The 104,926-nt window shown below is 28.0% G+C and overlaps 9 protein-coding genes across 24 annotated transcripts; 3 read left to right on the top strand and 6 right to left on the bottom strand.

Moving 5' to 3' along the window:
• Window positions 1-7,050: 7,050 nt before the first annotated feature.
• On the bottom strand, window positions 7,051-10,446 carry LOC126845868 (uncharacterized). The gene is made up of 3 exons (XM_050584857.1): window positions 10,186-10,446; window positions 8,062-8,295; window positions 7,051-7,170 (listed from the first exon to the last, which is right to left on the bottom strand). The coding sequence occupies exons 1-3, from the start codon at window positions 10,444-10,446 to the stop codon at window positions 7,051-7,053; spliced, it is 615 nt and encodes a 204-aa protein (XP_050440814.1).
• Window positions 10,447-13,409: 2,963 nt separating this feature from the next.
• On the bottom strand, window positions 13,410-30,466 carry LOC126845740 (uncharacterized). Of its 2 annotated transcripts, none has more exons than XM_050584608.1 (20): window positions 30,343-30,466; window positions 30,103-30,263; window positions 26,650-26,886; window positions 26,253-26,439; window positions 25,196-25,356; window positions 24,992-25,123; window positions 24,723-24,908; window positions 23,642-23,809; window positions 23,235-23,576; window positions 21,188-21,340; window positions 20,764-21,060; window positions 17,832-17,967; window positions 17,625-17,711; window positions 17,243-17,370; window positions 16,491-16,574; window positions 16,227-16,431; window positions 14,885-15,030; window positions 14,590-14,805; window positions 14,004-14,105; window positions 13,410-13,538 (listed from the first exon to the last, which is right to left on the bottom strand). In XM_050584608.1, exons 1-20 carry the CDS (start codon window positions 30,440-30,442, stop codon window positions 13,449-13,451), a joined length of 3,318 nt encoding a protein of 1,105 aa, XP_050440565.1. In that variant the 5' UTR covers window positions 30,443-30,466; the 3' UTR covers window positions 13,410-13,448. The 2 variants fall into 2 exon arrangements, with proteins under 2 accessions (XP_050440565.1, XP_050440566.1); XM_050584609.1 differs by having other exon boundaries at window positions 26,746-26,886.
• Window positions 30,467-33,636: 3,170 nt separating this feature from the next.
• Window positions 33,637-36,874, top strand: LOC126845600 (adenylyl cyclase-associated protein 1). Of its 2 annotated transcripts, XM_050584348.1 has the most exons (7): window positions 33,637-33,741; window positions 33,829-33,915; window positions 34,679-34,821; window positions 35,190-35,385; window positions 35,483-35,568; window positions 35,624-35,877; window positions 35,935-36,874. In XM_050584348.1, the coding sequence occupies exons 3-7, from the start codon at window positions 34,703-34,705 to the stop codon at window positions 36,531-36,533; spliced, it is 1,254 nt and encodes a 417-aa protein (XP_050440305.1). In that variant the 5' UTR covers window positions 33,637-33,741; window positions 33,829-33,915; window positions 34,679-34,702; the 3' UTR covers window positions 36,534-36,874. The 2 variants fall into 2 exon arrangements, with proteins under 2 accessions (XP_050440305.1, XP_050440304.1); XM_050584347.1 differs by having other exon boundaries at window positions 33,686-33,915.
• Window positions 36,875-37,994: 1,120 nt separating this feature from the next.
• LOC126845786 (nicotinate phosphoribosyltransferase) lies at window positions 37,995-53,051 on the bottom strand. Of its 4 annotated transcripts, none has more exons than XM_050584684.1 (15): window positions 52,793-53,051; window positions 52,539-52,671; window positions 52,258-52,428; window positions 45,918-46,044; window positions 45,078-45,161; window positions 44,868-44,995; window positions 43,098-43,216; window positions 42,320-42,513; window positions 41,331-41,378; window positions 40,837-40,977; window positions 40,634-40,758; window positions 40,439-40,528; window positions 40,158-40,294; window positions 39,970-40,098; window positions 37,995-39,110 (listed from the first exon to the last, which is right to left on the bottom strand). In XM_050584684.1, the coding sequence occupies exons 2-15, from the start codon at window positions 52,609-52,611 to the stop codon at window positions 39,033-39,035; spliced, it is 1,644 nt and encodes a 547-aa protein (XP_050440641.1). In that variant the 5' UTR covers window positions 52,612-52,671; window positions 52,793-53,051; the 3' UTR covers window positions 37,995-39,032. The 4 variants fall into 4 exon arrangements, with proteins under 4 accessions (XP_050440641.1, XP_050440638.1, XP_050440637.1 ...); XM_050584681.1 differs by having other exon boundaries at window positions 37,997-39,110; window positions 40,385-40,528; window positions 52,764-53,051; XM_050584680.1 differs by having other exon boundaries at window positions 37,998-39,110; window positions 40,385-40,528.
• A 1,180-nt stretch (window positions 53,052-54,231) lies between these two features.
• On the bottom strand, window positions 54,232-61,147 carry LOC126845793 (HBS1-like protein). 2 transcript variants are annotated; one of them, XM_050584692.1, is made up of 11 exons: window positions 60,886-61,147; window positions 60,192-60,257; window positions 59,921-60,115; window positions 59,723-59,854; window positions 59,517-59,664; window positions 59,218-59,451; window positions 59,024-59,136; window positions 58,597-58,713; window positions 57,716-57,949; window positions 55,241-55,414; window positions 54,232-54,874 (listed from the first exon to the last, which is right to left on the bottom strand). In XM_050584692.1, the coding sequence occupies exons 1-11, from the start codon at window positions 61,016-61,018 to the stop codon at window positions 54,411-54,413; spliced, it is 2,010 nt and encodes a 669-aa protein (XP_050440649.1). In that variant the 5' UTR covers window positions 61,019-61,147; the 3' UTR covers window positions 54,232-54,410. The 2 variants fall into 2 exon arrangements, with proteins under 2 accessions (XP_050440649.1, XP_050440650.1); XM_050584693.1 differs by having other exon boundaries at window positions 59,723-59,851; window positions 60,886-61,146.
• Window positions 61,148-61,593: 446 nt separating this feature from the next.
• On the top strand, window positions 61,594-63,251 carry LOC126845682 (ras-related protein Rab-21). 3 transcript variants are annotated; one of them, XM_050584495.1, is made up of 5 exons: window positions 61,594-61,746; window positions 61,872-62,025; window positions 62,087-62,254; window positions 62,687-62,805; window positions 62,865-63,251. In XM_050584495.1, exons 2-5 carry the CDS (start codon window positions 61,876-61,878, stop codon window positions 63,094-63,096), a joined length of 669 nt encoding a protein of 222 aa, XP_050440452.1. In that variant the 5' UTR covers window positions 61,594-61,746; window positions 61,872-61,875; the 3' UTR covers window positions 63,097-63,251. The 3 variants fall into 3 exon arrangements, with proteins under 3 accessions (XP_050440452.1, XP_050440454.1, XP_050440453.1); XM_050584497.1 differs by having other exon boundaries at window positions 61,594-61,769; XM_050584496.1 differs by lacking the exon at window positions 61,594-61,746 and having other exon boundaries at window positions 61,776-62,025.
• A 2,088-nt stretch (window positions 63,252-65,339) lies between these two features.
• On the bottom strand, window positions 65,340-83,577 carry LOC126845574 (protein phosphatase 1 regulatory subunit 12A). 8 transcript variants are annotated; one of them, XM_050584286.1, is made up of 20 exons: window positions 82,919-83,577; window positions 80,211-80,341; window positions 78,470-78,588; window positions 77,746-77,905; window positions 77,517-77,661; window positions 77,309-77,451; window positions 75,811-76,004; window positions 75,522-75,621; window positions 74,243-74,377; window positions 73,986-74,099; window positions 73,098-73,196; window positions 71,788-72,016; window positions 70,952-71,083; window positions 70,620-70,770; window positions 68,935-69,107; window positions 66,933-67,061; window positions 66,767-66,874; window positions 66,623-66,709; window positions 66,394-66,508; window positions 65,340-65,711 (listed from the first exon to the last, which is right to left on the bottom strand). In XM_050584286.1, the coding sequence occupies exons 1-19, from the start codon at window positions 83,141-83,143 to the stop codon at window positions 66,419-66,421; spliced, it is 2,664 nt and encodes an 887-aa protein (XP_050440243.1). In that variant the 5' UTR covers window positions 83,144-83,577; the 3' UTR covers window positions 65,340-65,711; window positions 66,394-66,418. The 8 variants fall into 8 exon arrangements, with proteins under 8 accessions (XP_050440243.1, XP_050440246.1, XP_050440249.1 ...); XM_050584289.1 differs by having other exon boundaries at window positions 75,811-75,989; window positions 82,919-83,576; XM_050584288.1 differs by having other exon boundaries at window positions 65,341-65,711; window positions 75,811-75,992; window positions 82,919-83,576.
• A 1,979-nt stretch (window positions 83,578-85,556) lies between these two features.
• On the bottom strand, window positions 85,557-91,866 carry LOC126845708 (SID1 transmembrane family member 1-like). The gene is made up of 15 exons (XM_050584551.1): window positions 91,305-91,866; window positions 91,083-91,228; window positions 90,872-91,015; window positions 90,651-90,795; window positions 89,247-89,330; window positions 88,940-89,169; window positions 88,789-88,859; window positions 88,181-88,271; window positions 87,970-88,117; window positions 87,709-87,894; window positions 86,970-87,087; window positions 86,673-86,912; window positions 86,507-86,602; window positions 86,117-86,355; window positions 85,557-86,048 (listed from the first exon to the last, which is right to left on the bottom strand). The coding sequence occupies exons 1-15, from the start codon at window positions 91,497-91,499 to the stop codon at window positions 85,872-85,874; spliced, it is 2,310 nt and encodes a 769-aa protein (XP_050440508.1). The 5' UTR covers window positions 91,500-91,866; the 3' UTR covers window positions 85,557-85,871.
• A 1,580-nt stretch (window positions 91,867-93,446) lies between these two features.
• On the top strand, window positions 93,447-98,827 carry LOC126845709 (SH2 domain-containing adapter protein F). Its single transcript, XM_050584552.1, has 4 exons — window positions 93,447-94,775; window positions 97,355-97,448; window positions 98,314-98,424; window positions 98,513-98,827. Exons 1-4 carry the CDS (start codon window positions 93,731-93,733, stop codon window positions 98,694-98,696), a joined length of 1,434 nt encoding a protein of 477 aa, XP_050440509.1. The 5' UTR covers window positions 93,447-93,730; the 3' UTR covers window positions 98,697-98,827.
• The last annotated feature ends 6,099 nt before the right edge of the window (window positions 98,828-104,926 follow it).

The raw sequence follows: 104,926 nt of genomic DNA, 5'->3' as shown, positions 1-104,926 counted from the left end.
TTGTGTTAACATAAATACTGAAATAGTTTCTATTATGTTGACTATACCCAACCTGACATTTAAATTAAGGCAAATAACGAAGTTGATGAAACTTTTCTGATTTATTTGCTATCCATATTGCTGCTAAAAACGTGGTTTGTTCTATGGACTCTGGATTATTATTCTTAAGTACAATACATACATAAATTTCACCGAGATTTACTTTTATAATAAACTATAAAATCAGCGATCAAATAAGCAAAACACACACATACAAAGCTACTCTCGGTGTATATAGCGAGGTGTTTTTCTTATAAACTACGTGCAAACATTTGGAAATCAGTTGTCATACTCCAAGTTCTGAGAAACATATTACGTATGTATACATATATTATATATATATTGATGAATCGTCAATCGTGCTTTGAATTTAAACGTCAATACAAATTCGATATGTTTTTCAGGAATGTATTTTTATAAAATGTGTTATACTCATACCTAGTTTTAGTTTTTTTTTTTTTTTAATAATTTTTCCAACCGGTCAACACTACTAATTATAATACTAGTAACAAGTCTATGTAAATATATATATATTGAATATCAAGAGGCATTTCTCTTTTAAAGATTTTATTTTTAGTATAAGAGTTAATTAATGAAATAATGATAGTAGTTGTTTAAAATTTACTGATAATCCCGAAACTCTAAAACTTACTCTAAAGATAAACCAAAAACTGTGGGTATTAAGATAAAATGCTTTGTAGTGATTTCTAAGAAAACAGATTAAAGACCCATCTTCAGAAACTCTCCCATCATCGTTACGTGATTTTCATTGAAATTTTTCCTCAAAAAAAAAAAAAATATATTAAAATTTAAAAAAATATTTCTGACGCTTTCGACGCCAAGAAACACGGTACCATTTCTGTGTGTAACACCGTTTATTTGGATAATTTTTGGATCTAACGATTTCAACGCAACTCAATAAACATTAGTGAAAAATATTGTATGTTGTGCATCTTTGCTGACCAGTTTGTATAAAAATGTCAACCACTAATAAAAACATATTCTTGATAAAATACATTTCGTTGAGATCATTACTAATTTATTTCATTTATTATTGGACATTTTAATCTGGATTAAATGGATGAATTACTTGGAGTATTATTCTTTACATGCACAAAAAAAGCGTACAATATTAACTACTAATTAGTTGGTTTAAGCATAGTATTAATTACTCATTAATTTGTATGCAATATATATAAACATCCATAGCCATATATTATACACGCATAGTATAATGTATTAAAAAAATTGATTGTAACGATTAAAAGTAAACATATTATTTTCATCATTTTCTTCCAGTTTGTACCTTTAGGGATTAAAAGCTTGTATATATATATTAGGGTGGCGCAAAAAAATCGTAATTAAAAGGTTAATTTTCAATTAAGCTTAAATTAACTAAAACAAATTTTTTTTTAAATTTCAAAAAACCCAAAAATGACTTAAATTATAACATTTTTGGTCAAAAATCCTCATTAGCACATCTAAATTGTAGTATTCTTTGCGTTGAGCACAACTGTTTGAGTTTTAAAATCTTAAGTTAAAAATTAATTACGTAATTAACAAAAATTCGTAATTAAAAGGTTAATTTTCAATTAAGCTTAAATTAACTAAAACAAATTTTTTTTTTAATTTTTAATACTTTATTTTGTTGAACGTTATGTATGTTTCTAGTAAAAAAAATTTTTTTCTAATGTTAAAAACTTATACCTTTTTTTGTCATTTTTTCGTGCACCAAAATGAACGTTTTACTGAAAAATGTGTATTATGTGTCGAATAATAAAATACTTATCGTTATGAATTTTGGCTGTTATATTTGATTACAATTTATTTAATTTATATATTTTTAATTATATATAACACAATATAAAAAATTATTTATTGCTTAAGAATGTATATGTTTCAAAAACAATTTTAATTGACAGCTCCTGAATTGAAAGGTATTCAGCAGTTCAATTTGTTTATTTAAAGAGTTTATATTAAATATTGGTTTACTAGTTCATGTGCTAATAAAGCACCTAAAAATGATCTAAATCTATTAATACAATTAAGACAATACAGCGATATTAAAAGTGTATAAGCGCCGAGGCGGTTAAAGCGTTTTCTGGATATTTATGGTATCTAAGTGAAACGCTTATCAGACTAGCATTTTTGATGACAGGCTATCAAATGAAGACAAAACTAAAACAGTTAAAGCCTTTAATAAAAAAGGTGAAATAAATCCGAAAAAACGATTTTCAGTTGAAACAATAAACAAAAATTATGGTTTACAGCAATTTGTAACTAAAAATACAAAACAATTGTTTCGGCGCTCAATATTAGTGACGATTTTTTTAATGACGATCCCAGTACTTGGTCTAAAAATAAAAATTATAAGTCTGCATATAATAAAGTGCAATCATTATTTGTTGTAAATGATCCAGTCGAAAGAGAAATTGCTTTAATGACACAATTTAACAATTCTTTAAAGACAGATGAGGAACAAAAACAATATATTTTAAAGTAGTAGAAAAACATAGAAATGAGATTCCTGATTGCAACAAATCAGTTTTAATAAACATTTAGAAAAAGTTTTTTCTGAACTTTTATATTATAATAATAAAGTTTTTTATTAATATTGTGTTATATATAATTAAAAATATATAAATTAAATAAATTGTAATCAAATATAACAGCCAAAATTCATAACGATAAGTATTTTATTATTTGACACATAATACACATTTTTCAGTAAAACGTTCATTTTGGTGCACGAAAAAATGACAAAAAAGGTATAAGTTTTTAACATTAGTAAAAAAATTTTTTTTACTAGAAACATACATAACGTTCAACAAAATAAAGTATTAAAAATTAAAAAAAAAATTTGTTTTAGTTAATTTAAGCTTAATTGAAAATTAACCTTTTAATTACGAATTTTTGTTAATTACGTAATTAATTTTTAACTTAGGATTTTAAAACTCAAACAGTTGTACTCAACGCGAAAAATACTGCAATTTAGATGTGCTAATGAGGATTTTTGACCAAAAATGTTATAATTTAAGTCATTTTTGGGTTTTTTGAAAATTTTTGGTCAATTTACTTAAAATGCGTTGAGCGACCAGTAAAAATTTTTTTATCTCAAACTTTCACCAAGTCTCTTTTTTGATGTATAGAACAAATTTAAATGTTAACCCATTAACATTTCGAAGATCGATTTTTTTGCGCCACCCTAATATATATATATATATATATAAAGCTTGTATAGAAGTTTTTCCATTGTTACTGTCTCTTTGTATAAAATATATTAATAAAAAACTAGAGCCTTTTAAGTGTTCCACTAAAGTACAGAAATGATTTCAAAACATTTCAAATGTAACTTTACTAATTGTTTGTTTTATTAATATCGCCATCAACAAGAATAAGACCGTCTAAAAGACACGAAGGGCAATGGTAGAATCTGTACACTTAATCAGTTTCGAACACTAGGTTAACAGGCCTCGAAAGCCCAATGCTGCCGCCATAATGAGATGCCTCGCCGTGGATGTCTCGCCATTATGAATTCGCTATACTCTACCTTATAAAATAATATGTGATGCAAAAGGCAAAAAGGAACCATATCGACAATGTTGAAGACGAGAAAATGTATTTTATGTTAATCCTTTATTTCCAGTAATTAGTCAGTAGTTTATACTAAAACTGAAAATAAAATAAAATTCTGCGATATAAATTCAATATTAAAAAAAAAATATATATATATATATATAATACATTAATACATTGGACTCATAATACATTGGAAAAAAATTATTATACGAAAGTAAACGATTTTTACAATTTTACCAGAAATCTCAAAATATTAATTAAAACGATTTGCACAACACTTAGAGGTCTATACTTTAATAACGCCTTAAAAATTTCCAGAAGGCTTTCACACCACTTATTAGGGAGTTAAAACATTTAAATTTTCATATTACTCGTTTTTTGGTCACCTTAATGTACATATATATTGTATAAATGTTGCATCGTTTTAAAAATGTTAAGGATTTTCATATTTATTTGGGTTTTTCATTTGCGTCACTAAGTGTTTAATCTGTATTGACATAGTAAATGGATTTAAAGATAGTAATTGGATACGCTTCATTAACGTTTTAATTATTTAGTTATTAATTTTCATTTAAAACAAATTATTTTGTTGCACATTTCCTATAAAAGTTCATTAGTAAAAAATATTAAATTTTGTCAATCTCTAAGCCGTGGAATTTACAATACGTTATTAGGTTTGATTAAAAAATGTATAATACCAGACCGTCTAAAATCTGTAGACCTACGTATATGGATTATGATAGAGAGTTTATATTAGTCTGCGTTGGTGGCTAATATAATAAAATAATCAGCTAATTGTTTTATGAAATATAGTATAGCTCATATAAGTATCACATTCACACACAAAAACGCCAAAATAAATCACCACAATACTAAGAACGATTTAATCGATTTACAAATAAGTTGGTATAAGACTAAGCTTGCAGATTGTTTTACAATATTTATTATCAAGTCACTCAAGTGGAAGGTAAAAAACCACTTAATTCTGCAGTCATTTTTAAAAAAATCGCTAATATTTTAGTAAAAAAATTTTTGTTACGGTTTGATTACCCTAGAAAAAACTCGAGCAAAACTTGTAGATTACTTACCGGAAAGTCATAAAATAATAAAATATTGAGGAATACCAACTTTATCACAAAAATGATACAGTTTTCAGTAAAAGATGGTGCGCTGTTAAATTATTATAGTTTTGGATTAGGCGTTTTATTGCAAGTATTTATTTTTCTGTAGTAGTTATATGCTAATACAATGAACAAACTGGTGCAAACATCTAAATCGAATTAAAATATGTAATATTGTAATTTTTAATAATTCATTTGAATTCATACCCTCACGACTTGGTACTTGTCCATATACAGGAAGTTCCAGCATGAAGGGTAAGTAATAGGTGATTTGACATCTGGGGGACCCCAAAATAAGCCCCCCGTTTTCATATTTTCGGTAAGTCAAAAATTGAAGATTTCGACACTTAAGTAAAAAAATAATGTGCTCACCTTGAAAGAGGGGTCACATTGTTTTCAGTCCCTTTCGGCCCGTAACTCAAAAAATGAGTTGGTGTCGAAAACCATACATTTTTAACACTCTTATAATGACATTCACAATTAAATTTCACAATATTTTAATAAAGAATATTTAGTTTTGCTCGTTTCATCTTACTTCACAGAGCATTTTTATAGTGTTTTAAATATTCTGTTGCATGTTGAATAATGGAATGGGAATTTATAAATACATAAAAATGTATTATCACTTTATAATATGTATGATTATTTATATAATTTCATAAGATTTTTATGACAAAAAGTATAAGTAACAATATTGTTTCATTAAAATTATGCAATTTGACACTAACTAAGTTACTTTTACTATTTAAATATGGAATTCCATAAAACTTATCATCTACACTAATCTTGTGTAAAATTAAACTGGTTTATTATTCCCTATATCTAATATACAAACAAAAACCTTAAGTATTAAGTACCTAAAGATACAGAGAATTTTGTTAAATTTCTCAATGTCTTAATTAATTATAACTAATCTAAAATTTGGAAGTGGGTTTCGCCTTTTTTTAGTTACAAGGCTGATTTCAAAAATATTATTTACACAATTTAAATTGAGCAATTTTGGATTATGTAAATATCTTTTTATTAAACAAATTTGCAACGCAAACATAGAATTTTTTGAAATAAAAAAAATGATGATCTTTAAACTGAAATAAAATCACAGTTTGTTACTTGAATAATGTGATTTTTTTACACATGACTTAAGCAAACACAATATTCATGGTAGAACAGTTTATAACGCTTACATCCATTCAATCGGAAAAATAGTGATATATCACTATATGGAGGGTATAGAGTGCAAATGAACCAAGTCCATCACAGCTGATTTCCAGTAATTGGCTCCTAAATTGTTTTTCACATAACCTACTCTGTGGTACAATGCAGCATATACGTTGCCATTTCGCTGCATTGAGATGAACTACGAACACTTAAAAAAAAATAGTCATATCGGTCCAGCCGTTCTCAAGTGATGCGCTTACCAAGAAACAGCAATTCATTTTTAAATATATAGATAACTGGATATTTGCATTGATCCAAATTTAACCATTTGAAGTATCCGGATTTATGTCCCAACACTAACTATAGTGTAACAATACATTAATTTCTGATCATACCGTATTTACACATGATGTTTTATGACACGTATTAGTTATGTATTAATAATAATTTTAAGTGTAAAATATGTATGTCAATACAATTGAGTGGTTAAAATATATTAAAAAGGTATACTTTAATTTGGATTATAAAATAACGATTTTTTTATGTTATCGAAGCTTTATTAATACTTAGCAAAAGTCATTTCCCTAAATTATAGGCTAGACAGGAATGCCAAAGAAGTTTTAATAAATAATAAAGACCTTTGACCTCAATCGCGATTCCGCCAACCTAGAAGCCTTTTTTAATTTACAAATATATTGCAATATATTCTTTTAAAGAAATGGAGGTACGACGATAATGGGTGAAAATAATATATCTGTCCATCTAACCCATTTAATCTTTATCGATCGGTTGATATTTACACAAAAAAAAAAGATGTTTCTTTGTTGGTTGCCCGGTTTATGGTGAATTATTTTTCACTCCTTTGTACATGATACATTTTTATCGCCATGTACCATCTAGACATAAGACACCACACAGCTCAATAAAGAACACAATAACTTATATACTTACTTGTCTATCTTTTGTAAAGGATAGTTGTATGAGAGCTCTAAAGTTACTTTGACTTAAATCATAACACACTAAGGATAGAGTACCATGATCTTACGAATGATAATTACCTAATTTATTATATTATTTATGTCTTGACCATTATAACGATCAAGGATTTTTATTTAAAATGAAATTTCAGCTGTCTTTTTTACTTCAGTTTTTACTAATCAATAGATCTTCCGCCGAAAATTCGTCTCTGTTGTCCGTCCCAGGCAACACTAATTTGTCGATAATTTCTAAAAGGCGCTAAATCCGGATAAACTGGCCGTGACCTGAATTTACCCTTCAAAGGAAAGAAAATAATTAATTAAACAAGTATTTGTAAATGTAGTTATTTTTTCATGGAAAATACATTTTTTTTTTGGTTCACTATGCGGTACTCAAAAACGTCAAGTTAAACTATACGGTTTCCATTTGTTGGATACGATTTTTATACCATTGAAAACCCATCTTTCCCATTGATGTAAATAATAAAGTTTAGCGACGAAAAAATAAAAATCTGACTCTTTAAAATATATTTTTCCAGTATATATAAACTAAAGACCGCGGTCCTTTTGTTCTTAAGCCATACTTGTGTTTCTTTTTGTAACACAATACACTTACCTAACCCGTAGGGTATTATATGTCTAAGTATCGAATGACACATTTACATTTATACATACCCTATTTATTACACAGTATAATAACGGCAAAGTTTATAATTAGATAAGGATCAGGCGAAGTAGGTAAATTTAAATAAATGAGGCAAATTGAGATGATTTTTTTCGTAAAAAATTATTAAAAGCAAATACTATAAATGATAATACCAGAAGGTCTTTTTTTCGGGCTCACTCCCCCCCCCCCCAACCATTGACTTTCCGGTAATAGCATTTATAGTATTTGTTAAAAACGTTTGTTTTATTTAATTTTTTAACGATTTGAACCACTCCATGTATAATTATTAACCACCCACTCTCCTATGGAAGTTGTAGTTTGAATTATAAATTGTTAAAAACATTTTTAAAAATGTCTTGTGATTTCTCTGGGATAAGGAGGTACCGCGTCAAAAAATCAATGATCCGCACGCCTCTGTAAATACGCAGATATACGTTGTTAAATATTCTGTTTGACTACAGTTTTATCACTTTTATCAAACGTATTCATGTTTAAAACAACAAAATAGTAGTAATTTTACCGGATCTCCATATGGTTTTAAAGGGAAGTCTACAGACACACTCCGGCACTCCGGAACTCCAGAAGTAAGCTCGTTCATTGACTTTGTAGTGTTGTAGACAAATTTACATATTATATCCCTTCGGTCATCTGAAATATCATCGAAACTGATTTGAGGGCACTTAAAAACCCTGGGTCTTGACTTTTGAACCTTGTATCTCGACTCTACTTTGTCCTTTTCGTACTTTATCAACGTCTATAATATTTAATAATTCAAATTATTGTTTTAGCAAAGGGTCGAATATTAAAGAACTTATTATAAACAGAATTTGTTATTTATTTATTTTTAAGAATGTACAACTTTTGTTAGTTATTGTTATATTTGTTAGTTATAAAAATATAATTGATAAGTTATTAAGAAGTAGTTTGTGACTTTTGTATGCAAACTTTGTTTCAAATTTTTTTCCATATAACAACAAAATAATTTTGAATGGTTGTAAATTCGAGAATAACGTGTTATCCTAGTTTAAACTTTATTATAAATGCATAAAGTATGTAGCTAAATAATATTAAAACAGGTAATTTACAATTCATACTTCTTTAAATGATTCTTTATAGTTTAAATTTCTTCGGGTTCTTCATAGGTTAGGTCTAAAAGGATTATAATATAATAATCCATTACTAAACAGCCGGATTAATTACAAAGAACAGTAATATTGAACAATATTAATTATTAAAACATCCGTAGGTACATGTATGATGTAAGTAATAACATGACTTTCGACTTGAAAAGAAAACGTTGATACACACATTTAACCACCATCGTACACATAATAATCGTATACCTAATGGAAAAGACTTGGCTTTGTCTAAAAGTAATAAACATAGTCAATGTACCATGTTGCCCTATTACTTTTTCTCATCCTAGTTTCTACTGCCTCGTTTTAACATCAAGATGGTTAAACATCCGTTCTAAGGTTTTCTTTTCACGTTTGAGTTCCTGTTGTTCATTAATACAAAAAACTATTGTTTAAAAGTTACAATTTTTACTTGGAGTAAAATATATTATACTACAATATAATGTGAAAAGATATTGCAATATTCAGATTACCGGGTAAGGCATTAACCGGTATTATGTAGTAATGATAACATTTAAAGTAATTTTGTAAAATTACATTTATAATTAACAGATTAAATATTGAAACTTTATGAAAATATAATAAGGCTTTGTTTATTTATTTATTTGCACGCAAACAGGATATGCTTTTACAATGGTATATAGTGGTACGAAAACCTAACAACACAATACACCAATTAACTAGCACATTTCAATTTTAAAATTGTTTTATATTGTTTCAGAAAATTAATAAGCCTAAAGGTGGTAAATATTAATAAACCCTAAATAAAACGGTAGTTTTATTAAATTATCCTGTCTTATCAACAGCGAAAACCTTTTAGACCAAATACGAATTTATATCTCACAATGTACACTTAACATATTTTATTATAAATAAATATAAATTATTATTATTATTTACCATTCTAAATAATACATAGTAATATAGTTTACGAGAACTATATACTCTATATTTATATTTAAAACTTATGGAAATAAATATTAGGTTATAATAACGTGTTTGTTTTGTTGATCAAGGGCTTTAAAGTGTAAGCTATCTACTAGGATAATGATTGTAAATGATTATTATAATAGTATATTTAAACGATTTAAATGCTATGGCTGTCTTCACAAATATGCATGGTGTATTTTGTTTATTACTAAAATGCAAAATAACTCTCTAGTAAGCTTTTTATTGTTTATACTGATAAGTTTCATGACTGTGATCAGACCTTAATTATTCACTTATACTTAGTATAAAAATAACAAATGATTGTAAAGTCAGTATTATTATACAGCAGTAGTATAAGATATGTGTTATACATAGTATGTAAACCTCTGATTAGGTTAGGTTAGGCTATTCAATATTTCTAATAGGATAAACGGAGAACCGACGGAATTAAATAATGTATTGGCTACAGTAAAACCAATCAATTACAAACAACTGTGGAAATCTTTTTGTAAAAACTGAAAAACAAATCACTGAAAACTTTCGCATTTCCCAACACGAGTTTATACATCTTTACTTGCCTCCGTAGGGTAATGGTTGATTGGTTGCTGGTCGCCAACAATGAGTTTCGGACGAGAGTTGAAATCGAATGGTAACTTTTCCGAATTCGGTATTGTCTTCAAAGTCTCCGAGTTGCGGAATTCGATTTTTTCCGCTGCATGTTGCTCGTTTGCCGTTTTTGTTTTAGAAGGATGACTTTTATACTTGTATTGATCCCAGTCGAATATCTGCTGAGATTGAGCGAAAAACGGCCACGTGTAATCGCACCTATTAGTGGTCATTTTTAAAAACAAACTGGGTCAATAATGTTTTTAAAATAACAGTTTATTTTGTATTGAAAACACACTGTAAGGTCGTTGTTATGAATTGTTGACACTCTCTTGGTGATAAAAAATAACACTGAAAAGTGTATAAATATCTAAATAGATATTCACAAATCATGTAAATATTTAAAAAAACACATAATATGATGTACCATGTACCTTTTTATGAAATTATTACAAAATTAATAAAATTAATGTTTTAATATAAAATCTTTACAAGCTTTCACCGTTTAGCAGGCAAAAATACTTATTTTGGTAATTTATCCTACGTTGTTATTTACAAAACAATGAACACTACACACAGTAGTCTCGTTTCCGCTTTGTTTCCTCTTATGCGCTTTTTCTTTTTAAACAGCATATTGCAAAACCTTACAAATTGCCTATATGTTGGTTATGCATAGTTAAATTCTTTATATTGGCCAGCAATTTCCATGGTCATCGTCTTGGTACCACCGACCAAAAAGACGTTTTTTTGCTTTTCCCGTCAAACATTGAAACCTGTACACGTATTTCATTCGATGTAATAATAATAATCCACGTCTATAAACATGTTTTAAGTGTTTTCTATAATAAGCTTTTATATTTTTCCTTCGACAATCCCGAAACTATTTTGTCATTGTCAGCAGACTAGAAAAGTGCAATAGACAGTAATGATTTTGGACGAACAGCGCTACGGTGCTCCTAAAATACTTCGCATAAGGTTAACTCCCAATGGACCAAACCCCAATGCTAACCACCGATCCACCCATTAGCTTAATGGCCTTTGTAGGAAACAATCAAGAGATATTTGTATCGTAGACTATATGGCATATAGTATATGCTGTCAATACTTTTTTGTTCCGGGTTTATATAGGGCTGTTTATTATGTATTTAACTTCGATGCGTAGTCAAAAAGGTATTATTTTAACAATAATGTATTTTGTTTTGTTTTTGTGTCTGCACCCGCTACGATATTTTAGATACCACTGAACTGATTTATTCATGCAACAACTCAATAGATGGGAAATCGTACCTTAAAAGTAAAACAATAAGCCAAAAATTTAAAAAAAAAGTTAGATTAAAAAATCCTAAAACACTAAAAAAGTGTACATATTTTTTAACTTAAAATTACAGTACTCTTCATTTTTTTTCAAAATAGTCGAACTAGTTCCAAATTTGTAGGGAATAGTCTTAATATAAAGAACTATCTATCAATATTGACAAACTTTAAATATCATAAACCCTTTCCTCTATGTGATTTTCTTGAAAATACAAATTCTTGTATTTCTACCATTTACTAAGCTCGTAACAAAGCGTTTATTTGAAAGTTATTTTATCACTTTTAGTTATAATAATTACTAAAGACCTGTGACCTCACGCACTCTACTTTGCTCCGTCCCTACTATGCCCCTACCTCACTGCAATGGTTTTTATTTGTTAATTTGAACATTTCTCGAATTGGTTTGTTTTGACACTATTATGTTTTACAAATATATTAGCGTCATAATTATTTTTGCTATTTAATTTTCAGACTTTTACATGTAACAATTTTTGTTCTTATCTCTTTCAGTTATTACGTTTAATGAATCGGTAACATTGTATTGTGTAATGCATGTACACGACAAGTACCGAGTACCAAACAAGTTAACAATTCATAACTGATAATATTTAAAAATATATATTAAGATAGTTATTTTAAAATATACATTATGCTGTTTTTTCATGAAGTATGACGAATGATCCCATATCGAATCGTTTAATGAATTCTGATTACTTGATTTTATAAATATTTACGATGATTTATCGTCTTTAGAGTTGATAGGTTATTTGGTTCACACCACAATCGTCGAAGGGCCACCCCTATAATGCCTGCTAGCAACCGTCTTAAACGCTTATGCGTTCAATCACTTCATCCATACATAAACGTGACGCTTCCTATCAGCATCAAAAATGATTTATATATAGTGCTGATATTTCATATCATTTTACTGATTTTTCTATAAATAATTAGCTAGTCCTTTTAATCGTGAATAAATCATGCGGAACTTAAAGTGCATTTAAGTTAAATACGCGATCATGTCAATACACCAGAGGTTCTTTTGTAGTACACTGGAAATATTTTATTTAAAATTGACAACGGAAATTTGATTTGAATACATTGATTATAGAATATTTTTCAACAATAAAATGTATCATAATCATTTATTATTATCTTTTAACGCCTTTGTAAAAACTATAATCCGCATCCGTATAGATTCGCATCGAATTTATTTTAATATAGTTAATGCTGTATTGAATTTCTTCTAGTTTGATATTTGCTTAGGTATACAAAAAATGATTATTGAATATAATATGTGTAAAAGGAAAACGACTGCACGGGGTTTATATAAAGGTATAAGGCTAAAATATTTACTTTTTCCATACTATTTCTAATCTCAAGGAGGGATCTACCCCTTCCCCTAATTACACCGCTGTATTATTATACACTAAATATAACACTACTATACTAATATTAATACAACACTAAAATTATGTTTTCGTTATAAGGCTAAGTTTTAATTTTCGATAGAGTATTCAATTCCAGGTATTTTTATAATTTGTAAAACCCTAATACTTATTGAGCGGAATAATGATTTGTTTTAAATATTCCTTACCTTTTACTAAAATAACAAGACGATATGGTATCTCGGATGCTCATTAAAAATATCGCATAGATTTTTAGTGTTTTATTATTTTTTATAAAGTTTCTGTATTATGGCTAAATGACCTTAGTACAATAGTTTTAAATATTAATAATTCACTCTATACTTTTTGACTATCGTTCATATTATTATGTAATAATAGATAAAAATATTTAATTTATTATAATAATTGTTTGAGCGTCATATAATAGAAAATACATACATCACAAACAACGTTCTAAGATCTCGATATAACTATAATATTATAAACAAGTTTAAATAAAAAATGTGAGGAAACGTTTAAACTTGTAAACGTAATTCATCTTCTTCATCCTGTAATTTGTGTATGTCCTTTTTATTCATGAAATAGTAACTCGGTTGTTTGCCTTTCTGTAAACACATTATATCGTATGACATGTTCTACAATAATAGCACATAAATATTAATTACTACGTTTATATTCAGTCGCTAATGCGCATTAACTTAATACGCATTAATTCAACTTAAGTTAATGCGCATTAGTGTACGGGTTTATCCCGTAAACGTCGTAGTTCAAATATTAGTATTAAATACGTATAGATATAAATTAATTCGAATGTTTTATATTCTATGATGAAAAATATGGTCGTTCTTTATCCCATGGTTTTTGGAATATTATATTATATTTTTTTATTATTATAATATTTTTTAATACTGGAGTATGACTTAATTGGATTTGTCAAATCGAATTAAACTTTTAATGCCCATTAAGTTAATACACGTTTATATGTACCTAACTACCGAATTAAGTTAATGCTCATTAGCGACTGCATACAAACGTAGTAAATGTTAATTAGTGGTTTACCAGATACATACCAGATCTTTTGTTAAGCGCTTGGCTCCAGAAGTGATTAAAATTGCGCTTATTGCTTCCACTTTGTCCATGGCCATTGCATAATGTAAAGCTGTACGTTCGATCTTAAAACATATACAACTCTTCATGCACAATTTATTTAAAATGTGGGAAATACAACCAAAGTACATAATATGTAGTCTGGTTATTATTATTAATTATTATTCTTATTTTTTACTATTATTTTGGTTATTATTATTAATATTATTATAAATAATCTATCAAAAAATATTTCAATTAATCAATCGTGTGCGCAAACGAGTTTTGACCAAAATTTGATGAACACATTAGTACAATCTGTAGGTAAATATTTTGTTTTCTACGAGCACTGTCAGTAATGGACAGTTTCGCGCTTTTAATGAAATAAATAACTTTCAGTGGAGAACTGTTTAGATCACAATACGCTCCATCTCGAATATTCCAGTACAAACTCATTAAAATTAGTGTAATTGCATTTCGATTGACTTTGCAGAGTTGGAATAGATGAAAATATAATGTGAAATCGTAGAACGCCGGATAAAACTTTTTTTTTAAATAATTATGCCTTACATTATCATAGACGCTCAAAGTAGTTGGAAAGTTTTCCCCTAAAAACCGCACTATTTCCTCGTTCTGGCTTAAAACCGCTATATGTAAACTGCAACGAGCGCGTTCGTTCTTTGCCGTTGCCAACATGACACACTGGTCGTCCATAGGCTGCAACATCTCTTCTACTAGGTTTTGATTTCCTAATCTAACTGCTCTATGAAGTCTTTCTCTTTGTTCCTATCGTGTGCAGAACAAAATGTTACATTTAAAAACACAATGATAATTGCGTAGATATTGACCACAATATATTATTTACTTCAAATGTTGGTATGTATCTTAACATATCTACCAAGTGCGAGTGTCCTCTCTCTGTCGCCAATGTCATGATATCCGTATCGGTTTCCACATCTAATATATGATCGTAGCCCTCCATCAATAAATCTATGATTTTATTTTGTTCTCCTATACATAATAACGTGAATGTTTCAATTTAAATTTCTAGTTCATTAACGAGACAATCATAAATCCTATGCATTATTAATATTAAATAGTAAAAGCAAATATTTTGTTTATAGGTTAATAAAGACAGAATTTGAATGTAGGTACAACTTTTTAAATGATCTCTTATAATTTAAATTACATAAACGAATATTTAAATATAAATGATAAACGTTAAAGAATATAATTGTTATATTCTTTAACCTTTATCTTAAAAAATACTCGTGTAATACTCGTTTCCATTCTGTCAATTTTTTAAGTACACTAAAATCATTAAGAATACCAAAACCCGGTGTTAATCACAATTAATTAGGCATTTTTAATTATAAACAAATTATATTTTGTATACCTAACTCTATTTTTTTTTAATAGAAATATCCTATTAATCCTAAAAATTAATTTGTTTTTGTTATAAATTATTTCATCCCATATTACGTTTTATTATTTTTAATTTTATTAATTGTAAGTGTGTCCCAAGTTGGTAGGTCAATTTGAACTAGATAGTGTGTCACTACTGGAAACATATTTTGTGTCTATGATATAGTGCGTTACGCATATATCTGCCAATCAAAACCCGATGACAATTAATGACATAAGTTAACGAATGTTTTTAATCGATTTTTTTTTATTAAAAATACAATTTAAATACTTAAAATTAATTATAAATGTGTAATTATTAGCCTGTCCTATTGAAAAAAAATTATAAATCAAAAGTATTTTCCACTGAGAAAATAGGAAAACATTGTATTACAACGTTTATTATTCCGATAAAGTATTGTTAAAAACTGAATTATTTTTATGAAAACGGCTATTATTTTTATTTTTGTTATTAGTTTTATGAAACTTTTTTTTAGGCTAAGTTCATATATATGTTTAATTGACCTGGAAAAAGTGTCATTTCCCAACCTAAACTTAGTATACACTGTATATCTGCACGTTAATAATCTTATAATATCTATAAATTCATAATTTTTAGAATATTCACATAAATCCCCTTGTATTTTGATAAAGGTAATAATAATATTATTCTTGGTCTAAATTTTAAATTTATAATATTACACCATAGAATATATTTTTAAATAATACCTACACCGAAAACACGTCACGACACCACTCAATTAGCTTTTTATAAAAAAAATTCAAGTTGTCCTGAAACTTACCTCTGGCTATAATGTGAACTATGTACTTGTCAATAGTTTTCACGTTTTCCCTGATTTGAGCAATAACTGCTATATCTCTCGGTGTCCTATATGCCTCGTCTCGTACACCAATGTTTGTGTCGAGCTCTTCTAACATATGGAACAATGCATTTCGATTATGTGTTCTTGACGCAGCGTAATGTAGCATACTCATTCCATATTCATCCTAGTCACAAATGAGTGGGTTTATTGCAAATTTTAAACCACAAACATTACACAACTTACGCGACTTATCATTTGAAAAGCCGTGCGATAATATTTGAAAAAGTCCCAAGGCTGAGGATGCGCAATACCCTTCTTTTCTGTGATCTATACAAAATATAATAGCGTTGACTAACAATGATTAATGTATAGTCGATACGGTCATTACCGATTGTAAATAAGATATTAAAAGCTGTTTTTAATCATCGAAATCATCTTAAAAAGAATAAAATACACAATTGATAAAAATAGTGAAAGGAAGTAGGCGCTATCGTTTTTTTTTTTAATAATGTTTTTGTAGCTATAAATTTAATTTTCAGAAAATAATAATTATAAAAAAAACTAAATGTATAATAATGAGTATATTTTTCATCGTATATAATAGTATAAAACTCAGTTTGTTTTTTTTCGCAAATGTATAGAATTTAAAAACACCTAATACAATTGAAAGCCAATAGAAAATAGGAATTCTCGTGTAAAAGGAGAATATAGTCAAGCACGTTGGATTGTAAGGGTTTGTGAAATTATTAAAACTAATTGTGGTTATTTATTAATATTTTGATTTTATTTATAAATAAGAGCAAACATTTTTTTAATGAACAAATTGAAATACTAAAAGAACAAATAAATACATTTATTTTTTATTGAGTTCGACTGAATAAAAATACAATTTAGTAGGTATAATAAAATTATTTTAATACCTAATTACATTATATCGTTTCTAATTGAGTAACTTTTACTCCGGATTCCTTTCTGAAACCATGTTTCAAACTTACTCCTGTTTCCTCGTCGGATTGCTGATCATCACAATGGTTGGTCAGATGTTCAGCTAAGTAAAGTGTAGGATTGGACGGCCTACGTTTGATTAGTTCTTTCAGTCCAGATGATAAAGGTTTTCCAACGGCTGAAAAATAAATTATGTTGTTTTATTGTAACAAAAATCACATTTGTCGTGTGTTAAACTAAACCACAATCAATAAATTTTAATGTAAACACAATACAGTTAACTTGTATGTTTATGTCTCACAACAGTTATAATAATCTTATTTATTTGTTTTTAAATTATTCAGTAATTTAATTAATAGAAAAAAACATGTAGAAATGTATTATTATACAGATAACACAATGTGTTGTAACGCCACTATATTGACATTATACCTTGAGTCAAGTATGTTCTGTCTTCGTCGGTGTACCGACTTGCACTCATCACTGAAGATAGTATTTTTCCCGAATTATTGGCAGACCCTACATGAACATTAATAATAACTCTTTTCAGTATTCAAACGCGGTATAAATAAATTTTAAAAAAAGAGTGCCCGGTAAAGTGCATTTGTTCCCCAAACGCTATAATTGTTTTAAACTTACTATCCATGTCCGAATGTGTACGTTCTTCACCTCTATGTTGCACAACGTAGCCCAAGGCTTCACGTATCTTCTCTGGTTCGAATGGTTCGGTTTTCTGTCTAGTACTTTGTAACGCGTGGTAGTCGGTTTGGAACGCCTATGAATTTTTCATACAGTCACTATGGATACAATGTATAACAACAACTAGTGGTTTGCATGTTTCTGTCGTCTCCCGAACTAATCTAACTACAGTCTAGTTTACCCCAGCAGTCAGGCGAATTATAATAGTAAATTCAAAACTTCGATAATTCATCCAAAATGTACAATATACTATGCAGATATCAAAAATCAAGTTTATCGATGGTCATTACATACCATATGACATGACCCGAAAAATTATAATGTCAAATATTGAAACACAGGACATTAAAAATGGAATCGAACGCCATAGCTTTATTATTTATAAACACGTAACAAGCTTTAAAAACAGCAAACGTTTGATATTTTTATTTTTTGGAGGAGAAATTAATTAAAGTATAACAACAATTTAAATGTCCAATGATTGAACAAAAAAGAATATGAAAGTTCATATATGTATAATATAATAAGTCAAAGTTATTCCTTCTTTTTTTTTTTATTTTGCGTCTATTTTTAAAACTTCATAGTATTATTTTATTATTTCTGTACTCTAATTCTATAACAAAATTCGGTAAAAAGAACTTTGTTACAAAATATCTTTACGTTATTCGAAAAATTAATAGAAGAAAACTACAAACGAAATAGGTTTGTAAAAGTTATATTTATTTTCTATTATAGATTTTATCTAAATGTTTTTATCCGTTTTGTTTAGGACAGTTTTTTCCATCTATTTTGGTCAGTAGCATTAGCAATTTCATATTTTTTTATCAAGTGAATATCATTATTTCTTTTTTTTTATGCTGATAATAGTCATATAAATTATTTTTTTTAAACATTTTTTTATTTAACAAAAAAAAAAAATAATAAACTTTTGATATAATATCGGCCCAAACCACATCTAGGAATGGGTTTAAAAACCAAAAAAAAATATTAAAAATTATCTTTTCATCCAAATAATTTATTCTCAATAAAAGAACAAAAAATAATAGAACAATTTTTTTTGGACCATCCTAATATATATATATTTATTACTCAAATATATGTATTAATACTCCTGTTGATTTATATATATAAGGATTTTTTTAGTCGTTTAAATAAAAATACCTTTAGGCAATTAAAAAAAAAAAATGTTAATTTATTTTTCGGTTAATTCGTGTAAGTTTCAGGATATTATTTTTAGCGTAAATGTTTTTTTCTATAAGTAATATAATAATTGGTAATAAATGATTTTGCTGTAACAAAATTGTGAAACTTTATCTGGTCCGAATTCAACTTTGTAAGATCCTCAAGATTGCTTAATATCTCTTCTAGAACTTAGACATAATTTTGTATAAAAATAGCTAAATAACTGCAGTTATAATTAGAACTTATACTAACTTTTGCGTTTGTTAATATATTAAGGGTATACAAATGTTAGCTTTATGTGAAGATTTACTGATAAATTTCTTATACTTTACTCTTAAATAAATAGGTGGTGTGGTATCCTCTTAACCCCCTATCTTTTTAACCGAGGTCTAATGTTATGCTCGTCCAATAAAAAATCGTTCTACCAGCCCGAATAAAATGTAAATAATGTACATATACACTATTCTGACTAATAGCTGAAATTTATAAACTAACACAATCGATTTTGATCACGAGTTAAGATCACTCCTAAATATTAAAAATAGAAGCTTCTAACATGCAATTAAACGTGTTAGATATTAAAAAGATCTACGATATTCCCTCTTAAAATAATATTAGTGGCTGTCACTTGTATTATTAAATGGCTCTTGTAAAGAGTGCATCCGGTATTAGTACTACGCCATCATACCCATTAAGTTACCTATTTGAATTATACATTTATTTCTCGAAAATCTGAAAATTTATGTATTTAGACATAAAATAATATGAGAAACAAAAATTAACTTTAATCTTTAAATTACCCTTGCTGTGTCGTTCAACATTTTCTTACAAGTTATTTTTTTTTAATTTTAAATAATACATTTCCTCAAGCCAATTATTTTTGTATTTTTATTTATTTTAATCTTTAAAATTATAATTTTGTAGTATAATTATTAATAATGCTTATTATTTCCGTTGATGTTTTCACATGCAATAGTTTCACTTATTTATTATATCGATTTTTAACAAAAAAAAATTACAATTATTTTTGTAATAAAATAATAAATTAAGTTAAAGTTGAAATATTTATGTATAACACATTGTTTTTAAAGAACACTTGAAAACCAGTCATAATAATTAAAGAAATATCTAATTTGTGGAAAGCTTTTTTTTCGATTAGTCTATTTTATTTGTCAGACTTAATCTTTTTGTTTCATCTCCCCTATTTCCTATCCATAATTAAAATTAAGATTTTACAAAAAATTGCCTATACCAAACTCGGTAATAAATTAGGTAATGATCAAGGGTGGACACAGGGAAGGGAAAAACTCTCCTCCTAGCTTTTCTGCAAGTTAAAATCATAGGTGGCTCCCCTCAATTTTTGCCTGTTAGCGCCTTAGTAATGACGTACTCTTTATATCTAAAACAATTTTCTCTGTATTCTTTTTGGTTTTTTTTTTTTAATGAAATTATTTATTGTCTTGGCAATTGCTCAATTTACACTCTCATATATTTGCCATCTAAGCAAATTAGACAGGCTAAACATATTATACTAAAAGAACTACTTTAATATACTTATATTTTAAATATTTATAAAATTAATTACCAAGTACATTATTTTTCTTAAAAATCCGTTTATCAATAATCCATACGTCCATGCATATATGTAATATGTATATTATAAACAAATTCCATTAATAATTATACACACCTTTAAAGTATTGTCCGTTTTTAATAAAGCATTAAGTAGAGTTTTATCCGGCAGTAAAGTTACGTAATCCATTGCAGAACGTCCACAAAAGTCGGTTAACTTTAAAGTTTCAGGAAACCTAGCTGCTAAATATCCGAACACATCTAATTGTTCGTATAATGCTGCAATATGTAAAGGGGTTAAGCCCAACCCTGTCTTACACTCACGGGCTAAACAAAACTTTCTTCTATCTAAAACCTCCATTAACCCATTCAGATCACCATTTGAACAGAATCGATGAATCTGGTCTATTTTGTTCTGTAATACCATGTAAGTCCACAGTTAATAAATAAAATACAAAAACAAGTGTTACATACTTAATAGTTTGCATTTAGTTTTTTTTTTTATTATTTAATTCAATGACTTAAAAAAAATATTTACGTACTGCATAAAATGGTACTTTATCCAAAAATTCTTGAATAGCTGGATCATCTGATTTCATTCCTAAAAGTCGCACGTGCTTGCCATCTAAAATATAATTAGCAATTTCATTCAAACTGCCTTTTACCACAACAGCTTTTGCCGAATCATTGCGTTCCTAAAAAGGTTAAAAAAATATTTAGTAAATAATTAATTTTAAAAAAAATGTGAAATAGCGAAAAAACCAGAATAATTGTTACAAATTACGAATAATCAGTAGATTGAACTCTAAAATCGTTGAACCCTAACTCCTCCATTATTTTGTAAGTTTTTCTGTTTTATTTTTGTATTTTGCAAAAAGAAATAAGAACTTTCTTCTACATTACATTATTGCCGTATTAAATTTAATATAGTCATTTATGATGAAAAGTAATTTTTTGTTAAAATAATAAATTGTTCTTCATTTAAAATGTTACAAAAATAAATTATATATTTCAAATCTCAATATTTTATTACATTATTTTTTTGTTTATACAAGTGAAGTCAATAAATGAATCGTTTAAGTATATTTCAAATTAATGATAGCAAAAATGATATGAGTCATATAATATGTTTATGACATTGGAATATTTTCAGAAACTTATTCCAACCAATATTGAGCTACCGATAAAGAAGTAAAATAAACTCTTACATCAACAATCGATAGCATAGATGGAATACATTTTTAATTTTCCCATAGTTATAAATTAAATTTATGTTCAAGAAATGTCTTTTAAAATCGAAATCATTTAAAATTGATATTAAAAATATGTTGGCATGGCATTTTATATTTTATATGTAAAAGTTCATTTAATATTGTATTACAGTGATTCAAATTAATAATAATCATTGATCAATATCTAACGTCAGTATAGGATTTTTGACGTTGAATCTGAATGTGTTAACAGATATTTTAAAAACATAAGAACATTTGTATATGTATCCTTAAACGTGGTGGTTAGAATCATAACTAACAAGTTCCACTGGAGCATAGAATATATCAAAGCATATAAGTTTTGGTACCGAAATATTTTAAACCCGGAATCATTATTCATTTCTTCGATAATTAAACGTCATTGACAGAATTGTTATGTTTTTACACTTTTTATGATCCAAATTATTATGATGAGCGCTTTTCAGTTGTTTGGAAGTCTTTTGATATGATATATATATATATATATATATATATATATATATAATCAGAACAATAATATTTTAATGTGGATGTCACTGAATGTTCTTTTGTATACTAATTTTTTAATAATATAACAATTAATTGTGATTTTAAATAAATAAATGTAATGCATTATGGAGAGTGTTATACCTATTATCCCAGATGAGCGATCTAAAAACCATCGATATCCAACAAAATGGAAATTTGAATTTTTGACTTTTGGTGTCAAAACTCACATGTTCCTAACTTCATTTAAAAAAAAAAGTTTATCGGCTAAACTTGTATATTTTGACGGCATATTAGTGTTTTTTTGTTAAACTACTTTAAAATAATGTAATATACATTTTTTGTTGTTTGGGAAACCTTATCTCAGTTTTTTTAATTTTCTGAAAAATGTTATTTTTGGATCTTGTAAGTTTTGATTCTAGCCTACTCATATATTCTGTATAATGTGTATTCTATAATATTGCTTTTTTTTATAGTTTAAGCAGTTGTTAATAGTTTTATAATGTAAAACTTATCCAAAAGTTAATAACTAAATAAATTCATTATACAATTTTTTTAAATTTTTACTTTTATTTAGGCCAATACCAATGTTATGGGATTTTATTTAATCATTTTAATAGTTTAATAATAAATATATAATGTGTGTTATGATTTTTAGTTTAAATACATTGAAATCATATATTCTATTTTATAATTATCTATTTTTAGTGATTATTTCTTAGACACAATAATTTAATTAGTTGAGATTTTTGAGATAATAAAAAAATGAATTTATATTTCCAAAACCCCTAGTATTGCTACTTAGCGCTAATTAATTTTAACACAGCAGAAAAATACAGAAATCGTTTCTAACTAGAGCTATATCACTGGAACTCCCAAATGCATCATTATGAGTCATATTAGACCCAACGTTGTTATTTGTATCTTTCATGTTATTAGTTCTATAGAGAGGACCGCCGTCCGATAAAAAATTATCTAGTGATCCGTTGTTAAGAGCCTGTCTAGCTTCTCCTAGAGTTAATCCATTGGATTTCAGCTCCACGTCATCTATCTCTTCCAGATCCATTGGCGGAGCATTCAAAGAAAAGCCACCATTATTATCTGCGAGATCTATATTGATGTTTTCGAATTTATCGACTACTTTTAGAGGCGTGTCTTTTGTACCAAAATTCGAGCGAACCTGTTTTTTCGGTTGCTAAAATTGATAATAAAAAATGTATAAGCCATCGATTGCGTTTACTGTCGTAGACGTTTTAATACTTTTGATTCTTCGTTCGCTTTTTCATTTTGAGCAATATCGTATAAAATGCTCCAATCCCAAGAGGACGGAAATTCTGAAGCGATTCTTGGAGCTTTGGGTAGAACGGTTAATAAATCGACGGGAATACCGTTTGCTTTGGTGCTGTAACTCTTTGGAATTTTTCCTTTCTAAAAAAAAAAAAGAATTTGTAACTATATAGAAGGATAAAAGAATGTTAAGTATTATATTAGAAGTGCTAAATGTTGTACATTATCATAATACTCCTGAGTCCCTCTGAAAAATTCTCAGTGGAGCTGAGTATTCTTTTATGAAGAAAATAATAATATGTCACTACAAATTACAATGATTAAATTCCATACAAGTTTTAACTTTTAACCCTTAGAAATAAATCACACGGTATAATACACTATGACGAAAACAACATTTCAATTTGATAAAAATTATATTAATGTTTGTAATAATATTTATTTAATAGCTGTTAGAATTTGTCCTTAATTACACATCTATAATTGTATATATCGACATAACACTTCTTAAATGATAAACTACTTATAATATATACCTCATTTACAATGGTTCATACCAATAAAATTATATTTTAAAATAGTCTGATTAATGATGTGCAATTTTTAAATATCAAATGATTGATAAAATACCTTATTATTTTCATTGATCATATATTACTATTTTTGTTATTAGACAAAAACTTCTCTAATTACGTTTGCACAATATTTTATCGTTTGTTAAAAAATTCATATCAAATTGTATTTAATAGAATTTTATACCATAGAATCCATATGGAATTACACCAAACTCAGTTATGAAGACTGTTTAGACAGTCATTAAAAAATTGATAATAATAATTTCCGTGTACCATATTAGAACAAAATTGTTTAAACGTCCTATAAAAAAACCCTGCGTACGAGATGGTTGAATGGTTGAATAGCATTTATTTGATACTCGTTCAATGGAAATATTGAAATTAATTTAATAAGTATCAAATTCGCGTTTTCTCAAATTAATTATCGATAATAACCATAGATGTATTGATAATTTATTTATAAGCAACACGATGCCAACCTTATCTATTAAATTTTCATTAGCACCGGCTTTCACAAGTCTATTATACACAGAAGTAACGTTTTTTGGCGGTGCACAATAGGCAAAATGTAACGGTGTCCGACCTTCTGCGTCCCTCGTATTAACAACTTTGGGATTTTTGGTTACAATGTAGTCAATTACACTTAGTCGACCTAAACCAGCAGCCTAGAAAAAAATGGCTATTAGTATAATAATTATCGTATTATGTCTAGAAAGTATAACCAAATAAACCAGTATTAATGTTTAACCTTGTGCAATGGCGTCAAGCCATTTATATCTTTGCTAGCTAATACTTCTTTTGGAACTGGATCGCGATTTAATTTTTTTAACAACGCTATATTATTATCAATCACAGCCTTATGGATCTCTCTAATAATTCCCTGCGAACATTATATTATAAATTAATAAGTCATCATACAATCGAAAAACACTAATAAACCGAAAACATTTACTAAAATATATGGCACAGCTTTCAGGAATTTATTAACCGTAGTGTGTTTACTTGTTTCAGTTAATAATTTATCACCATAGCCACTCCAAATTACCCTTGCGAGGTGGCCTATGTTACGTTCGTGAATCCAAATCCTTATATTAGACGGTTTAATAGGAATTTCTGCAACAAACGGAAAAAATAGTGATTAAGAAACACCATACTAGGTACAGCATAGGCGCGTGATCATGGGTCATGCAGCTTTTGACCCAGATAATGAAGTAATGAATTGAGTTACTTGTACATTAAAGTCTTTACGCCTCCCCTCTCGTGCATTTACCAATTATTATAATTTATAATAATTCTAAGGTACTGATAATAAATGTTTTTTTTAATTTTTCCTTATAATTCTACTAACCACCAGCTACAACATTGAACCATTTTCAAAGTGCACTCGCACTATTAAGGTCATCGATTAAACTTGTTTTTATTTCATTTTTTTGAAAAGCTATTCTGGCAATTTTAATTATGAATCCCTTTAATTCGGAAGGAATCAACTACCCTCAGTATCGCCCTTATTACAGAGGAACCTCTGGCCTTTGTTTTAAAACTACACTACCCGCAAGTCTGCTCACTTTTACTAAGATACTATATTAAAGCTAAAAATTATTTACCAAAATAAATTTGTGAGCATAATAGTAAATAAGAAATAGTAGTACTATTTAATAATAAATCAATAAAAAAAATTGCTTATAATTTTAGTCTTTCCAACTCGACTTCGAAAGAACAAATATTCAAGTAAATAATAGTTTGATGTACAAATTTATATTTCTAACAACGGTTTATTACTTTTACTTTTGCTCAAATCAAACAATATATATTTATTTATATTTATTTATAGTATACCATTTAAAAAAAAAAGAAAACGACGACTATAATTTATTCTGAAATCGTTTAAGCAGAAATTTAAATTGTACATTTATTAAACTATAAAAATGTTTAAGTGTATTATTCAACATTTTTTACTAATGAATTATTGATAATTAACTACAATTTTATTAAATCTTAATAATTTTTACCTTCCTCTGAGCAATCGTTTTTAGTTGGATTAGGTAAATGAATACTTTCGCTACACTCCAAATAGTAAACTGGAGTTTTTTTATTTATATCCAAAGAGTTTGGATCAGCGCCGGCTTTTAACATTAAATCCCAAATCCGCGATGGTTCAGAACACGAACATATGTAATGCAATGGAATTCGCATCGTCTACAATTAATTTATATAAACAAATTTACAACATTTTAGTTTTTATATATATTTTTAAAATGTTAAATAATTTATAGCCCTGCAAATAAGTAAAATTCAATGTTAGTTATAAAATTAAAACCAAAAGCTTAAAGGTTCTTTATAGCTTTCTAATTGTATGATTACTTATTTGCAGTAACTTGGTTTGTAATATAACTATTGTGTAATTACGCTGTCTTTGACATGAACGGTTTGCGGATAATCTTTCACCAGCCATTCAACTATTTCAGGAAAATCATAATATACTGCCTTGTGTAACACACTTACGCCGTTTAGATCTTTGCTACACGCTAGTTTCGACGGAGATATTTTGTATGTGTTTCTTGACGAATTTCCATTTTGCAGCAACACTTGCATGTCCCTTAAACTACCCTTACACGCACATTCTTGTAGCATGTCGATACGTGCCTAAAAATATAACGTCAACATTTAACCAACTTCGAAATTAACTAAAATAACATTTCCATTTGAAAAAAGAAAAATCTTCTTTTTTTATAGTTGTTTTTTTATTTAAAAAAAAATAACTTGTAAAAGATACTAGGTATGTTGTTCACACATAATAATTAATTAACAAATGCAATTTAATTGGATATTTCTATGTATACTGTATAGATTGTAAGTATTCCGAATTTCACATTACATGTGTATACAATAATATAAACAATTTTAAATCGTTCAGTTCAAACTGTTATTATAAAAAAAAAAGTTGGTGTATGGTAGGTTCTAGTAGGTAGTATATTTTTGAAAATTTGAAACAGAATTATTATTTTTAAAGATACATGGTTCGATTCTTAAAATTACCTACTAAACATTCTACTACCAGTTTGTTCCCGCTTAAAAATTTAGATCGAAAAATGAGCGTGTATACTAAAATAATTATATGGTCTCTCTTGTCTACACTATAAATTATGTATAAAATGTAGACTAAGCAATTGTTTCAAAAGAGGCCAATCGATAAATACCATATATTATTTTTAAACAGTCTCTAAAATAGGTAAATAGGTTACAGGTTGCTATATAGTATCTTTCAAAATTCGTTCAATAATATTAATTTTTATAATAATAATTTACAACTTAAAGTATGTTATATAAGGGTATACAGGGTGATTCTTTTATCATGAGCCACTCATTATCTCATAGGGTTTAATAAGAAATAAAATATTATTTTTTCATATTGTTTTTGTATAATGTGATCTCAATTTTTCACATTTTTTTTGTTTTTACCCCCTTTCCAACTTAGTTTTTTTTATAGTAACTCTTGAAACTTAAATGGTAACACATAAATTTCATTAACTTTTTAAATTGAGAATAATGTACTAAAATTGTTGACTGGTTGATAATAATGAAAAGTTTTGGACAACTATTTTTAAAGTTATAAGAGTTTAAAAGTTAGGATGGGAGGGGAAGTACGGTTGGAAAGTGAGCGCAAATAAAAATAATACTACACTCCACCTTTGCTCCTGCCCTAAGCTTGAAACTTCAATAACTTCAAAAATAGTTATCCGAAATTGGTTATCGACCAGTCAACATTTTCATTACATTATTCACAATTTAAAAAGCTAATGAAATGTATGCGTTACCGTTTAAAATTCAAAAGCTGCTATCAAAAAAACTAAGTCGTGAGCGGGGGAAAACCAAAAAAAATGAGGTTAATTGAGATCACATTGTATAAAAACAATATTAAAAAAAAATGTATTTCTTATGAAACCCAATGATATTGAGTGGCTCATGATAAAGGAATCACCTGTATAATATGTAGTATGAATATATTATTTATTATTTAATAGTGGCTGTATTTAACAATTTATTTCCTTTTTTATTCGCGGATGTTTGGATAATAGTACCCTTTTATCCATTTTACATAATATTATTATAGAACAAAAACATTGTTTGTTCTAAGCATACTGTTGTAACTAGGCATAACATAATAATAATATGACCTATTAAAATAAAACAAATAGTAGATATTGATTATATCAAAAAATAATTATTAAAGACTTAAAACTATTGAATAATATTACAGTTATTTTTATACGACTCTGGCTTTAGCTATCAATGGATCTTTGACACCAATAGACCAAATCCTTTATACTTAAAATTTCACCCATAAAAAATCAGATGTGATTGGTACATAAACCTTCTAATGTAGTTTCTCATCTCGTTGCTCATCCTCTTTGATGATCTTAAAAAGACTTTTTTTGGTTGAAATAAAATTAGGAAACCTTTGCAGTAAATAACATATATTCATGTTTTAACTTTGACCTGCCATAGTTTTGAGCAAAATAGTCGGATTGAATCAATACATTTTTTTTACATTTATTAACTGTTCTCAGCTTAAATATATATATATATATATATATCAATATCAATTATATATCAATATGATTGTCTCTCGATTATTTAACTCTTAAGTCTTACAGTTGAATATGATCAAGACAATCATTGGTATAAAGGTAGTCATTCATTTTAAAGTGGTGCTAGGAAAAATCTCTGTGGTGAAATCTTGTTTTTGATGTTTAAAGAAAGTCAGCTATAATATTTTAAACAAAATTAGTTGTATGTTTTAAATAAAAAATGCATTATTTACGAATAAGTATATAAATGAAAGTAAATGCTTTCTAAGCCATCCTTAAACACAACTAGGTACATAATTTTATCTTTATAAGCGTTCATCGACTACTCATAAAATATATTTACATACAATCAAATTAAGAGCAGAGCACCTGAAAACCCGGTTGTAAATCTAGCTCTCATCACATCTAAACACTTTTTTATCACTTATCTATTACGGAATTCCTTTAAGCCAATGTTCCCCTGACCTTTCTGTTTTGAATTAATACTTAAGACATGATAGATTTCTACTATGATATTACTCTACGTACACATGTGATCTACCTTTAGATTAATTTTTAATTTTTAACCTTCAAAATTGTGCCAAAAAACTATCAACTCTTTAATATTTTTTAAAACTATCAAATTCCCTATGTACAATACCTACACTTTATTAATTAATATTAGATACTTAAATGGAAGTATTACTTTATTTAGCACTGTTCTAATAAAATTGTATACTTTAGGAAACAGAGTAATTTTGAATACTAGATAGATTAACGATAAACAATTTTTTTCTACTGCAATAATTTCTGCACTTAAATAGTGCTGACAGCTAATTAATAATATTTTTACTGTTGTTAATACTTTTTTTTGTTTTTTTTTTTTTTAATGAAAAAATTAGAGAAAACATACTTTTTTTGCGCTATCCTGTATTATGGTTTATAGGTTTAGTAAAATATCTTAGCAAGTGATTTGTAAAATATTATTATTTCAGTATGTAATAGAATAGGTATAAAAGGCGAAGAGCAAGCAAAAAGGTACTTTTTTCTCGTCGGCATAATTGATTTCGAGAAAAACGCCAAAACATTCGGAAACTTCAAAGTGCAATAACTTAAATGATTTTTTTAGCAACAAAGACGTATCTGATCTCGAAATGTTCAAAAAGTATCACACTAAATGAATTTTAGAAAATGCCGAAATTTTACAAGATGCCTCTTTTTGAATCACATATATGCGTGTGCATAACTTATCATAGGCTTTTAATTAAATGTAATAAATACGAACAATTACCATGTACACGGGAACAGACTGCAGAAATAGTTTCACTTTGGGGTTCGTCGAATAGTGTCCAATCAGTTTGTATCCTTCGCCGTTCAACAGTTTGTCTTCTAGTTTCTCCACGTCGCCATCCTTAATAAATTTTTTTATCTCGTGGTGATTCATCGGCAACGCTAAATGCAACAAAAAAAAAAAAATCCAATTACACTGCAATTATTCGGTACACGAACTCCACAAGTTGTATGCGCCTACCCCTGGGCAAGTTACAGTTGACGTAGCACATGGTCGGCCCGAAACCGAACTTATTGCCTTTCGGCACATTCTTACGACGTTGAACGTGGGCGCGTTGCATTTATAACGCGCATGGCAAGTATACATAATATATTATGTGTCTGTTTTCACCAAAATGGAAATTTTCGTGAGCGCAACGTGCCGTGTTCGATGTACGATAGGTATGACATAATCGACGCTGACAATGATGTCAAATCTTGACCACAATAGCGAGAAACGGCGATGACCCCGGCCGCCGGTCGTCGTTGCTAACAACACAATATTGTCAGCACCCTCTATATAGGGTGGTATGGTGTCTATAATAATAATAATAATAATAATTACAGCGGGGAAATGAAGTTTAAATGTTACGGGAAAGCGTTAAGTATACGCCATATCCGCGACCCTATAGTTATTAATTACTAGTTTTCAAAGAATTGCCTTAAACTACTCGTCGAAGCTTTTTGTAAAATCGACACTGGAAAATAATGCACTTGCGTGATGACCGACAATATTACGTTTACGTGAACATAACTTGTCTTATAATATGCCTACGATGATGCATTTTAATGTGAATGTGTGTTATCTTTTTAAGTAATGTAATATTTGTACGTGGTCCAATAGCATAGGCGCAAACACAGGGGGGCTAGGGTGAGCTTAGTCCCACCAAAAAAAAATTATGTTATACATACAATTTTAAAATACAAAAACATATTTACTTATATATATTTAAAAAACAATTTCCAGTCCCCCCCAAATTAAAAATTGAAATTGTGCCTATATCCAATAGTTGTTTGAAATAATAATCTAAGAACTAGAAACTGAAAATACCAATTCTTTTAAAAGTATTATTATACCTCATGAATTTTTACTGTCAATGTAATGTTATATCACATTATATAATGTATATATGTATGGAGCATTCTGAGTCAAACCACACGGCCCGATCTCAACATTTTTTTTATGAACTTCTTTTGGTCTAATATAAGACCTTAATTTGTTTGAAATTTGCATCACTCATATTTACCCCTAAAATAGAGTTTTTTTAAGTTATTTCACACTGATTTTAATAATACAAACTGCTTTTTTCTAAGTTTTACTAATCGTTATTTATGGCCCCTCAAAACTCGTCAGTCGGCTCCACCCCACCCTGTATATATTAATTATATAATATATTATTATTATTAAATACACATTGTAAACAACAATAAACTTAATACAAATAATACAATAAAATTACAGTTTTTAAAGATTAAATAATTGTTGTCTCGTACTACAAATATTTTACTAAAATAAACACTTCTTTTACAAAATAATTAAATATCTATATATATTTATAGGTACATATAATAAGTAATAGTATGTATAATGTATAACGTTCGAGTTCATTAACCTTTTGGTTATTTGACCTAAATTTATAATACATAATTATAATAGTAAGTCACTTTAAGTGTTTTGGTCATCACTCAGTTTAACGCTTAAACATTCATAACAAAAGTATCATGAAAAAAATTCGACAGTTGTACAATCCTTTTCTCAACTTCTTAATAATTGAAATAATTGTGACTTCAATTTACTTACATGATTTTTTAAAATATTATGCAACTATAATAAAATATAGGTTCAACTGTTATATTGGATAATACTATTAATTTTACTAGGAATATTATTTAAATTATTCATACTATTTTCTTTTGTTTTTTAGTTCGCGTGATTATACACCATTTATTTTTTAAAAAACCGATAGCCCTTTTATTAATAAATACATTATTCATCTGAAGTCTAAGAAAAAAACAATTGGTAAAACTGTAAACTAAATTTACGAAAGAGTAATAACATCAGGGATTCGTTAGTTTATAACCTATTGCTTGAAAGTACAGGCCCGACCGAAAGTGTAATAAAAGCTGTATAAACGAGATGCCTAGAGCGCAACTCACAGGGGGGCACCAAATTAAAAATCCAATTTTTTTTTCATCAGTATAAATTTTAAAAAAATGTATTTTATTTTTCTACCTACATATAAAATAGTAGTTATAAAACATATTGTAGTTTAAATTAATTGAATTAAAAACGTATTTCGATTTACGCATTAAAAAACGTCCTTAAGGTTTTGAAAACCATCTGAATTTTTCACTTTTGTCAATGGACCAGTCATTATTTGAAGTACATTATACTGAAATACTACAAAACACTACCTACTCTTTGTATATATAAGTGTAAAATTGGCTAAAGGTTTTTAATTATGTCCACTTGTTTTCAAATTTTGTACATTCTAAATTATTTTTTATTTTAAACATACTAGTTGAGAGGTGGTGTGTGAGGGAGCTAACTGCGAAGCACCATCGGATCAATGAAATGTATTTAATGTTATATAATGAGTATTAGAGATAGACAGAGAAAGTAATTTATTGAGATGAACCATAGACCTTATACTACTAGACGGAGCATCCGGGTAGGATACGGGCGGGTGGTGCGAGCACGACATTGTCGTAGCAGTGATACCACTGCGAGAAGTATAAATTATTGTTAAATGAATTGTACAGTATTATTTTGTTTTGTCTCTTTTATGTTTTCATTTTTGAGCAATCTGAAGATGACTCAATAAATATTTGTGTAAAGATGTGTAGCATTCACTAGCATACAATGAATTTATAATAAGACATCATAAAAAAAGTAATCACGTTGCCTTGCTGGAACTACATGCATGCTCCGTCTAGTAGTATAAGGTCTATGAGATAAACTGATTAATAATTCGTATTAAGAGGTATACCTAACATAACAAACTGCTGTGTTTTTCAATAGCTTCGTTGACCGCCAAAGCTCGCTACAGCTAGAGTCTGGTTGGTCAGATGGTGCTGCTGGTGTCTAGCGTGACGATAATTCTCAGTTCAATAAGCTATTTACTTCAGATTCGTAATCCGTGTACAAAAACATGGTTAGCAAAAATAAAATGTGTTCAGTAAAGTGCATTTAAACTCTAATATACTTAATGGAACCTAGGTGGTAGGTATAATATTATTATTAATTTGGTAAAAACTATAATATGCTTTGTAATCCGTAACATAGTATTATATGGAAAAGCCATAGATATTATTACAACTATAGACCTTATACCGTAAAAACCAATTGTGCGAAAACGCGAAATTAACATTTTGTACACAAACTAATAAAAATTGGATATTCAAATTTGAATGGTTTATTTTAATTGGTACCACTTGCTAAATTATAGTTTTATCTTTATTCCAAACGTATGTTGGCAACACCAGTCGGCTGAATCATCTCGTAAACGTAGTGATTCGGCAATAACAAATGGTGACAGATAACGTTACTCATTCGTAAGGTCTCTCGAGTCAGGATTATTCCTATTATTTCCACAGACAAGTATATATCATAGTTTTATATCATCCTACTTTTCGTTTTAACTTCCTATTTTGTATACTGAATAAAAGTATTATTTTAACTTTACAGAACTTATACCGCGAGAGTATCTTGCCCTAAAAACGGGTTTGTAGCGTCTGCTGCTACCGACCGGTGGAATCCTTGTATAACATTAAGGTGAGTCATCAATGTATTTAGCTTTAATTACACGGGCTTACAATATTATCATCGCCCTAATTTTTACAAAAGAGATAAATAGTATTGAAAATCCCAATAACGTTAGCTCTTTAAAACATTCCCAAAACATACTATATAAGGCATGAATTGCAAAATTACTTGACTATTACCTACTACAGTAACAATATAACATATAAAACTATGACCATGTAGTACCCCTCTACATTTTATTTGTACATAACTATATATAATTTAACTTTCAAAATAAATGTACGATATTGTATCTTAAACAACATTAATTGAAATATCTCCATTATAAATACTGTCTATTTCATTTAAAAATCATAATATCTCTGTTTTATTAAAATTGTGTACAAGTACACATCGAACAGATTTTCTTTATCACTTCCCAGTTCTGGCTAATCTTCTCACCTTGACTAAAATACTATAAAAATATTTTTGTAAACAATGATATTTTACAAATTAAATTTGAAAAAAAATACATATATCAACTTTCAAAAACAGGTATTTTTATTTAAATGTTAATTATTAGTGGGTAAAATATACAAATTTAGACAGGCAAGTTAGATTTTGGTTATTTGTATAATATTTAACTGTTGTGTATTTTTATTTAAATTATAAGGCTTAGAAATAAAATAGGTCAAACGACATTTAATAACCTAGTACTATTTTTAGATTTCTGTTTTAACACACCCACACAAAATGTAACATCTTACGCTATACTCAATTTGTTTGTTTTTAGTCTGAAACGATATAATTTTTCAAGATGAGTGTACAAGCATTTGAAGATCTTATTCAGGGTCCTTTGGCTGTTTTTGTCCAATTATCTAAGAAAATTGGAGGCGATGTATCCACGCAAGCCGCTCTTGTGCACAGCGCTTTCCAGTAAGTGTTGATTTGGCTGTTTATCATAATTATGATTAAACATTTATCATAATAATTTAATTTTAATAACACCATTTACACACAAAAATAGGCGCAAAATGTATAGTTTGAGTTTAAAATTTGTATAATTGTCATAAAATAGGTTTGACACTTTTAAACACTCTTTATGTTTGAAATTGTTTATTAATATGCATATAAAGAATACTTTGGGGCTTGCAAAATAATTATAATTGTAAATTGAAACAGAGGACATATTACAAGAGAAAGCGAGGCCATAGAAGGCTGATAGAATTCTTACCATTTTAATGTTTATCTAATCATAGTTGAAATTATTAGCTCAATTTTAATATAATGTTTTATAAATCTAGGGCTGAATTACAATTTATTAAGTATGCCAGTGAACACAGTTCTCCGAACGACGGAGATAAACAAAAACTTCTTCAACCAACTAGTTCAAAAATCCAAGAAATTCAAACTTTAAGAGAAAAAAATCGTGGCTCCCAATACTTCAATCATCTAAGCGCAATTAGTGAAAGCATACCCGCATTGGGTTGGGTTGCTGTGGTGAGTAAAATCTATACTTTTAATTTTGAAAATATATTAGTAATCATTAATAGGTTACGTATATTATATATTTAAAATTGTTTGCTTAACATTTTAGTCTCCCGCTCCAGCTCCTTATGTTAAGGAAAGCAATGACACTGGCCAATTTTACACAAACCGTGTGCTTAAGGAATGGAAAGAAAAGTAAATATTGACTTAAAATTTCCATTCATACTTTTAATTATTAATATAATTTCAGAGATAAGACTCACGTTGAATGGGCTAGAACTTGGGTGCAACTTTTAACCGATTTGCAAGCTTATGTAAAACAGTATCATACAACAGGACTTGTATGGGCTAAAGGAGGAGCCAAACCAGCAGGTGGTCCTCCTCCACCTCCCCCGTGTGGATTGCCTCCAATGGATGATTTGAACATAGCACCAGCTGATCCAGATGCCACCAATCGTAATGCATTGTTTGCAGAAATTAATCGAGGAGCTGATATTACTAAAGGTAATTATCGTTATACTCTCAGTGATCTAATTACTTACTTAATAATTAAATTTTCAGGTTTAAAAAAAGTATCGGCGGATATGCAGACTCATAAGAACCCGAATATGAGAGTAAGTGGGCCGGCTCCTGCTGTAATTGGTAGTTCGTCTGGTTCTACAGCACCCAAGCCAGTCGTAGAAAAGCCTCCCGTGTTTGCTCGGGATGGCAAAAAGTGGTTAATTGAAAACCAGAAAAACAATACCAGTCTCGTCGTGGATGGTGCCGAGATGAACAACGTTGTGTACATTTTCAAATGTATTAACTCCACAATTACCGTAAAGAACAAAATCAACTCTATTGTTATGGATTCTTGTAAGAAATCGTCTATAGTATTTGATTCGCTTGTGTCGTCGGCTGAATTTATCAACTGTCAATCTGTCCAAATGCAAGTATTGGGTAAAGTACCAACAATTACTGCGGATAAAACTGATGGTTGTCAAATATACTTGAGCCAAAGTTCATTAGACACGGAAATAGTGACATCCAAATCATCGGAAGTGAATGTTATGGTTCCCAAAGCAGATGGTGATTATTCAGAGTATCCTATACCCGAACAGTTCAAAACAACAATTGGACCTAAGGGCCTTAATACTATTATTGTAGAAGCCACAGGCTAAAAATCAATCATTTCTCTAACTCTAAACGTTAAAAATAATGAGGCGAGCTATACATCTATTCATTAACTCAACCAGAAAATTATATTATAATGCATTTATATACGCTATATGGAATTATTTTTTATCGTCAAAATTAATATCCGTTTGTAATTTATTATTTATTTGTTTATTTTTAAATATTTTAATTTGTATACATTGGTTGTTTTATTGAAATAACATTTAAGTGTATACTTTCGCTCATAATAATATAACTGCTCATACATTTTTATATTAACCTTATTACTACTAAAAGTATTCTATTATACTTAATACTTAAGTACATCCTATACATTTTTATTTAAAATAAATAATTGTGATAATTCAGTTATAACATTATTTTCTATAATTTATCTCGTGTGTGATTTTTATTTCTAGTTTTAGTTTTTGAAACGTCAACGATAACATATTTATTTTAAATTATAACCATTTAATAATATTAAAATATTATTATTTACAGTTGGAATATTCAGTGTATTTAACTGGATTAAATTCGAATTTTTAAACTTTATTTTCTCATTCTATGTATACTACTATTACATCAATAGGAACTACAAATATTGAAACAATTACATACTCTTATCTGAAGATGTCACATTGTTTAATCGTTGTACTCTACATATTTTTGAGAATAAATAATACTTTAATTAAAAACTCATTGCGTATTTAGTGCCGCACCTATTTTAAATCATCATGTAGCATAACGGGCCTTGAAGGCCTAATGCTACAATTATGAGGTGGTTTCTAGACAAATTCGCTATCCGTATGTGTCGTCAGTCTGTTGCTGGAGAGGGAGATGGCGGTTCCTTTTTACCAGATGACTTCTCGCCTGGCAAACAGAGTGCCCAACACACTGACCCACTCCCCCGCTCCTCACCTATTTTAAATATTTAAATAAAATGTTTCTCTACTAAAAGATTGTCCATCGACAACTTTGATTAGGGTATAGATAACATATGAAAGCGAATATTATGGTATGTACTTAAATCCTCATGCTTTTAGACAAGTTGTCTTTGACGCAATTTTAAACTTTCATAAATTAAATTATTTGACCTTTAACCCTTTCCGTTATTGTCTTGTACGCGATTTTCCTTTCATCATAACCAAAAAATTATTTGTGACCAAAATGGTTGATGATCTTTTAAAATGACACTTGGGCCTTTTTTCGTTTTGGTTATTCAATAATAATAACTTAAAAAACGTCATTATTAGCTATTGAATGAGACATCGTAAAATTACCAAGAAAAGCTACTGCTTTTAAAATACAAGTGGCCATCATATTTCAGTAATTAAAAATGTTTGTTGTAGATATAGTTATAAGATTTTTTAACTATTTGTGTTTATTATAATATTGCTAAATATAATTAAATAAATCATCAATAACATACACATATGACATAAAATACTAATATAACATGTGTAATATTTTCTGACATTACAAACAATTAAAGAGAAAAATATAATTTTCTTGGCATACATCTTAAAATAATAAAATATATATCTATAAAAACTAACTCATTATGTTACGTTACGAACACAAAAACACACTTTTAACAAAAAATGCAAACACTTCTTACATTTTTTTTTTTATAAACAATAAAATATATTATATACTCTTATACAGCATCCCTATAGATTAGGAAAGCATACATTACAATTAAAAACAAAAACATAAGTACTGTGTCAATACCTTCCTTGATACTTTCTATACTTTAACTTAAATAACAACAATTTCAATTAAAAACTGAACAATAGAACTACAATAAAGGAATGCAAAATTATATTATTTGTTATATTAACAATGATTAGGTGGGTTAAAAATTTTTTTTTTTTTAGTTATAAATACAAACAAAATAACGAAAGACAAATAAAATACTTTTTATGAGATATTATTGTCAAGACTAGAAATCATTTGATTACAAGTTCCTATTTGTTCTTATTAATATGTTTAAAGTTAAACTTAGTTTAAATTAATACAGCCAGTAACATTCAAATATCATCAAAACGAAAAATATTAATTAGGTACTTTGAAAAAATGTAAAATTTGGTTTACAATATAGCTACTTGAATGATAACAGATATTACTGTAATTGCTAATACATGTTGTGCTCGTAGGATTAAAATAAATAAAAAATATTATTTTCTTTCATATAATAATGTAAGTTATGTAAAATATAAGTGTTTGCGACAAAATTTGATGAAAATTTGATGTGATTGATTCTTATTCTTATTATTAGTATTTGAATAAGTGTATACTGTATAGCAATGAACAAAGATTATGTTCAAATTATGCGTGAATAATAGAAATAATACATTTAAGTTTAGGAAGTTGTTTGCTTAAAAGTACCTATGCATGATAATGTCAATTACGTTTTCTGCTAGAAAGAAGAAGTTTATGACTGATGATAATGCAATTGACATTATGGAAATTGGTAACTGCGTTATATAAATTTAGGTTACACATCAAGACAACTCTCCGATTGGAGTATTTTGCATCCACAACTCATGCATATACTCGTACAAATTGTTGGACACAGAAACCTAAAGTAAAATAATTATAATGGACATCACATTAATATTTAAAAAAAAAATTTACAGAAGAAAGATAAAGTAAAGACTAGAAATCAATAACGTGCCAAAAAGTTGATTTTGAGTTACTCTTGTTTTGTTAAAAACTAAAAGCGTTGGTATTTATACAAATTTGTTTCAACTATTACAATTGATCAAAGCAGATTGCACGTTTTACATGTTATTGGGCTTGGATTTTAGTAAAATATACCAGGAGGATTAAGAGGGCGTCGCACCGGTGATTTTCAGTGGTAAAGACATGTTTACGCCAACTGAAAATAACTCCTTTAATTTTGGTTTTAGGGTAAAAGCACCCATTATAAAATTAAAAGAGAACAATATTCCGGAGGGCAAGACGGTGCAAGTTTTTTTAAAAAAAACCATTTTTTGAAAAGTTACAGTTTTTTAAAAATGTTAAAATATTCGTTATTTCTTAACTATGTATTAAGCGTTATACTTGGAATAATGAAAAAAACGCACCGTCTTGCCCTCCGAAATATTGTTCTCTTTTAATTTTGTAATGGGTGCTTTTACTCTAAAACCAAAATTAAGGGAGTTATTTTCAGTCTGCTTAAACATGTAGATGAAAGAAAAATTTTAAATCGCTTTCAAGTATGCTGTGATAGTCCAAAAAATTGAGTCTTAGTTATTGAACTAATAATTACACATCACAGCTTAACCTGTAAATTAAGATTTTGTAAAAAATTGCCTATACTTTACTCCTTAAAAATGGGCGGTGCGACGCCCTCTTAACTAAATTTTTTTTTTTTTTTGGCACTTCGCATGTTATTGATTTTGAACCCTTTGATTGTTAATTGATATCTTTGTTTACCTTGTAAGGTGTAGGATTCAAATTTCGTTTGATGTCAGGCCGTATTGTTCTTAATGATTCTTGAACATGTTCGCGAATTTCTTTTAAGTCTGGTAGATATTGTGTTATCTGACCGTTATTCCAATATACCTTAGAATAACAAAAATTACCATCAACAATAGAACAAAAATTTAACGGGCAGTGATTACTTTTTGCAATGGTTTTACCGCAGAAGGTACAACAAAAGCTCGTTTCTTTTGATCAAATGGATGCCGACATAAAAGTTTGGTCTTCGCAGCTGGTGGATCTTCAACAGACATTACTAACAAGTCTATTAATGCATATCCTAAAAAAAAATGTGTTCACAATAAAAAAGTAGATTAGTTGTTAAGTAAATTTTTACTGGTAAAACTTGAATCGTTAAACTAATACAAACCGTCACCGCCGAAAAGCCTAAAGGCATCCTTCTTGCCTGGCATTGTAATCTTACCTCCGTCTTGGCTCAATTTTATACGTGGCAGCCCATTTACTTCAACTAATTTGTAAACACAACCCAAAGCAGGTTGTCTTTGACATGTCACTACAATCCAAAGAGCAATTTTTTATTTTTTTACACAATATGCATTTAAGAACAAACACGCTGTATATACAACTGAATTTATTGTGCTAAACATATAATAATTACCCAAATGTGTTCCAATTCCAAAACAATCAATACTATGTTTCTGATCATTTAAACTCCAAATAGTTTCTTCGTTGATATCATTTGAAGCTATTATTGTTAAGTTTGCAAACCACGGCAAGTTGAATCTATAATAACATATGGTTTGTAAACTGTTATATAATCACTCTACATCAATAGTACATCAGTTAAAATTAAACACTTACTCTTTCGCAATACTGACAAAAGTCTCACGCGACTTATTTGACAGATATGCTAAATCTCCACTGTCAATTCTAACTCCAATTGCTTTGTAACCAAGATCGTTTAGAGCCAATGCTACAGCACAAAAATTCAAAATTCCACTTCTAAAAATATAAAAAAATTAAAATAAACCTTTTAAGTAGCAGAAAATTATATATTATTAATATTATTTAATTTAACTAAAGGACTAAGACTATAAGACAACAGTCTATAGCTAAACTGAACCAGTGCGAACCATCGAACCTAATCAAGCATGCGTTACAACCAATAATGATTTGTGGATTTTTACATGCTGTAAATGTAAATAATTATAATGGGTTTAAACTAGTGAAGTATGGATATGGATATATAAGTTTGCCCATTAACAATAAGATTAATATTAACCAAATATATATATAAAGCAATCAGCATTTTTCCCTCGGACAAACACATGCGGATGGATGATGGGAGCTCTTACCCAAAACTTGAAATGATAGGTAGTTGTTTTGGTCCTAAGTAATGCCACCTGTAATATTTAGAAAAGAAAAAACTGACAAACTTTCTTTTGTTCCTTTAAATGTTTATTCGTTTTATATAGAATTGAACAGGTTCTTCAGAAATAACATAAAGATCAAAAATCAAAAAGACTAAAAAAACACCAACTAATATAGTTTTTCTCATACTTATTTAGAATAAATTATTTTTGAAAAAAACTTCTATCAAAAACGTTTTATTTATTCTTAAAACAACTAGATTATCCAAAAAAAATTACCATTATTTAGTAAAAAAATTAAAATAGTAAATACTAAATTGTATTAAAAGAATAAATACATAAGTACTTTGTAACAAGGAAATTTACTTAACCCAAGTAAAAATTAAACAGAAATTTAAAAAAATTGTTTTATTCTAATGACCAAAAAAGTGATATTGATGGAATAATTACTAGAAAAACTAAATAAAATAAAAAATTTAATGTAAATAATTATATTCATTTAAATAAAATATGTGTATTTTACATATATAATATAGGCAATTAAGGGAGTTAAAATTATAACTAATAGTAATTAATAAAAATGCAAACATTTTACAAAAATAAAATGCACCACACTAATGTTTAATTTAAAAACAAAAAAGCAAAGAATAAAAAAGCACAAAATGAAAGCTTTCAATTTATGTCAACAGAGTGAATGCGTGTTGACCCCCCAGGCTAAAAATGTCTTTCCTGTCACTGATTTAACAATTTAACATTATTATCAAATGCATTTTTTTTTTAATTATATATTATATAATAAAAAGTAAATAAATACAAGTTAGTATTTTTGTTCAAAACAGTTCAAACTGATTTCAAACATTGCTATATATTTGAATAACTAAGTTATTGTAAACCTAAAACTTGAATTTATTTTGAATTTTCTATAGAGTATAAAGAATTTATCATATTTTAATAGGCATTTTAAAAATACTAACTTATTGACATCGTATGTATCAATGAGAGCAACAAATCCTTCTGGAAAAGCGATTGCAAACGATACAAGAGCGGCGAGTTCCCCATCAGATGCTTGACTTTCACATATATTTAAAAGCTTTGATGCTTTAGCTCTCCATGATAAGGTCAAATCAATTAAATCTTGTTCTTTGCCATTGTTCAGATTTCTTAAAGTCTATAAAAGTAATAATAACTATGAAAGCTAATCATTGTTTATGTATCAATTAATGTTAAGTACCTTAGTACTAGTATTAAGTATTAATATTAAGCTAAAATATTAATATTTTAGTATTAGTATTAATAGTATAAAGTATTAATTACTAATTAAGTTTTCATACTGTAAAACATAAGAATGGAGACAAAATATATTTTTAATAAATGGTAATTCAGTCAGTGGGGATTTGTATAGAATTTTAAAGATCAGGTGTAATACTAAGTTTGGTTAAGTTTAATTCAACAACAAAATATTCTAGCCATCGGTTTTTTTTTTTAATCAGAAACTGTCACCAAAGGTCATGTATGAACAAAGTTACACCACAGTGCAGTTAAATTAAATTTTTAATCAATATTTGAGTGTTGTAATGCACTATGTACGTTGTACATACATTATTTTGTAAATAAAACAAAATAACGGTCTTTAACAATATTAATGAATAGCATAAATAAAACTAATTTCATAATACAATGTAATTTTTTTGTGTTATATTGCTCTTATTAAAATATAATTGGAACATTATTAATTCACTTTTGGCAACATACCTTAGTTTTCAATTCACTAGGATTAGAAAATGATGTAATGTATGCATGGGCATGAGTTCCTTTTACAGGTATATTGAACATTTTTCCAGCTAGTAAATTACTTGTTCCATCAAATCCACCTAAAACGATACATAAAATAATCATTTACTAATAACACTTTTAAAACAATTGGTGAAAAATAAAAATAAAATAACGAAAAACAATTAGCCAATGGAATAATGTCAATACATATTTTAATTATGATGTTTGAAACAGAACATGTTCCTACATTATAATCAATTTAAAGAATCCGAAAATTTAATAATATTAATAATCTTAATATATCATTATATCATATCAACAACTAATGGAAACAAATTTTAAACAATAAGGAACCAAAAATGTCTAAAATATTTGTACTCTGTGGCATTTTTTTCGGCATGTTATTGAAAAAAACAACTTTTATAGACTTAAAATGATGAATAATGTTTATTGCAGAATGTTTAAAATATTATAAAAACAAATAACATTAAAAAAAATTAATTTGAAATGTAATAAGTTAAAAAACGTTAAACACTCATTTTTTCCTTAATTTACATCATACATAAAAAAATTATATAATTCAAAATAGTTATAAATTGAAATATGTGTACAGTATTACATAATTATTAGTCTTTGCTTTATAAAAATGCTTTAATTTAATCATAATTTGTCAAGTTACTTTTCCTGTACTTAATACTTCGTTTTTTCCTTGTATTATCTTATATCATTTACACAAAATAACAATTTAATTAATCCCTAATTCGGAATTTTTTGTAAAACACTATTTATTAAATATTACTTATTAGTTATTAGTGTTTATTGTTTTGTTGATGCTAAAATAAGAGAATAAATATTTAATTTTGAATATAATATGTATTATTATTTAATTACAACCAATGACAATAAAGAGCATAATAACATTTAAGTGTTTGGTAATAAAAAACCGTAATCTTAAATTAAACACTATATACATTACGATGTCTATCTGAAAGAAACACACAGCCATAAAAATAGTTATTAGGTATTATCATATGTAAAAAAAAAATATTATAAACGTAGCGGAGGATAAGCTGATGGTTCTGTTCATTAGGTCATTCATACAATGTCAACTCTATACGTTGTACTATATTAATTATTATATTTACATAATATTGAACAGGTCGAATTGTTTTAAGCTTGGTTGACACCTCTTTATAATGATTAATTAAAAAGTTACTTGTTTTTATATGCTTTAGTTTTTTACGAAATTGACAGAAATAATAATGTTAAAAAACTTAACCAACAAACACCATAGTGTAAGAAATCGTGTCTAGCCTATACCCGATTGAATAAAGTTCAAAAAAATTCGCTACATTGTCAGAAAATGAAAAACTGTCTTTAATAAATATATATATATATATATATACATATATGTTATAATGTTATATAGTGCAGGCAATTGTAGGCTATTCGTGGCATTCGTGATAAAAAAGCGCCGCACGGAATGAGTTTAGTTCAAGTTTAGTGTTGATTACCGGCTAGTAATAAAAATAAGAAAAAAAACGTATCTAGTCACAATATTCATCCAGTGCTAGTCACCGCCTGGCATTGCATATTATAATGCAATCAATAAACAAGTTCAACCAGTACCCAGCACATTTGCGATAGTAATAATTGATAGTGTGCTACCTATACATATACACATAGCCGTAACTTAAGTTATTATGTGTATGCAAACGAAACATCATTTAATGTCAAAGTACACGTTACCTATGTAGGCGTATTTGGAAGCCGATAATCCACCGTCAGGACCTTGAGCCCGTCTGAGGCCAAACTCCAACAGAGACACATTGTCACCGGCCGCCATTCTATAGCGCGCTGCATTTGTGGCCATCAAACTGGAAAATGATGAGAACACAAGCATTTTAAACTCATGCAAAACAGAAAAACCAAACTAATTCAACGTTTAACACTTTTTACCTAGAGAAGTTGACCAGAGTCAATAGTGTCGTTTCTAGAAGTTGGGTAACAATTAGTGGTCCTTCTACTCGAATTAGTGGTACTCTGTAAAATCCAATTCAAATTCACGCGGATTAACAACTTAATAAATAACCGACAATATTTTTGATAATTTAATTTTTTTTTTCATTCTGCAGAGAAATAACGTACAAACAAAATAAGTATAGCCATAGTACTAAATAGTATGAGTTGAACTCAAAAATTCGAATTTCCACAACAAAAAAAACTTTTAAAAATTAACCATAAATCAAAAATCTTATAATCACTCATTTTTTTAGATACAATTTTCAGGTAAATGTTTAAACTAAAAATATTTACCGAAAAAGTTATTAAAAAGAAAAAGTTTATAAAATTAAAAAGTGTATTTTTAAAGTTTATAATTGTTTTCAATAATGTTTTTGTAACACATTTTTTTGTAAAATATTTCTTTTCATAAATCAGTTTCTAGAGAAGAGTAGGTAAAATAAAATGCGGAATATAAATAAAATTCTCCACACCTCAAAATTATTTTGTTGGAATTTAAAGTGTTATTTCTTAAAAAATGAAAATTATGATAAGTCATTGTTATTTAGCTGTCACATAATATTCAACGATTTAAATCTGCGTAAAAGACCGTTTTGAAATGCAAATTTTTCATTCCATCACCGATGACCTAATTTTATATTGTCAAATGAAAGCTTGCAGCAACACAATATTCAGTTCTACCGTAGGTAAACACGTGTATCCAAAACCAGTTATACCTCTATATTAGTGCTAATAAATACTAAGGTAATGCGCAGTTTATATCTTTTAACAAATTACCTTGGGAACACAACTGAGCCTTCATCAATTGCATAAAGTGTCACATCCTTAGCTGTCAATTCCTTCAAATATGTAAAAAACGATTGTTCAATTGTTGACGGCAAAGTGGTTTTTAAATATTCTATATCTGAAAAGGTAAAAAAATAATAAGTACATATTTTCTTCAACAATTTTTTTTTAAAAACGCCTAAAAATCACATTGAAAAAGTACATTATTACATCAAAATTATTGCATAAATGGTAGGTATTCATATAATAATATTGAACCTAATCTTCTATACTTTAATTACATACTTTGTGCTTTAAAAAAAAAAACGATGAATAACTAATAATGTACAATTATGTCTTATAAGCCCCTTAAGAACAAACCAATGATTATATTTTGTAATCATAACATTGTATAACAAATTTGACCCCTTTTTTGGGAACAAAACCCAAAATACATGAAGTTTTTAGTTGTTTTTCGCGTATCCTAAATCTTCTCTAGCACGTCAATTATTTTTTATATCACCACTTAAGATTTTAACAACTTGCAAAACAAAAGTCGTACATTTTTTATTTTATTTAGGGTTAAAAAAATGTTGTAATAAACGTTGAATCTAGTATGCAACAATACATTTTATCTTAAGCTAATAATTAATAAAGGATCTTTGATATTGAAACTGAAACAAGAATAAACATTTATAAAAAAGGAATTAATTATTATTACTTAAACAAGATAAAATGAAAATCGATAAATCTTTTAATAACCCTAAAATGTATTAGTTATAGCTTATTTAGATTTACAATAATTAAAACTTCGACTAAATAAACTATAATCATAATAAATATGAAATTAACAGTATAGATAAATATCTATTATTTACACGCGCAGCAATTAAAAATTAATTATAACGACTATTATGGGAAGTAAAACCAAAGGCCAAAACATTTTAATATTAAAATATATTTATATATGATAAAGTCATGCATTTGTACAATTATATACAAATGTAATCATAAATATTTTAATATCTTATAAGTAAAACCATTAAGAATATCAATTCCAAATTAAAACAAAAATGTTCAACGGATTTAATAAAAATCTATACGCATTGCGTAGTTTTAATTACATTTGCTGTAACTTATACGCGTCTAGACCACTAAATAGCCTACCTTAATCTTTGAATTTAAACCCGTAGATTTGCAAAAAAAGTAAACTGGATAAAGTACAAATCCATGTAATATATTTATTGGTAAATTACTTTAATTACATAACATTTCTTTTTAATTTAAAAAAAAGCATCACTCGAAAACAACTATCCATTATAAGAGGTGTGTTAGAGCTTTCTTCGATTAATATATTTACATTTATAAATTGTAACAATACGAATAAAAGAATTAGTCAGAAAACAATGTAATTAATTGTTTATATTATCAGTTAGTTAAAAAAAATAATCTATTTTGTATGACATATTATTGTAAACATATTAAAAAGCGTTATAGATTGGATAGAACACTTATATTTCAATGACTAATAAAGTGTTTTCGTAAAAATTAATAAGATAAGATATAATTTTCAACATCGTCACATTACAACATGTTCTAGAAACGTAATAAATTAGATAATTATAACGATCCACAGATGTTTAATATTATACTTGGTTGTATTTTAAATTTTGTATTATAATACTGTATACTTAGTGCCAAGAAATAGAGTACATTAGTACTTTAAAAAACTACATTTTATGAATCGTTAAAACTTTTAACAATAGATATATCATATAACACTACCAATCCAATGTTTACAACTTGTTAGTCAAAATTATTATTGGAATCTGGTCTGAATTTCATATTTTTACGAGCATGTTCGTTATTTTAGACTGTAAACTAGTTAGTCCTAAACCGTTCTATTATCTGTGTAGTTGGACAAAAAGTTTTAAAACTTTGGTAACCTATTGAATACCTACAATAATATTCTACACCGAAAATCATTTGTTTTTATTTTTTTATACCTCCTTTCCTAGTTTCATTTTAATTAATATTTTAAAATACACTTGTTTTCTGGTTTTTTTTTTATTGTATGCCATGTAGTATTGTTAACTAGGAACAACCAAAATAAAAATACCATGATTTTTTTTGTTTTACTGACTATTAAACACATAACCTTCCATTCTGATCATTCACAATTTCTACAAATCGCTGAACGTTCAATCTTTGCTTAGTTTTTGTTCATTTCTTTTCCTATTATTCTTCGCCTAATTAAATATACTACACTATTACAATACTGTGTTGGACTAGAAAAACTTACGTAGAATCATTTAATTTGTACTCAGTGTAATTTTACGATAATTATTATAATTTCGCCAAACATTTCATTCTCATTTTTAATACTTCATAATTATGTAATTTAGGTCATACGTACAAGTATACAATGGCAACATTTTACAAAACATACTCTTAACAATGATTTATCTAGTAAGAAAATATAGACAACCATTAGAAAAATGTGTTTTGTTTACTTGACAGAAATGTTTAGGGCATAAACATTATTGATTACTTGCAGTACATTTTATTTAAATCACTTTAAATAAATGTATGGATATACAAATAATAATTGTCCAACTTAAGAAAAACGTGCATTGAATATAGATAACATAAATTGGTTTGTCATATTTGAAATTTCAGTTTGGAAAAACATTTTAAAATGCTTTCCGCGTTCATAATTTAATGCGTGATACACGTAATTTGTTATTTGTAAAACTTATTTGTTTTGTAGTAATCGTTAAGTTTTAAAATTTTGAAAACATAGAAAATATTATTGTTAACTTAGACTTCACTTAAGCTACGACCTACCTAAGTGGTTGATTAAAATTTTCGAAAAATCGCCTACCCTGCATTCCTAAATAAATATTAATAATGTATTAAAAACTAATCATTACTAAATATTTTATTTATTAATCAATCGGAGGAGGTGCTGCTTTTAAAATATAGACATTTTATCAGGGATGGAAATATTGCCAATACCAAATTTTAAATAGGTGTGACGTCCTCTTAAATTTGTTCTATTAGGTTAATTTATAATAGAGATTGTTTTTGTATAGGTCAAGTAGGCGGGGTTTACTCAAGCACGTGGTAATTTATTTGTACTTAAATATATTATCATAATATAAAGAAAACCGTGAAACTAGTTAAACAAATTTGTGCTTGTAACTGTCGAATTATCCAACGGGTGTTACATTTTTCTTAGCAAAATATAAATTAAAATTAATAACTCCAAACATTGCCTATATTCACGGCGAAGCAATGCAAAACAAAACAAACCCTTTAATAAGCGATTTTGCTTACAAATAAAGTTTAACACAACAAAATCGAGTACTCAAGCTTGGGTCTTTGGACAAACGACGCAAGAAATTCGGGGTTAATTTTATAGATAAATTATTGAGTGGTGATGTTGTGATTTTTGTACCCAGCAATACTAGGCTTCAGAGTTAATTTTATTTACCTTTCAGCAGAACAAATTTTGCTAAAAAACTCTAATTAGGATGATGCGTGAATACAATGACATTGTTTAGTTTTGTACGGAGGCTTACATGATTTATGATTTATTTGTCCAAGTTATTTTGTTGTACTATATTTGTTCCTTTTATATTACTGTTATATGTACTTATTTGTATTATTATTAAAAAATCCGATTGGCGTCAATTTATAAATAAATAAATTTAAAAAAAAATTAAAAATTAAACAGTAGCTATTACACCTTTAATAATCATTTAATTAAAAACCCAATACAAATTTGACAGAAGTTATATAATTTATTTTGTATCCCTTCTACGTACCTCCTATTTATCATTCATTTACATATTTTACCATACCAATGTTTTCTCTAACAACTATAACATTACTACAAAATAATATAACGCACATGTGTTCTAAATGTAACACAAGTCAAAAATTAAACACAAATTTAAAAATATTTTATTAGAGGATTACTTACCTAATTATTACAATAGCGTTAACTCAAATAAAAATTGTTTATTTGTGTCACTTTTGAAACACATGTACATTATCTAAAAACTTAACATTTTTATATTTTCTAGCCTCTATGTCGTTAATCGTAAAAAAAAACTGTACACCCAATATAAACAAAAACCTGAAGTAAAGGAAAATAATTAATATTGAAAATAAAAGACATATGCCGAGTTACATTAAATATATATATAAATATACTGGTTTATTAAAATTTAATGGACCAATCACGGGCAATTAAATTATGTTTAAGGAACCACTAATCATCTATTGATTCATTAAATCTTTTTGCTGCTTAATTTTTCCATTTCTTTTTATTTTCTAAATCTCATTATTGGTCTATTACTGTATATTATGTTAGTGTCGCCTAGCATGTAGAATTATATAAAGGTATGGTAGAACACTACAAAAATTATACAACATAATTAATCCATTCCATAACACACTATACAAAATAACTAATAAGTTTGACTCAACACAACAGAACGTTTTTGTCGGGTATTTCAACATTTTGTACCCTTTTATGATTTATCAAAAACTACTATGGTTTATTTTAGTGCGCCTACCATTGTTGGGGAGACCATAATATTTTTTGACGGGACGAATCGTTAGTTCATCGCTAAAGAAGAGTAAAGAAATGAAAAATTACTCTCCTATTATGCCTACTTTAAAGGGATATAACTATAGAAGTTTAAAGTTATCCACTCAGTTATTCTGAAAATAATAACAATTTTATAGTTTTACTTTTTAAAATAATGTTAATTTAAATGTACACATTGAACGGCAAAAGTGTAGAGTAAACTTTGCTAGCCATTGTTTTTGAACGTTCTATAAACCCACATTAAGTACAATGAATGGGCAGATATTTTGTTTAACTTTTAAAAAATGCTTTGAAATATTAAAAAATGTCTATAGTTTAGAAACCAAATTAAAATGATTGCAGACTGCAGCCATATTTACATACAAAAATAACGCCCCTAACATAGAAATTCTAATGATCAATAAATTTTATATGCAACCTGGCATATACAAAATTATAACGACCGTTTTTTTTAATTTGTTGACAATACAAAGATTAGATTATAATTCACAGTCTATACCCTGCAACTACATTTTTATAATTAATTATTTACTTTTATTCTGTTTTTTTTTTTTTTTAATTGTCCTCATTATTTAACCAATAACTGATAAATGTACATAATATAATTGTTTTAAAATACAATTTTACAAAAAAAATACCTATTTTGAACCTTATAATAAATCGTTATTTTCAATAACAATCAAGGCTACCAATAATACAAATTAGAAGTATTGTACATAAGGAAATATTATATACAATTTCCACATTAATTTACAAAGTATATAATCATTATACGTTCCCATGGCCCATTATGTCAGTTTGTGTTATCGGTTCGTTACCATGGTTAGCATTATCAATAATATTAATTTAGTTTTTAAACTGAAATATAATATTTATTTTTACAATTTTTTTTAACAAATAAAGAGGCTAAACGGGTTAAATCACATAAACTATTCAATCAAACTTTTTAATAATTTATTCTAAAATATGCAATATTATTATATGAATACTTTTCTATTAAAATAACTACGCAGGTTTTAAAAATTATAGGCAACTTAACTACATGAAGTTGAATTGTTATTGTTTAGTTATAGTATTATGTTGTAAAATAGCAATATTTTACTCAAATATATAAGTTAACATTTATTATAATTTTTTTTTTTTTGAGAAAGCTAAAAATTGAATACCAAAATCAATGTATTTATTATTTTAATTATTTATTGTGTTTCATTCAACAGATGAATTAAACTGTAAACAACTTGTAAAACCTGTTAATGAAATTTACATGGATAAAAATATATTCTTAAGTTTAAAGAACATTCAACTAACTTTATATAATATAGATTTATTTTTATTTTTTAGCTCATCAATTATTTTTTGTTAAATAATGACATAGAAAATTTGAGCGGAAAATGCATTATAAACATTGTTCAACAATTTAAGCCTCATTTTGTTATCGTGTATTAGAGGAAAATTATTTAAAAGCCAATTTAAACATCTAAAACAGCTAATCTCAATTTTTGGCTAAAATGAAATGGACCGATATTATTTACATTATTGTTCATATTGCATATTATAAAAAAAATTACATTTATGTATTCTGTAATGAAAATATTATTTATAATAAACTTAAACCAATGCTATGATCTAAAATGAAATAACTTTAATTCTCTTTGCCAAGTTTCTTATTATGAGCTTATTGGGCTTTTAAACTCTAATATTATAGTTATATATAGTTTAATAAATATTTACCACTATCTGAATAGCGAAAATTTTCCAAAAATCTTAAACATTCTTCTAAACCTCCAAAGATAGTAAATTCTCCCTGAAATGGATTATGGCGAAAGAATAAATCAAAAACTGCCGTATCAGATGTTTTTTGAGATTTCCAGTATGCATAGGCCATAGTTATTTGATAAAGGTCTGAAAAAAGTAGTTAACAAAATAATGTTATTAAAAACTAGAATATATTCTATACTATAAATTTTATACTTCTATTAAATTAACTTATTTAGTTTATTCGATAATCTTACCAGTTAATAAAGGCTGTACAACAGAATTGTGGACCTGTAACCCTTGATATACATTACTTCCCTCAACACTCATTGTGCTTGTGGTATTTTGTACTTTGAGTTACAAATTGGACATTAAATTATTTTTATAGAGCTAAAAAAAAAGAATAACAAAATATTATTTAATTAATAACTAAATATTTCATTGAATTGAATTTTTTCAATTAAATTTAACAATAATAATACCGAAATTAAATACAAAATATTATAATTACTTCTTCACATTTGTACAAAAACCTTAGTTCTTGCTATAAAATGTGTACGCCAGTCGTAAAAATATGAGTACATACAACATTCAGTTTAAAACATAAAACAAATTACTATCAACACTTAAAATTCTAGTAAGTCGCGTTTCAATCGTAGACGGTAGACCTAAAAATTAGTGAAGTACATTGCGCATTAATAACTTTTACACAGATATTCACCGCTCAGATGATTATCAACTACTAAATCAGTCGGATAGTAAAGTGAAGTACAACAAAATAATAGTAATATTTTTATCAATTACGTTATAATAAAAAAACAAACCTACTTATTCGCCATCTATCGTTAGATAGTATTTTCTCAGAGCGCTATCTACCATCTATGATAGATATAGTATCTACCACGGTCTTCGGACCGTGATTTCTATATTGATTAATAAATAATTTATATTATACTTTCCAAGTACTCCAAAATTTAAAGTATACTAGAGTGATAACTGATAAGTTATGACAATTGACATAGACCTATAACATTTATTAAATACAATGTATTTAATCATAAAATCAAAAAAAAAATACCTAATGTCTATAATAATCAGTTTATAAATATCAAAAAGGAAATATAAATTTCAAATTAAAGTTAAGAAATAAATATAAAGAAATAGTAGAGAAGAGAATAAGATAATAATAGAAGATAAGTTAAGGTATAAAGTGAAGCAAACGAGATTATCTCACTTACAGACAATATTACTAGTTACTAGGCGTAATGGGAGATATTGAGGCACACATAAAGAATCATATTAAACTGAGAGGGATAAATAATAGTAGGTCTTAAATAATTTACTTAAGACAAACTAGAATCTATTTATAATTTATCTATAACTCTATATATAAATTTGAAAATAGAATCTTTGTAACGGGTTGGCTCTGGAACCATTTATTCGATAGACGTACGGGTTTTTTCAACTTCTGGAATCTGGAGCATACCATCGATGATCGAACAGGTTTTAAGCATTTTATAAAGTAATAAGACGTAAAAATAAAAAGTAAAAAAGCTAACGGTTGCCAAGGTCGTGCATTTTCGCACCTTTTAAACTGTAAATACACCTCGCTACTGTTATCACGTGTGTGTAATATATTATTACTCAGATTATTACACAATTTTTTTTAGGAACCCAGGTACACGGGTAGTAAGTTTAAAGTTTGCTCTCAACCTAAAAAGTATAGAAAGATATATTTTAATGAAAATTACCTAATATTTTATACTTTTAAACGAGGCTAGAATTTAACATTAGTGGAATTGATAATGAAACTTTCACATAGTAAAGGTATATTTATAATTATTTATATTTTTTAAGAAGAATATTTATTTTTCATCTTCAATACAAAAAAAAAATATAATATCACAGAAATAAGTTAATAAATTATTATTAATTTTTTTTGTAAACCCACAATAACATTCATACTTTTATAAACAAAATATTAATATAATGGTTTTCTGTAAAAAGAAAAATTGATTCCCATAAAATTATTATTTTCAAAAAAATAACCATACATATTATATTTTATTTACAACATATATATATTATCAAGATTTTTTAAAAATATATATACACATATATTCAACTATTTATTTGTTAAAATTAACTTTAGTAACAAGTCCTGCTGCTATAGTATTACCAGCAGACCTTAGCATCACTCGACCCAGTTGTCTGATATCTGAGTAGACTTCCACACATATTGGTCTTGACAATTGTACCTTAATAAGAGCATGAGTATTCTTTTTTATCATGCGAGGATTTTTACGTATCACTTCACCGGTAGTCTTATTAAGTTCTGCAAGAAGTTTGCACACAATAGCTGATTCTGATGAACTTTGATAATGTAATACAACTTGATGACCACGGACAATTGGAAAGTCTACATTAAACACAACAATTCGGGCTTCAAGAACCGTAGTTACTGGAATTGGTAGTGTTAAGTCACATATTACACAACCAGAGTAAATAGTTTGAGCATCATAACCAGTAATTGAAACACTGATATAATCACCCGCTAGAGCCACTGTATGAGGCAATTCGTCTATTTCAATAGCTAGAAAACAAAAAAAAATAGTATTTAATTTAATGTTCAAATGATTGAGAAGCTACATACATTTTTCTTTTTATACATTATAATTAATTTATAATATACAGTTATTATTGTAAATGTGTAAAACAGTTAAGGTGTAAAAATATGGATAGACAGAATGTCCTAAACTCATTGAACACCGGTACATTATATAAAAAAAAATCGCCTACGTACTAACTTCTTGAGGTTATATAAGCTAAAATTAAGAACAAACATTTAAAAAATACAAATTTGTATTGTATTAATTTAAACTAAAAAATATACTTAAAAGTTTCAAATATAACTTATATTATTAAATATTTAGCCAGGTAAAATTAGTATATTACTTACATTTAATTTGAGCTGTTTCCCCCTGTGGTTGCACCAACACTTTATCTCCAACTCTTAACTGACCAGTTTCTACTCGACCAACAATTGAAAATCCAGAGCCAGAACTCTTAAATACATCACTAACACATAACCTAAGAGGTTTAAAAATTGCACGCTCTGGTGGTTTAAAATTATCTGGAATAGAAAAAAAATTTAACATTATTATTACTGCTACTATTATTAAAGTGATAAAAATTGTACATCAAGACGAGGTCCAGAAAAAAAAGCTGTGTGTATATTTTGCTAATGACAAAAACATCTGTTAGGCACTCGGTCAAACATATTGTTACTTTAAACCCTTATAATTATTACTAATCACTTTCAACATCCAGCCAATATCACTTTCATTATTACCACTTACTTCTATTTCCAATTTCACAAAATATATCCTATTATATATTTCATAGGATACATAAGTTAAAATAAAATTAATATTGTCATGCCCAACTAATGAAATTGTAGGTGCAAATTGCTCCATAATAATTTGCAAAATGTAGGTATTAGGATGGTCCTTAAAAAGTCGACTATCAAATTTTTACCTCGACGCCCCCTAAAAAGTTTCTAAATATAATAAAAATGAGATAAAATATAAATTCAAAAAATATGAATTTTAACTCTTGCTCCAAAAGGGTTGTAGTTTAAACAGGATTTAACATAGGTTTTCGACACTTGTGCATAAATCAATGCATATCTTTTCTACTTTATAGTTTGAACTGAAACTTTGAGATACTCGTATATTTAGATCAGAGCATAGGTGGAACTAGAGTTTTACATTTTAGTGTGCCATTTCAATTATTACCTTTTTTTGTTACCACTGTTATATATAAAAATGTTTAACACTATGCATTTTTGCTAAACTTAACTATACATTTGTCCATACGTCTTTATTCAAAATAAAACAATTAAATTACAAAATTAAAATATATACATATCAAAAATATGCTATATAAATAAAGGTACCTATTTAAAAAAAAATAAAAACAATAATAATTGCTTTAAAATGGTTGTAAAAGGCATTAGCAGATAATAAAGTGTCATCATATACAGTTTTTTCATATCATTCATCTAAAGAATAAAAATATATACATTTAACTATTTTAACCCCTCACTGTGCCAATAGACAGTGGCTAAAAGTGGCACATCTACTCAATTCCATATTCTACATAATTACTATAATATGGTATAACTTAAATTTATTACCTGTCAATTAATTCTGATTGTACTCTATGAAAGTTGAAGTAAAAATGAAGGCTTATAAAACAGCTGCGCTCCAATAACCAGTCAGTGGGGATTATCGTTAACGCATTATACCTACATTCCGTTAAACCAAAACAATCTGTCAATAAACACAGTATTTTTGAAGAAAAAAACACACTCACACGTAAATATATATTCCTAAACACATAAATACATGGGTTACGGGGTATTAAAAACCAATTGCAGAAACACTCGAAATGTATTGATAAAAACAAAAGTTAGGCCCCAATTGGTGACATTTATCTTTCTGCACGCTGCTTGGTAACAACCGACGAGAGTAGAAATAATTTTATACCTTTATAGGTGTTCATATTATACACGTGACACGTCTTATTTATTAAAACAGTGATGGTTTACTTTTGTAATCGGCCACCCAGCCACGGGGCCCTTAGAAGTGATATTATTTCAAAAAATTTAAAACATGGATTTCAGGAATAATAATCAAATATTTAAAATTATATTATTTAGCTTTTCTTTTTTTTTTAAATTAGGCCAAGGAACACCGTAGTTCCGCCTATGGGTTAGAGTCTGCTGAACACATACACCATACCCAACATTTTACACCTGTCAAAATTGCTACGAAAATATGAAAATTTAATGGAAAATACATGTTTTTAAATCTCATTTTTACACTTAGAAACTTTTTAGGAGGCTTCAGGTTAAAATTCGAAAATCAAGTTTTTCAGGACAACCCTAATAAAAATCAATTTTTTACAAAAGTTAACATGCCACCTCCCATTTATTTTTAAGTGTTCTCTCAATTTATTTGAATACGCATTTACAACCTATTTTACCATATATTGAAATGATCCACAATAGTAAATGAAAGAAATGCAGACGACATTCAAACTATTTTATACTATATTACTTAACTATATATTATCATTAACTTATTTTTATTATTGCCTACGTAAACTGAACATATTATTCAGTATATTACAAATTTAAACAAAATTAGGTTATTTTTAGTTGGGTAAATGAAAGAAGACTAAGTAAATTAATTTTTTTAAATTTATATCCCGATACGAAAATGCAGGATAGACAAGAACAGAGTCTAAATCGGTTCAGCCATTTAAGCATGACACACACAAATACACAGCCAATTCTAATATAGGATATAACGATATAGATGCATATTATCAATTATTATATCTATAATATATGATATAAAAATATTACCAATGACGTCCATCAAGCATGGACCATTATACCAACTAATAAGTGATGGTTCATTTGCTTTTGTAGCAAGGTTTTCTCCGCTTAACCCTGAACAAGGTACAAACTTAACATCCGTTTCTTTATAACCAGCTTGTTTTAAAAAATGACCAAGTTTTATTTTAATTTCCTCGAATCGATTTTCTGACCAATGAACAGTATCCATTTTATTTACAGCCACACCTAGTTGAGTTATACCTAAAAAACAAACAAAAACATAGTATATTCCTTTAATAACTAAATTATTCGATAATGGGTGTCACAGTGGTATAAGACCTTGAACATTATACAAAAAATATCGGGTTTCCTTGAAACTGTTGGTTGTTGAAACGGACATCGTTCGCCACCACTCCACACAAATATCCTTGTTTGGAGGGATGTTAAAATATGATAAAAATATAATCAACAAAATATGCATTCATAATATTAGGTGTTTATAATACAACATGTTACAAACAAAATCCTATAACCTAACCTAACAAAGCCCTAAAAAAATATTAAGAAGCCCTAAACACAAGATTATGCAACTTGGAAAGTATAAACACAAAACACCAAAAAAAAAGGTGTCGCTAAACATGCTAGAAACGTAGAATGGAACAATGAAAAATACATTGAAATTTTCTATAAAAAAACCCAAAAATCCAAGCAAGGCTGAAAATGCTACAACGAGAAACCAGACAAAATTATGATGAATATAGAAATTTAAGGAGAAAGCAAATTGCCCGATGTTGGCTTTTACTTGTAACTATGGATGGGTGCCTTATTGTTTCCATACATGTTTGTAATATGTTAATACTAAACAAATATGTTTAACAGAAAAATTGTATTTTTACAATAAACTTTACCTAAAGATCGAATTAGAAGAGCGTGTTCTCTTGTTTGTCCACCGCTATCAAAACCCGTTTCAAATTCTCCTTTTGTGGAATCCACTACTAAAATAGCTGCATCAGCCTGAGAAGCACCTATAATTAATAAATAAATAATTTAAAAAAAAAAAACAAATTGTATTCGAAAGTTAATGACTTTTACTAAAATTAAAATCAGATCTCTTGTGGCTTAATTTTTTTTACTTAATTTAGGTGATTGATCTTAAAAAAAACATATGATTTAAACAAGTATGTTGTCAGTACTCTAACAACTAATTTTTTAGTAATTATTGAAATAATACCCGCAAGGTTAAAATTTATTTTACTTGTTTACTGAGAATTGCTTGATGAAAATAAAATACTACATTTCAACAATATATGAAGTTATTGTAAATTAAAACTGTACCTGTTATCATATTTGGTATAAAATCTTTATGACCTGGAGCATCTAATAAAGTAACATCTTTTGTCTGAGTTTCAAATTTTAAATGACCAATGTCCATTGTTATACCGCGATTTCTATTTACACAACATACAAGAAACATAATAAATATACTGTTTAAAATGTGCAATATCAACAAAAAAAATTTTTTTAATTACCTTTCTTCATCTGTTTCATCTAGCACCCAAGCATAAACAAAACTTTGTTTGCCTAATTTTTTACTTTCATGTTCAAATTTTTGTATAGTTCGTTGTTGCACGTGGCCCAGTTTATACAACAAATGACCCATTAATGTACTTTTGCCAGCATCTACATGACCAATAATGATTAAGTAAAGCTGATCTTTATGTTGGGTAACTGGTGATAATCCTCGGTTTAGATCTTTATTACTTCTATTTAATAAATTCCATAAGTTTTATAACTAAAATGTTTAATTTTATTGTCTAAAATGTATTACTTGGGTGATTGTAATTTTCGATCAACTCGAGGCGATCCTATACGAACATTTTGAGGAGATCGATTTCGAGGAGTTACAGCAGGCGAACAATATGGTGTACTAAATGGAGTTTGTTTAGGTGTAGCAGTAATAGTTTTGTTTTTAGGACCTAAAATAAATTGAATATTATTTACTGAAAATAAATTTAAACACTTGAGAGAATTTACCAGAAACAGATATATTTCCAAACCCGACTGTAATACTATCTTTATTTTTTGATGATGAAGCAACAACTATAGAAGGAGGTCTGCTAATTCTTCCGTCACTTCCGAACAAATCTTTAGTCTTAGAAGTATCTACTAACATCACAACAAGATTATTATATGTAAAATATACAAAAATGGTAAATTACATTTATGATTTACCAATTTTTGAATTTAGAATTTGATCTACAGTTTTTTCTATACTAAAATCATTATTAATCAAGTACTCTGCTACAACATCTTTAGCAACTTCAAAGCCCAATAGTTCTGTTATTTTTTGAAGACAAGAATTCACTTTAGCATCTGTTAGTTCTTGATCAGAATCAAATTTGGATTTATGGTTTAATAAATAGATTGCTAGAATTATAATTAGGATGTATTATTTTAAAATGTAGATAGTTATTATACCAATAATAATAAAAACACATAATACCATCACTTGGTGAGATACAGTCATCTTCAAATGAATGTGAATAATCATCATCATCGTAATATTCATCTAAAACAATAGTAACACAAATTACAGATTTAGTTAAGATTCTAATACTTATCAATGTCTCATAAACGATATATATGTCAACAATTTTTCTATTTTAGATTTTGTTAGGGTTTTATAAGTTTACTAATTTATATGAATATGAATGCATTAAAGTTGAATATTCAACATATTATTATGTAGTTTGCAGGTACATTCTAACATTATATTATAAAAATGTGTTTATAAATATTGTTGTATACTTGGGAATAGAATTTCCAAGAAATGAAAAACTATGGAAGAATAGATAGAGAAGAAAATGTGTTAAGTATAATGAAACAGAAAATCTCCAAGAGAAACTAAAAACTCTTTTGGTGAGTAGCAAGTTGAGAAAACAAAACAGTAAAAATAGGTATGTAATTAATGCAGAATAAGGTAATAAAAAATAACTTATTAAAAAAACTATTTCCAGAGAACAGTTGATTTTTGTGGAGGAATATAAAACCTGTCTTTAAATAAATGATGCCAATACTGTTGCATAATTAACCACTCTTGGTTAATCACAAATAGTATCTTTAATAAAATAATACAATGTAAGAAAAATAATATTAACTAGAATGCCTAATGTTTTTAATAACAAATGAATTGTTACCGTCAGAATATTGCGTTTCCTTCCTAATATTTCTATGGCGAGCCATTGGTTGTTTTTCTGAGAATTCGCTAATTGGAAATTTACCAGTAGTATAATATATATTATAAAAACGACTTTTCCAAAAAACTATCATGAAAAAAAACAATTGTATATGAATTTGACGTTAGCCCAGACAAGCTACACAATTTAATCGCAGAAAAACATGCTGTAATTTATCATGCAAAACAGGCATGTGTCCTTGATTTCTAGAAACAAGAAAATAGTATATTTTGTTTACAATTTTCATGCGTTATATACTGATTAATAATGATAATAGACATATGATTATTGATAACATGAAGACTAGAAGTCAGCACAGAATAACCAGAAGAGAGACTTTGAAAAAATTACATGGGTTCTTATGAGCCGCCGGAAAAGGCCGACTGACATTATTACTGTTATTATTATTATTATTATTATTTGAGGCTAGGACCCAGGTCCCAGACTATAATAGATTGCCTATAGATAATTCCAAGAAAAGGTGTGATAATTGTACATAATCCACAAAAACAAAATGTCGGACACTTATCAGTCCGGGCCTAGGATTCTCTTCTGGTTATTCTGTTTAGTCAGCTACATAATTATTCTCAAGTGTGAAGTGATAACAAGCATATAACAATCAGGAACTAAGATTAGTTCGTGATTACAATATATTATATATTGTAATATATATTATATATGTGAGTGATAATAACGAAGAAGTTTTACACTTGTAGTCCTATATTCATAATTTAATATTATTGTGTAACAACCTAATTACATCATAACTCATAGGATTCTTATACGTATAAATGATGTGAATCCGCATATAATCATATTAAAGTAATCATTTTCTCGATTATAATGTAAATAATAATTGTTTATATTAAATTATACTAATTATTATTAAAAAGCTATAAATGCCTAAACTGCGAATTCACTTTTAAGTTTTTAAATTATTACAATAGTACTATGGAAGACACAACTGAAGGTCCAAGCAATAATAGAACAGCTCAGAGCTTTAAAGTTGTCTTGCTTGGAGAAGGATGTGTTGGAAAAACTTCATTAGTATTACGATACACCGAAGATAAATTTAGTGACAAACATGTTAGCACTCTACAGGTAAGTGGATACAGTATTTGCATAATTAATGCATTATTAATCAATTTTATAACAATTTTAGGCTTCATTTGTAAAAAAAAAACTAAATATAAATGGTCGGCGTATACATTTAGCAATATGGGATACTGCAGGGCAGGAACGATTTCATGCTTTAGGTCCAATATATTATCGAATGTCTAATGGAGCTATACTTGTTTATGACATAACAGATGAAGATTCATTCCAAAAGGTATTTATTTATAAATTTAAGCTACAAGTTAATTGATTATAAATATGCCATTTAAGTTATGTAACACCCAGCATACTTTTTAATACATAAATATTCAGTTATATTTTATGTTGGAAGGCTCCAAATGTTGAAAATTATACTTTCAATTCAATGTGTAAATAAAGATGTAAAAAAAAAAGATTTAAAATAAATTTGTTGTTGGTTTACATGTCTTCTAAGTTATATTAATTTCTGCTTAAGGAAAATGAACCTTATTGTTAGAATATCAAGTTAAATTTTATTATTATATGAAATAATGTAACTAAAATAAAAAATGTATTTGTTGTATGTGTAATTAAACAATTTGCTTCATGTTAACTGGCTGTTAATTAAAGTACATTTTTCTGAATAGCATTATTATTGATTACATATTAATACTATGTTATGATGTAGGTTAAAAATTGGGTAAAAGAACTGAAAAAAATGTTGGGTAATGAAATTTGTCTAGTTATTGCTGGAAACAAAATTGACTTAGAAAAAGACCGTACAGTGTTGGTTGAAGATGCAGAAAAGTAATGTAAACATGAATAATTTTTTCACTTTTAATATCAAATAATATTTCAACTTTTAGCTATGCACATTCAGTCGGTGCAGTCCATTTTCATACATCAGCAAAATTGAACACGGGCATCGAAGATTTATTTTTAAATTTATGCCAGATGATGATAGATAAAGCAGATAAACAAATAGCTCATAATGTGGCTACTTTAAATCGTTCAGGAAGCACCAGAAGAACTATAATAATTGATGATGAAGAAGCACCAGTAGAAGGATCTTCAGGATGGTGCTGTATTAGTGGGTGATAGCTATATCATTAAAATTGTTATTTTAACCCTTTTAAGCTTGGAGAGTTCCAATTTGTGATATTGTAAGTTGTTGTTAAAAAAACTATGGCTAAAAAATATTTAATAGAAATATATATATATATTTTTGTATTAGTTAACTACTAATAGATTTATATTGGTATTCTATTCTTCAGTTATAGATTCTATACATATCAAAATGATCGGTACTGATCTCTTACTAACTTGCTTTTAAAGTTTAAGATAATATGGAACTACCTTATAAAATATATGTCTCATAAAAATTATTGGGTCTAAAACTTACACAAAATAATAATTATGAATGTATTACACTTGTTTACAATGAAATTACTTCTACTTAATAAGTAATGTTAATAAATTAAAACCTAATTTTGCAATATATAAATTATAATTGATTAATTAATAAATATGTTTATTATATTTATAAAGAGAATTAATGAAAAAATGTTTTTCCGCAGAGTGCACTTTCTCTAATGACTGTCATCGTATTTTAATGACCGACGTATTTCAATGATCTTTAATATTTTCTATTAGAGTAGAATCTATTGAAAACAAAATTAGCGTAGTTCTGACAACTGTACCCCATGTTTAAGTAAGCCTAAATTAATAATCATAGTAGTGAACGTTTTGCATTTGATGTCATAATGTATCAAGCAAACCACTATTAAGGGGCCTCTGCACTAGCATTTATTAGGGCGCATTGTATAGACAAATTTTTGCTAAAACTTAACATTAAGCTAAACATTTTTAAACGTACATATTACTATTTTAATAATACATATTTCAACTTAAATAACGCATAAAGATATTTTTGTACAAAAACTTATGTTTCTACTTCAAACTAAACTTACCTAAAAATCGGAGTATTAAGGCATCGATCGTGGTACAGTTTTAAAATTATTTTTAGTTAATTAATTAATTCCATGTAAAATACTGAATTTTTTAACTTTTTTAAACTGAAATAATTAATTAACAAAAAATCAATTTTAAATTATGCCATGTTCGATGCCTTGAAAATGTTATGAAGAATTTTGGAAATATGTAGGATTTTTACCAGCGAGTAATTTTGAAAAATTAAAAATGGATTATCTTTTTATAATCTTGGCAATTTTAAATTATTATAAAAGAAATTGGCCATTTTCTTTATTTTTGGATAGGTACCCAATAATAAACAAATATACATATTTTTTATTGACATTTGAAATCACGTTGTTACTGATCAATTATATCCAAATTTAATAATAATATTAAATATGCAAGCAAATGGTATTCTAAAAATGATGAAGGTTGCATTGGCGTTTTCACCACAACTAAATTTAAATTCAGTGGCCTTTTCTCTAGGTGTGCAAGTTGTGTGTTAACACCCTACATAAATTGATGCATATAATACTGTAATGTGTATAACATCATTTTATTTACAAAATATGTAAATAATTGTATTGTAGGTACTGTTGTCTTTAAATAAGAAATGTAAAAAAGGAAGCCTACAAAACAAATAATTTGTTTTTTGTTACTCAACATGCGACCGTGCGCCAACTTCTATCATGACTGTGGTTTACGTGATAGTGTAACATGTCGTCTAGGACATTTAATTTTTCATGAATGACTCTTAGAACCTTGTATGCTGATAGTATTTTATCAGTTAACTTAAGCAAAATGTTAATACTAGACGAAGGCGTTGAAAATTGAATCAACGACTAGTCGATAGTGATCGCTGGCGCCAGTCGTCTCCATCGATCACACCAAAGAAATAATAACAAGCGGGCTCCGTTGTGTTCTCGCATTAACACTGAACACTACAATTGAATGTTAGTATTAAAATATTATTGGCGTTAAAGGCTAATAATATTCCATGATTGACATTATGATCATTATTGTTTTGTAATTTTGAAACCACGAGTTGCAGAACTGATGTTACATGTTGAAAGGCTCAAAACAAGATTCCTTGATATAATGCAAAAATTCAAGGGCAGGATTAGACGGCTCTAATGGAGTTGTATTTTACAATTTTTAAAAAAAATTACCGAGTAGGCAGTGTTGAAAACGATTCGCTTGATTTAAAATTCAATCAATATTCTTTTTTAATTTTCAAAATATACCGAATAAACATCCACATTAAAACAGGACAACAAAATGCAATAATTATACAAAATGGTATACATGAGAATAAATAGTACTAATGTACAAAAATATTAATAAATTTGTTTTTATATATAATTTAAAAGTAATAATAATCTAGTATAATATAAATTTGGGTTAATTGTATGAAAATCACTATTTTTTATCATTGATTTAAATAAATAATGGTCAAATAGAAAATATGATGCACATTTGTTGGATGAATAAAAAAACAATACAAATTAAATTACAATATTACATACATACGTTTATGATATAAAAAATATTTACTAGTCAAAAAGAATTAATACTGAATACTATATGAATAAAAGCAGTTATTTTTTGTAGGTAATTGTTTTAATTTAATTAAAATAGCCTAAAAGTTATCACTATTTCGAAAGTTTACTTATAACTCGGATCAATGCACCATTCTCGTCTTTTAGCCTCTGACTTTCTTGTCGTAATTGTTCCATTTGCTGAAATAAAAAAAACGGAATTATAATAAATATAAAATAAACGCATATAAAATGTTATTGACAAAAAAAAAGGTAAGCTTTCGTATTATAACACAAAGAATGTAGTCTTAGCAAAAATCAAATGAACTAATAAGGTAAATGGTGTGTGTATTTTAAATTTGTATGTTAAATAATTATAATAATAAAAATACATCATTTATTTTAAGTTAGGTCTACAAATTACTAAGAACTGAATGGATATCAGAACCTAAGAAACATAATTTTCATTAGAACGGAAGTGTTTTTTAGTTTTAAAAATGTACAACCCTTAAAAGTTTTCATTTTTAATCATAGATTTTTAGAATATTGTGGTTGATTTTTTAATGATAGAAAAAAAAAGTATAAAATAAAAGATTGTTTTAATAGATTTAAGCAAATTAAATTAAATTAGTAAAATGTTAAGAATACAAATAAATACAATTTTAATTAAAAAATATAGATGTAGTATAACATTTTTAATTTCTGCTGTATTATTATTATTTACTATTTATTTAAAAATTTCAAATAAATGTATTAATTATATTTATAACAAAATAAATATAATTTTTTTTAAATGTAGTTGATCAGTAAACTACAACACAAAAATGAAGGATTCAACACAAATGCAACATCACGCAACACTGTTTATGTCACATTTACATACATAAAAAGATGAAGAATTCACAGAATCAGGTATGAGTGAGTTTAGAAACTACTCTGGTAAGAGCTCTGTTCTCAGTTCGGAGTCGTTCATTTTCCGCTTTCAACTTTTGCAATTGCTAAAGAACATAAACTCACTTATAAGCTCTACATTCCAGCATAGCAACTTGAATAATTTTGTTTAAACAAAATACCTAGTTGGAAATATCATTTTTTATTTATTAATTAATTACCTTAAGTTCTTCTTCCATTTCCGATAGTTTTCTTTCCATAGCTCGCCTTTCCCGTTTTTCAGTTTCAGATAGTGTGCTCTTGCCGATCTATAAATAAAATATCTTATTTATTTTTTTAAACTTCTTTAAATAAAAAATACGAACATTGGATGACTGTTTTTCTATAGTTATTTTAGATTCTAATAATTCTTCTTCAGTCTTTTGTAACTGTCTTCGTAACCTTTCGTTGTCTAAAACTGCTTCTTCGTATAACTAAAACAACAAAACTATGTAGTCTACAGTTAACAGTTTTAAATTAAAATTAACCTACCACTTTGTAATCTAGTTCTCCATTTTCCAAACATGGTACAGGAGATGTTGGTGCGCTACTTAATTTACTGTTCTGAGATGACACTGAACTTAGTCTTGACGTTGGACTTGATTTAGTATCTCCACCGCTCTAAAACAATTCTCAATCAAACTTCTAACCAATACACGTTGTAATTAAATTTTAACTTGTGCCTGAACATTGTTTATTATTATTTTAATTTCGCCGAGTTTTTAAAATTCTATTAATCACAATCGAGAATTCCTTAATAGGTTTTAGGCAGTTGCCAATCGCCACTGTATTCATTATTATCTTACCACATAACCTTCAGATCCGTAACTTTTATTGGAAGCCAACGAAGTGGATGAATCAAATCTCGATAACGGGCTTTGGTAATAACTTCTTTTGAGAGGTGTATTATGGGCACGCGATTGTCTAGACGGAGACGATGACACGTTTCTGCCAGAATAGCCACCGGAATAGCTTGGGGACGATGGAGTTATTGTCAAACCCCCATAACCGGATGCAGTCCCGCCATAAGTGGACGGTGAATATGAAGGAATGCTCGAGCTATATGTCGATGTGTTCAAATAAGGCGCCGATAAACCCAGAGATGAGTACATGGAACCAGACCGAGAGGGAGAACTGTAAACACTTCTTGGCCTTGCGTACGACGACGACGACGGACGCGACTTTCGAATATTAGAACTATAAGAACTCATCATGAACACAAGTTCACACACGAGCAATGACTATAAAGAACTGATGCGAAATCTCGGAAAGAAGAAGGTGACGAGTGTCGCGTGGACAGTTCATAGCTGTTGTAGTCATGGTGACCGTGATCTATTTTTGGTATAGTAGTTGCCCTGATTACTGATTAAAAAACATTGCCTTAATACAAATATTAAAAATGTACAGAAACAAGAGTGGAATCGGGACATATTTTGTGATTAAAAAAAAACATACTCGTACAAGTTATATATTGTTTTTTTTTACATGTTAGTACAATATTCAATAAAAAAAAAAAAAAGTAGCCAACTGTCGTTTATAAATAGGTTATTACTACGAAGAACATAAGTCGAAAATAGAATTGCATATATGCAATAGAGAAGGCGTGTTATTTGACGTAGGACTTATTGTAGCTGTTTTAAATAAATTATTGGAAGAAAACTTAAAAGTTTGCCAAAAATATCAAACAACGTATCCATCCAGATTTTCACTATAAACTCAAAACAATATTTGGAATTTCGCCACCTTTTTTTGCGCTCCGTTCAAATTTTTTTAACAGGACGCCTCATTTAAAATTTATTAAAAGGTTCCGGATAGGCAATTTTTAAAACTTAAACTACAATTGTAAGTCGGTATTAACAAGGGCGCAACTTCACTTCCCCTCCAATCTAAATTGCGCGCCTATACATGTTAATTAATTTTTTTCATCAGATTATTATAGCATTTTATACAACTACGTTTCTTCATTATTTTTGGTCAGTAAAAAAAGATTTTGTTTGTACTAAATAATATATAATATGCTGGTAGCACTTTTAAACAATTTCAGCTATGATACAGAGCTGAAAAGGTATTAATTTTTTAAGGATGTTCTTTTTTTTTTTTGTCTGAAGACAATAATTTTTTTAGATTTATTTTTTAGTCACTAGTGGAAAAATATTTACAATCTAAAGGAATAGTGATATTATTTTTACATATGATGGAATTTATAAACTATAGTTATTTAAGACTTCAGCAAAAATCAATAAAATACACAGTGTATTATTGTAATTATACAATGTATTACAGTGTAATTATACAATTTTTGTAAAGGTTTTTAACATTTTAAATTTTACAATTACTACAAACAACATAAAATGAGCTAATGAAGCTTTAGCACGAAATTATGGAGGTGTAGTGTAGAATAATAGCTAAAACTATATCTTTCATAAAAAATACAACTCGACCCAAGCAATTTTAACTTAGTACAGTTTTAAGTTTAAAGGATTATAAAACTCACTTCGCCAATGCTTTCATCAGTGCCACCACATGACGATGTATCTTGCCTATCAGGATCAATTTCATCCAAATCAACATGAACAACTCCTGTAGATCTTCGTTTAGGCCTTTTTCTTCTTTGAATTACTGCTTGGGTGGTTTGGTGATTACGACAATCATTTTCTTTATCTTGTTCTAAATAATAATGAAAAACTAATGGGCTTAAAAAATATGTTAATATTTTTTTTAAACATTGCTTAATATGCTATTATGGAAAAAAACATAAAAGTTTGTATATTTGAGTTTAGATAAAGAAAAAAATTAAAACAAATCATAATAAAACAGTTTGTATTGTTATTTTGTTTTTAACTGTATTAATTATTAAAATAATCACTGATCTAAATTTCAGATACCTAGTGGTTGCAACATGGTGGTCTAAAACTTAATCACCCATTTCAATAAACAAAGCACCAATTTTGACTAAATTGGAGTACTTTTTATTCATATTTCACTCTGCAAGTCCTTAGTTATTAAAATAGCACCTGAAGCTTTTCAGTCAATTCTAGTTATCAGCATATACAAAATATTTCGAGTACCTCCACTGACTATTATTATAGAACAAAACTCATGATTCGACTCTCAGTCACTATCAAGAAGTTGTCTGTGAAAAGGAGCTGCAATCTCCCTTTACGGCGACGGACTGTAATTATCATCCAAAATATGTAACACAAAGCAGCCAATATCAGTAAATTTGAGGTGAAATTAGTTGCTCTTAGGATATCAAGTAAGTCACTTATTAAATTTATATGGCTAAAGCATTAGCAATATATAAAGCTCTTAAAAGTTTTGAAACTAACAGAATAAAAAATAAATTAATATTAAGCGACTCTCAAGTATAAATAACTATATCAACCCCCAACATAGTAACCAGAGAAAAGAACAGCTACCTACAAAATATTGGTAACACAGTAATTATTATAAGAGTTCACAATGTCACTCGGGTATACCTGATAATGTAACCAAAGAGGCTTAAATCAAGCTAAAAATCAGCTAAAACAATTAATTTTTACACTGAGACGGCTGTTAGATCGAAAATCAACAAGGCTGGAATATCCAAATGACAAAAGAAATGACTAGATAGCAAAACAAAAATGCACAGTCAAAAACAATGTACAACCAAGGAAAAATAAAAACCCAAACACATCACCCAAGTCTAATCAGTAAACAGAAATTCTAGGCCCTGACCCTGCATACATCAAGGAAACAATATCCTTCTTTAAAAAAACATGACTTGACAAATTAATTTGTACTTTGGAACTGTGTGTTTATTTATAATACAAACAAATAAAGAAACTTCAGACACATTGGAATTTTTTTTTTGTTCTTTTATTTATTTTGTTTTACTAATATTTTTTTTTCTCAGTTATTTTTGCAATTTAAAATAACTTCATCATATGTTTTCTGGCATTATAGTCTTTTAGTTAAGTAGTAGTTTTTTATAATATAAAAGACAAATTTCACTATTCAAAATTAACTATCACAACTAATTCCACATAAATATTTTTCTTTGTGTTTAATTTTAAAAAGTTATTTTTAAGAACTAGAGATGTGTTGGACAGCAGCCAGTATATACATTAAAAATTATTTACACTATTAATATTGTTTATTAAAAAATTAGAAAAAAACAAGTCAATGCTTCAAATTTACCTTTTTCGTCTTCTTGTTGTTTGGATAAAGGACGTCTGAGTGGCAATGTCACTGTCGTGTCTGCACTTGTATCGAGAGATGAAGGAATGTGAGGGGATTTAGTTGGTGTTTTGGGGGTTGCATCATTAGACCTCGCATCCTCAAGTAAAAACTATATTAAAAAAAAAGATACGGCGGTTACTATGATTTTTATTATTATTTTTAATTATTATATACATCATAAAATAAAAGTAATATCACAAAAGCAAATTAAAAAAAAAACAATAAACCCAACAAAAATCACAATAACTCAAACAGGACTTAAAATGCCATCACACTTAATAACCACAAACCTTGCTGCCATTTTCGACCCTTAGTCTCCAAGAAGGCCTTCGCTCCACACTGTTATCTGGCATATTAGATGGAATATTTCTGGACAATGGAGTAATTGTAGCTGTTACAGTTACATGCTCTTCTGTTTTAGCCTAATAAATTATTAAACTAATAATTGAAGTGCATTAACTACTTTCTTTTAATTCAAAGCTTATTGCAAAATTCATACCATTTATGTAATTTATATTTGCAAAATATTAACTACTAAAATTATTTGATTAAAAAAAATGTGATGAGCTTGTTATGTTTTTTGAATTACTAAAAAACATGAAGCACAAAAATGTTTAACATATGAATCATTCTACTTTTTAATTTAACTGTTTAACATAAAGAAATAAAGTAGCAGCAACTTGTATTTTGGATCAGTTATAGAGAATATTTTATTCCATCTTATAGTATATTTTTAAAGACTATAGTATAATTCTTGTATCAGCAGCACCGAAATTTTAGAATACTATTTAGTTGAAACAGCAAAAGTAATGAATTAATGAAAAAATTGTAGAATTATTGATAGATATTGAAACAAATGTAGTAGAGCTTAACCTCTACATAAAATTAGTTTGAAGTTTTTATTAAAAAAATGTTCAAATATTATCCTACCAAACAATTAAATTAAAATGTATGGCTATTTTACCAATATATGTTTATATCAAAAAATCAATTATTATGAAAATAAAGATTATTTAAAACAATTAAAACTATGTTACAGGAAAATAAAAAATGCAAGTTAAATAAGGAAAAGAAAAAAAACCTTACACATATTCATTTTTAATAAAATAATTACTAGTTTACTAACTTGTGGTGGTCCAATATTGTTTGTTGAGTTATTATTTGTTTCCAGTTGGGTTGAATTGTTAAATTTGCTTTTCCCAGTATCTTGATTTTTTTGTTTAAATATTTGTTCGGCAGATTTTAGTTCTTCTAATGTAACACCTTGAGTAGATCTTCTAGTTTCTCTTACGCGCTTAGCATGTGCTTTGCGCTGAGTTTCTGATTCATCATCTCTAACTGGAGGAACAAATGACCTATAACATAATTATAAAATAAAATACTTAAAAAAAAACACATACATTACATTAATATGAAATTAGTTAAACATAATGTAAACAACAATTTAATTTCAATTTTGAAACGGTTAAACACAAATAACGTAAGTCCTTTCCATTATTATTATTCTAATTCACAAAAGAAACTCGACAGTATTTATATTGAGTATAATGTTAGGTAAAAATAAATGTCACAAAAATTAAATATTAAAAAAACAAATACAATTTGGTATTAACATTATATTAAGGTATTGGAATTGCTAAAAATTAAATGTAGTATTTTTTTTTAACTTAGATAATAATACCAATTAAAAAAAACCACAATATCCACTTGAATGATAAATTATAGAAAAAAAAACCTTATGTAACTTTTTTATAACATATTTTTAAGAAGACATCATACCCCCATTTAATAAGAAGTTAGGTATAGACAATTTTTTGCGAAATCTTGATTTAAAAGTTAAACTGTGATGTGCAATTATTAGTTCAGTAATAAGGGCTATTTTTTGGTAGTAAATATATTTTTCAGACTATCACAGCATCCTTGACTGTGATTTAAGCTTGTTTTTATTCCTTTTGCCCTTTCAATAGTACTCGAATGCTACTAGTTGTAGAAAATCATTTATAGTATCAAATGAAAGATCAGAACTTCATCTACGTGCTTATAGAATTTTTTTTAATAACTTTATTGAAGTTTGTTCTATACAATATTGAAAAAAGTGAAAATTCTTATTAAAATACTATGAGTAAACAATTTTTTAGTAGACTTTCTAAGCTTTTTTTGGGTATCCTCAGATTTATTATACGATTAATAATTTTTTAAGTACTACTGGAAGTCCAAAGTGGTGTTTTAGTACTCAAAATATGTGATTGCGCCGTCCTCAAGCTCAAAAATTTTACCAAAAAAAATTATTATTTTTTGGTGTGAAAACAACTATTAGTTCATACAAGCAATTCAAGCAACATTGTTCATACTTTTAAAAAACACACAAACAAGCATTTTTCATTGAAAAATATTATTGCTTTAACCAAAACAACTATTACAGTTTCAAGGACCAACTTGAAAAAGTTTTTAAAGATGTTCCCAGGGACTATCTTATGAGTAGTTTCTGATTGTTTCTGTTGCATTTGGAGGCCACTGATAAATGCTTTGACACCACTAATAATATGAAACATATACAGCTACTCTCAAAAATGTAATTGTTTATTACATACATTTTTAATTACTAATGAACGAGTCATATAATATATATTTATAAATATATAAACTTCAGGCCTGGATTACATAACAGTAATATATGCAATAGCGGTCAAAAAATGTGTGATGTATATAAATATGATTATGCAGTTGATTGTTATTCAAATTTAAAATAAAATACTATAATTTATTGTTAACTGGATAATTGATTAATAGGAGATAATAAAACATATATTTATAACAACTAAATCATGATTGTATTGGGCACTGTATATAAGGCATAAAATTCAAATAAAAAAGCTGGAATATAATAATACATATATTAAATTATGCAAATTTTAACATTAGATGCTTTTGAGAAAAACAGGTTAAACAGTTTAACTTTACCAAAAATTATTAGAATCGCAATTTCCAAACGAAAATGTACACCAATAAAATTAAATATCAAATGAGGATAGATCAATCCCGGTCTGAAAGTAATAACTGGGTCAAAGCAAGGTAACACCTTGTTCATCAGTACTATATATCACCGCGCTAAGCAAAAAGCAAACTCATAAATGTTTCTGTGGTTATTAAAAAACAAATGGAAAAAAGAAAGACAAATGAAAGTTAAAATTATAAAGTTTTAGACATTTTTATATCACATTCAATTTTCATTTGTGTTCTGTATAATATATATGTAACAAAAACTATGTAATCCAGGCCTGAGTATGTTCATAAATGAAACAATTTTGAAGCCATTTAAAATACCTGCGAATATTCTGTTGAGGATTTGTGGAGTGAGACGTATCACTTGTATTTGAGTTGCTTTGAACAACAGTTTGTGAGTTAGTTTGCTCATCTCTGAAATTACTTTTATTTCGCCTAAAAATAGAAATTATTATAACATTAGTTTTTAATAAATTATCTTCACGAAAATAATAGTTACAAATGCCTAAAAATATTAGTAAATACATATTGGTGATTTATTAAAACTTAGTTTACAAAGTTATTAGTTTTCATCATACCTTGATTGAGGCTTTTCTTTCAAAGAAGCTGTTCTCATTGGTGGCGAAGCACTTGCTGAAGAAGGAGACGCATGTATAACTCCCCATAAATTACCTTTAATTTTAGCACGTAACTCACAATAACGTCGATAGAATCTGATTGCAAACACAAGACACAAAGCGTGCAAACAAAATAAAAATGTTAATTCACACATTCTATATTATAATTATTATAATATAAATTAGTTTTAGTACAAAATAAAAAAAATCAATTAAGAACTCTTTAGTAACTAAAAAAAAAACACTTATTTATTCTATAAATACAAATGAAAAATACTACTTTTCTAAATTGTTATTTTAATTTGATTAACTAATTATTCAAACTATACTAATCTGTTGAAAACAATTTAGCATTTTTTTATTTTTTATGAGAGGGAGAGAGAGATTTTAAACATGCAAAGTATTTTATCTAAATATCTTTACTTATTTTATTTAACCCATTTCCTGCCAAGGGTTCAAAAAAAGTGAAATTGACCAATTTTTCATGAAAACCCCCCTTTATTTAACCTCAAATGAACATAAAATATCAACACAAAAAAAAATCTGGTGAAGTACCATTGGCGCAAAACGATATCACTTCGCATGAAATCCTTTAAAACATTCTGGGTGCAAATGGACACCACATATCAGAACATGATCCTTCTCTACCAGGACGTCCCATGCTAAGATCACAAAATGATTTCATGGTGATTTTATCCTTGAAATAAAATTACAATTTTATGGTGGAAATTGGCCAGAAATGGGTTAAACATAAATTGTATGAAATTTTTGAAATATAGTACTACAGTCTATTCAGTTTAAGATTATACCGCTCAGTTGACGAAAACTCATCAACACTGCGCATCCCTCTGCCTCTAGACTCCTCGCGCCTAGGCCTAGGTTTAGGTAGATTATTAACGACCAATCACAGAACGTATAGCAACCGCTGAAGGGGCTAACGGTGTTTGGCAGTTCAGTCTGCATGCGCGAAGCTGTTTAACCTTACACTGAATAGACTATAGTAATCATGCATTATTATTTATCAACGTTTTTAAATTTTTTTATTAAATGTAAGATAAAATTTAAATTTAAATTTAGAAGGTTGTATTTTTAGATGATATTTAGAATCTAGAATTAGTTACTTATTACATTTAATAATTAATAGAAAAATAAAAAATTCCAGATTTAAAAATTATTAACTTTTTTCATGCGCAAACACATAATAAAAACCAAACATGATACAGCAATTTAAGATACATACTTTTCATCAGATTCAAAACTTTGAGTTCTACGTAAAACAACTTCTGGAGGTTTTAGTTCATTATTGTCTAATGGAGTAGGCTGCTTGATATCTTTTATACCTGCAAATACATATTTGTTTTACACATTGTTTTCTTTTAATAACTAATACATATCTCTTAAAATGTTATTACTTATTTAAAAAATTACCTAATTATATATATATATATATATATATATATATATATATATATATGTATTTACATACAGTACTTATGTGATAATAAAAAAAGTTATTATACAATACTTACCAATTATGTTGGCATCGGGTTTAGGTTGTTCAATAGGAGTTAATTCAATTTCCACTCTTTTATCTTTTGGTAAATCATCTTTAATTTTAATTTCATCTTCCTCTTCTTTAATAATTCGATTACTATCTAAAACTATCTCTTTATCTTTTTTCAATGTTGATTTATCATTTCCAGATAGCCTGCTGATTGAAGATCTATATTGGTTTGTGATACAGAGCATCCACAACAGAAGCAGAACACACACACAAACATGCAAACAAGCAAAGAATAATAAGCAATACATTAAGCTAAGAAGATAACACTATCTATTTCCTAAACAATATAATAACGCCTTGTCGGTTATTTAATTTAACTTAAGAAAAACTATCTATAACTCAAGAATTAGGTAGAGTATTTGACATAGGTATAAGATTTTTTTTTTTAAGTTTTTCAAATAAAAGAAAAGAAAATATTAGAGTAAAGTAAACATAAATACATACATTTTTTAAAACCCAATAACACAAAAAAAAAAAAAAAAAAAAAAGCAAAGAAAATTTGAGAATTATTTGTTTTTTAACTTATTTTGGATATGAAAATAAATATTGATTACTAGGATACAATGGAACTGTTGAATGTAAATATTTATTTAAATCATAGATTAGATATAGTATAGATGGGCAATGCCTATATTTTGATAAGACATTTTTTTTTTTAAATCATAATGATTTGCACACTGTGACAACAAATTCAGACAAGCTGATATAATTGTTACATTAACCTTGTCCATCTATAGTTCATTCAATTTATATCTATATTAAATATTTTTAAATCTCAACGCTAGCCAGAGGCTTGGAACACATTCTGGCCAACATTTACATTTGTTGCGTTAACAAACAAATTATTAAATATACCATTAAAATTTTATGTTAGTATAAATTATTAAAGCACAAATGTAAATTTTGGCTGGAACTCATTACGAAGACTTGCATAACACATTCTTTTCCACAACAAAGCTAAAATGAATTAGGCTTGATCTATAAGAGAGAAATTATACAGCAACAAACAAGCAACTGACCAATATAACTACTGATCATAAAAATAACCTACACATCCGCCTACCTAAAAAGCTACTTAATAGTTGGGGACCCATAAGAAAATGTTCTAGTAGTCCATACTACTATTTGAAAAAATAACAGGTATTAACTGTTATTTTACCACTATATAAATAATACAGTTTAAATTTATATAAAATAGCAAGTAACTAATATTAAAACTTAAAGGTAATAAACCCTTCTGATTTTTTTTTTTTTTTTTGAAAAGAAAATAACGAAATTCCTTAGATTTTTTTTATAATTTGAAGGATACTACATTAAACATTTTCACCCTTTCCAGAAAATAAATCTCAGTTGCACCACTAATAAAAAAGCAATCTTTTTGAAAGTGTAAGTATTTCACATACATCCATTTTAACTACACAATAGAACACATTTTACATATAACTACCATATACTGGACTGACCTTCTCTTTTGAGCATTGGGTAATTTATTATTAACAAGATAATTTTTATCTGATACGTCTTTGTTTTGAGACGCTTGTTTTTTTTTTAATTCATCTAATAAATCTTTCATTTCTTCATCGGATACATCATATGCTGTTTGACCCTACATAATAAAAAAAATATAAATTTAGATTTAATCAATAATCATAGTGTTACACTAAAACATACCACAAAATTTTTCTTTTTTATATCACAGAAATGTTCAACTAGTATTTCACAAGCCTCTTTTTGACCCCAATAAGCAGCAGCATGTAATGGTGTCCAGCCATCATAATCATGACAATTAACATCAGCACCTGCTTGGATAAGAAGCCTAAGAGGAACACATAAGTATTATCATTCTAAAACTGAAAAACATTTTTAAAGGCAAATGACATGAAAATATTTGTGTTTTTACTCTAAAACTTTAATGTATCCTTTAGCTGCAGCTACATGTATGGCCATTGCTCCAGTGGTAGCATGAGGTGAGTCTCCAAACTGATTAGAACTTATCCATTCACGTGCATCTTTGAGCATCAGTCTTTCTTCCTTGTTTCTGGCGTCATCACAGTCAACACCTTAAAGTTTAATTTTCTTTTAAAAAGATCTTCTGATTAAGTTTTAGATAAGTTAATTTTAAGATCCTAGTAATAATAGACTTTACTGGGCATCTTTTCTTTATTGAAATCCATAGTACTTTTAGTGCTGATTATGAATCTGCAAGAAATTTTTGCCCGACTAACTTAGTTTGGGAGTTTTTAGACATTTGAAGATCGACGATATCGACATATGCAGGCGCCCGCTGGTGCACATCTACAGTTTATTTTTCGATTTTATATAACCGTTATTGGACAAAGGTATTACGGCAAAAAAAAGGACCACGACGGGCCCGGGAAAGTAGACCCGTTGGCAGTACAGGTAGTCGTGCACCGCCGGGTGCCCACGTATGTCGATATTGGTGATCTTCAAATGTCCAAAAAGTACGTCCGGGAATTTTTTTTGCATATTCGTAATCAGCATTAAAAATACTATCAATTAAAAAAAAAAGGTGCCCGGTAAACTAGTTTTATATCAAAAATAGTTATAAGCTGATATTTCAATAAAAAAAAAAGATCTCAATTTCAGTAAAATATTGATTTTACCTGCTTCTCTTAGATACTGATGTAGAAGTTGCCTCATTTCTTCAGATTCTGCAATATCAATAGGTAGTTCTTGATCACAATTAATAGCAGACACTTCTGCACCATTTTCCAATAGATATCTGTGTAATTACATATAATTTTATAATCAATTTATTTCATATTATAATTGCACATATTATATATACAAATGCATGTATTATTACTAACTCACAAACTTAATATAAAATTTAACAACCATAAAAAACCTCCTCAATTGTAGACATTTAAATTAACTATCGTAATGCGCACTAGTTATATAATGATTCTAAGCTTTTTTGTTTATTTTGCAGTTTTTATGATCATTTACATAAAGTTATGCGTGTTTTAATAGCTTCTAATAGCTTAGTAGGATTGGCTTGGTTTAATATTGTATACAGTATTATTAAACAGTAAGAATTTTAAAAAGACTTAAGTCAGTATTTGCTTAATATTTACCTTGTACCTGTCATTTTATTTTTTATTTTAAGCTAGATAAAAAAAAATTGTATTGACAATATTAATTGTTAAATAAAATAGTTTTAAAAACCTATCTAAGTTTTATTTTTTATTTATTTATAGAGAATTAAAATTTTGAAATTTCAAAGGAAATTATCAATTGAATAGACTACAACTAATAAGTATCATTTACAAACAATTCATTGACAGTTAATGTGCCTATAAATTGTCCACATTTTTAATATAATATAAATAGTAAAGTGTATTTAATTACAGAATCCAGAAATAATAAATTCAAATCATTGAATTTAAATTCCAGCACATATTTAATGCACTGTTGAACAACTTTGCTTAACTAATTGTTTTTTTTTTTAATTTATAGATTATTAATTAGTAAGAACACCCAAGTACGCCCATGCTTTTTGTTTCATAAGTAGACATTTTTTAGAAGCGCAGTGAACTATCAAAAACTGTTACTTTTAACTCTATATAAGAAGAAGAAAAATAATGATTTTCAATTAATATATCTTTTAGTTGACTTTTTAAAAGTCTTGACTTTACAAAAAGGAGTAATCTACAATCAACCCTACTCCTTTCCTGAAATCCATTTTAATATACACAAATATTTGAAGTATACATTGAAAAAATGAAAAAGGCACTTTTTCAAAATGATGATTTTGGTGTCATAAAATTTAATTAATTATATAAAATACATTTTATCTATTTAAGGGATAAATTAGCTTTATTGTAATTCAAATATTTAAGAGAAATAAAGTTAAAAATATATATTCAATGGACACAATAAAGCCGTAAAACTAATATCACCTTTGTTTTACATTGAAGCTAATATAAACCATCATGAGACATACCATATACTTTTTTCGCTAAAAACATTAAAAAAAAAAAAAAAAAAGAGTTGAGTAGAATAGTACATGAGCCAACTGGCAAGGTCTACAAACTACACAGAGAGCACTAGCAGAAGCAACAACCCCATTTTTAAAAATGGATTGTGAAGAACTCTAAAAATAGCTATGACTGATGGTCTATGAGCAGTAAATTTACAATTCAAGTATTGAAAAACTACAATTCAAATGGTGTAAAGAATAAAATATTTAGATACCTTAAATATATTTGTGTCCCGTAATATTATTAAAAATAATAATAATATATGGCTAATGTTATAGGTACCAATATAAAAAAACTATTATTTATTTAATTTTTAAAAGAAAATAGTAATTTATTAAGCACAATGAAATCAAATACAAACTTTGCTATGCTTAAAAAACCACAAGATGCTGTTGCGTGAAGTGGCGTCCATCCTTCTTTATCACCTCTATTAACATCAGCGCCATGTTCGACCAAAAATTCAACCATATCAAGGTTATCATCAATACAAGCCTAAAAACAATAAAGAATAATTCAATTTAGAAAAATAGGTTGTTAAATAAAGTTTAACTAAAAGTTGAATTTGAAATACTTAAAAAAACTGATAATTATAAACAACAGATGAATTTAGTAGAAATATAACATGAACATAAGAAAATATTTGAGCTTAAAATTGTAACTACTGTAATTTTCCAAAACCTAGTTAATATTTTGAGTTATTAAAAATCAACCTATAATAGTCAAAATCTATATCATGAAAATAAATGCTATAAATAACATCGTATTATACATAATATTTAGTTTACTTAAAATTAAAGTAATATAAATATCATATTACTAGACACTTTTTTAAGCAAAAAACTGTTACTAATACGTTGCTACTTTCTTTATCTACAGCTTATTTTAATCTATTAAGAGGTAACCATGCTTAACTGAAATCTTAACGAATATTAAAAACAAAATATAAATGTCTATCGGGTATCAAACCCAATTACAAGATCAAGGGCAAATTTTTAAAATATATAATAACCTATAATATGTAATACTCAATAGTTTCCAAAGTCAGTTGACATCACCAAATAGAGCAAGACTGAAAACCTAATTAAGTAGGTGTAGGTCATGTTGTGTCCATAAATGGGTAAAGTAATACAAGATAAGATATAATAATATAAAAATAAATAGGTAGCTTATACTATGTAGTTAAATAAATGATAAAAGAAATAAAATATGAAGGTAAAAATATTAATAATTATTAATATTTTTTGTGAAATATAGGCTATCAAATTTAGGGATTGATTAATAAATAATAAATAAGATTATAAAATCATAAATTTATATGGAATATAGTGAAAATGAATAACAATTGTAAGAAAACATTTTATTATTATCATAGTAAAATTAGTTTTTATTAATCCTCAGGGAAAATTATACTTGGGTATAAATGAATAAAATTTCAATTTATTATTTAAGGAATAATAAACAAAATAGATATTGATTATAAATGTATACATTTTTATATGTGTACATGTACATGTAGTTTTTGATGTAGACATATTATGATATTTAGTTAAAGCAAATCCATAATCAGCAAACAAATTTAGTAAAATCAGAGCTATTTACTTATAATGGCAATATTGTTTCCTTAATTGGTTTAATGTGCGTTGAACACATTAATAAAATTTCCTTACTAATAATCAGTTTTCAAAAATTGTTGTTAGACATTATTAATAACAGCTAACACTGTTAACACATAATTAATGCCAGTCATGACAGTTGTTTATTGTTATTTCTTTTAAACTCATTTTAAATATATTTACAGACAACTCCTTGGACTTTATATGTATTTTTTTAATAAGTCATCATTTAAAAAACAAATCTTTCATTTATAATTAAATCAAGTTCAATTTGCCTATTTGAAACCAACATAATAAAAAATTGAAATAGGTAATAGAATATATAACTAATAATTAATAAATATACTTTATTTAAGTTATTTAACTCAAGCTATACTACTTTACTATACTATTATACTTCATAATTTACGACTAAAAAAATGTTTAAATTGTATTTTGTGTTTTAAGGTTATTTCCTAATTGTTATTATAATAATTTAGCTTTTTACATTTCAACTTCCAAATTTGTATTGGTTTTTGCCATTTGCCATTGTTTACATAAGACTAGATTTAAGTTTCAAATTGGTAAAAATGTATTTTGTACTCTTCATTTTTTTTTATCCTTACTTTTTACAACTATTATTTTAGATTCCCTACATTAATGGATATGCACAGTATCAGGTATACATAAAAAAAAATATCTAAGCATAACTATGATTCATAGGTATTTAAACATTAGTTTACATAATAAATTTACTAATACTAGTTATACAATTGTATTAAGATATAAAATGATTTAAATTATAAAAAAAAGTATTTATAACAATGTAAACAAAACATGATTACAATAATATACCAGCACCTATAGTACATAATATTTTCATAAGATAATAATATTAAAATCAGCATTTAATATAATGCATGATAGTGAATACTAAAATTGAATAATTTAGTACATAAAATAAGAATTATTATAAATTGCACTATGGATTATAGATTAAATTAGAGATCTGAGATTATATAAAAGCTAATAATTTGTTATTTAGTTACAATTGTTAAAATATAGAAACTTCAATGTACTATCAATATATCAGTTGATTGTATTTATTAAAAAATAACTTATTACGTTAAATATGTTAAACTATGTTAACTACTATATTATGCAATGTAGTAATTTCCTATACCTACCTACAAAAAATGGGAAAAGTTATAAGATACTATTCGAATTTCTGACATCAATAGCCATCCCAATGTAGCATATATAAACTACTAGTTAGTACATATTTGAATAAGACTACAGTAGAACCTCAATAAGGCGTGAACCTTGATAAGTCCAAATATTGCCGTTCTCTTCTGAAAACCTCGATAATTCAAAAGAAAATCTATAGATAACTCTATAATTTTATTCAAGAATATGTTGATAGAAGCAGAAAGTTTTGTATTTTTTGTACATCAGTTTACTTAGTGAATGTACTTACTTGATGTAAAGCAGTCAGACCATCAGCGTTAGCTGCATTAATGTCGGCAGTCAAGTATAAGAGACTGTTCACCTCATTCTTATCGCCCGATGCAACGGATGCTAAGAACGCACAGTCTATCGGAAACGATACGGTTTTAATATTCTTTCGTACAGGAGATTGTTGGTTGGTATCAGACTCTTCCCATCGTTTTAACTGTTCAGCTCGTTTAAACAGCGCCGACATTGTAACAGTTAGCACCCCGAAACGAATTTCGGAGTATTCGCAGATAGAATTGATTAGCCAGTCGCTAAGTAGGATTAAAAAGTATAGTAAAAGTGTCTAGTCGGCTCCATATGAGTTTCGCGAACATTTCACACACAACAAACGGTGCCCGGTCCACACTTAGCACGCTGAATCATTCGATTTTATTGGAATAAACCGTAAAATAATGGTTACATTTGTGTTTCACTTGCCTAACATTTGACACAAATACGAGAAACACAGAACACTAACACTATAACTGCTGCTACTGTTACTTACTGTAGCTGCTGCTAAACGATGGTTATTATCAGTGAAAAACACGAAATCCGTAAAACGAAAAAAAAAAAAGGTAATTACAGTGTTGTCGAACCTGAGAAATAATTGTCCCGGCGATTTCGCACTTCAGCATGCTTCGGACTATAATGATCGCGATTGTCTTATGTGTTTGCCAAATGTAATCTCGTACTTCCTTTATTATGCTTTATCGACTTGAAAATATATGTATACATATATATATATTTATATATATACTTCTTACAAGTAAATCACAGGTACTATTTTTAGGCCGAACTCCAAATGAGCCAAAAATATTAGAGCGTTTATAATTTTGGCATCTATTTCCATTATAACTATGTTTATTGTTCTATATTTAAGCATCATCTTTAACATTAATCTCTAAGAAACATAATACTTTTAAAAAAACTGTTCACGATAAAGTCGTTCAACTGCAACTAGCGGACATTAACTGAAATGTATTGGAGAAAAACTTAAAATGTAGAAATAAAACACACTTTTACAACAGTAATTTTTTTTTTAAATACCTTAATTGTTTAAATGAAAACGCAGTTAAAATAACTTGTCTTTAATTTGATTAAATTATATTTATCAAAGGCCGTATTTTGGAAGGGGAGACACCAATGGATTCGTGCCCAGGAGCAAAATGTTGGTTGATAATAATATTATTATAATGATTAATAATAAACATTGTGGTGTGGATGAAATTCGTTAAAAAAGTAGAGCTAAGAGACTTAAAAACTTAAGGTATATCTATAAAGCTCCCCCTCCACAAGTCAAGGTATCTAATGACTAATACAGTAAATGTAGTATTTACATTTTTTCTTAAAACTACTAAAAAAGGTCGGTGACATTTACGGGGAGGAAATGAGGGTTTGATCTTCATTGAGTAGTTTTCTTTACACAGTTTTCCATAATACTTTATATGATATTGCTTTTATCTCAACCTGTTTTCTAGTTTCATAGGTAAATTTTAAAATGTTTTTTAAAAACTACCGGTTGAGAGACGGTGGTGTGGGAGCGAAGCCCCTGGGGCAATGAAATGTTTGCAAATTCATATCACCCCTTTATAAAATCCTAAATACGCCAATGGATACAATTAGAGTAATTAGTAGACTTGCCCCTCCCCAAAAAAAATATGTTATATCCCAAAATTTGTATATTTATCTTTTTAGTCCCAATATCTAGTTTACTTATTGTGTTAGTGTATAAATAAATTCAAAGTCTAATGTGTCTTCATGTAAAAAAAACACAATCAAATTTTGTTTAATAATGTTAATGTTTATAAAAACATACATAGTTTAATAATTAAACGTTTCAGTTGTATTATTAACTACAAAATAATAAAACCTAAATTGGTAAATACATTTATTTGACAACCAGATGATTTGAGTACTTTTTTGTCTAATCTAAAATTACTAAAAAAAATATATATACAACTATTTGGTAACTTAAGTTCATAGGCCATGCCAAATTTTAGATATTATTGAGATAACTATTACTAATATCTATAATAGATATCTATTTTGAGGAATTTCACATTGAACTTAGATCAAATAATTAATTTTAAAGCCCTTTCAGTTATTTCTGTCAGAAAACATCCAGAATGGTTGGTTAGTCCGTCGCCGAGAGGTTGGTGACCTCTTTTCACAAGACAATTTCGTGCCCGGTATATGGGACACCGACCGAGTTTCAAACCAGCAACAGTGAAGCCTTACCCACTTAGTCAATCGCCTTCTGTCCTTCTAGAAAATCATACTCATTTAATGGTGTTTCTTTTTAAGCATGTTTTACAGTATTACTATGTAGTTAACAAAAGACGAGAGAATTTAACACAATACTCTTTACTCCTAATTTTTTGTTTCAAATACATAAACCGTAATTACTAGATATTTTCCCAAAGTTTGGTAATCTGTTAAAAATGGTTTGCTTTTTCAATAATTATTAAAAATAAATAATATAAAGCAATTCATGTACAAAAATAGTTTAATTCAAATCAAAATAACCTTGTTAAGTTTTAGTAATGAATATGTTTTAATACAATTAAAAACAAAAGCAAACGTATTGCTGCTAATATATACAGATAAGATAGCTAATGAGGATCAAGACAAACGGTCTACAATAATCAAGGTATAAATAGTATAACACATATTTTTACAAATTAAGGGTATTATCAGTGTAAAAATAAAAATAATAAAAATGATAATGTTCTCTTGAAAATAAATATGTGTGCTTTCTTATAAAATGATATTACCAATTTTATTGGTAAGTATTTACATTGTTTATTAGAATGTTTTATAGAAATACATTATATCACATATTAAACTTTTAATAAATAATTAATAACCGTACTTGGGTTTGTTATAATATTTGACAATCACCAAAACAACACAAATAATGTATCTCAAATAATATTTTAAAAAACTGGAATTGTAGATCTCGGTTTGTTGGCTACATCGTCATCCAATGTTAGCAGCACCATAAATGACAAAAATAAACTAGCGGCTGATAAGAAATGCCACACATCATGATTGTCGTAAAAATCCATAAATGTGCAAGGTGTGTTATACGTTCTTGATTCGGCAGCACTTAGCTAATAATAATTTTAATCAAATTATTTAGTTTATTGTTTAAACAATATGAAAATATGTAGTTACTTACAGTCCACGAACTAGACTTATGTTCATAAAAGTACATTGACGCTGACCAACAAATAATAGCCAGTAAGATGAATAACATCGGCCAAAGTAATAATTTTTCCTTGGATATCAATTTCATACAAATATAAAATGATAGGTATAAAATCAAATTGACCATGAATAATGTCAAAAGATAGTTCCCAAAGTTACCAAATGGAATAAACCAATGACTAACAGCTAGCCCCAAATTGATTAAAATACCTAAAAAAATGTGTGCAACTAAAACATATGGTCTGTGTGTATTATGGCATATTTACATAGAAACTTAATTGTATGTATATGCCAAAACAGTGCAACACATCCTTTCTACTAAAATTTAAATTAGTAAAAAATTATCAATAAAGTGTCATACCTATGGATAACAAAACCATTCTATTAGGATATTTTGGTATTATTGGATTTGGAGCAGTCATTAAATGATTAAAAACTCTTTTGGGTGTTTTCCGATCTGCAAAAATTTGTATTTACCTTGTATCATTGTGTTATAATATTTTTACTTTTAATAAAAACAAACATACCTAATTTCCACCTGCCCATGTAATATATTTGTGCCGACAACCACAAACACATTGATAAATGTAAGCAAGTAAACAAAATAAAAAGCACTGGGCCTTCGTACATAATACCAGTTAGACCGAGTATAATCACAATAGCTAAGACGCCATACACTATGTATGCATTAGCATTAATATCTGGATGCCTGGTTTGATAGATTTTAATCATGCTTAACATACATATGATATACATAAAACTAGTATCTAAAAAAAAAAATTGTTTTATACAAATTTATTAAGCTAAGACAAATAAATAATTACCAAATTGAAAGTTGGAATGATTAGGGCACACATGGTAACAAGCACTCATAATACCTTCCATTGCCAAGGCAGATCCCATTGCATAGTACAACCCACAGTGATTAGGAATTCCACAATTCTGAAATATTTGTATTAACTTTATAAGACGTGTGAAAGAAGAAAAATATAAATGTTGCTTGTTTATAAGGACGTTAGACATAATATATTAAGGATAAAAAGGATATTAGCATTTTTATTATTTTTCTAGCATAAACATAACAAAGTAGAATTGATATTTATTTGATTTAAAATCTAATATTTTAACTATTCTTATAAGTGTTTCACGAGAGGAATACGTATGGCCATCTCTGTTTGCAATTTAAAATGTTCAAGTGAAATCAGTTCTAGTCAATTGCCAGTTACATGTTCTTTTTTGCTAATGTCAAAAACGTATTCCTAAGAATATTCATTCTATTTTTGAAAACTGATCTAGACAGATTGGTTTTACTGACTAAAAATATTAGTAAAACATAAATAGAATGGCCCAATAGCTACTCACAACTCAAAATCTTGTGTTCAGTATTATGTTATGTGATGTATTTTTAGACTTGTCCCGTAAAATTATAATTTATTATAAATAAAAAATAGGTGTTTTTTATCTAAAAACTTTAACAGATAGAATAAATGCTATTTTGTAAAAGCCAAGTTTTTGTGCTGGAAAAATTAATGTGTAATATAATTATGTACATATTTTACTTACCTTATCTTGTACGTTATAATATTCTCGTTTAAAAGTTATTAACATAAATAGAAGACCAAAAAATACATATCCGATATTTGAAAAAATATGATTAAAATCACTGAACTTCCATGGGCCCAATTTTAAACTATGGGAACACAAAAAATTATAATAACACAAATCTTGATTTCCACTTTCATTTAACACCTATTTAGAATAAGAAAGTTTTTTTGTTTAAATTTATTTTGTAAGAATAACATTTTATTTTATTTTATATATTACCTTTTGATACGTAAATACTAGTTGGATTACTGGCAGTGAATAGAAAACGGCAACGGTGATCAAATTCCACAAATATAATCTAGATTTTGCTTTCAAGATTCTATAATCTTTTTTTGCTAAATCACTAACGTACAAACACGATTTGGTCCTAAAAGAAATTCTTTAAGTAAAGTTCTTGTTAAATTATTTAAAATAGTAAACACTTGATTACCTGATTAAATCTTTCCAAGATTCCGGTGATTTCAAAATGTCAACATCGGTCTCGTCTAATGATGAATCATAGCTAACATTATCCGGTTGAGCTGAAAGAAAACTTCAATCAATATTTCTATGTAAAACTCTGTGACGTATAAATAAATATTTAAAATCCAAACATGAATAGTAAGACACATGATTTTTAAATAGCGCTGTTTTAGGCTTGATCAATAATTTATTGATCCATAAATTTGTTGGAAAAAATACTTATTTAAATTGATTGCTAAAAAAGTATACTATGTAGTCTATCTTTGTATGTCTAATCATTGTTGTTTACAAACTACAATGTTAACGGTTGACGCTATTTTCTTGGCATTAACTATATTTTTAGCTTGTTTAAGACTAAATGTTGAAATGGTAACTGTTACTTTTTTTTTTAGTTTAAGACTAAGCTTTAAATTAAAAAAATATAATAGTTAATAACTAGTTAATTAATGCCAAACAACATAGTAGATAGATATCAATAATAAATTCATCAGCTATTTTATAACCAAATGTTAATTATTATGCTATTACTTCAAATTGTTAAGTTAAAATCAATAGTGTTTGCAAATAAATATTTACCATCTACTGAAGCCCCATATGAACTAGTTGTAGGTTCTTCTAATACTGGAATTTGCAACTTCAAAGAATTACTGAAATTTTTAAGTATGTAAAAATACTAAAACAAACTATTTCTTATACAGCTGTTTATGTTTAAAAATTAAATACTGACCTCTTCCCATTGTACAACCAAGCGGTCAAAATAAAAATCAAAATAAATAAACAAACGACCACTACACAGTCAAGAATTTGGTAATTAAAATCCACTGTAGTTTTAATGATAAAACTAACATATTTTGTTCTCAAATGTTGTCTTTGTACTTGATAGTCTCCTTGAATACATGCTGAATTATCACTATGTACAACAAATACTATAAATAAGCCCAAAGGATATTCTTCTCTCTGAAAAATAATACAATAATATTGAAATTGATTAAATACAACTAATTAATAAAAATACAACATATTTTAAAACTTACCGATATAATAATACCACCACTTTTACTGACAGTTTGTCTCAGTCCATCATATTGTACAGTTTCCAAAGAATCAAAAACAGGACACTAAAAATCAATGCATTTTTTTTAAGTATTAAAGAAAAATGTTAACTACAGTTATTTTAATTTAAGAGAACACTACCAAGGGCGCTCACTGGGAGATACAACTCCCCCCCCCCCTTAACTTCTCTGCAAGTATAAAAATGTGTATCCAATATCCCAAATTTGTAAAATCTATTACAAAATCAAAGGCATTCCCCCCTCTGAATTTTCGCCTGTGGGCGCCCTTGTACGCTACACTCCTATTTATTAAGGGTTAACCCTAGAATACTAGTCTTTTTTTTACCCTTTTATTGCTAACCATTCGTCGATTTGACGAAATGTACATAAATAAATAAAATTACTCCGATTGTTTTCTTTACTTATTATAAAATAAATATAATAGTATAAATAAATAATAAGTATAATATATTTTGTGTTATTTGAAATCATCCCTTAGAAATTAACCTTCGTCGTATCGAAGAACTAAAACAGCATGCATTTTGTACAACTTTACGTGTATTACTAACTATTCGTCAATTCGACGATGTGGATTTTGCGCAATCGAAGGTCAACGACTAACTGATAACAATAGGGCTTTTTATTTTATCATTAAATATACTCAACAATATGTATGAGAGATAGATGGAAGGTAGAAGCTCATATGACAAACATGCTAAAAATAGTCAGTTTAAAATTATCAGTATTCGTCAAATAGACAAATGGTTAGCGTTCTAGGGTTAAGGGGTTCGGTATAGGTAATTTTTTATAAAATCTTAATTTAAAGTTTAAACTGTAGTTTATACTTCGTAATACAGTAATGAGAATTTTTTAGTTATTTTTTTTTTTACTATCACATTAATTTCTATAGGCAAAATTACAATTGTTTGGCCTAAAAACTTGTGTCGGGAGAATCGCTCTCATTTAGACTACAGTAGGCAGACAAAAACCAAGTTTTTTAGCATAAAGATTAAAATATTATGTATGTTTGTATGTTGGTTTTTCTTGATAGCATTATTTTTCATTTTATTAACAAATTAATATTTTAATTTTTCTAAGAATCATAAAAAGTCAGAGGGTTGAAGTTTATACGAACACCAACATGCAAACAAAGATAATGTTATAATCGTTACTTATATTGTTAGCCAACAACTATTGACACAGATATATATCTGAAAGTCATACACGTTATATCTTACTTTAAAAACTTTAAAATAAAATCTATGCTATGACTATTAAAAATAAAATTGTATTTGACTTGTGTCAAATCATATTTACTTTTATAATTTTAAGAAATATAACAAATGTTTATTTGAAAAGCTTAATTGTGATTTTTTTTTTACATACTGTTGCATTTTGTATGGAAAGTGTCATGCATAAGCTATCTTCAGATTTTACATGAAGAAGCACCATAGAAGAATTTTGTAAAAAATTATAATAGTAAAATACAGGTTCAGATGGTGTTATGTTAAATGATACTTCTTGATCCAATCTGAAAAGATAAGCTAAATGATAATAATACATACTGAATAGTTATTTAAGAAAAAACTCAAATATATAATTCATACACAACATTAAAATTTTCTTCAATGTCCAATTTTAAAATAAAAGTCATATTTGCTTTGCTATTTGTCGATATACTAACAACTATTTGACTCTCGTTGTTAAGTGTATTTATAGATGGACATAACATATGAGCTGCTTTATTATAACTATAAAAAATAATGTTTAGTTAAACATATATGTTTAAGTAAAACACTATGTTTTTATGATACCAACCTCATTTGCTGAGATTTTTCTACGTATGGAAGTTGCCACGACATAACTCCTGAGCGATACCTCACAACTACTATTAGTGGATCAATCACGTCATAGTCAGTTTCTAACAATTCTACCTTCACTCTTGGGGGTTTAAAAGCAAAGTCCTAGAAAAATACTCAGTAAATATATTTAAAATAAAAAAAAAAGAGAACATATTAAAAAAATAAAACAATACATTACCTTAGTATAATTATACAAGAACAAATATGAAATGGATGCATTTATTTCTTTTAAATATGGTTCCGAGTAGTTGTTGTTATTTATAACAATCGGTATTAAATCCGACTTAAAATTGTTATAATTCTCTACAATTTGAGGGTTGCACCATACAAATAAAGGTAAGCAAACAGTGAAACAAAATGTAATTTTCCACATTGTACTTGTTAACACGCCATGTTAATATGAAAAAAACAAATTCGATAACCAGATCTAGTTGTATATTTTATTTTTACTTTTAATAGACTTAATTACAACTCTAATGAACAAATTAAGTAAAATCAACAACAAACTGAACAAAGAAAAATATGGAATCCATGAAAAAGAGAACTTCCTACTGATAGTTTAATATGGAGATTTTGAAATATGAACATTAGCGTTTATAAAAATTTGTTAAGACAAAATAATCACTCGATCGATCAGTAATTTCTCGAAAACAAATTGATTTTCATTTTGCTTCCTTGGTTACTGAACTATAACTGCAACATTACTAATAATGCAAATTAATACTTATTGGTTATTTTTTAAATAATCAAAAGTGATAACCGCTGATAGTAAAGTGATAACAGTGAAACCGTGAAAGTGATAAGCTATAACGGGCGTGGGCCTACGTCAAAGTGAAAACTAGAATAATACTCCACTCTATTAAATTATAAAAAATAAATCTATCTAACCAATCGTTAAACTAGGTGTATGCTTGCGTTCATTTTTAATTAATTTTTTGTTTTTTTGTAATTTAATCTATAATATAATTAAACTATAAAAAGTTAATAACTTGAAATCCTGATAACTATAGTATCGACTATAGGGATTCAAGTGATGATATTTATGCTAAAATTGCTAATATTTATCATTATAAATTTTTAATAACACTAGTGAGTAAGGTGGCAGAGTGTTAGCACTGTTGCTGCTTCGACATTCGTATAGGTTTGGTCTCTCTTTGTGCAGGCAACTATCTAGAGGGAGAGAGACTACCATTCTCTACATAGGCGACCGAACTATAATATAGGCCTTAAAACTTACTCCCGGCAATACAAGTCATACGCAAAAATATTAAAATAATAATAATAATCAAATTCATGATGAATTACCATTTAAGAACATAATAACTCTACTCTCTAGTAAAATATAGAATAACGAAAATATCGCCAATAATATAGCGAAAACAAAATTTCGGCCAGCGATTAACAACCTGATTTTAGATTTATCAGGTATTCATAATATTAGAAATCAGCATAACAAAAAAAATCCCACTTATGCTTTAGTTGTAAACACATTGTTTACTAATTATTAATTTTAACCAGCTCAATAAATGGATGTACTTATACATTATGTTTTTTTATTTAATAAAGAAAAATATAGATCTAATAGCTAATTCAAAGGAGAGCTTGTTTACAGCTGTTGTTTGTCATTATCAACATAACACTTCTTAAAAATTACAGTATGTATCTAAACCTTTAAATATGAAAAATATGTACGCTGTATAGCCTCTTTTTTTACACATAATATAAAATACGTTTTATTTACAATAATAATAACAATATTTTGTTTATTGATGCCCATTTACAGAGCAATAGAGTGTACAAAAATTGTACACAATAAGTAGTTAGATTGCGATAGAATAATAAATAAATTAAATTGGGCTAAGAATAATTAACATACTACATATATATTATATCATTTTTTTAGCTGAATACTTAAATATTAGTAAAATATATTATACTACATTTTTTTTTAATATAATAAAAAGTTGTATGTACTATTGTAACGATCATATTTCACCTGGCCGTTACTTTTCGCATGATCGTTACACTATATTTAAAGAGGGAACTCCATTCGGTACTGGGAACAGAACATGATTTAGTAAAAATCGTTTTATCTTGGGGATAACTTAACTTAGGGACACCCTCTCGACTTTTCGTAATGGCGGCAATAAAGCTCATCGTCGCGTCGGTATCCTGTAGTACAAGCACACTCGGATCAATGGACAGCCGACAGAGTTCCCAAATCATGAGTCATCGCGCGGCCGCTTAGCATCGATTGGCGAGACGCGCGCGCGCTTGCCTTTACTGGAGCTTCCTCTCACGGAACACGCTCGCGTCGGTGCAGTGCAACCCTCCGTGCAGGTGTATACACCGTGCGCTACTCCCAAGTCCCACGTACAAGGCAATCAGTTTACTTCGGTCCGCGAAAATGTTTGGGTGGACGTACTGCAACAACAACATTGACAATAACAATAACAACATTTATCGTGTAACGTATATTACTTGTATTTTGTACGCCAATCGAACACATCATACTCGCGATGTTGTTTAATGACGGCGGCGTGCGGCGTTTGCGGAATGTCCGTGTTGTAGTGTAGTAGAACTGTCATATCATAATTACATACCATGTCCACGAAAAAGTATCGACGAATTTACGAGACCGCGTTCGATTCGAAAATCAGCAAGTCCGACGATGACCTTCTGTCTTCAGAACAACACGACGCGGCCATAGCGCACAAGCTCATCGACCGTCTGCAGCTGTCGGCCAGCACGTGTTCCGTCCCGCACAAATGTCACGCGCCGCGACCCAAAAATCGTCTGTTCGGGTTCCTGAAGCGGCGCGTTGGCCAAAAGTACCGCAGCTCGGACAGCATGGTGACCAGCAGCAGCCTGAGCCTCGAGTCCATCACCAGCGACTCTCTCAGCTCGCACAGCTCAGAATCGCCGTATTGCAAACCGTACCCGGAACCGCACGTTTTGTCGCCTATTTCAGATAAGTCTTCGTTGGATGCCGCCGAGCTTTTGGACCAGGAACGGCGGAAACCGGTTACGGTCAAGACGAAACCGCCGCAGTCGTTGGGTTTGCTCAAGCTCAACAGAGACCACCAGCACCACGGGTCCGACAGCGGCATATCGGTGGGTTCGAAGCCCGGCGACAACAGCTATCAGGAACTGCTGGACTTGCCGTTCGACATGCCCAAACTGAGACGAAAACAACGAAATTCCGAAGTCTTCCACGAAACCGTTAAACCGGCGTTATCCGCTGGCACCGGAGAACTCGCAGAACTTCCTTTTGACATGCCAAAACTCAGAAGAAAACAAACAAACCTCAACTCTGACGCTATGCCGGCATTCGACATGTCAAAGCTGAGGAGGAAACAAATGGAAAGTTGCGCGCGGGTAATATCTTTGAATTTTGAAATAGGTCACGACGCAGCCACCACTTGTTTTAGTCCTGAAAAAAACAATGTTGACAAAAAGACTGATAGAAACGAAGACGTTGAATTTAATCATCTTCCTTTCGATATGCCCAAACTGAAAAAAATTAATACCAATAACGAACCGGGAAGAAAACCGGACAGGAATAGCCTATTTTTGAACGTACGACCCAGCAGTTCTATGATTGACGACACGAGTAAAACGCTGACCGAAAGAACTTTACAAAACAAAAGTAAGTACATTAAAAGTATTAAATAGTTCATAATTTAATAATTATTATCAACAAATATTTTTTATTTTTTTTTGTACTGGAGAAAACATTACCGGTTAGATAACAACTATCAGGTTTATCAGTATTTTGATACATTTATTAAAATAATATTTATCGCCTTTAATTCATTAATCACAGTTAGTTGTATTTAATTATAGTACAATATATATTGTTATAATATAAATTAATTTACGTACAAAAAAATGGACAGAATAGTGATAGATTACATGCCATACAGTGGCGAAGAACACGGGTGCCTGATCTATATTCTATACTAATATTGATAATATTAATTGTATGATACGAGTGATTTTTTTTTTTTGTGGGTGGGTGTTAATTATGTTTTCTCTCAGAAGTTAGTGGACAGTCGGCGCCACTGAAGCCATTTATTATATTGTTATAAATTATTTTAATTTTAATAACATCGGTATAGACTATAGTTGTAAATATATGAAAATTAATATCAATTAGTAGGCAAAGTAATTTATCTAGCATACGAGTTACACGTTTGCATGTTTTGTAATTCGATTTTTCTAGTAATTTTCACTCATTTATTATTAAAATTTAAGTAACTATTTTTATGATTTCTATTATTAATATTAAAATACACAAATAAATAATAATGTCTTTACTACATTTAAAAAAGTTTAACTATAGGTAAATTGTATTCTTAAATTTACAATGAACATTTGAGAACCGGTTAAGAGGACGGAATACCCCCCTATTTATATAGGAGTTAGGCATAGACAAATTGTTTGTAAAATCTTAATCTAAAACTTAAACTGTAATGTGTAATTATTAGTTTAGTAATTAAGACTCTTTTTTGATAGTTAATTTATTTTACGGGCTATCGCAGCATTCTTGACAGCAGTTTTAAATATTTTTTTATCGTACATAGCCACGCAGAATGCGTTTTACTTGGTCCATTAGAACAACAACACCTATTATAAAATTGAAATATATTTACAATATTTTGGAGACAACGTCATATCTGATTTTGAAAATAATAACGTAAAAAAATTATATAGATATTTAAAAAAAAGTAAAACAATGTTATTTTAAATGTTAAAACTTAAGCTAAATATTTGGTTTATCAAAATCGCTGACAAAGATGCTGTGATACTCTTAAAAAGAGTTATAATTACTAAATTAATAATTACACATTACAGTTTAGGTTTTTAATTAAGATTTTTGAAATAAATTTCTTAACCCAACTCCTTAATAAATAGGGGTATATATACACGTCATATAAAGCAGTGAAGCAGTGGTGTTAGATATTCAATTTGGATTTATGCCAAAACAGTGAACAATTCACTTGTTTTACGTTAGATAATTAATTGACAAATATAGCTTATAGGGAGAAAAAGGAAAATTTTAGAATGGTTTTTATAGCTTTGGAAAAGTGTGTTTGGCAACATACCAAAAGAAGTAAGGGTGCAGAAGTATAATCTGTAGCAGGGCCAAAACTACGATTTGCCAGGATCTAGGTGAATTCAATGGCATATGCAGAAAGCATCCATCCCAAAAAATAAAAAAATGAGATTTCGATACTACTTGATACAAAACGTCTTTGCACAATTGGCAAAATGCAATAAAAATGATAAAAAATGTTAGCGTTTGAATTTTTGATTTTGATTTTTGTAAACTATGACTTGTAAATATTTTCACTTTCTTTAAACTGTTGTCGATATTATTTCGTTATTACTAAGACTAGTAGCCGTAAAAAAGTGAAACGAGTGTTATTTATTGTGCGATTATCAATCGGTTCAGTATTATTATTTAATGGGAACTCGACGATCTATTGTCTTTAAAAACCCAACAAATATTAATCTTAAATTAAAATCTTTACAAAGTCATAAGTGACGAACCGAGTATTGAAAATTAAAAATTAAAAAGACAATTTCAAAATTTAATTTTTTACTACACAGTTATCAACTTTAACATATGTGTTTACATTTGAAAAAACAAACTTGATGGTCTTATTCCGTATAAGAGGTGAAGATAAAAATATGTATTGAAAGATGTAATAAAAAATGTACATACAAGTATAGGTAAAAAAATAATTAAAAAATATTCAAATTTTATGAGAATATAAGTGTCTTACATCAGATGTATCTCCCATATATTTTTTTTGTATAATATAATGTAGTAATGGTTTTTTTTACTAATTTATTTAACTTTTTTATTTTTATTTTGTGTAAATAAGTATGTGTAGGTATAATACACAATGGCGGAAATAAGTAAAAAAAGCGTTAGGGACTAGAGTAACCGTTTGTATATAAGATAAGACAATATGAAGAAACCAAGAAATTTAATTTATAATTGCTGTCTGAATTCTTTAACAAACGAGTCAACAAAAAGTTACAGCAATGACGTACGTCGTAAAATAAATGATTTCACATCTTTAAAAAATTGATAAACAATTATTTAGTAATTAATTAACTCAATATCTTTAAGTATTTGTTGTTTCAAATGTATGGCTAATTGTAATTACATTTTGTAATTTTTTAATTTATTCTAAGGTTCATATTTTGTTGTAGATCAGTCCAACCGTCCTGCATTGAGTTTATCAAATATTAAACCATTGAATTTCGTGGAAGACATTGATGTAACGTTGCCTTTGGACCAGCAACAGTAAGTATTTATTGTTATAACTTTGATGTTTTACGCATTTCACATAATATTATATCTTCTATTGCATTTACGATTGATTAGAAAATAATTCATTGTCTTATCAACCGCACTACATAATAATGGTATATCGATTGTGCAGCTAAAAAGTTATTATGCATCTCGATAACAAAAATTCAGCTGAGATAAACCAAGCACAGTAAAAAGTTAGGAAAGTTAAGAAGCTAAAAATCTAAGTACTCATTAAATGCAGCCAGTAGCGTATTTACTATAAGTACGACACTGAATTCAGCCAATCACATTACATGTCCGTAAATTCGCACCGAAGCGTTTTCTTAAAACTACAAAAACTCCAAATTTCATGAAAAAAAAATTTATTAACTTCAAATTATTCCCTATGTATTTTTAGGTGGTTTAAATCATTATTCCCAAATCAATTTTAAGTACGACACATACATACCATGTAAAAAAAAACTTATATAACAAATATTTTAAAGTTGATGAGTTTTTAAATTCCGATTTTCTTTAAAAGTGGTTTCAGTTAAATTCAAGTGACAATGTAATAACACAAGAGGATGTCCATTGTGAAAAAGCTAAAATTTTCCCAGCAGTGTCCGCCATTAAAAAATTGCGTCATCGTTGATTTTTATTACGTGTGTACACGCAAAACTAGTTAATATTTTTTACTTGTTACATAATATCTAAATAATATATATTTTATAATATTACCCTTTAATAATTAATAAAATAACTGAAACTAGATATTCATTTAAAATAATGTAAGACAATTTTCTTCCTGTTAGAGAATTAGAAAAAGATAAAAAGGATAATTTAAGTATATCTTAGTAATTTATTCAATTCATTTTAGTTGGTATCATGGACCTTTGAAAAGAATTGAATCTGAAAAAATTCTTCAAAATCAAGGAGAAGGAAGCTATTTAATAAGAGAAACTAAAGGATCATATGCGTTATCAATTAAGTAAGTAGTTTTCTAATAAATTTTTACTATACCGAGAAATTAATTTTAGACAAATTATATTTATAAGCCAACTTGATTTTTTTTATAGGAGTGCAAAAGGTATCATTCATATGAAGATCACTTCTACAAATGGCAAAAATTATTTAGGTCAATCGGATAGATCATTCAATACGATACCTGAACTTATTCGTCATTATACATTGAATAAGCTCCCAGCCAAAGGAGCCGAGCATGTAGGTCTTATTAGACCGATAACTCAACAAATTTTATAATAATTTTAATTACCATTATCATTTAAAATAATGTTATTTCCTTCCATTTTTATAAAGTATAAACTATAACTGTGATATTATGAAAATAACATCAAAGTTTATGTTGTGAAATAATACCATATCGTAATTATAAGTGCAATATAGAGTTTTAACTTGTATTTTCATCTTTATAAATGTTTAGTAAACAAAATCATATAGTACTTAAACAGTTTAAAATTTAAATACCTTCATTTCCTCGCTAAAATTTTAATATAATAATGAATCACAATAGGTATTCTAACTAAAACGTATTTATTATCTAAAAAAACGTCCGAAGTAGTCACAACTCGCTAGTTCAGTCATTTAGTCCTATCAGTATCGTACTTTAAAATTTTCTTGCAACAAAATAAAAAATTTCCCTCTGGCTCTCATGTGTAAATCAAGACCAAAATATGTGAACCGTGATTTAAGGCACTTTTTTTAAGGGGATTGGAAGTGGTCTGTTTTTTTACGTTTAAGATTTAAAAATCTTTTAATTAAAATTGTTTATACAAATTTTATTATATTTAGTATTACATTTTATTTAAATTTATCAAATTTTTAGTATTCACCTCCTAGTCTTTTTTAATTAAATGAAACATTTATTTAAAAATCAACTTCCACAATAGCCTGAAAAAAGCCCGAAATCTCAAATATTTTACAGCATTGAAATCCGATCATTTTAAGTAGACGTAATTTTGTCATGCTTTTAGGTCTAAATTAGTTTCTTGTACCACCAAAATAACTTAAACTCATAAAAAACATTGTATATGTTAAAACTAATAATCTGATGCTTATACAAATTAACCTGAAAACAAATTAATATGGTCGAAATTTATTAAAACCTATTCTTTTTAAATATTACCTACATAAATCTCCTTAAAAAGCATCCGCTTTCAATCCCCGTAAGCATAACAGTTTGATTTTTTCAAGATTTAATTGTACAAAATGTATTTTGTATCAATTTTTAATAGTATGATTATCAGGAAAAATCAAGTTTTTTAAAAAACGTGTTCGTAGATGAAAAAAACAAATTTTACTCAATAGGTATTATAATAAAATGTTTTTTTTTGTGACATTACGTCCACAACTTCTACGTTAATAAGAAGTTATAATTCACGAAGTTATTGCACTTTAAAACAATGAAGTAAACGATGTTTTTGCTTAATACTTCAAAAGAAAGTCCGACCGACCAAATATACGTATAAAAACACATTTTAAAAAAGAAATCTAAAAAAACGCGTGGGCGCTAAACTAGATTTGTTCCGCTATCGTTTAGTAGCTGTTATGACCTATGACCGAATGGCCTTAATTTTTAAGAGAAACCGAATGGCTACCACAGGTATTACAGATAAATAGGATAAACAAACAGATAAATAACATGTTTTTGAGGATTTTATTGATATTTGGTACAATTACATAAAACTAGATGGCTTAAGTGTCCTTGACAAACATAATAATATGTACTGCGAAAACACTCATGCTACAGAACAAAAGACTGTAAGAGAACTCGAGTATTATCATGATGCTCCTGGGAAGTTTTTGAAAATTAGACTTGGTAATCAACGTGATATCTGATATATTTATCTAATTGTCTTCGCCCCCTAGTATTCTTTTCACCTTGCATAAGCAAATGAGTATCGACGGAAATTCATGTGGCCATGTTATAATTATTTAATACTGCCGGTTCTACGTCATTAAAGCTAAAACTAAAAACCAACATCCAGTCAAAAGAACCAAAAACGTAGTCATTGAAATTTGTATTTTAATAAACTTAGCTAGTTTGACTTATTTCCTTCGTAATCAATGAACTAATTCTATTAGCGGAAATATTTACACTTTTAGACATTTTTTGTATATTTTAACTTCTCACAAATGTCTTCTAGTATTGTTTTATGGGACGTTTAAGACACAAACTAGGTACAAAATATGATCAGTGATTACCAACCAAATCCGTAGGTTAGATTAGTTCCAAACTTTTACAGCATAACCATGCTGTGAAAGTTTGGCACTAATACGCGTATTTATTAATCGCATAACCCTAAAAAAGGTCATCACTGAACAAATGTGCACCAGAAGGTTGTGATGTGGTGATTTCATGAGATTTGGTAAAAATACAAGGTGCCCAATTACCAATACACTCAATGAGACATGGAGAATCAATTTTGCCCTAAGTACCTAAGCTTATAAAAATGGGAGGTCAGTGTTTTGTATTCTGGTTACTAACGGACATAAGTTAAAACATTTAATTTTAGGGTCATGGCTTTGTTGAAGGTGATCTATTTTCTATAAAAAACCAGACAGGCTAATAATCTATTTTTACACTTACAATTAAATTAATTTTACATAACAGGTTTGGACTCCAAACCACAGATCCATATTCAAGTACTGAACGTATTAATGAAAATATAATGCCCACAATAAGATAGGAAATTAAAATGCAATTTAATGTGGTACAAAAATCGAAGAATGCGTAGTCGTTTACAAACGACCCAGTCTAAATGCGATCTAAAATGCAACAATGGTTGTAAAAATAACGCTTAGATTATGACTTCAAAAAACAGTAATAGTGGTAGACCATTCAAATAATAAGTAAATTCGTTTGCAGTCCAAGATTAAGGTTAAAGGAAATAATGTTACACTTCTCAGGATTAAGATAGCACTGCACCAATTGAACAGTCGAAGCCCGAGTGGAAAAAGGATACAATTCTAAAAATAAACAATAAATAGCCATTTTGTAGCTGAAAGGTAATTATTTCATATATTAGCGTATGAATGATAATATTCCATTGAAACTTAACTTATAAATTATAACAGGAGTTATAAAGGAAATAACAATGTTCTTTCATTTTTCGAAAGTTTGGTGTTGAGGAATATTATCCATTTTTCCATTCAGCTGTTCAATTACTAAAACACTTTTTAGCTCAGTGCAGTCACATCTTGATATTAAACACGTGCAAAACATCTTATATATAATCATAAATATAGTTAAACAATAAATAAAATAAGTGACCACGTTGAGGTACACTAGATGTCATGTAGAGCAGTTCAGAGATCATAGGACATAAAGAATAGATTTACAAATCTCCTGTCAATAATATACGAACCAGCCATGATAAAACAGGCTCAGCAACAACGAAATAACCGTGAATCTATTGTATCAAACGCCTTAGAAAAATCTGTGTACACAGTATCTTCTTATGATCTTCAAAAGCAACGTGAACAAATTCAGGAAAGACAATTGTATTCTTCGTCGTCGAACAACATGAAACAAAGAAAGTGTTGACAAAAAAACACACTCAATTCACTTAAGAACGATGTATATCAAAAAAGTTTACAAAAAAATTGGTTGACTATATTCTGTTCACAATAAGAATGAACCTCGGCGGCTATCTGAATGCCACGTAAAAAACCCGTTTTCAGGTAGCTACCGAGGTTCGTTCTTATTGTGAACAGAGTATAGATATCGGTCTATAATTAAAAACATACGTAGGAGCTCTCGACTTTTATATTGGAATAATATAACTGACGCAAAACTGCTAAAAAAGTACCACTACTAATATTTCAAAGAGGGACATAAGGGCGTACCGACTCTATTGTGTAGGGAAATAGGTACCAGCAGGTTCTACAACGTGAACATTAGATAAAGTAACCAGGTGCTTCATAAATCTCATTTTTTTTTTTTTTTTTTTAAGTGCCTAAGGGCATTTTTATTTAAACGATTAAAAATCTTTATAAATATAAATCAAAAGAGTATTAATACATACATATGAGTAAAATATATATATACAAATACAAAACATGTGTGGGGTTCTACTTCCACTAGTCCCATTCTTAATCTAATAATTAGACTAAGTCGAATGGCTTCAGTCGTTTGAGTCGTCTGATGTCTTGCGAGTTGTCGAGGAGTTGTATGGCAGCTGTATTTGAGTGAAGCTCCAGTTTTTTTGCGTGTTTGCGGGCAAACCGGGTAATTTCATCCTGCACGGATGTTATTTTTTAGATAGCGGTGGATGATGTCGTTCTTATCATACCGATATGCTGAAACAATGGTACGAAGAGCGATGTTCTGGCAACGTTGGATGAGTTCGATATTAGAATTACTGGCGCAACCCCACAGTTGAATACCATAGATCCTACCATAAATCTCATCAGCAGAAAAACTCAATTGAGATGACAAGAAGCAGAATTGGTAATTTTCCTTTCTTATATTCCCTATATTTAAACTTTGAACGGTTATCTGTCCAAAAATTTGTGGACTAAAAGCCGAGAATACCAAACTTCGTCAAGATGTTGAGGATTTCACAAATAGAGTTACCACTCTTGTACTTAAGGAGCCTTCTGATCAGCTTGCCTCAATTTGTGCACAACTACTTCATGAAACGTATGAGTACAAAATATACGCATAGAATGTACAAGCATACGGTGTCCCGGAGTCTCCTTCTATATCCGCCTCCCAACGTATCACTGATGATAGAAGCACTCTTGAAAGTAGTTTGCTTCACTTTAACTGTACTATACCATAATCTCCGAGGTTAGTGCGTCTGGGTAGACTTGGACAAAATGGTGTACACCCTCTCAAATTTTTTTGCGGTAGTAAGGAAGTTGCTCTCTAACTGCTATTTGCCTTTGGCAAGCTTAAACGTACTGGCTCACCTCTCCCTCCTGATTTTCGATTTGCTCGAGACAAGAGTCAGCTTCACTATCAGCAGCTTAAGTCCTGTCACCTAGAACTTGACAGTATGTGCGGTATTGCCGAAAAGGACTTGTGCATCCGATTCTTCAATGGTCTTGCTAAGGTCATCTGCACTCAATAAAAAACGGTAATACCCATCAGCAGCACCCTCCAAACCGGAACCACATTCGGCAGAAGGCAGTAAACCAGTAACTGGCTTCTACCAAAATTGTCGTGGCTTAAGAACTAAACTTTTCACCTTGAACTGTTATATAGGTTATACTTTTTAAATTTTTAACTGAGTCTTGCCTGCGTGATAATATGTATAGCAATGAGCTTGGTTTATTTAATTATATTATGTTTAGGTTTGATAGATGTGGTGTCTTGATTGGTGTCAAAAAAATGTATTGCTTCTTCATTAATTTCCATTTCTAATATAGGTATTGAACATTGTTTTGTCCAATTTTCCATTCACACTTCCAAGTACATTATTAGTGATTAGTGCTGTCTAATTTCTTCCAAACTGCCCGCATGCTTATTATAAGCGCTATATGTCGTCCGTCGTATTAGTTCTGCAACAATACCCTGATCACTCTTATATTTTTACTGGTGATACAATTTTGCGGATATTTCCTGGTCCAATGATAACAGTGGCCTCTCTTACTCGTCCCTTCTAACTTGCGTGTGTCATGTGTCCCTAAATCCTTTGTCTATTTTGGATTCTTTTAAAAAAATTACATTTTAACCAGCCGTGGTCTCTAGATCTCGTGTTTTGCAGCTCCAACCTTATCTCTGTTGAAGCATCCCCTGAATTCCTTGTTCCCCTTGACTTCTATCACCCTCCACCGCTTATACTGTGTCCTGGCACAAACAATTTACTTATCTTTATAATTCTCATTCTTTCCACAATTTCTGCAAAGCCAACTATCCCAAATATCATTAGATTATGTCTACCTTCGATTGGAAATCTACTTTTTCCGCTGCGATGTTAACTGTGATGTAATATATTCATTGACGCTCTGCATACTTCTATTCTTTGTTTTGTTCCCCTTGTTACTTTTACTAATTCTAAATTCCCTGTTTAAGTCTCTTGAAAGCTGAAAAACCTTAAAAATCTTAAAAACAAAGCACACGCTATACTTAAATCCACACTTGACCCTCTTGAATATCAATCTTTCTCTCGTCTTCGTGCTATGTGTAAACGCGAATCTAGAAAATGCTATCGTATTTTTATTGAAGAACTGAATCCTCTCTAGCTAGTAATCCTAATAAATTTTAGGACTTTGTTCGCAAAAAATGTTCTGCTTGTGCAGTTCAAAAACTATTACTTTTAATAACCACTCTAATAGCAAGTAACAAGAGACTGTTGATATGTTTGCCTCGTATTTTATCTCTGTCTACTCCTCTACACCTTGTGTCACTGATATGCAGTCCCTTAGATTACTCTTCTACGATTTACCAAAAAACGCATTGTTCTCCGTTGAAGGTGTACTCCTGAAATTGTCTGCCCTGCGTGGTTGTACTTCTGTTAGTCCTC

The sequence above is a fragment of the Adelges cooleyi genome, unplaced genomic scaffold (assembly GCF_023614345.1).
Source record: "Adelges cooleyi isolate 19-005CV unplaced genomic scaffold, UGA_ACOO_1.1 ACOO_flye_CR_arks_rails_tigmint_CR_PRNA_8, whole genome shotgun sequence".
Taxonomy (NCBI): domain Eukaryota; kingdom Metazoa; phylum Arthropoda; class Insecta; order Hemiptera; family Adelgidae; genus Adelges; species Adelges cooleyi.
This window is presented reverse-complemented; position numbering and strand designations above follow the sequence as displayed.

Coding starts and splice junctions, on each gene's coding strand:
- LOC126845868 (XM_050584857.1), bottom strand. CDS start 10,446: ATGACCACTAATAGGTGCGATTACACGTGGCCGTTTTTCGCTCAATCT. Junction 8,296..10,185: donor TCAACCATTACCCTACGGAG/GCAAGTAAAGAT, acceptor TAAATATTATAG/ACGTTGATAAAGTACGAAAA. Junction 7,171..8,061: donor TAAAACCATATGGAGATCCG/GTAAAATTACTA, acceptor TTTCCTTTGAAG/GGTAAATTCAGGTCACGGCC.
- LOC126845740 (XM_050584608.1), bottom strand. CDS start 30,442: ATGCAACGCGCCCACGTTCAACGTCGTAAGAATGTGCCGAAAGGCAAT. Junction 23,577..23,641: donor AAGCGAACGAAGAATCAAAA/GTATTAAAACGT, acceptor TATCAATTTTAG/CAACCGAAAAAACAGGTTCG. Junction 21,061..21,187: donor ATAAAGTACCATTTTATGCA/GTACGTAAATAT, acceptor ATGGTATTACAG/AACAAAATAGACCAGATTCA.
- LOC126845600 (XM_050584348.1), top strand. CDS start 34,703: ATGAGTGTACAAGCATTTGAAGATCTTATTCAGGGTCCTTTGGCTGTT. Junction 34,822..35,189: donor CTTGTGCACAGCGCTTTCCA/GTAAGTGTTGAT, acceptor TTATAAATCTAG/GGCTGAATTACAATTTATTA. Junction 35,878..35,934: donor AGGAGCTGATATTACTAAAG/GTAATTATCGTT, acceptor TTAAATTTTCAG/GTTTAAAAAAAGTATCGGCG.
- LOC126845786 (XM_050584681.1), bottom strand. CDS start 52,611: ATGAGTGTTGAGGGAAGTAATGTATATCAAGGGTTACAGGTCCACAAT. Junction 41,379..42,319: donor GATACATACGATGTCAATAA/GTTAGTATTTTT, acceptor TAAATATTACAG/GTGGCATTACTTAGGACCAA. Junction 40,099..40,157: donor CGGTAAAACCATTGCAAAAA/GTAATCACTGCC, acceptor TGTTATTCTAAG/GTATATTGGAATAACGGTCA.
- LOC126845793 (XM_050584692.1), bottom strand. CDS start 61,018: ATGATAGTTTTTTGGAAAAGTCGTTTTTATAATATATATTATACTACT. Junction 59,855..59,920: donor AATTCTAAATTCAAAAATTG/GTAAATCATAAA, acceptor TTGTGATGTTAG/TAGATACTTCTAAGACTAAA. Junction 57,950..58,596: donor TCTTCTAATTCGATCTTTAG/GTAAAGTTTATT, acceptor TTTGTTTTTTAG/GTATAACTCAACTAGGTGTG.
- LOC126845682 (XM_050584495.1), top strand. CDS start 61,876: ATGGAAGACACAACTGAAGGTCCAAGCAATAATAGAACAGCTCAGAGC. Junction 62,255..62,686: donor ATGAAGATTCATTCCAAAAG/GTATTTATTTAT, acceptor GTTATGATGTAG/GTTAAAAATTGGGTAAAAGA. Junction 62,806..62,864: donor TTGGTTGAAGATGCAGAAAA/GTAATGTAAACA, acceptor TTCAACTTTTAG/CTATGCACATTCAGTCGGTG.
- LOC126845574 (XM_050584286.1), bottom strand. CDS start 83,143: ATGTCGGCGCTGTTTAAACGAGCTGAACAGTTAAAACGATGGGAAGAG. Junction 76,005..77,308: donor CCCAATGCTCAAAAGAGAAG/GTCAGTCCAGTA, acceptor AAACCAATATAG/ATCTTCAATCAGCAGGCTAT. Junction 75,622..75,810: donor ACCCGATGCCAACATAATTG/GTAAGTATTGTA, acceptor ATGTATTTGCAG/GTATAAAAGATATCAAGCAG.
- LOC126845708 (XM_050584551.1), bottom strand. CDS start 91,499: ATGTGGAAAATTACATTTTGTTTCACTGTTTGCTTACCTTTATTTGTA. Junction 87,895..87,969: donor TAGTATTTACGTATCAAAAG/GTAATATATAAA, acceptor TATTCTAAATAG/GTGTTAAATGAAAGTGGAAA. Junction 86,356..86,506: donor AATGGTTTTGTTATCCATAG/GTATGACACTTT, acceptor ACATTTTTTTAG/GTATTTTAATCAATTTGGGG.
- LOC126845709 (XM_050584552.1), top strand. CDS start 93,731: ATGTCCACGAAAAAGTATCGACGAATTTACGAGACCGCGTTCGATTCG. Junction 97,449..98,313: donor TTGCCTTTGGACCAGCAACA/GTAAGTATTTAT, acceptor AATTCATTTTAG/TTGGTATCATGGACCTTTGA. Junction 98,425..98,512: donor TCATATGCGTTATCAATTAA/GTAAGTAGTTTT, acceptor TTTTTTTTATAG/GAGTGCAAAAGGTATCATTC.